We start from the raw sequence: 144,179 nt of genomic DNA on the forward strand, positions 1-144,179 counted from the left end.
CATAATAAAATAAGTGGGTTTTTGTCCCAGCCATGAATGGCTTGCTATTCTCTGAGTCTTACAGAGCCATTGAACTTGCCTGGGAACGCAATTACATCCCAAGGGAACAGCCGGGAATATTTTTTTTCTCCGTGGAGAAAAAAAGGAGAAATAGGAGAAGTTGCGCCTCTTCCAAAAGCTATCCTCGATTACTTTGGACACACTGTAGACTACTTACCGCATCCACGAAAAGGTAAAAAGTTAACTGCGTAAAAACGGCAAGTTATGCTGGCCTGGGACGATCAATAAACTCTCTGCTTTCGCAGTACTGGCAGCCCGATATTTCGTCATCTTCGGATTAAGTTCACTATAACCCCAGAAAAGTATATAGAAAAACACACATCAGGCTGTAAAGTATGGATGTAGAACACTTCAAAATGTTAAAAGTGTCCTTGTCCGCCGTCACCCTTTTTGCCGTCCTTCAGTCTGGAGATTTTCTACAAAGATTTCTGGACTCGAGTACCTCCCCTTTTCTGGCAGAGCTGACCAATGGTTGTCCGGACTGTGCGCATCGACGGGAAAATAATAGCCTGCTCAGCTCAGTTACCTTGCGCGCCTGCTTCCTTTGCCATCCATCCCATGACCTCCAACTGTCCGCAGATGTTCCAAAAACTCCAGAATAGAACGTCCATCCGTTATCTTTAATGGTAGACTACATTGACATTAATGGGGAGTTGACAATTTCACTTAAACTCACACACCCCTCTGCAATGTGTTCCTCTACAGTTCGCACCTGTCCTATGAACACGGTGATGACCAATGCCCTGAGCCCTCAGTGCTATACTACTGAAGAATGTAGAATAGTAGCTTAAGAATTATTTTAGTAATTTTGGATCAGATAGTAGAAATGAATAGGAGAACAGCAAATCAATGTGTTTCTATTTCATTCTGTTTCTGATGCCCTTGGACAAGTAGGTATCACTTTCTCACCCACAGAATGCATCTCCCTCCCCTATTTCCAAAGTGATGTTTAGGAAACAAACCAGTTGGTGAAAGGGTAGGAGAGCAGTCTTGACTGTCAGAGGAGAGGTTCTCTGTTTGTACTCATAGCAGTAATGTACAATGGGGGTATTGGCAGAGTGAGTGGCAGTGTTGACAGCCAAAGCACCTACCACACCTGTCCTGTCTCAATTAAATCTACCCTATTGAGTCTCCTTTACATCACCAGTACTGATTAGAGCAGACTGGATTTTTGGTTCATTTTCAAAGCAGGCAGGGGAAGGACAGAAGACTGGCAGAGGACACCACCTCAGACTATTGAGATCAAACAGAATGGTTTAGCCTGAATTTGTGAACCGACTACACCCCTACACCCCCTGAGATAAGGAGATCCGACAGAAACCAACCAAAGCAAATTGATGTAAAATAACCGTTAGACAATATCTTGATGTTCTGCACCATCTAGTGGAGTAAACCGAGTGGCACATGACCTTTGCCAGCAGGCCACAGTACATGTAAGGGACACACACTCCACGTGTCAACTTTGTGTGTAACTCTCTGCTAGTATTTATGCATGTCATGACCAACCATGGCTGTTAAGGACTCCAAATGAGGCACTGACAACCCCTCAGAAAGGACAGCCTGTTTGTTTTTAAAACACACTTTATTCCTTCATAGTTACATTTGGCAATTGATCAACACTTTCCAAATACTGGCTCTAGATATGAGCATTGATCTGAGGATTAGACAAAATGGAAATAATACTGATTGCTAAAAACACAGTTATGGTAAGAGTCTAGTGGATTCAATTCAGTGCGTTCTATGGATTGTTTACCTATGCTTGTTAGTAGGGTTTCTTTTAGACTCTCTCTCAACACATACGTGGACGTGAAGTGTTAGTAGGGGTCGTCTATGTTCTGTGTGAAGTGTTCTCCAGTGTACAGGCCATAGTGGAGTGTTTGTTGCTGGGCTGCAGCCCAGGCCATCTGCAAGCTGCTGAAGCGAACAGACCATTCACCCTGGGGGTCTACCACCACCACTCCCCCCAGACCTCCCACCCTGTCCTTCATATAGGCCAGGGCCTCGTCTGCTGCTGCCTCCGCGCTGCGCCCTGCAGGGGACACACCAGGGAGGGAGGATAAATGGATGGATTGATGCATGGATGAGGTTATAAATGGATGGAGTTACTGAAGATTGACATGCAATCAATCGTTGTTTTTTCCCCCATAAATCGTGTGTGTTACCTTGCTCCATGTGGAACAGGATGAGTCTAGCCAGAGTGACCTTCATGATGGCTTCACCCTCGCCCGTCGGGGACACTGCTCCAACCCTGTTATCAGCATAACCCCCACATCCTGAAACACATACACACTGCTTTTCACACACTAGAAGAGGGAAACATCTGCTACATGTATTGACTTTCATGTGGTTTTAAAGCCTGTTGGAATACTTGAAAAATCAGTCTTCCGTAATGAATTACCAATCTGACAACTGGATTAGTAGAAGTGGTGTGGAAACCTTTTCTAGCCTTGATAGCGTGGCATAGCTGTAACATACCTGGTTGTCTGAGGGTGCAGTTTCCACTTTGAGCCACTCGATGGCGAGGTAAACAATAGAATAGACTACATTTACAGAATGCTCTTTACAGGTACCAAAAAGAAAAGTTGTAAAAAAACAGAGTATAAAAAAAATGCCCTGCACCTTTAAAGGTATTTTCTTGACAAGCCAGTCAGACAGTAACCTTTTTTGGTGCTCTCCCCTTGGGTGTCAGGTGAGTTTCCAAAAAAGAGAGGGGAAAAAATGTAATATGGAAAAATATTGTATCTATATGGAAAATACATTGGATTTGAAAAAAGTAATCAACATAAACTGTATTGAGAAAATTGACATTTCAACCACAGAATTATGATACCAATTTTCAACATAGACAAACCTTGTATAAAATGTTGAATTTGACCTTTGAAACAATGTCAGATCTTCAACATTATACACACCATTAGAATGAAACAAAAAAACAACACTAGGCTGGGCAGCACGTCCTACTGAAGAGTTGATCTACAACTATTCATTTGGTATCCTATCTAGGGTTTTAACCAAGCCCGGCTTAGCTTTTATATTTGTAACTGACTACTAGCAATGTGCCTTCAGGGAGAATAATTATTGAGAGATGAACTGCAACAATACATCATCAATGATGGTTATTTAGGCCTACATAGCATCTGCAAAGTCATCAACAGCTATTGTTTCAATTCAACCCAGGGTTCAGCTATCAATAGACAACAAATTACCAAAGCTTGAAACCCTAGGCCTGATTTCTAATGTAATCTTCAAGTTAATAATTAGATGTTGGATTTACATCAACATCTCCTCCAAAAATCCAAGTTAAAGAATAGGACTAAATCAAATCAAACTTAATTTAAAAGGGAATTTAAAGTTTGATTAGATTATGTCCTATTCTTTAACTTTGGTTTTGGTTGAGTGTAACGGTTGTCGTCTGGAGATAGAGAGGACCAAAGCGCAGCGTGGTTAGAATAACACACTAAAATAACACATCCTAGATCTGAATGAATGAAATATTCTTATTAAATACTTTTTTCTTTACATAGTTGAATGTGCTGACAACAAAATCACACAAAAATGATCAATGGAAATCAAATTTATCAACCCATGTAGGTCTGGATTTGGAATCACTCTCAAAATTAAAGTGGAAAACCACACTACAGGCTGATCCAACTTTGATGTAATGTCCTTAAAACAAGTCAAAATGAGGCTCAGTAGTGTGTGTGGCCTCCACATGCCTGTATGACCTCCCTACAATGCCTGGGAATGCTCCTGATGAGGTGGCGGATGGTCTCCTGAGGGATCTCCTCCCAGACCTGGACTAAAGCATCCATGATAAAGCAAAACATGATGTCCCAGATGTGCTCAATTGGATTCAGGTCTGGGGAACGGGCGGGCCAGTCCATAGCATCAATGCCTTCCTCTTGCAGGAACTGCTGACACACTCCAGCCACATGAGGTCTAGCATTGTCTTGCATTAGGAGGAACCCAGGGCCAACCGCACCAGCATATGGTCTCACAAGGGGTCTGAGGATCTCATCTCGGTACCTAATGGCAGTCAGGCTACTTCTGGCGAGCACATGGAGGGCTGTGCGGCCCCCAACGAAATGCCCCCCCCCCCCACACCATGACTGACCCACCGCCAAACCGGTCATGATGGAGGATGTTGCAGGCAGCAGAACGTTCTCCACGGCGTCTCCAGACTCTGTCACGTTTGTCACATGTGCTCAGTGTGAACCTGCTTTCATCTGTGAAGAGCACAGGGCACCAGTGGCGAACTTGCCAATCTTGGTGTTCTCTGGCAAAAGCCAAACGTCCTGCACGGTGTTGGGCTGTAAGCACAACCCCCAACTGTGGACGTCAGGCCCTCATACCACCCTCATGGAGTCTGTTTATGACCGTTTGAGCAGACACATACACATTTGTGGCCTGCTGGAGGTCATTTTGCAGGGCTCTGGCAGTGCTCCTCCTTGCACAAAGGCGGAGGTAGCGGTCCTGCTGCTAGGTTGTTGCCCTCTTACGGCCTCCTCCACGTCTCCTGATGTACTGGCCTGTCTCCTGGTAGCGCCTCCATGCTCTGGACACTACGCTGACAGACACAGCAAACCTTCTTGCCACAGCTCGCATTGATGTTCCATCCTGGATGAGCTGCACTACCTGAGCCGCTTGTGTGGGTTGTAGACTCCGTCCCACGCTACCACTAGAGTGAAAGCACCGCCAGCATTCAAAAGGGACCAAAACATCAGCCAGGAAGCATAGGAACTGAGAAGTGGTCTGTGGTCACCACCTGCAGAACCACTCCTTTATTGGGGGTGTCTTGCTAATTGCCTATAATTTCCACCTGTTGTCTATTCCATTTGCACAACAGCATGTGAAATGTATTGTCAATCAGTGTTGCTTCCTATGTGGACACTTTGATTTCACAGAAGTGTGATTGACTTGGAGTTACATTGTGTTGTTTAAGTGTTCCCTTAATTTTTTTGAGCAAATTAGATGTTGGATTCACATCTACAACTGTACCAAAATACAATTTAAAGAATAGGATTAAGAATATTTGAAATGTTTTAATCAAAATGTTTTAATAAATTAGGTCCACTATTGCTCTAAAGGATTAATACCATTCGCCATTCATTTAGGACAAATGTGAATACAGCACTATTTGAACTTTTATTTTTAAAAAGTGTGTTCTCACTATCGCCCCCTTTGATAAACACAGGTATTAAACGGTTTTCCAAAATTATGTTGCGATGGAAATTCTCTTTGTGTGTATCAGATCGTAAGTTTAGCACAATGCTGCGTTGTAATGACCTGTCTTGGTTGGGTTCATGTGAGTGACAGATTGACTACACAAAGGAGTAAACCACAGTATCACTCATAAGCAATTTGTCAGTACACCTAGAACAATGATCTGGAACTTAAATGAGTATTACAATATCTCAGTTTCAAGGTAAGAAGCCTGGTGGGGTATCAGTCAGTCACATGTAGGAACCAACCATGCTTATATGACTTGTTTGTGAACCAGTATAATACGACTGAAAGAGAACCCCCTCCTTTGGAGTTTCATCAGGCTTGTAGTATTGAGTTAGTGAACCTCTCCGGTAAAGATAATAAAGATTGCTTCATTTACTGTGATTTGAGTCTTTAGTGGTGAATTTCCACCACATTGTCGTCCCGTCTCGAGGTTTACTTACCAAAATTGGTCCACAAGGGCCAAAGCTGGATTGTGAAAAAGTGCTTATACTCGGGTAACCTCCGTCAACTACTACATATCTTAGATGCCTCATCAGAAACAGCTCCTTGGCCTGCATTATCTCTTGATGCAGAAAAAGCTTTTAATAGACGAGAATGGTCATACAGTGCCTTCGGAAAGTATTCAGACCCTTTGACTTTTACACATTTTGTTATGTTTTAGACATTTTTGCAAATGTATTCAAAATAAAAACAGAAATACCTTTTTTACATAAGTATTCAGCCCCTTTGCAATGAGACTCGAAATTGAACTCGGGTGCATCCTGTTTCCCTTGATCATCCTTGAGATGTTTCTTCAACTTGACTGAAGTCCACCTGTGGTAAATGTAATTTATTGGACATGATTTGGAAAGGCACACACCTGTCTATATAAGGTCCCACAGTTGACAGTGCATGTCAGAGCAAGAACCAAGCCATGAGGTGGAAGGAATTATCCATAGAGCTCAGAGACAGGATTGTGACGAGGCAAAGATCTGTCTGTAGCATTGAAGATCCCTAAGAACAGAGTGGCCTCCATCATTCTTAAATGGAAGAAGTTTGGAACCACCAAAACTCTTCCTAAAGCTGGCCGCCTGGCCAAACTGAGCAATCAGGGGAGAAGGGCCTTGGTCAGGGAGGTGACCAAGAACCTGATAGTAACTCTGACAGAGCTCTAGAGTTCCTTTGTGGAGATGAGAGAACCTTTATGAAGGAAAAACATCTCTGGAGCACTCCATCAATCAGGCCTTCATAGTAGAATGGCCAGACGGAAGCCACTCCTCAGTAAAAGGCACATGACAACCCGCTTGGAGCTTTCCAAAAGGCACCTAATCACTCTCAGACCATGAGAAACAAGATTCTGATAAAACCAAAGATTGAACGTTTTGGCCTGAATGCCAAGCATCACATCTGGAAGAAACCTGGCACCATCCCTACGGTGGAGCATAGTGGCAGATTCATGCTGTGGGGATGTTTTTCAGTAGCAGGGACTGGGAGATCGAGGCAAAGATGAACGGAGCAAAGTAGAGAGAGATCCTTGATGAAAAACCGCTCCAGAGCACTCATGACCTCAGACTGGGGCGAATGTTCACCTTCAAACAGTACAACGACCCTAAGCACACAGCCAAGACAATGCAGGAATGGCTTTGGGACAAGTCTCTGAATGTCCTTGAGTGGCCCAGACAGAGCCTGGAATTGAACCCAGACAGAGCCTGGAATTGAACCCAATCGAACATCTCTGGAGATACCTGAAATTAGCTGTGCAGCAACGCTCCACATCCAACCTGACAGAGCTTGAGAGGATCTGTAGAGAAGAATGGAAGAAACCCCAAATACAGGTGTACCAAGCATGTAGCGTCATACCCAAGGCTCAATGCTGTAATATAGCTGCCAAAGGTGCTTCAACAAAGTACTGAGTAAAGGTTCTGAAAACTTATGTAAATTAGATATTTCAGTTTGTTTTATTTTTTACAAATTAGCAAACATTTCTAAAAACCTGTTTTTGCTTCGTCGTTATGGGGTACTGTGTGTAGATTGATGAGGGGGGGGGGGGGCATGTCATCCATTTTAGAATAAGGCTGTAACGTAACAAAATGTGGAAAACGTCAAGGGGTATGAAAACTTTCTGAAGGCACTGTATCTCTGGTCGGTCTTGGAACATATGGGAATTGGCGCCAATTTCATTAATATGATTCAAGTAATATATGCCGATCCCTAGCCATAGTTCTAACAGGCAATATCCACTCTTCTCCTTTCAAAATCACTAGAAATAACAGACAAGGCAATCCAATCTCACCTGTGCTTATCGTATTATCCATGCAACCCCTGGCTGAGGCAATATGCCAAATTATAGGAAATAACACCAATTTCCATCAAATCTACTGATCACTTCATCTCATTGTACACGGATGATATTTTACTATATCTAGACAATGCATCTCAATCGCTTCCAAACGCATTGATGACCATAGATTAATTTGACAGATTTTGATGAAGCTGAATTTATCTAACCAAATCAGCACTAGTGCCTCTCAAGACCCAATGTAAGACTCCATCTCTACCAGTGGTGGTCAGTCACCTTATTTGTATTACCGCATATTGGATGACTCTCATTCATATTCTATTCACCCACTTCAATGTTACAGCGATAGGTTTAGGCTACTAAATGATACTTGAATTTCCCCTATTCCCATCATGAGGTTGCTACAACCTAGCCTATGAATAAAAGTTTACAACGTAGGTGCACACAGGTCGAGAGACACATTTGAGGTGACAGACAGTGACACATAGACAGTGACATGCAATACCGCCTTGCACACTCTTGCCTGCATCGAGCTGATATAGGGTGTAATCATTAGTCCAACAGTTGCAAACAAGAGTTTACATTGGACAAATTCAGGTATGTTTATCCCAGTTTTGTTCTGTACGCTTCAGTTTAAGAAACATTTCTCAGAATTGACAAAATAAATACACCCCTGATCACGCATAAACACCGTTCACTTTCATAGCAGCCACGTTGTATTCCTTCTCACATCTATGCGCTCTCCTCTTCGAAACCTCTGCCCTTCGTTTACAGACTTCAATGCACAACACATCAGCTGTACGTGACCAGGTGAAAAAAAATCAAAGCCAAACCGCCACACACAGCCTACATCATTTTCACCATATTAGCTAAAGTAATGTCATAGCTAATAGAACTAATGCGTTAGTAAACCCGCTACAACCATGCAGTAATGTTACAGCATAACGTTCGTAAGTAGTTACACCGGTGGGCCCCGGTGGCAATAAATTAGTAATATCAACAGCATACATTGACTGGGAAGAGTTCCAGTGTTGTGTTATAAAGTCATAGCCAGCTAGCTAACATAGCATCCCCCTGTTTGAGCAGGGTGTTTCAGTAGGCTAAACTAGACAGCTGCATTTGCTAGCTAAGTAAATGAAACTGAAAAAGAAATTCTTCATTTTGGAAGAAATTAATTTGTTCAAAACTGTTCAACTGTTGTTCTCTCTCTTTGAGTAAACTACTCAACATTTTAAGTACTGCAGTGCTAGCTAGCTGTAGCTTACGCTTTCAGTACTAGATTCATTCTCTGATCCTTTGATTGGGTGGACAACATGTCAGTTCATACTGAAAAAGCTCTGATAGGCTGGAGGACATCCTCTGGAAGTTGTCATAATTACTGTATAAGTCTATGGAAGGGTGTGAGTACCATGAGCCTCCTAGGTTTTGTATTGAAGTCAATGTACCCAGAGCAGGACGGAAGCTAGCTGTCCTCCGGCTACACCAAGGTGCTACCCTATAGAGTGCTGTTGAGGCTACTGTACACCTTATTTGCAAAAGTGTGTTTAAATCAATTATTATTTGATTTACAGTCAACACTCACTACCGAGTTCCAAACTGCCTCTGGAAACAATGTCAGCACAAGAACTGTTCGTCGGGAGCTTCATGAAAATGGGTTTATTCATCTGGCAGCCTGACCAATGAATCTGGGTTTGGAGCCAAAGCCAGGAGAACGCTACCTGCCCCAATGCATAGTGGCAACTGTAAAGTTTGGTGGAGGAGGAATAATGGTCTGGGGCTATTTTTCATGGTTCGTGCTAGACCCCTTAGTTCCAGTGAAGGGAAATATTAATGCTACACCATATAATGACATTCTAGAAGAATCTGTGCTTCCAACTTTGTGGCAACAGTTTGGGAAAGGCCCTTTCCTGTTCCAGCATGACAATGCCGTAGTGCACAAAATGAGTTCCATACAGAAAAATGGTTTGTTGAGATCAGTGTGGAAGAACTTGACTGGCCTGCACAAGAGCCCTGAACTCAACCCCATCGAACACCTTTAGGAAGAATTGGAACGCCAACTGCGGAGGAGGAGGCTATTATAGTAGCAATGCCCGTGATTTTGGAATGAGATGTTCGACGAGCAGTTGTCCACATACTTTTGGTCATGTAGTGTATATAAACAGCTTTTGGAAAGCACCATATTCTGACCTATCTATTAAAGTATGTTCGACATATCTAATTGAATCTGAACGACCCTTTAACTGGAATACAATATGGACAAATATGACCTTGGCATCCCATAATCCAAGCCATCAATTTATCGATTTTAAGTTTGTTCACAGACTGTATTTAACACAGAGGAAACGTTTTACGATAAAATTGGCCCCAACTCCCAACTGTGTTCCCTAAATCAGATTCCCATTTCCAGGGGAGTCCCTTGCAGTTAAATGCTTCTGGGGCAAAGTTACAAAATGTATTTCAAAGTGCATTATTTTATACTGTGTATTCAATGCTTTGCATCTAGTGTGTTACTTAACGATGATAGCCCCTTGAATCTCTCAATCTGAGAAGATTACTGCTGACAGGCAGCATTGCTGCAAAATAAACAGGCTCGTGGATGGGAAATGGGGGGTGAGTTGGGGATATCTTTGTTTGTTTTTTTGTACTTGTAACCTCCCTGATATTTTTTTAAACTTTGAATGGAATCTCAACTACAATTCAGGTCATTTGGTGGCGCTATTATATGGAGTGCAGTGTTTAACCCCAGTTCTGTGTATGTGTGTAAATGTATGTGCATATGTTGTGTACGTACTGTATGTCTGTGCCTCTGCACTTTTATGAAGCAATCTATATGTTTCAGGTAGCTGTGTGTGTTGTTCAGACTGCTGGCTGTAATAATCTCCATAGTCAAATATTAACCCAGCAGGTCGTGAGTGAGTGGCTCCACACCACCACACATTCCTCCACGTCTCAGCGGTCAGGGTTCACCAAGCCACTCAGCTTTCTGGATCACTGTTAAAGCTGCAGGTCTCTTCCTCATTTCCCCACTCCTCTCTCCTACTTCCTCTCCACATCTCTTTACCTCATAAGACATAACATCAGATGTCTCACCGATACATGCTGTGTCCCCCACCCTGCCCTCCATCTTGTTCAGCATGCCACCGGTGGAGGTGGCACAGGCTATGTTCCCCTCTGCATCCACCGCCACCGCCCCTACCGTACCCATCTTCCCCCTATGACAGACACACTTCAATTAAAAATGTCATTAACATCTATCATACCATGCTATGTTCAATCATGTCACACTATCATACATCTCATCATGTTACAATCCATTTCAATATCTACCTAATGTATTCAACTCTATGGTATGAAATATCATGTCATGCTTTATCTTACATCTGGCACTCCACCGGGTTGGCATCAGCTGCCAGGTTCTTCTTCCAGCGCATACGGGCATACTCTGTGATCAGTGATTCCTCTGGCACCTCGGGTACACCCATCGACCGGGCAAACTGACTGGCACCCTCTCCAGTCAGACACAGATGGCTCGTCTGCAATGGGGAACGGGCTCATTCAATGGGGAACCATGTTCAATATGTAGAGAATATACTGTACCTCACTTACTTACGCGTGAGAGAGCGCTGTGGGAAAGTGCGCCGGGTTTCAATAAACAGATGACGCAACACCTGGCGGCGCAATGCATCTCCCCTATTTGACCTAGATAGTTTCTGTGTATGCATTGATATGTAGGCTACATGTGCTTTTAGATTAAAAAAAAAAACTTTTTTGATGTAGTTCTGTCCTTGTCCATTAATATTCTGTATTATGTCACTATCATGTTTCATGTGGACCCCAGGAATAGTAGCTGCTTCTTTTGCAACAGCTAATGGGGATCCTAATAAAATACCAAACACCCTGAACTGCTGTATGATCAACACTTTGTCTAAGCAAAGTGTGTGTGCCTGTGTGTACAGTACCTTGTCCATGACCAGTCTGGCCAGTTGGACAGGATTGGCCACTTTTCTGACCGCAGAGACAGCTCCGCTGGCCAGATTTCTCCCGTCCATCACGATGGCGTCCATCTCCACCTCACCCTTAGCGTTCAACACCGAGCCTAGGCCTGATGCATGCAAAGATACAAGAGGACACAGAGACATGTCTTCAGATTATGGCGCCGACGGAGATGGCAGCATCGCGACGAGCTCTTCAGCAACTCTGCAGTATTTTGTTTGTTTATGTACTATCGTTTACTTTATTAGCTCAGGAATTGTTGTGAAATTACATACAGCCGGGAAGAACTACTGGATATTAGAGTGGCGGTAACTCACCAGAACTACCATCATTACGACCAAGATTACAACTTCCCTGGAGCAGATTATTCTCCCGAGAGCAATCAAACTTATTCCAGAGGCCACCCCAAAACAACGCCGGCGAAGGAGAGGTACTCGAGGCGGTCTTCTAGTCCGACTCAGGATGCGTGCACACCATCCACCACACCCGAGTATTTTACTCGCTAATGTCCAATCTCTGGATAATAAAATATGCAAACTGGAAACCACATATCCTGAGGGTGCATTTATTGTAGCTGGGGATTTTAACAAAGCAAATATGAAGAAAAAGGTTCCCTAAATTCTATCAACATATTGATTGCTGTACTCGCGCTGCTAAAACCCTCGACCATTGCCATACTACCTTCCAGAATGCATATAAGGTCCTCCCCCACCCTCCATTCGGCAAATCAGACCATGATTCCATCTTGCTCCTCCCCTCCTATAGGCAGAAACTCAAACAGGAAGCACCCGTGGTGAGGCCTATTCAATGCTGGTCTGACAAATCGGAATCCACGCTTCAAGAATGTTTTGACCACGCAGACTGGGATATGTTCAGAATAGCTTCAGAAAATAACATCGGCAAATATACCGATATGGTGAATGAGTTTGTCAAGAAGTGCATAGGAGATGTTGTATCCACTGTGACTATTAAAACCTACCCCAACCAGAAACTGTGGATAAATCGCAGCATTCGCGCAAAACTGAAAGCACGAACCACCGCAAGAAGACTGGGAATATTGAAGAATACCCACAGTGTAGTTATTCTCTCCACAAAGCAATCAAGCAGGCTACACCTCGGTATAGGGACAAAGTTGAGTCCCGGTTCAACGGCTCAGACACGAGACGCATGTGGCAGGATCTACAGACAATCAAGGATTATAAAAGGAAAACCAGCCACGTTGCGGACACCGACGTCTTGCTTCCGGACAGGCTGAACACCTTCTTTGCTCGCTTTGAGGATAATACAGTGCCACCGACACGACCCGCTACCAAGAACTGTGGGTTCTCCTTAGGCGTGGCCGACATAAGACCTTTAAGCATGTTAACCCTCACAAGGCTGCCGGCCCAGATGGTATCCCTAGCCGTGTCCTCAGAGCATGCGCAGACCAGCTGGCTGGAGTGTTCACAGATATATTCAGTCTCTCCCTATCCCAGTCTGTTGGCCCCACATGCTTCAAGATGGCCACCATTGTCCCTGTATCTAAGAAAGAAAAGGAAATTGAACTAAATGACTATCGTCCCGTAGCACTCACCTCTGTCATCATGAAGTGCTTTGAGAGTCAAGGATCATATCACCTCCACCTTACCTGTCACCCTAGAACCTCTTCAATTTGCTTACAGCCCCCAATAGATCCACAGACGATGCAATCACCACAACACTGCACACTGCCCTGTCCTGTCTGGACAAGAGGCATACCTATGTAAGAATGCTGTTAATTGACTATAGCTAAGCATTCAACACCATAGTACCCTCCAAGCTCATCATCAAGCTCGAGGCTCTCGTTCTGAAGCCCGCACTGTGCAACTGGGTCCTGGACTTGCTGACGGGTCACCCCCAGGTGGTGAAGGTAGGAAACAACACCTCTTCGCTGATCCTCAAAACCGGGGCCTCACAAGGGTGCGTGCTCAGCCCACTCCTGTACTCCCGGTTCACCCATGACTGCATGGCCAAGCACACCTCCAACTCAATCCTCAAGTTTGCAGATGACACAACAGTATTAGGCTTGATTACCAACAACGATGAGACAGCCTACAAGGAGGAGGTGAGGGCTCTGGGAGTGTGGTGCCAGAAAAATAACCTCTCACTCAATGTCAACAAAACTAAGGAGATGGTCATGGACTTCAGGAAAGAGCAGAGGGCGCACCCCCCTATTCACATTGATGGGACCGCAGCGAAGATGGTGGAAAGCTTCAAGTTCCTCTGCATACACATCACTGACAAACTGAAATGGTCCACCCAAACAGACAGTGTGATGAAGAAGGCGCAACAACGCCTCTTCAACCTTAGGAGGCTGAAGAAATGTGGCTTAACACCTAAAACACTTAATCTTTTACAGATGCACAATTGAGAGCATCCTGTCGGCTGTATCACAAACGCAAAGCTCTCCAGAGGGTGGTACGGTCTGCCCAACGCATTACCGGGGGCAAACTTCCCGCCCTCCTAGACCCCAACAGCACCCGATGCTATAGGGTGGCCAAAAAGATCATCAAGGACATGAACCACCCGAGCCACTGCCTGTTTAACCCGTTATCATCCAGTTTCTATCTCAAGGCCATCAGATTGCTAAACAGCCATCACTAGCACATCAGGGACAGCTGCCTATAGACATAGATTAGGAATCACTGGACACTTTTAGAAATGGATCAATAGCCATTTTAATAATGTTCTGTATCTAGCATTACTCATCTCATATGTATAATATACACTCCACACTATTCTACAGTATCTTAGTCACTTTTAAATTGTGTTTACATATTGAATCACCCATTTCATGTACTGTATTCTATACTCCACCACTGAGTGTTAAACAGTCATCTCCAGCACGTCAGAGGATGCTGCCTATAGATATAGAATAGGAATCACTGGCCACTAAGGAAATGAAACACTAGCCACTTTAATAATGTCTCTGTATCTTGCATTACTCATCTCATATATAAACTGTACTCTTAGTCACTTTAATTGTTTGTAAATATTGCATCACCCAGCTCAGTTTTTCATCATTCCTGACATTTAATCGACGTAAAAATTCCCTGTTTTAGGTCAGTTAGGATCACCGCTTGATTTTAAGAATGTGAAATGTCAGAATAATAGTAGAGAGACATTTATTTCAGCTTTTATTTCTTTCATCACATTTCCAGTGGGTCAGAAGTTTACATACACTTAATTAGTATTTGGTAGCATTGCATTTTAATTGTTTAACTTGGGTTGAACGTTTCGGGTAGCCTTCCACAAGCTTCCCACAATAAGTTGGGTGAATTTTGTCCCATTCCTCCTGACAGAGCTGGTGTAACCGAGTCATGTTTGTAGGCCTCCTTGCTCGCACACGCTTTTTCAGTTCTGCCCACAAATTTTCTTTGGGATTGAGGTCAGGGCTTTGTGATGGCCACTCCAATACCTTGACTTTGATGTCCTTAAGCCATTTTGCCACAACTTTGGAAGTATGCTTGGGGTCATTGTCCATTTGGAAGACCTATTTGCAACCATGCTTTAACTTCCTGACTGATGTCTTCAGATGTTGCTTCAATATATACACATCATTTTCTTTCCTCGTGATGCCATCTAATTTTGTGAAGTGCACCAGTGATACAATTATTTAAATGTTGAAAGATAATGATGAAATAATTCCACTCCGAAACCTTTTAACTGTATGAAATTGATTAGAATCATAAACAACACACATCATCAGATTATAATTTAAAATGGGAATTAGGTTAAACAATGTATCTGAATAGTGGAATCTTGTATGTGGGGGCCGAAGAAAGATTACCGAGAACAGTTAACCTGTGTTTGAACCGACCTGGCTAGGCCTCTGAGGAACCTATGAGAGCATAGGGAGTATTTCTCAAGGTTTCCCTAATCTCAGGGGAATGGAACTGTCGGCTGGGCCGTGATCCACAGTGGTGAGAACTATAGAGATAAAACTCACCTACTGTTTGTGTGGAAGTATGTGCATAGGATACATGCTGTTTGTGTGGAAGTATGTGCATAGGATACATGCTGTTTGTGTGGAAGTATGTGCGTAGGATACATGCGGTTTGTGTGGAAGTATGTGCATAGGATACATGCGGTTTGTGTGGAAGTATGTGCATAGGATACATGCGGTTTGTGTGGAAGTATGTGCATAGGATACATGCTGTTTGTGTGGAAGTATGTGCATAGGATACATGCGGTTTGTGTGGAAGTATGTGCATAGGATACATGCGGTTTGTGTGGAAGTATGTGCGTAGGATACATGCGGTTTGTGTGGAAGTATGTGCATAGGATACATGCTGTTTGTGTGGAAGTATGTGCATAGGATACATGCTGTTTGTGTGGAAGTATGTGCATAGGATACATGCGGTTTGTGTGGAAGTATGTGCATAGGATACATGCTGTTTGTGTGGAAGTATGTGCATAGGATACATGCTGTTTGTGTGGAAGTATGTGCATAGGATACATGCTGTTTGTGTGGAAGTATGTGCGTAGGATACATGCTGTTTGTGTGGAAGTATGTGCGTAGGATACATGCTGTTTGTGTGGAAGTATGTGCGTAGGATACATACTGTTTGTGTGGAAGTATGTGCGTAGGATACATACTGTTTGTGTGGAAGTATGTGCGTAGGATACATACTGTTTGTGTGGAAGTATGTGCATAGGATACATGCTGTTTGTGTGGAAGTATGTGCGTAGGATACATGCTGTTTGTGTGGAAGTATGTGCGTAGGATACATGCTGTTTGTGTGGAAGTATGTGCGTAGGATACATGCTGTTTGTGTGGAAGTATGTGCATAGGATACATACTGTTTGTGTGGAAGTATGTGCGTAGGATACATACTGTTTGTGTGGAAGTATGTGCGTAGGATACATACTGTTTGTGTGGAAGTATGTGCGTAGGATACATACTGTTTCGTTTGGAAGTATGTGCATAGGATACATGCTGTTTGTGTGGAAGTATGTGCGTAGGATACATACTGTTTGTGTGGAAGTATGTGCGTAGGATACATGCTGTTTGTGTGGAAGTATGTGCGTAGGATACATGCTGTTTGTGTGGAAGTATGTGCGTAGGATACATGCTGTTTGTGTGGAAGTATGTGCATAGGATACATGCGGTTTGTGTGGAAGTATGTGCATAGGATACATACTGTTTGTGTGGAAGTATGTGCATAGGATACATGCTGTTTGTGTGGAAGTATGTGCGTAGGATACATGCTGTTTGTGTGGAAGTATGTGCGTAGGATACATACTGTTTGTGTGGAAGTATGTGCATAGGATACATACTGTTTGTGTGGAAGTATGTGCGTAGGATACATGCTGTTTGTGTGGAAGTATGTGCGTAGGATACATGCTGTTTGTGTGGAAGTATGTGCGTAGGATACATACTGTTTGTGTGGAAGTATGTGCGTAGGATACATACTGTTTGTGTGGAAGTATGTGCGTAGGATACATACTGTTTGTGTGGAAGTATGTGCGTAGGATACATGCTGTTTGTGTGGAAGTATGTGCGTAGGATACATACTGTTTGTGTGGAAGTATGTGCGTAGGATACATACTGTTTGTGTGGAAGTATGTGCGTAGGATACATACTGTTTGTGTGGAAGTATGTGCGCAGCTATAAAATGGATGTCTTTGTATAATGGACTTTAGTACAGTTTATTCAGAGAACGACATTTTTGCATAAACTGAGTCTTTGACTAATTATTATTAAACCCATGGTCTTACAGATCCCGGGGATTGGTCAGAGCTATTGATTGTCAGTTATTATCATTGGGATTGAAAATTCTCGCGACAACAAGTCCCTCCTGCAGCAAAGCACCCCCACAACATGATGCTACCACCCCCTGCTTCATGTTTGGGATGGTGTTCTTCGACTTGCAAGCCTCCCCCTTTTTCCTCCAAACATAATGATGGTCATTATGGCCAAAAGTTATATTTTTGTTTCATCAAACCAGAGGACATTTCTCCAAAAAGTACGATCTTTGTCCCCATGTGCAGTTGCAAACCGTAGTCTGGCTTTTTTTATGGCGGTTTTGGAGCAGTGGCTTCTTCCTTGTTGAGCGGCCATTCAGGTTATGTCGATATAGGACTCGTTTTGCTGTGAATATAAATGATTTTCTATCCGTTTCCTCCAGCATCTTCACAAGGTCCTTTGCTGTTGTTCTGCAATTGATTTGCAGTTTTTGCAACAAAGTACGTTCATCTCTAAGAGACAGAACGCGTCTCCTTCCTGAGCGGTATGACGGCTGTGTGGTCCCATGGTGTTTATACTTAGGTACTATTGTTTGTACAGATGAACGTGGTACCTACAGGCGTTTGGAAATTGCGCCGAAGGATGAACCAGACTTGTGGAGGTCTACAATTGTTTTTCTGAGATCTTGGATGATTTCTTTAGATTTTCCCATGATGTCAAGCAAAGAGGCACTAAGTTTGAAGGTTGGCCTTGAAAAACATCCACAGGTACACCTACAATTGACTCAAATGATGTCAACTATCCTATCAGAAGCTTCTAAAGCCATGACATCATTTTCTGGAATTTCCCAAGCTGTTTAAAGGCACAGTCAACTTAGTGTATGTAAACTTCTGACCCACTGGAATTATGATACAGTGAATTATAAATTAAATAATCTGTCTGTAAACAATTGTTGGAAAAATTACTTGTCATGCAACTATAGTTTGTTAATAACAATACATGTGTGGAGTGGTTGAAAAATGAGTTTAAAATGACTCCAACTTAAGTGTATGTAAACTTCCGGGTTCAATTGTATACTGTACTCTATACTATGCCACTATCCTCGTCCAATCCCGCTCTGATATATATGTTTATCTATTCTTTACTTAGATGTGTGTATTTTGAGTATATGTTAAAAGCACACGCATTTTGCTACACCCGCAATAACATCTGCTAAACACGTGTATGTTTATTTTAATTTGTACCTTTATTTAACTAGGCAAGTCAGTTAAGAACAAATTCTTATTTTCAATGACTGCCTAGGAACAGTGGGTTCAGAGGCAGAACGACAGATTTGTACCTTGTCAACTCGGGGATATGAACTTGCAACCTTTCAGTTACTAGTCCAACGCTCTAACCACTAGGCTACCCTGCCACCCCGGCATTTTATGTGACCAATAAAATGTGATATTCTTTATCAACCTTTCTTTATCCAGGTTAGTGTCATTGACAGTAAAATCTGGTAGCACTTCATTTATGGTACAGTTTCTACTGGTGTTTACAACAACAACAAACAAGTACAAGATAAATGAATAATTATTTGGTAATTCCATGTTAATATTGCGTAATTATTACCATGGAACCATGTACCAAGTAAATATAGGTGGAGCTATTTACCTTATCTGACCCTTATTGCTGATCTCAGAGGGGCCAGGTGGTTTTTCTCTGGCCATGTGACCTGGCTAGGAAAGACTCCAGGCCCTAGTCATGGGTGTGTGTTTACCTGCGTTGTAGTGGTGGTCATTCTCCAGCAGAGTGACGGCCTCCACCACAGCATCCATGGCACTGCCCTGCCCCTGGAGTTTGGAGTATCCCCCCCTGACTGCAGCCTGGACCCCAGCACAAGACAGCTGCACACGCTCTTTAGGGATGAACCCCGCTCCCCCATGGACCACCAACACAGGCAACATGTCTGCCAGAGAGGCCCGGGAGAGAGAGATGGTAAGACAGGTAAAGCGATTTAAAGACCTTATACTAAAGAGGTTTAAAGAGGTTTGTGTTACACATGGGCTCATGGGGATGGCCACATAGTTTAAATATCAATCTTGAAATTGAGGTGTCCTGATTTACCCAGTGTCTAATATTAAGGACATTCTGGGTAGATGAACTAGTCACCACCAAAAAACCTGCTTGAAACCATTGTTGGGTTAGAGCTGGGCAGGAACAAAAGCCAGCACTGTAGCTCATCAAGACCAAGCGGTGGCCACTGGTGTACATCATACTCCCCATTGTGCCAGTTGTTTTGTTTGGTCAGGAAAAACTCCTGGCCCGTGCACACTTAATAATAGTTTCCACAGGTCCATCCATTAGCATTGAAACAGCGCTTACGTTTCATATTATAGTGTAGCCTACTCTATATAATTTAAACCAGTTGTCACCACAATTTGTGCAAAGGAATAATTGAATGCATCCGAAACGAATTAAGTGGGACTTTAAGCTTAGACACGACCACAAATAAATAGCGCAATGTACACACATCAGAATGTATGTGAAAAATAACACTATTCGATGTTGACATAATATACATTTGTATACACACGGAGAGAATGTGCACTGATCATTTTTGCTGAGAAATGTTTCTAGTGTTTATATTTCTTTCTTACCAGATAATCGGTCGACGTTCAGTTCTCGTCACCAGCGCTGTTATTAACATATGTACTAGTCTCCCGTCATCAGCACTTCCTCTTCTTCGATGAGGTTTAACGGCGGTTGGCAACCAATAAATGTTGCAACCCCGCCACCTCCTGGACTGGAGTAGAACTCCCTTATACTTTGCTTGAAAATATAAATAAATAAACAAATACCCTACCATCTAACACTACACTCACAAACAAATACAAATAACACCACCTACTCCACTATTCAAATATATTTAGTCCTAGGGTAGGCCAACAACCTGAAAGGATGGGACACCACCTACTTAACACACCCTGCAACTCTTCTGATGTCAAGTCTCGCACACCCAAATACCTCTATGCAGCTGCCACCACAACCTCTATTTCCTGTGACTTACGTTCCATCCCTGGAGTACCGTTGATAACCATTGCTATAAATGCTAAAACTCCAATCTAACAGAAACATTTTTCACTTGTTGGCCTATCCCTCTGTACTGGCACAGATATACTGTATCCTTGACCCATCTTCCTCTACTTTCTTCACTGCCTCAGCATATGACAACTTCTGCACTACTCTAACCCTGGAAACCTCAACCTGCCTCTCTCGCACAGGATATTTCTGATTCCCAGCCCAATGAGCTCCTCTACAGTTAACACATAGCACTACTTTCCCCAATGCTACACATTCCTTTGTCTCATGCCCTTCTGCACACATAGGAACCCCCCTCCTACACACTGCTGCTACATGCCCATAAGTTGAACACCTGTAACAACGTAATGTGTTCGGCACAAAAGCTCGTACAGGATAACTTATATATCCTCCTAACATCACTTTGTCGGGTAAAGAATCAACATCAAAACAAAAAAAACTGATATTGACTCTTCTGTTTCACCACTCACCCCTCCCTGTCTGCGTCCCCCACCCTGTCTGCGTCACACCAAATGACGAGCATCACAAACACCAGGAATCTTCCCCTTCAGTTGGTCAACTTTTACATTTACTGCTACCCAAGTAATCACTCCTTTCAATGGCGCCCTTTTCTTGAGGGCAAAATAACTCACATTACTTAACCCTGTTTGTTTAACGCAGAAAGCCTTCTCCCTCTGACCAGCAGAAACAACAATTATCACAAGACCACTTCTGGTTACCCTCACCAATTCTACAGCACCCAACTCTGTTTTCACCCACCCTGTAACCACAAAGGGAACAGCCAAAAGTCATGGGTCCAATTTTTCCAAAACTTCACTCCTACTGTCACACTCATCTTGTCCTGACCCTTGGTGAAAGCCTCGGCCCGAGAACTTCACCACACCTACCACATCCAATACTTCGAACTCATACTGAGTTTTTTTCACCAGTTTAGCTGAGACAAGTAGAGAAGTCCTCTAGAAGCCAATTTGTAGGCTATCCCATGTACAGTCTCCTACTGCTAGGTGAACTGCAATTTAACGTATGGCTCTACAGCAGTGGCGTCAAGACAAAACCCTGTATTCACCATATCAACATAAAAGCTACATGTTATTCGGGGCTAATAATTAACCCCAACATTAATTCTTATTCTTATTCTTATTATTGTTGTTTATTAGGCCTTGGAACAACAATGTGTATCTTGTGTTGTTTTTAAAATGCTATAATATGTTGCAAGGAAGCATTGTGTAAACCTAAATAAGAAACAGCCAAATGTTGAATTTTCAATCATCCCAGGCTACAGCGAAACTAGCCTATGCAGCACCCCTAAATATTGCACATTTGTAGGGTGACAGATTCCTAAATCAATGGTGTTAGTGGCCTGAACGTCAATACTTGTTTGTCCAGTGAATAGCTTCTATTATTGACCGGTACGTGCTGCCATCTGCTGGTAGGCTGATATTGTGTACGAATTGGGTCTGTTTCTTTGAAAACATGATTTTCTTGAAAGCTGGATAGCCTATGACATAAAATCCCCATTCGCTCCTACAAACATTGACTTTCTTAGCATGGAATCGCCGGCTGTTATTAGATTGAGCTGCAAACCCCTGTAGCACTACACATACTGTAGCATAGCTGTGAAACACATGCGTCTGGCTATAGTGGAAGACGTATGATATGAAAGGAAAATCAGTAGTACAACCGAATGCATTCAACTGAAATGTGTCTCCCGCATTTAACCCAACCCCTCTGAGTCAGAGAGGTGCGGGGAGCTGCCTTAATCGTGCACCTCAAACAGGCAGCCAACAGACAGGCTACAACTCTGTTGGAGCTACATTCAATGAATGAGACTATAATATGTAGTATTATACAACTGCTTCGTTTCGTGGCTATGACCACATTACATCCACGATAAAAATGTCATAACATATGGCCTCTCAAGTATTATTGCTTAATTATACAATGGGTGGTTTAGAATTCCCGTTGTTAGAGTTTATCCTGCACATGATATAGGCTACTAGACAACATACACATGGCCACATTCATAAAAGTGGCATCCTTTACGTCGTTAACTAGCAACGTACTATATACTACAACAACTTTTTAGCCTAATAAAGTTACATGTTTTATGAAAAAAAAGGCGGGGAAACTTGGATTATCCGTCTCATTCCGAACCTCGTCGCCGGCTGCCCACTGCACTGTCCGTGGTCCTGAAATGGGCTCATACACATTTTCATTGTACGGAAGATAGTCCTATAGAACAACCACCAGAACGCTACATTTGTGTTGCGAGTATTTTGAGCTAGGGTCTTAACAAGATTCACCAGCACTACTGACACTCACACGCACGTGTTTGTGCCAGGTGCTCGTATAAGGAAAGAAGGAATGGAGGAAGGGCGCGCGTCACTAGCACGCTTCGATTGGTGAAGTGAAATATAATATTTAGCACGCGCCTCGTACGGCGAGCCCCCATTCTCAAATGAGAATGCGCGCTCCTTGCGTGAGAAGGTGCGCGCGCTTCAGGGGCTGCGGTCCCATTGACGGTTCTACATCTCCGTGACAGCAGCAGCATCAGCAGCAGCAGAGCGCGGCAGTGGTGTAAAACAAGGAGCCCACCTAGCCAGCGTTCCAGACTGGGCAGCGGTAGAGAAACATCGCTCTGCGTTGAACGAAGCTAGCTTCACCAGGGGGCCGAGTAGCCTATCATTCTCTGCCGGAGACATGGGATCCCCGTAACTGGAGGTGGAGGGGAGAGGAGGGCGGGTGGGGGGTGGGGGGGAGAAGAGAAAAGAGCGAGAGAGGGGAAGAGAGAGAAAAAGAGAAAAGGCGACTAGGAACCGAAGAAGCACTCCCACCGTGGGTGCCTGCCACCATGGGAGCCTTGCATCACTTGCCCGAGCCGTTGCTTCGTCCATGGGCCATGTCGTGATCCGTGGGCACAGCCAGCGGGATTTCTGTCAGTGATCCTAGCCGCCAAAGAGAGGGGGAGAAGATGTCCGCCTCCGTGGGCCCTCCGGGCGGCGCGCGTCCACCCGTCGTGCCGGCGTCCATGCCCGAACCGGACCTGAGCCATCTGACGGAGGAGGAGAGGAAGATCATAATGGCCGTGCTAGCTCGACAGAAGGAGGAGGAGGAGAAGGAAGAGGCCATGTTAAAGTAAGGGAGATACTGGGGCTATTTCCGCTCTGGAGATACCGGGGAGATGTTGTGCAGAGATGCTGCCATACTGCCGCTAGGCTACCAATAGGCTAACAAACCTATACACATATCTGTCTATCTAACCTACTCATGGCACTAAGGTGCAGCATAGACTGTCGATGTGTGTAGTGATTCGCTGTAGTGAGTGTGTGTGTGTAGGTTATGTGTTTATCAGCATGTAGACTATCCCTCGGTGTATCCCTGTTATATGGACTATGGTATCAGTGACTCTTGATTGTGATCATACAGAATGCCAGTGGACAGCTCCATGCATGTGAGACTGCCTACTTTAGTGTTCAATGGTCAGCTGCACTCCCCTAACATGAGATGGTACCTCCTATATTGCCCCAGCTCCTCTCACGGCAAAGATAGTGTAGCTTATTTCAGTCTCAACCATCTATAGCCTACATTTTAGCCTACAGAGTCAAGGATAACCTAACAAGATGTCCTAACATGAATTGAGAGTGTGTGTGTGAGAGAGAGAGAGGGGGGAAGGGGGGGGGGGGCTTTTGAGTAAGAGTGTGTTGGGTCAGGGCCGTCACAGGTGTACGAGACGAAGAGGAGGAGACAGGAAGGGAGGGAGGGAGAGAGAGAGAGAGAGAGAAAAGGGGTGTGTCGTCCCCGAGACACACAGCAGCTTCACACTCCACTGTCTTTTAGTACCCGGACACAAATAAACTAATATCAAACTCATTTCTTCTCAACCGCTCCCATTTCCCCCAATGCAAGTATGTGTTCTGTCATATCCGAACAATTCTAAACCGCTGGCTATATAGGTTGTAAATAACCTATAACCCAGGCTAGTATATTCCCAGCACAGCTTCTGTATGCTACAGACAGGCTAACAGCAGGCTGCGATTGCACAGCATCATTCGACCGAGATTCTGTCATTTCTGCTTGTAAAATCAGTGAAACAGCATCTCTGCCCTAGCAGTGTGTTTCCAGTGCTTGAATTGGGCAGGAGCTCACGGAACAGAGTACCAGCACCTCAACTGTTCTACTGCTTGAGCTCCTGTTCTTCTTTTAGAATATTAGGTCAAAAGTATTGTGGAGCTACTGCACCTAAATATAAACAGTACCGGCATCCAAAATGAGTACGGGCACCAATTTGAGTTGAAGTCAAGCACTGTGTGTTTCCATCCCATATCTCAACAGCTGTTTGCGTGTACGTTTGTTGCTTTGGTGACCGGGTGCAGTTGAGTATCAGCCCAATGTAGGCCAGCACCAGCACTCTCGCATCAGCCTACAGCAGCCCATCTTGACAGAAAGGCTACAGTAAACGCATGTAACCTAGTTTATGTGTTGTTTTATTACAGTGGATGATGGTCAAAAACAGCCTGTGCTATTTTAGCATTTTCACACATAGAGCGCGAGCCAGTGTGGAAGGAGCAGGTATGTTGTATTTGTCACGACAACAATTCTGAGGTTTATCATCGTGAGTTAAATTGAACCCCTTTCTGGGTAGCATATTTCTCCACGGATAGTCTGACAAACTGCAGCGAGGTGATATGACGTCAGACCACAGTCACTGCTATCGCATAGTCTTATATAGAATGAATAACTAGGCTCCCATGAGAACCCCTTCTTCTCTGCTATTCACGTCTGTGTTCTATTTGTGGCTCCTTTTGCAGAGTGCTAGCCCTGCATTGAATCTGCACACCCATTCATTGCATCTAAAGAAAGAACTGTCCAATGCACAAGTGGTCATGCATCATTTTCATCATTTTCATCATAGGCGCAAGACTATATTTCAGCTCTGCCTTATTGCTAGTCGGAGCACATAAGCTACTGTAGCATGTGTGTGTGTGTGTATGCATGCTTGCATGGTGTGCTGTGTGATCTAAATTGGGACCTATGCTACAGTAGGCTATGTGCCCACACTCTAGCGATAAGGCAACGCTGAAAACAGCCTCTTGTAAGTCTTACATCCACAGAACTCACCTACATGTATATCATATAGGATCGTTTACTCTAATCACAACATCAGCTCATGGTAGACCCAGGCTGGACTGGTATGTCATCTAATCTAATTCTATGCTGTAAATCCGTTTGATGAACCCGCTAATGTGAGAAGCGCTGATGAAACCTGAAGAGAGCAGTGTGGCCACAGTAGCCTAGTACGAACACACACACACACACACACACACACACACACACACACACACACACACACACACACACACACACACACACACACACACACACACACACATAATCTGGAATTCAATCCAACCCGCCATATCAATGTTTACACAGTGCTTTTGTATTCATACTACAGTAACTGCCTGTGCATGTGCAGTGTGGGTGTATGTTCTGTATGTGGAGGTATTTTCCTGGATAGGTCACATAGTCAGGAAAAAAACCTGCTGGTTGTAAGAACACAGTGTGCTCCTCTGCTACTGTAACCTAAGAAGGAGGTTTTGCTTCTACATCAACCTTTTCACCCAATCTGTGTAATTGAAGTTGGGAGGTTTGAACAGCTATACTAGACAGTCAGACACCCATCTTAATGACAGCTCAAACACAATGTATTTGAGCTGTCATTAGATGGGTGTCTGATTGTGAGTGGCTAACTAACATTGAGTGGCTGCTGCCAACACACTGACTCAACTCCAGCCACTTTAATAATGGGAATTGATGGGAATTGATGTAAAATATATCGCTAGCCACTTTAAACAATGCTACTTAATATAATGTTTACATACCCTACATTATTTATCTCAAATGTATACGTATATACTGTACTCTATATCATCTACTGCATCTTTATGTAATACATGTATCACTAGCCACTTTAAACTATGCCACTTTGTTTACATACTCATCTCATATGTATATACTGTACTCGATACCATCTACTGCATCTTGCCTATGCCGCTCTGTACCATCACTCATTCATATATCTTTATGTACATATTCTTTATTCCTTTACACTTGTGTGTATAAGGTAGTAGTTTTGGAATTGTTAGCTAGATTACTCGTTGGTTATTACTGCATTGTCGGAACTAGAAGCACAAGCATTTCGCTACACTCGCATTAACATCTGCTAACCATGTGTATGTGACAAATACATTTTGATTTGATTTGATGTGTTGTTACAGATCTGTCACTCCTTTCACTTTTATACAGAACACATCATGTTGTGGGGTTCTCTTCTGTGTTTTCTCTGTGATCAAGATGATCAGAGGACCCATTGATGTGTATGTAACATTTATGGGAATAATAATATATCCGATAGTCATTTCGAGATAAAAGTTAAAAACATACTTTTGTATAATAATTTTATCAGAGATTTGATTGTTTTCTAAGTCAAAGTTGTGTAGTTATAAAATATGGTGAATCACGTTTTTGTAATTGATTATCTACCTAGCAACTACTTTTCTCTATTCTGATTAATCAGATGTTGGTTAATTGTTGAAGAAGAACAGGAAGTAGTGGAGTAGATGGTCACGTTCCCCTGCTCAGACGTTGCATTCATCAACCAATTGTTGTGTGCCACGTCATCGACTGTCAGATTTCTATAACATATGATGTGGTTAGCTGATACTTATGATACCTATCCAGGCACTGTAGGATCTGGCATGTGTCAGCAACACCTGGGCAGAGGAATACGCCTGATGTATTTCATGTTTATTTATTTTACCAGGTAACACATTCTCATTTACAGCAACAGACTGGGGAATAGTTACAGGGGAGAGGAGGGGGGATGAAAGAGCCAATTGGAAGCTGGGGATGATTAGGTGGCCATGATGGTATGAGGGCCAGATTGGGAATTCAGCCAGGACACCGGGGTTAACACCCCTACTCTTACAATAAGTTCCATCGGGATCTTATAGTGACCACAGAGTGTCAGGACACCCGTTTAACGTCCCATCTGAAAGACGGCACACTACACAGGGCAATGTCCCCAATCACTCCCCTGGGATCTTCTGCTCAGAGGTTCCATGCATTAACTAATGATCGTGTGCCACGTCATCGACTGTGCAGTCGGCCACCAGATTGCTATAACATATCTGGTTAGCTGATATGTTAAATACTTATCCAGGCATTGTAAGATCTGGCAGGCGTCAGCAACTGTGTAAATGTCTAAATCGAGTCATACGTCCACCTTCTAAAAGAACCCTCAAACTGCACCATTGTATACATTTTTAACATAATTTTCTGACAAAATTCCAACAACATTGTCCCTCTTGTGTGTTTCAGGGAGGAGAAGCCCATCCAAGCAAGAACTGTGAACCTGGTAGGGCAGAAGAAGCCTCAGCAAAACGATGTCCGGTAAAAACCATTATACAACCATGTCTGTTATTTCTTTGAATGTTCAGTTGGTTATTCTAACATAGTCTTGGGGTGGTCAGAAGACCTGGGTTCGAATCCAGTCTGTCACATTGGTGGCTAAAGCTGGTTATGGGTCTTTGATGACAAGGTGGTTAAAAGGGAGTGAAATGTAACAGATGAGCTGGTGAACTTAACTATCTTCACGTAATGAGTAACCTTGCCTTAGACCAGAGGGATATACTACGATTGAAGCTTCAGTTAGCTTCATGTTCCAGCTCAATCTTCATCCATACTATGACGGGGAATATTACTCGTCCGCCTGCCGCTAACTCTAGCAGGTTTTTAACGGCGCATGCATGTCACCTGTGGCTAGTTGAATGCCAAACTCTTCATTGAGACCATGATGAAACATCACTCTATGGGAGAGTCAGAACTCTTAATTGAGACCATGCTGACACATCAATCTATGGGAGAGTCAGAACTCTTCATTGAGACCATGCTGACACATCAATCTATGGGAGAGTCAGAACTCTTCATTGAGTCCATGCTGACACATCAATCTATGGGAGAGTCAGAACTCTTCATTGAGTCCATGCTGACACATCAATCTATGGGAGAGTCAGAACTCTTCATTGAGACCATGCTGACACATCAATCTATGGGAGAGTCAGAACTCTTCATTGAGTCCATGCTGACACATCAATCTATGGGAGAGTCAGAACTCTTCATTGAGACCATGCTGACACATCAATCTATGGGAGAGTCAGAACTCTTCATTGAGACCATGCTGACACATCAATCTATGGGAGAGTCAGTGTCGCGTTTTCATTTGTGCCGAAATCTAAATGAAAGAAAAGTTATCCTGCAAATTCAGCAGGCTAGTGTGTTGGTGTGCCGTGTTTATTTGATTACTTATCGTTAATGGCGTCTTTGGTGTGCTTTTCAATGAACAAGCATCTCCCCCCATTCCTATTGATAAAATAGTTGTATTTGTCATACACAAGTTTTACTGTGCGTAAAGTTTGAAATGCATTCTGTCATTGCAAAATGTGTAATGTGCTAGGTATTTTAAAAATGACTATTATTTAATACACACAAAAAAATGAAGGGGATGATGACGCAATCTTTGTGAGAGGGAGGGAATCTGATTTCATCTGTCCTCAACTCGTGACTCAGACACTTTTATTCAGAATAAATGTAGTAAGCCCTGAGTTAGCCTGCCCGGTAGCAGGTTAGATCTGAATGATTCGTTGCCATAGAAAAATGTACCTGGCTAAAAGGTGAGCCACTTTCGTGGTACCGGTTATCCCGAGTTGAACTCAGAGTTGACCAAAGTGACCACGCTAACTCCTCAAACCACCTACGTAGTATAGGGCTTGGAGGACTCGTGATATAGCTCCCAAGCTAATGTCAACCACAACATTCCACAACCCAGTGAGAAGATGGACATCACCTGTTAATTAGCTCTTAATGTGCTATTGAGCCATCATTGAGTCTTTGACGTGGGTTTGTGTTATGGATACGTGGTTAAGCGTGATGCCCCTAACGGCTGGTCCAGGGTCAGATATTCTATATCCTCCTAATGGTCAGAAGGTTAGAATTTGGATTTGGGTAACCTGAGCCCAGATGTCTAGTAAGGGATGACTTCCTATCTCTTTGGCTCTGATGAGGAAAACAGCCAGTATTCACCCAGAGTGATAAGTATGTCATATTGAAGTACCGGTATGTCAACTATCAGTCCAGCATCTAAGGCCCCTTTGACTGAGGTGAGTTTGAGGATGCAGTTGAGAATGTGTGCGTCTGTGTGTATTGTATGTTTAGCTGTTCTTGGGAGCGGGAGCTGTGGTCAGTACTTTAGGCTTATGTCTGTAATGGAGATTGTGTCTGCAGCACAATGAACACGTTGTGTGTGTGTGTGTATATACTGTAGGTCTTTATTTCTATGCGGTCGTGCACTTTGACATTTTGTGCGTGTGAGTGGTTGTGCATGCGAGTGTGTGTGTGTGTGTGCTTCATGTGTGTGTTTTGCGCAAGCATGCATGCGTGTGTGAGAGGTTGGATCAGAGAGCGGTGGGATTAAGGGGCAAATCAGCTGGATCACATCTGCTTCCCCGAGGAATCCCGGAATGTGGCCCAATTATGACATCATACCATGGAATCCCGGTCACTATTCCGACACATACGGAATGTCAGCAGGCCGGTCTGAACTTTATTTCTGGATAAAGATATGCTTATCATATCTGGCCATTTCTCAAATGACATCATATCCCCCACATAATGCATTTTTGACCTTAGCTACTTTCCCTGGTCAAAAGCGGTGAACTGTAAGTAGTTGTGTATCATTTGACATGCAGGCTATTATCTGTTTTTCTCTGATTCTAGATGAGCATAGATGTGGATCTGTGATATGAATTCAGGAAGCTCAAGTAATGGAAAGCATATTTGTGTAAAGGGTAGTGAAGTGAACTCAGAATGCATTAATGGTAGACCTACTCATCCTGTTGATAGAGGGTCTTGTCATGTCTTCCCCCTTGCCCACAGAGCAAAATAGGCTATGTAAGACAACTTCTTAGAATTAGCATCACCTACCGCCATGTAACATTCTCACTAAAACTCATGTCAAACATTAACAAATTCTCTAACTTTACTCTGAGTGTACAAATCTGCTCTTTCCATGATATAGACTGACCAGGTGAATCCAGGTGAAAGCTATGATCCCTTATTGATGCCACTTGTTCAATCCGCTGCGATCAGTGTAGATGAAGGGGAGGAGACAGTTTAAAGAAGGATTTTTAAGCCTTGAGACAATCGAGACATGGATTGTGTATTTGTGCCATTCAGAGGGTGAATGGGTAAGACAAAATATGTAAGTGCCTTTGAAAGTGGTATGGCAGTAGGTGCCAGGCGCACCAGTTTGAGTGTTGGGTGCTCAACAGTTTCCCGTGTGTATCAAGAATGGAGTCAACATGGGCCAGCATCCCTGTGGAACGCTTTCAACACTTTGTAGAGTCCAAACCCCGACAAATTGAGGCTGTTCCTAGGGCTAAGGGTGGGTGGGGGGTAACTCAGTATTAGGAAGGTATTCCTAATATTTTGTACACTCAAATCAAATCAAATTGTATTAGTCACATGCGCCGAATACAGAGTCAATGTGGGGGGGCACCGGTTAGTTGAGGTAATATGTACATGTAGGTAGAGTTATTAAACTGACTTGGGTGGCTGGAGTCTTTGACAGTTTTTAGGGCCTTCCTCTGACACTACCTGGTATAGAGGTCCTGGATGGCAGGAAGCTTGGCCCCGGTGATGTACTGGGCCGTTCACACTACCCTCTGTAGTGCCTTGCGGTCGGAGGCTGAGCATTTGCCATACCAGGCAGTGATGTAACCAGTCAGGATGCTCTTGATGGTGCAGCTGTAGAACCTTTTGAGGATCTGAGGACCCATGCCAAATCTTTTCAGTGGGGAATTTGGTTTTGTCGTGCCCTCTTCACGACTGTCTTGGTGTGCTTGGACCAGTGTATATTTACCATACAGAGCTTACATTACTCTCCCCTCTACGACTGGATGTATCTATAAGGCCTAGCTTATGTCGCTGATATACCCCATTGAGCAGAGAGACCCCTGATAGGACTAGGATACTAGCCAATCACAGAGTGCAGGAAGTGACTTCCCGGCCAATCTCAAAACCTCAGGAGGGAACTGGAGTGTTACTGGGCCATTGCCATGGCGCCAGGGTCAGGAGACTGCTATCCAATCACATGTGTAGTTCCTGAATGTGTCTTCACAGGTGAAAGCATGGCTACTGTCCCGACAACTAGAGAAGCACAGTTAGCACACAGCTAACTCAACACAACCTAGCATGACTTATGTACTGTATCTTTCTGTAACTACAGGATATTGTTCCCTGTATGGTGTGAGGTTTGTGTGTGTGTGTGTGATTGTAGACGGTGTCCACCCTGTTAAAGGTAGAGCTCTATACGACTGTGCCAAGCCATATGGAGCTCTGTCTGGGGAGCACACTACCCACTTAGCTCTGCTGTTGGCTTTGGTGCTCTCTCCATCTGTCTTCCTCATCTTTTCTCCCCATCTATCTATTTCTAGCGGCCAATCTCTTTCTCTATATCGTCCTCTTTATCTCCCTCCCTCTGTCTTTTATCTGTATTCTCGACATCCTCAGGTATCTGGCTAATGACTGTGCGTGCACGTGGGTGCGCATGGGTGCACGCGTGTGTGTGTGTGTGTGTGTGTGTGTGTGTGTGTGCGTGCGTGCGTGCGTGACATTAGTGCTCTTTAAGCCTGTGACGGTGTGTAAGTAAGGAGGTGTGTTCTTGACAGAGCGGAATGTCTTCTCAAGTGGACTGACTCTCCCTCTTTTCTCTCTCCATCCCTCACTCTCTCTTTCTCTGCTGGTAAATGTTATTGTCTTGGAGCTGCAGGCTTGTTGAAGTCCCACTCAGTAATGAGGATAGGCCCTCCAGACCAGTCTAAGACACGTGAACGCTCCTACTGAAGGAGAGAGTAATGTCACTCCATGTATCCAAGAGAGTTTGTGTAGCAGTCAACAATCAATACAGTGCATGTGTCTTGACATTGGTATGTTGTGAATCAGGGTTGGTGAATCAGTACTGGCGAAGTGAACCTACAGTACATAACCACCAAGACGGGTACCCAGTATAGGGTTGAGGGAAGAGGGAGGCAGAGATGGAGGGGAAAGAGTGAGCGTGTGGTGGAGATAAATGTGTGAGAGAGCAGCTGAGCTGAATAGAGCAAGAAAAGGAAGAGAGAGACACATTAAAAAGAATCAACAAAAAAACTGAGCAAACTAGAATGCTATTTGGCCCTAAACAGAGAGTACATAGTGGTGGAATACCTGACCACTGTGACTGACCCAAACTTGAGGAAAGCTTTGACTATGTACAGACTCAGTGAGCATAGCCTTGCTATTGAGAAAGGCCGCCGTTGGCAGACTTGGCTCTCAAGAGAAGACAGGCTATGTGCAAACTGCCCACAAAAGGAGGTGGAAACTGAGCTGCACTTCCTGACCATATTAGAGAGACACATTTCCCTCAGATTACACAAATCCTCAAAGCATTAAAAAACAAACTCTATTTTGATAAACTCCTATATCTATTGGGTGAAATACCACAGTGTGCCATCAGAGCAGAAAGATTTGTGACCTTTTGCCACAAGAAAAGGTCAACCAGTGAAGAACAAACACCATTGTAAATAAACTCAGCAAAAAAAAAAAATGTCCCTTTTTCAGGACCCTGTCTTTCAAAGATAATTCATAAACTCCCATAACTTGCAGGTGCCTTGGTGGAGAGTGGGTTAACTTCTCACAGCAAGAACTGGCAAATCTGGTGCAGTCCCCGAGGAGGAGATGCACTGTAGTACTTAATGCAGCTGGTGGCCACACCAGATACTGACTGTTACTTTTGATTTTGACCCCTTTGTTCAGGAACACATTATTACATTTCTGTTAGTCACCTGTCTTCGGAACTTGTTCAGTTTATGTCTCAGTTGTTGAATCTTGTTTATGTTCATACAAATATTTACACATGTTAAGTTTGCTGAAAATAAATGCAATTTGTATAAACGCAATGCAAACATATGTTTCCCATGCCAATAAAGCCCTTAAATTGAATTGAATTGAATATGGTTGTAAAAACACAGTGTACTCCTTTGCTATGGTAACCGAAGAATTTGGTTTTGCTTCTACATTCACCTTTTCACCCAATCGGTGTAATTGAAGTTGGGAGGTTTGAAGGGGAAAATCTAACCATAGTTGAGGAGTGTGCACACCAGAGGAGAGGGGGCGAAGGAGAGAGAGGTGGAGGCGGGGATGAGGGAGAGAGCTGAAGAAAGAGATGGATGGATGGTTGGAGAGGGGAAGGTGACGCTATACACCACCCGGGCCACTCAGCATGGCGACAGATTTGCCGGAAGCAAAGGAGGGAGGGGGAAGTGCAGATCCTGCCAGGGAGAGAGAAAAACCTAAGAGAGTGAGAGACAGAAAGAGAGACTGTGGCTTACTGTGTGCCGCTGATTCCATATGGTGGTGAGGTGCCGTCCAGAGCGGGAAGAGACCAACCTGTCTAGCATAGGAACAGAGGAGAGTAAGTTAGTGGGCTTAAACCAACTACCTTCCATAGACCAAAGTGTTATCCTGTCCTTTTGATATAAAATAAGTTGTCATAAGCTTCAATCCCCTCCCACCTAAACCCACGACCACACACACGTCTCTCCTTTATTCTAGCGCCACAGGGGACCAGTCACAAGGCTGGCACCTTTAACTGCTTTCCAATTGTGCAAATAGCAGGAGGAAGAAACTTGTTTATATTTTTTTAAAGCTCGTCTATTATAGGACTGGGAATTTACAGAAATCAATCAGGTGGATGACTCCTCCTGTTGAGAGAGAGAGAGAGATTCATTTCTAAATGGCTGTGAAGTGATTCTCTCTCGCTCTTCTTTGACACTCGCTCATTGTCTTTTGATTAATGTCCGCTTGCCTTTTGAATATCGATCTGAGATGAGAGGGTGAGTCATGAAGGGAACCCTTAGTCACTGCAGCTATATCAGGTGGCGTGGGAGTGAGTTTATGAATGCTTATTGGTACAGATACAGAGTACCCATAGATGTCATGGCTCAGTCGGCTAGCAACACCAGGGTGGTGGGTTGGATTCCTACATGGGGTACATACAGTATATTGGACATGTGTGTGTGACCGGTGGTGTGCAAAATCAAGCCCCTGCTCCATAGCCACTCTAAATAATAATATAGATTAGGTTCATATGTGACCGTTGGCTACCGAACACACCTTCTATCCCTCGGGCTTGCCCACCAGGTCCATCTGGTTGGCTGATCAGCGTGGTTGTGCCAGTGTATTTAAGCAGAGCTCTTCCTTCCGTCTGGAGAAAAAGTTTTTTTGTCTTTTGAAAGATTGGCGTGCTTTTGGAGGACAAGAGCAGGGACAGTGAAATGCAGCCCGAATGTAAAGAGTCTTAAAGATGTCTTTTGTAAGAATGGTGTATGTAACAGCGCCAGTAAACATTATACTGAGTTCCTCTCTCCTCCTCCTTGGGCACACCAGCCTGAGTGAGTGCAAATTGGGGTTTATTCTCCACAAAATATTCAACTATTTAATAATTGAAGTTTCCAACATAGTCAGTTTCTTTCAATGGTCTCTGTTGAAAAAAAATGCACAATGATACATTTCCAGGTTAAGCGCACACAATTTCCATAGCAATCACATCTTAATTCTCCCAAGTGTTCTATGTTGAAGTTTACATAATCAAATCCATTTCACACATAAAACAATCAGCAGGCCCACTGCACTCACTCAGGCTGGCGTGCCCAAGGAGGAGGAGAGAGGAACTCAGGATAACGTTTAACGGCGCTGTTACACACACACACACACACACACACACACTATACTATAGTTACAAAATATTTGGGCTATCACTGGCCCCACTCTCGTCCTCCAAAGGCACGCCAACCTTCCGAATAACAAAACAATCTCCCAAATGGAAGGAAGCGCTCTGCTTAAATACACTGGCACAACCCTGCCCTTGATTAGCCAACCAGACGCACCTGGTGGGCAAGACAAAGGGCTAAAAGGCACATTAGTGGCCACCGGTCACATATTAACTCAAAGTCGCTTTGAATAAAATCATCTGATGAATGACTATATTATTATTTAGAGTGGTTATAAGGAGTGTCTAGGGATAAGGGCTAGGGCTCGGGTTTTGTATTCAGCACTAAATACGCTTACAGTTCCCCTCAGTGAGAAACTATAACCGGAAACTTCTCCCAGCTGGTAACATGAGATTCCATTGCCCAGAATCCATTGCAATGGTGCCAGGAAATGCTCATATATCCCCATTCTCCTATGGAGTGTGAAGGAATTTTGGGAGTGAGGTTCACTCCTCAGTCCTGAAACAGCACCTATCCTCTTGCACCTAGAGCACCCGTCAAACCCATTCCACGGAGGGCTGAGTGGCTGCGGGCGATCGCTCCTCCCTTGTACCTGGTTGATGAATGAAGGTCATTAATTAGTAAGGAACACCCCTCAACTAGTCTAGGTCTTAATTGAAAGGAAAAAAAACAAAAACCAGCAGACACTAGGCCCTCCATGGAATGAGTGTGACATCGTGTAGATCAGAATAAATCAGAATGTGTATAAACCTTTTACACATTGATGTGTATAAACATTAGCTTGGCATTGTCCTTTGATTGACTTGGTACTAGGACTTTTCACCATATTGCACACGTGTGATGGGCTGTTTTTGGACTCAAGACACTGCCGGTATTGAGGACTTTAACATGAGCCATTGAGCAGCACAGCTCTATCATACGGGTGTCAGACAGATTAGAGATGTGTGTGTGTGCTGGAGGATTTACAGCCAGCGCTGTATATGGGGACCAGGGCCATCCTGCCAGGGCTTGATGAATGGAGAACGGCGTGTGTGTCCGCAGGACGTTTGTCCTTGTTAGGTGACGCCACGCACCGTGGCTGAGACACGGCTGGCTTTTCACGTCATCTAGAGGACTCCTTTGACTCCTTCCCCCTCGATTGGAGAGGACTGGGGAAATGGTCGCTCTCCAATGCTCTGGATGAATAGCCACACCATTCACTGCCTGAGGTAGCAAGGTAGAGGCCCTAACATGATCAGACCCAATCGAAACCTCTAATCTCAGTATGCCTGTAAATCTGTGTGTATTTATGGGTCTGCATTCCGTATTGTACAGTAGGCTTTGTTGTTGCTACTGTTGTCCTTGACTCTCAGCAAGCTTGTTAGTGCTGCATGGCGTAATTACTCCAGCAATTACTATATGGGACACTTCATGCTAATGTTGTTTTCCCAGAGTGAATTGTTGGCCCTATTTGGACTTGGACAAATGTGGATTTCACAAAGGGTTTATTTATATTGGGCTCCCGAGTGGCACAGCGGTCTAAGGCACTGCATCTCAGTGCAAGAGACATCACTACAGTCCTTGGTTTGAATCCAGGCTGTATCACATCCGGCTGTGATTGGGAGTCCCATAGGGCGGCGCACAACTGGCCCAGCATTGTCCGGGTTTGGCCGGGGTAGGCCGTCATTGTAAATAAGAATTTGTTATTAACTGACTTGCCTAGTTAAATAAAGGTTTTTAAAAATGAGAGAAAGTTGAATGGTGTGATTTGAAGGGAAGTGTGTGTTTGTGCTGGTAGAAGTAAAGCTTGGGCTCACTTTGGTTTAACCTTGTTTCTCATTCATGAATCTCAGTGTTTTCTAGCTTTTCTTAATGAGCGCCTGTCTGACAGTCTCCCCTGAATCTTGAAAGCTGAGTGCTCTCTCAGATCTCCTCATAAATACATATTTCTCTCTATTTATCTCTCTTCCTCTCTCTCTGTTTACCCATGAAGATGTTTTTCATTTACCCCTCAAAAAACATTCCACAACAGTGTTGCGCAATCTAGTAGAGATTTAAGTTGAAAGTTTTCCCATCTGAGAGAGTTCGCCAGAGTAGTAGAGTCGGCTGCAGTCCAATAGTTGAAGATAGCTTCCTTCCCTCATCTTCTTCCCTTAATTGATTGGTGAAAGGAATGTTATGAATCCTTGCTCTCACCTATTGAACTGCGTTCGAGCGGTGGTTTCCTCAGAGGGGAGTAAGGAAGGATACATTTCTAAATGATTCAAACAGGACCTATGTATTTGAACGGGGCCTGTGACAGTTTGACTTAGTGAGAGTCATGGAGCTGAGGATATGAACCCTGAGGAGACCTAACAGCAGGTGACCCAGGTCTGACCTTTAGGGCCAATTGGTACCGGAGATGCGTCTGGGGGCGCTGACAGGAAGATGGGATGGGGAGTGTTTTTGTCTTTGTGTGTGTATGTGTGTATTTACAGGGATACGATACAGGGATGTCACTGTTGGTGGGACAGTCCCTGGAGGAGGTTGTGTTTGTTTGTAGGTATGACAAGTGAACAGTTTGTTTTGTAACACCAGTAGCGTACTGAAGAATGTGGATTTATAGCCTAAGGCTATAAATGCCATTTACTCCTGAGGTGCTGACCTGTTACACCCTCTACAACCACTGTGATTATTATTTGACCCTGCTGATCATCTATGAACGTTTGAACATCTTGAAGAACGATCTGGCCTTAAGGCCTTAAGGGCCATGTACTCTTATAGTTTCCATCCGGCACAGCCAGAAGAGGACTGGCCACCCCTCATAGTCTGGTTCCTCTCTAGATTTCTTCCTAGGTTCCTGCCTTTCTAGGGAATTTTTGCCACTGTGCTCCTACATCTGCATTGCTTTCTGTTTCGGGGTTTTTGACTGGGTTTCTGTACAGGTACTTTGTGACAACCCCTGATGTAAAAGGGGTTTTATAAATACATTTTGATTTGATTTGATTTAGCTAACTTTGTACCTTTCCTTCCTTCCTGTTCTCTCAGAGGTATCCAGCAGCAGATGTCGAGCTACAGGGAGACGGTGCGGCGGGTGGGGGAGGAGACGCGCCGGCAGACCACCACGGGCCAGCACCGGGACGACGCTCCCACCTGTGGCATCTGCCACAAGACCAAGTTTGCTGACGGCTGTGGCAGCCTCTGCTCTTACTGCCAGACCAAGTTCTGTGCCCGTTGCGGAGGGAGGGTGTCCTTACGCACCAACAGTGTAAGAGAAACTTGTAGACACACACACACAAATGCACGCAAAAACGCCCCTGTTTACTCCACTTTCACTGACGGTGTGTAGTCTAAGCAGAGGCAAAGGTGTTTGTGTGTGTGTGTGTGTGTGTGTGTGTGTGTGTGTGTGTGTTTGTGTGTGTGTGTGTGTGTGTGTGTGTGTGTGTGTGTGTGTGTGTGTGTGTGTGTGTGTGTGTGTGTGTGTGTGTGTGTGTGTATTCTGCAGCAGTGCATGACCCAGGTGGAGGCTGGTAAAGGTTAATTGGGTATTAGACAGGGACTGGGGGCAGGGGGGAGGTCTCTGTGTTTCACCCTGGGGGGTTGGGCCTGGGCTACAGACATGTTGGGGTAGGGGTGGCCCGATGCAGGAAGCCCACCCAGCCACCCACAGTGTGATATTTAATGATCAACCTCTCCCCCACACATACATATATGCATGCACTGAAAGACACACACACACACACACACACACACACACACACACACATTGGTTTTACTATACAAGTGGGGAACAAAACATTTATTATCATTAAAAATCCTATTTTCCCTAACCCCTAACCTTAACCTCAAATCCCTAACCCTAATTCTAATACTAACTGTAAACATAACCCTAACCTAACATTTTTTTTTTTTTTACTATCCTTGTGAGGACTTTTGGAACCCAAAAGGATAGTAAAGTTATACCACACTCACTCACACACACACACACACACACACACACACACACACACACACACACACACACACACACACACACACTTATTAAGTAGCCCTAACGAGCACAGTGTGGAGAGGCCAGTGGGTGTGAGAGAGGAACGATAGTTGTGGAGAGCTTTGAAACAGGGATTACCTACCTGTTGAGCCCCCCCCGCCCCACCACCTCAACTCATAATCAATCAGTCCTGCGCTGCTGTTAAGGACGTTTTGTGTACCACCTCATTTTGATTTGCATGAAAACCCTCTATCATCAGAAGGTGTGTTCTCTCAAGCAGGTTTGGATGTGTCCTCATTTCACCTTGCCAATCTCTCCCTCCCATCTCTTTTTCTTTTCCTCTCCCATGCCACCGGGATGCTTTGCAACAGGAGGACAAAGTGGTGAGTTGTTTCTCTTCCTGTGAAGTCATAGTAGTTCAGTGAACTTCATTTGCAACCAGAACATGTGCAGCATTTTACCAGCATCATGTTCTGTCGTAGGGGTCCAAGGTGTAAATTCAGGAATGTGACTCATCAAGACCTTGAAGGGATAGTGCCATATTTTGGCAGTCAAGCCCTTTTTCTACTTAGCCAGAGTCAAATGAATTAATGGACACCATAGTTATGTCTCTGTGTGCAGTTTGAAGTAAATTGCTAACTAGTGTTAGCGCAAGCTAGATGTACCTATAGACATTCAGTCATTGCTGGGGGAAAAAAGGGCTTACTTGCCAAAATCTGGCACTATTTCGTTAAGATATGTAGCCAACAAAAAGGTGGAACCTCCTCGAGTGTCGACCAACAGTACTCCACTAATGCTCACTAGACCACACAGTGTAACATTACATACCATTAGGTATTACTCCGGGCATGCCTTTTACACCATACAGCACTCTTACAGTTATGTCCAGTTTCAAACCTTACACGCCCTTGGCCCCGTTCCCTCAGTGGAGCTGCCAAACCATCACTTTGTTGGTATTTGGCTCAGTGGTGCTTTGGCCTTCCAACAGTTCTTGAGAGTAGTGTAGACACTAGTATCCACCAACCCCCCTACAGCACAGTACAACAGCACTAACTCTAATGAGGCTTTGGCCTTCCAACAGTTCTTGAGAGTAGTGTAGACACTAGTATCCACCAACCCCCCCTACAGCACAGTACAACAGCACTAACTCTAATGAGGCTTTGGCCTTCCAACAGTTCTTGAGAGTAGTGTAGACACTAGTATCCACCAACCCCCCCTACAGCACAGTACAACAGCACTAACTCTAATGAGGCTTTGGCCTTCCAACAGTTCTTGAGAGTAGTGTAGACACTAGTATCCACCAACCCCCCTACAGCACAGTACAACAGCACTAACTCTAATGAGGCTTTGGCAGTACAAGCTGTAACTGAGTAGCATGTGTAAGCGTGGTGTATGACCTGTGTAGCCCTATGCATTGACTACGTAGCCTATGCATATTGTTTGTGTTGCCCCAATGTCTAACCCCCAGATGGGGTTTGAAAAAAGAGAAAGCTCCTACGTTGAGACTATGTATCCCCTATGTATGGCCTATGTATGGCCTATGTATGCATGCAGTCACTGTTTATAGCTTGCATAGTCTATATATGTTGTGGCTAATGAGAAGCAGTGGCCATTATCTACAGCAGGTGTCCCCAATTACATTCAGCCGTGGGACGATTTTTCCTTGAGTGGAAGGTCAGTTGGCCGGAATTTAGTTCTACCTAATTCCTGGTGATTTTACAGTGTTTTATGTCCAACATTGAACATAAAAAAAATAAAAAAAATACAAATACATTTGTCAGATCTACAATGATGGCGGATCTCATGGTGAAATCTGTGTTTGTGCGTAAGCCAAGTGTTTCTTACAGAAAACGTCTGATTTATCTCCCCAGAGAGTATGCACTCTTTCCCCCTCCCCTCTCTTCCTCTTTCCCTGTCATTGTAACATCCTGGGCTGTTTTTAGAACGTAGTCACATCAGTGTTTGAGACCGTCTCAGGGTAGCGTTCAGTGTGTACACCAAGTGTCTCTCCCTGCAGCAGTTTGGCTGAGATACAGAAACACACATCCATGTGTCATCTCCTCGGAGCGCAACAGCACCTCATGATTGCTATTGATCTCAGTCTCTAGTCTCGCTTCGCTCCACCATTCATTCACTTCATTGAAATGTCTCATTGACTGGGACCTGAGGCGGAGCTATCTCTCGGGTTCCTCCTGTTGTGTCACACATATAGATACAAGCCATACGTACATTATCACATTTGATGAAGCCTATATTATATTGTATCAATTGAACCTGAAGGAACCAGTATATTTCGGCTCAATTGAAATTAACCCAAATTTCATCAATTAAATAAACAGATTGGCTGCAAAAGACTACTCACAGTTTTTCGGGGTACAAGTGGGTTAGGCTGGAATTTGGGTAAACTGATCCTAGATATGTCCAGGAACCCCTACATCCCTGTGGCCAGTACCAGGTGAGATTGAAGCAACACACTGCAGCACAGAGACATCTAGTGGAGACAGGCAGAAGTACAGTAGACTTCCTGTCCGGCAGGATACACATGGTATACACCATTCAATTATGATTACTTATAGACATAATTACTTACAGATTCCTTCGGCAATGCAACAAAAATAAGAAATAATACAACGTAACATATGAACATAAAGTAAATGGATCAGTAGACTAGAATAAACATGTCAGCATAAGTTTATCAATCAATCAAATGTATTTATAAAGCCATTCTTACATCAGCCGATGTCACAAAGTGCTGTACATAAACCCAGCCTAAAACCCCAAACAGCAAGCAATGCAGATGTAGAAGCACGGTGGCTAGGAAAAACTCCCAAGAAAGGCCAGAACCTAGGAAGAAACCTAGAGAGGAACCAGGCTATGAGGGGTGGCCAGTCCTCTTCTGGCTGTGCCGGGTGGAGATTATAACAGAACATGGCCAAGATGTTCAAACATTCATAGATGACCAGCAGGGTCAGATAATAATAATCACAGTGGTTGTAGAGGGTGCAACAGGTCAGCACCTCAGGAGTAGATGTCAGTTGGCTTTTCTTAGCAGATCACTCAGAGTTAGAGACAGCAGGTGCGGTAGAGAGAGAGTCCAAAACAGCAGGTCTGGGACGAGGTAGCACGTCTAGTGAACAGATCAGGGTTCCATAGCCGCAGGCACAAAAGTTTAAACTGGAGCAGCAGCATAACCAGGTGGACTGAGGACAGCAAGGAGTCATCTGGCCAGGTAGTCCTGAGGCATGGTCCTAGGGCGCAGGTACTCCTCCGAGAGAGAGAGATAAGACAGGAGAAATACTCCAGATATAACAGACTGACCCTAGCCCCCCGACACATAAACTATTGCAGCACAAATACTGGAGGCTGACACCGCTGTATTATAAGTATAATACAGGAAGGCCCAATTTATGATCCAATATTTACACATGTATTAGGGAAGGGGGATTGGGGGGCAAGTGTTTAAATTGTGAATTAATAATACTAGTAAATAAGAGTCTTGTAACAGCAGCTGTGTGTGTGTGTGTGTGTGTGTGTGTGTGTGCGTGCGTGCGTGCGTGTGTGTGAGTGAGTGCATCCTTGGGAGAGTGTGTGTGTGAATGTGTGAGGGCACATTAAAAAATAAACACACTCCCAGTGCGAGTGAGAGCAGTCCCAGCCGCACAGACACACATGCACACACTCACACACACGTACACACGCACATTCATAGATCATCCGGTTTAATTCACAGAAAAACCTGTATTGGGAGGGGGAGCAAGCCTAAACTTGTCCTGGGTATCGACCCACTGATGCCTTGTCAGAGGGAAACCTATGTCTGGCCCAACACACACACACACACACACACACACACACACACACACACACAGAGGTAGGCTTTTGCAACATCAGCAGAGACCCAAAGTAAATTATTTACACTATTGATCCGGTGTTTAACAGTCGATATGGCTCACGTGTGTGTGTGTGTTTCTGCGTGGATGGGTCTGGGTGTGATAGAATTTGAGTGTTTGTTTACCATATGTACTGTCACTTAGTGTGTGTGTGCATTTGTGTGTGTGATCTAGGGAGGGGGGGGGGGGGGGGGGGGTCTGGGTGTGCTTATGTACAGCCCCAATGGACACTCATCTCCTTTGTGGCACTCTTTCATCCTTCCCTAGGATTTATAGCCCGCTGAATTATGGGTAGTGCATTGCTTGTTGCTGCCTCCGTACGTCAAGCTGTCATTGTGAACGTGCCCTTGTCAGACCGCCCCCTTGCCCCTGGAGGGAAACCCCATCCATCTCACCTGTGAGGACACGCTGACAGCAGTGACTCACTACTCCTGGTCCTCGCCTGTTCCCTTCACACTAGTCAATGGAGTCAAGATCATAGCCCATCACATTATAGCACAGTACATTGTATAGATGGTTCAGGGGCCGGCTGGGTAGGCTAGAGCAGGGTTTCTCAATTCAGACTGTACACATGTTTGTTCTAACCCAGCACTAACACACCCGATTCAACTATTTGAGTGCTTGGCGAGGAGTTGATAAATCAGGGGCATCCCAGTTCCCCACAGCCCCAGCCAGAGGCTCTGATCACCTATTGATTGGATGGTCATTAGAAAAATGATGTAGCTGGTAATTAGTGTGATAATGAGCTAGTCACTGAGGGGTCTGACACCCCTGTAGGAGGAAACCAGTCGGTCACCAGTCAGCCTTTTGACCTCTCAACCCCTATGAATCCAGTTACCCAGTGACTTTAGTCTTCTACCCTGAACTCTCCTCTTTAGGAAACCAGACAGTATAATGGCTATAATCCTCTTCCACTACAATTAGAAAGACTTTTAGCACAATTTACTTGGAAAGAAAATAACCCACATGTTGACACCGCATGATCATTCAAATACTGTCACAAATGCCAAACAATAACCACAACACAGGCTCGTTTGGCTATTCCATTTCTTCTTGTATCTTGATGTCGTTGCTATGTATGTTACTAGGGAATGAGCATTCTCTTTCATAATGTACTCTACTGTGGTAAAGCATTTAGTTCCACTATAGAGCATGACCTTTTGTTGACCTTTCTCAGGGGTACCTGAAGACAGACATGCGGTAACTATGGTTACAGAGTGCGTTAGTCTTTCCAGGAACCAGCAGCAATACAATATAATCTCTGAGATTTCAGCACTGAATTTTTCATTGTTGTTCTACACTCACTCATGCACACACACAGACACGCACTCACTCACTATCTAGTCTCTGGGGGTTTCTTCTGCTCACATTACATGCTGCTTCCCTCCTGACTCTGTCTCTGTCTCTAGCTCTCTGTCTCTGTCTCTAGCTCTCTGTCTCTAGCTCTCTGTCTCTAGCTCTCTGTTTCTAGCTCTCTGTCTCTGTCTCTAGCTCTCTGTCTCTGTCTCTAGCTCTCTGTCTCTAGCTCTCTGTTTCTGTCTCTAGCTCTCTGTCTCTAGCTCTCTGTTTCTAGCTCTCTGTCTCTAGCTCTCTGTCTCTGTCTCTAGCTCTCTGTCTCTGTCTCTAGCTCTCTGTCTCTAGCTCTCTGTTTCTGTCTCTAGCTCTCTGTCTCTGTCTAGCTCTCTGTCTCTAGCTCTCTGTTTCTAGTTCTCTGTCTCTAGCTCTCTGTCTCTAGCTCTCTGTCTCTGTCTCTAGCTCTCTGTCTCTAGCTCTCTGTTTCTAGTTCTCTGTCTCTAGCTCTCTGTCTCTAGCTCTCTGTCTCTAGCTCTCTGTTTCTAGTTCTCTGTCTCTAGCTCTCTGTCTCTGTCTCTAGCTCTCTGTCTCTAGCTCTCTGTTTCTGTCTCTAGCTCTCTGTCTCTGTCTCTAGCTCTCTGTCTCTAGCTCTCTGTTTCTAGTTCTCTGTCTCTAGCTCTCTGTTTCTAGTTCTCTGTCTCTAGCTCTCTGTCTCTGTCTCTAGCTCTCTGTCTCTTGCTCTCTGTCTCTAGCTCTCTGTTTCTAGTTCTCTGTCTCTAGCTCTCTGTCTCTGTCTCTAGCTCTCTGTCTCTAGCTCTCTGTTTCTGTCTCTAGCTCTCTGTCTCTGTCTCTGTCTCTAGCTCTCTGTCTCTAGCTCTCTGTTTCTAGTTCTCTGTTTCTAGTTCTCTGTTTCTAGTTCTCTGTCTCTAGCTCTCTGTCTCTGTCTCTAGCTCTCTGTCTCTAGCTCTCTGTTTCTGTCTCTAGCTCTCTGTCTCTGTCTCTGTCTCTAGCTCTCTGTCTCTAGCTCTCTGTTTCTAGTTCTCTGTTTCTAGTTCTCTGTCTCTAGCTCTCTGTCTCTAGCTCTCTGTCTCTAGCTCTCTGTCTCTAGCACTCTGTCTCGGTCTCTGTCTCTCTTGTTCTCTCTCTCTTTCTCTGTCTCTAGCTCTCTGTCTCTAGCTCTCTGTCTCTGTCTCTGTCTCTAGCTCTCTGTCTCTAGCTCTCTGTTTCTAGTTCTCTGTCTCTAGCTCTCTGTCTCTGTCTCTAGCTCTCTGTCTCTAGCTCTCTGTTTCTGTCTCTAGCTCTCTGTCTCTGTCTCTGTCTCTAGCTCTCTGTCTCTAGCTCTCTGTTTCTAGTTCTCTGTCTCTAGCTCTCTGTCTCTAGCTCTCTGTCTCTAGCTCTCTGTCTCTAGCTCTCTGTCTCGGTCTCTGTCTCTCTTGTTCTCTCTCTCTTTCTCTGTCTCTAGCTCTCTGTCTCTAGCTCTCTGTCTCTGTCTCTAGCTCTCTGTCTCTAGCTCTCTGTTTCTAGTTCTCTGTTTCTAGTTCTCTGTCTCTAGCTCTCTGTCTCTAGCTCTCTGTCTCTAGCTCTCTGTCTCTAGCTCTCTGTTTCTAGTTCTCTGTCTCTAGCTCTCTGTCTCTAGCTCTCTGTCTCGGTCTCTGTCTCTCTTGTTCTCTCTCTCTTTCTCTGTCTCTTGTCTCTGGGGTTTCTTCTGGTCATGTGCTATGTTGCTGTTGGAAGTGGGAGTGTGTGTAAAGGCTTTGTGTTTGCTGCAATCTGCCTGACTATGACTCCATCCAGCCGACTGGCTGCCTCCTATCAGAGGGTGATCTAATACCAGGATTACTCCTGGATTATCTGTGGCTTCCATGGAAAAACAGCAGTTCTTAGGGTCCTGCACTGCCTCGCAAATGTTGTCCATTTGTATTGGTGTCATCTGGACCTTAATTAGTGATGCAAGGTCCAGATGTGAGGCAAAATGGTGCATGAGCGTTTTCAATGTTGGCCAAAGTTTCTTGTCAGCGGTGACCTCGGAACATACATTGTTGGCCTTTTTTTTCACTCTCTCTCTCACACACACACACACACACACACACACACACACACACACACACACACACACACACACACACACACACACACACAGGATTATAGAGTGCCTTTCTAATCATGTACTGCAAGGGTTCATCCACATCTGACTGTTGTGGATTGTGAGTCTGATTTAGTGCAGATCCCTGTGTGTGTGTAAATATGTGTGCGTGTGTGTGTCAGTAGTAGAAAAACATTTATGTGAGGTGTCAGATGTTAAATGTCACATGCTGGGTCAGACTGGGGTTTGAAGCGGTTGTTTATACTAAAATAAGATGGAAAAAGAAAAGGGAGTGATGCAAAAAGAGAGAGAGAGAGAGAAAGAGAGACAGAGAGAGACAGAGAGAGACAGAGAGAGACAGAGAGAGAGAGAGAGACAGAGAGAGACAGAGAGAGAGAGAGAGACAGAGAGAGAGAGAGACAGAGAGAGAGAGACAGAGAGAGAGAGACAGAGAGAGAAAATTAATGGTGTTCCAAAAAAGGTCCAGTTGCCAGGACCACAAATACAAATTCCATCTAGACACCTTTGCACTAGAGCACACAAACAACTATACATACCTCGTACGCCACAGGTAACTTCCACAAAGCTGTGAACGATCTGAGAGATAAGGCAAGAAGGGCCTTCTATGCCATCAAAAGGAACATCAAATTTGACATACCAATTAAGGATCTGGCTAAAAATACTTGAGAGAGAGAGGAAAAGGCACTTACACATTTAAGCATTCTAATAATGCACTATAGACGATACTAAGCACTATAAAAACATTGTGTCTTATGGAAAGTGTCACCCACATTAACGTAAACTTTCAACTGGGAATGATCGGTGCCACTATAGCTGACTAGTAAAGTTGTCTGTTGTGTGATAAACTAGGACAGCAGCAGTGGAGGTGTCAGGAGGCATATGCGACTGTGCGCTCATGGAGTGTGTGTTCTGTTGGAGGGTTGCCCTGTCAGGGATTGTGTGTGTGTTCTGGCGCTATGTTGCAGCACCAGGCAAGGCGGGAGATCTATGCTTGGTGCTGGCACAGATCTGCTGCTTGGGTCTGGCAGGGATCGGCTACTTAGGTCTGGCAGGAGGAATCGGTGGGCTGGTGTATATCTTCAGCAAAGCACTGTGTGTGTGTGTGTGTGTGTGTGTGTGTGTGTGTGTGTGTGTGTGTGTGTGTGTGTGTGTGTGTGTGTGTGTGTGTGTGTGTGTGTGTGTGTGCCTGCCTGCCTGCCTGCCTTGTGGATGGTGGGATAAATATAACTGCGTTGGTGTGTGGCTGTTTTCTCCTCGGCTTTTGTGGCTTTTTAATCAAAAGCAATCTGGAGGAGGAGAGAGGGGGAGAGAGTGAGAGAAAGGGGGACGAGAGGGGGAGAGAGAGGGAAAATATGGAACATGCCAAGGTGTTTTATCTTAGTTCTCTTTAAGGAGCCATCAGGGAGTCTTATGGAATCTGGTGAACAGAGTAGCGGGTCCCCCCTGATTCCTCTCTGTCTGTTTCTAAGCCATAGTTTGTGTTTGATGCTGAACTCTACAGTTGTTTTGTCACTATTCACATTGGCTCAGTGCTTATCTTAATTACTTGTGATAATAATAGCCACTCACGATACACAACACAATGCTGTTCTCATGTGATATTCAATACAATATGTACCAAGTAAGTTGCTAACCAACTATTGATAAAGCAACTTGGGCTTTAAGTAATTATATCCATGTAAATGATTTAGATTTTAACAAACAAATGCAGTACTCTATGTATCAATTTCCTGCAGGTGGTGTGGCCGGGTAATAACTGTGTTATAACCTCTCCCTCCAGGTGATGTGGGTGTGTAATAACTGTGTTATAACCTCTCCCTCCAGGTGATGTGGGTGTGTAATAACTGTGTTATAACCTCTCCCTCCAGGTGATGTGGGTGGGTAATAACTGTGTTATAACCTCTCCCTCCAGGTGATGTGGGTGGGTAATAACTGTGTTATAACCTCTCCCTCCAGGTGATGTGGGTGTGTAATAAATGTGTTATAACCTCTCCCTCCAGGTGATGTGGGTGGGTAATAACTGTGTTATAACCTCTCCCTCCAGGTGATGTGGGTGTGTAATAACTGTGTTATAACCTCTCCCTCCAGGTGATGTGGGTGTGTAATAACTGTGTTATAACCTCTCCCTCCAGGTGATGTGGGTGTGTAATAACTGTGTTATAACCTCTCCCTCCAGGTGATGTGGGTGGGTAATAACTGTGTTATAACCTCTCCCTCCAGGTGATGTGGGTGGGTAATAACTGTGTTATAACCTCTCCCTCCAGGTGATGTGGGTGTGTAATAACTGTGTTATAACCTCTCCCTCCAGGTGATGTGGGTGGGTAATAACTGTGTTATAACCTCTCCCTCCAGGTGATGTGGGTGTGTAATAACTGTGTTATAACCTCTCCCTCCAGGTGATGTGGGTGGGTAATAACTGTGTTATAACCTCTCCCTCCAGGTGATGTGGGTGTGTAATAACTGTGTTATAACCTCTCCCTCCAGGTGATGTGGGTGTGTAATAACTGCCGTAAACAGCAGGAGATCCTCACTAAGCCAGGGGAGTGGTTCTCCGGTCCAGGGAAGCCAGGTCTAGGCTCAGGCATCAGTGACCCGGCCATGTGTGGCCTGAACCCCGGTGACAAGAAGCTCCGTTCCCACTTCCAAGTCCCCCTGGGGCCCCTCGACCCCAATCACCCCGGTGACCCAGGACTGGCACCCGGAATGGACCCCCGCTCACGTAGCGAGCCGCCGTAAGCCCTGGCCATGAACACAGAAATGGTTGACCTGTAACCTCTACACTGCTCCTTAGTGACTGCTGCCTTATGTACATAGTCATATCACTGGTCACTTTAATAATGTTTACATACTTCATATGTACACTAAGAATAGAACATTTTTAAGAACAACAGTTTGTTCGATGACACAGACTGACCAGGTGAATCCAGGTGAAAGCTATGATCCCATATTGATGTCACTTGTTAAATGACATCAATCACTTCAATCAGTGTAAATAAAGGGGAGGAGACGGGTTAAAGAAGGATTTTTAAACCTCGAGACGATTTGAGACATGGATTGTGGATGTGTGCCATTCAGAGGGTGAATGGGCAAGACAAAATATTCAAGTGCCTTTGAACAGGATATAGTAGTAGGTGCCAGACACACCGTTTTTTGTCAAGAACTGCAACTATGCTGAGTTTTTCACGCTCAACAGTTTCCTGTGTGTATCAAGAATGGTCCACCACCCAAAGGACATCCAGCCAACTTGACACAACTGTGGGAAGCTTTGGAGTCAACATGGGCCAGCATCCCTGTGGAACGCTTTCAACACCTTGTAGAGGTCATGCCCCAAACTCAACATTAGGAAAGTGTTCTTAAACTCAGTTTACTCAGTGTACATATATACTGTATTCTAGTCAAGGCATCATCCTATTTAACTACTACTGTACACACCTTTTTTATATTCATATACTGTCCATACACACCATAATATACAATACTTGGAAAGTATTCAGACCCCTTCACTTTTTCCACATTTTGTTACATAACAGCCTTATTCTAACATTTATTCAATTGTCCCCCCCTCATCAATCTACACACAATAGCCCATAATGACAAAGCAAAAACAGGTTTTTAGAAATGTTTGCAAATGTATCACATTTATATAAGTATTCAGACCTTTTACTCAGTACTTTGTTGAAGCACCTTTGCCAGTGATTACAGCATCAAGCCTTCCTGGGTATGACGCTACAAGCATGGCACGCCTGTATTTGGGGAGTTTCTCCCATTCTTCTCTGCAGATCCTCTCAAGCTCTGTCAGGTTGGATGAGGACCGTCGCTGCACAGCTATTTCAGGTCTCTCCAGAGATGTTAACCTCTCTGGTAGCGTCCCACCTCAACAACAGCCAGAGACGTGGAAGGGTGCCAAATTCAAAACAACAGAAATACAATAATTAAAATTCCTCAAACATACAAGCATTATCCACCATTTTAAAGATAAACTTATTGTAAATCCAACCACAGTGTCCGATTTCAAAAAGGCTTTACTGCGAAACGGCTTCACCATGCGATTATGTTAGGTCAGCACCTAGTCACAGAAAGCAGAAAGAGATAAAAATGAATCACTAACCTTTGAAGATCTTCATCTGGTGGCACTCCCAGGTCTCCATGTTAGACAATAAATGTTTGTTTTGTTCGATAATGTCCCTCTTTATGACCAAATACCTCCTTTTTGTTTGCGTGTTTTGTCCAGTAATCGGAATGCACTAAGTCCAGACGAAAAGGCGCATGGCTGAGCAATGGAAATTTCCACTGGCCACTGATTGAAAGTGCTGTATCTCCCTCATTTTTCAGAGTAAAAGCCTGAAACAATGCCTAAAGACTGGCCACATGTAGAGGAAGCCACAGAGACCGTGAACTGGGTCCTAAGTCTTTGTATGGTGGATAGGCTTTCAATGGAAAAACAGCCTTTCAAAATAATAGTACTTCCTGGTTGGATTTTCTTCAGGTTTTCGCCTGCCATATCAGTTCTGTTATACTCACAGACATTATGTTAACAGTTTTGGAAACTTTAGAGTGTTTTCTATCCAAATCTACTATATTATATGCATTATTATATGCATATCCTATCTTCTGGGCCTGAGTAGCAGGCAGTTTTAATTTGGGCACACTTTTCATCCATAATTCCGAATGCTGCCCCCTACGTTAAATCGGGTTCAAGTCCGGGGTCTGGCTGGGCCACTCAATGACATTAACTTGTCCCTAAGACACTCCTGCGTTGTCTTTGCTGTGTACTAGAGGTTGACCGATTAATCGGGTTGGCCGATTAATTAGGGCTGATTTCAAGTTTTCATAACAATCGGTAATCAGCCTTTTTGGACATCGATTAAGGCCGATTACATTGCAATCCACGAGGAGACTACGTGGCAGGCTGATCACCTGTTACGCGAGTGCAGCATCAAAAGGACATTGTGGCTGCAAGGAGCCAAGGTAGTTTCTAGCTAGCATTAAACGTATCTTATAAAAAACAATCAATATTCACATAATCACTAGTTAACTACACATGGTTGATGATATTACTAGTTTAACTAGTTTGTCCTGCGTTGCATATAATCAATGCGGTGTCTGTTAATTTTTCTTCGAATCACAGCCTACTTCAACTTCGCCAAACGGGTGATGAATTAATAAAAGCACATTCGCGAAAAAAAGCACAATCGTTGCACAAATGTACTTAACCATGAACATCAATACTTTTCTTAAAATCAATAAACAAACACATCTTTTTTTAACCTGAATATGTAGTTAATAGAAATTCATGTTAGTAGGCAATATTAACTAGGGAAATTGTGTCATTTCTCTTGCGTTTAGTGCAAGCAGAGTCAGGATACAGGCAGCAGTTTGGGTCGCCTGGCTCGTTGCGAACTGTGTGAAGACCATTTCTTCCTAACAAAGACCGTAATTAATATGCCAGAATTTTACATAATTATGACATAACATTGAAGGTTGTGCCACGTAATAGCAATATTTAGAATTAGGGTTGCCACCCATTCTAGAAAATACGGAACAGTTCCGCATTTTGTTTTCGAAATGAGAGTTTCCTTATTTGACCATATTAATGACCAAAGGCTCGTATTTCTGTGTGTTTATTATATTTAAGTATATGATTTGATAGAGCAGTGATCGGCAGCAGCAGGCTCGTAAGCATTCATTCAAACAGCACTTTACTGCGTTTGCCAGCAGCTCAATCATTGAAGCACAGTGCTGTTTATGACTTCATTCCTATCAACTGCCGAGATTAGGCTAGAAATACTAAAGTGCCTATAAGAACATCCAATAGTCAAAGGTATATGAAATACAAATGGTATCGTGAAAATAGTCCTAAAATTCCTATAAAAACTACAACGTAAAAAGTCTTAACTGGGAATATTGAAGACTCATGTTAAAAGGAACCACCAGCTTTCATATGTTCTCATGTTCTGAGCAAGGAATTTAAACGTTAGCTTTTTTACATGGCACATATTGCACTTTTACTTTCTTCTCTAACATTGTGTTTTTGCATTATTTAAACCAAATTGAACATGTTTCATTATTTATTTGAGACTAAAATGATTTTATTTATGTATTATATTAAGTTCAAATAAAAGTGTTCATTCTTCATTCGGTATTGTTGTAATTGTCATTATTACAAATATATATATCTAAAAATTGTCAGATTAATCGGTATCGGCTTTTTGTGGTCCTGCAATAATCGGTATCGGCGTTGAAAAATCATGATCGGTCGACCCCTACTGTGTACTTAGGGTTGTTGTCCTATTGGAAGGTGAACCTTCGCCCCAGTCTGAGGTCCTGAGCGCTCATCAAGGATCTTTCTGTACTTGGCTCCGTTCATCTTTCCCTCTATCCTGACTAGTCTCCCAGTCCCTGCCTCTGAAAAACATCCCCTCAGCATGATGCTGCCACCACCATGCTTCACCTTTCATCTTTTTCATCTTTTGGAAGATCCTCCCATCCCTGGAGCTCTGTCAGAGTCACCTCCCTGACCAAGGCCCTTCTCCCCCGATTGCTCAGTTCGACCGGGCGGCCAGCTCTAGTCTTGGTGGTTCTAAACTTCTTCGATTTCAAAATGATGGAGGCCACTGTGTTCTTGGGGACCTTCAAAGCTGCAGAAATGTTTTGGTACCCAGCCCCAGATCTGTGCCTCGACATATTCCTGTATCGGAGCTCTATGGACAATTCCTTGACCTCGTGGCTTGGTTTTGTTCTGACATACACTGTCAACTGTGGGACCTTATAGACAGGTGTGTGCCTTTCCAAATAATTTCCAATTAATTGAATTTACCACAGGTGGACTCCAATCAAGTTGTAAAAACATCTCATGGATGATCAATGGAAACAGGATGCACCTGAGCTCAATTTCGAGTCTCATAGAAAAGGGTCTGGTATTTCTGTATTTTATTTGTAAAAAATTTGCAACATTTCTAAACACCTGTTTTCGCTTTGTCATTATGAGGTGTTGTGTGTATATTGATACAAATAATTTAATCAATTTTAGAATAAGGCTGCACCTTATTCTATTATTATTCCCACCTTCAAGGGGCCAGAATATTTTCAGAATACAGTGTATATATTTATATTCCAGACTCTGGCATTGCTCGTTCTGAAATTCATTTATTTTTATTTTGGGGATTTGTGTGTATTGTTAGGTATTACTACACTGTTGGAGATAGAAACATAAGCATTTCACTGCACCTGCGATAACATCTGCAATATGTGTATACTCGACCAATACAATTTTATTTTAACCTACTTAAACCTTACTCTAAACTGACATACACCTAATCCGTTCTCTCTCTCACTCTCGTTCTCTCTCCTTCACACACCAGGAGAAAGCCGGGCGATCAGAACATTAAAGGTCGAGGTGAGCGTCGGCCGGGTCACCCCAGACTCCATACCCAGGTGTCAGTGGACCGGGACCAGTGGGAGCGGGAGCGGAGGGAGGGCCGGCGGCTGAGTAAGGGCCGCTCTCTGGAACATGACCCTGTGGGAGTGGGGGTCCCCCGATGGACAGAGGAGGGCTACCACATAGACCCCAATGCCCCCCGACATTTAGCCCAGCCCCAGCCAGGGGAGCCACTGGGGGACAGGCACCCTCTACAGCCCCAGGGGCGAGGCAGGGGGGTTGGGATGGGGATTGGGTTTGAGAGTGTTGGGGGCATTGGGGGCCAGCCCGAGGCTATGCTGGGCCAGAGGACGGTGGTGGGGGGCACTAGGGGGCCACAGGGCCTCGGCCCTCCACAGCCCCAGCCCCCAGAACTCAGGGAGCCCCCTGGGACAGCCCCAGGCCCCGGTCAGGATCCCCTCCTGCGCCGGTCCAAACGGGACAAGGCTGCGAGCATGCTGCGCAATGATTCGCTCAGCTCGGACCAGTCAGAGTCTCTGCGGCCGCCCCCGCCACGGCCGTACAAGTCAAAACGTGGCGGTGCCGGGAAGAGACAGACATCTGTCAGCAGCTCAGAGGAAGAGGGAGGGACCACGCCGGAGTATAGCAGCTGTGAGGACGCCGAGATTGAGAGTGTCAGCGAGAGAGGTGGGAGAGGTAAGAGGAGAGGTGAGAGAAGCTCCAGTCCAAGTTTCCCATAGACACAGATCTAGGTTCAGCTTAACCTCGCCAAATCTTAACCATTACCATGAAGTGCCACAATGCAACACTAACTTCAGATCAGCTGCTAGGGCCAGCTTCCTCCCACTCTGGGAAAGAGCTTACCGATACTGTATGCATCCCACACTGCAGTGAAAGAGGTACGAGTGTGTAGTAAGACTGTGCACTCTCTTGTTTAGAAGACATGCTGGGCACAATTTAGGGCTCTCTCATGGTGTGAGAAAGTATATGTGTGTGCTCACCTTTTAACACACTCACACAGGTGATTGTAAATAGTAGTGACTAGTGAGCTGCTCAGTCTCAGTCTGCTTTCTTCATTGTAACATTCCAAACTCGAGGTCACATTCTACTTTATTACAGGTAAGTAATCATAGGCTGTTCTTATGAGATTATTAGATGAAAGATGGTGGTATTTGACAAATTGTCTCTTAATGTGGAAGAATGTTCTTGGAGTCTATATATTCATGTATTGTGTACATATAATGTAATCATTGTACCTGATCTCAGATCGTTTTCTCCTGAGCAAACATGTTCAGTAAAATTATTCAGCGGATATGGTTTGGCTGTTGAGTGTGTGCGTGTGTGACGGCATTGTGTGTGTGTGTGTGTGTGCACGCGCTTGTGTGCGTGCACTTTTGTGTATATGATATTCCGGCTGTGGCTTGGCCTGAGGGTTTCAGGATAGGTTTACCCTGCCCTGACCCCATGTGACCCTGGCTGACAGAGCTAGGACACAGACTGCAGCCCTGGAGCCATTGAAACAAACACTCGATGCCTCTGTAACATCGTCTCAGCTATGTGACTACTAATTTTAGTTTTGACCATGCCCCTGTACCTAGCCTTGTCCTAGCTATTTACCTTAGTATGTCCTACAGTACTAACTATAGGCCTAGACAGTCAGACTCGGTTATCCTGTATGTTTAGGATCCACTGAATGTGCAAAACATTAAGGAACGCCTGCTCTTTCCATGACAGACTGACCAGGTGAATCCAGGTAAAAGCTATGATCCTTTATTGTTGTCACTTGTTAAATCCAAGGGGAGGAGACGGGTTAAAGAAGGATTTTTAAGCCTTTAGACAATCGAGACATGGATAGTGTATGTGTGCCTTTCAGAGGGTGAATGGGCAAGACTAAATATTTAACTGTTCTTCCAAGTTTTCTCAATATCTTTTTGTGATTTCTGAGGCCAAAAATGCTTGATTTTTGCGGTAGATTTTCTGAAATTGTGCGATACATTTTGCGATGGTTTCATTTCATATAAAGCTATAAAGTCATATGTGCTCAGTTTTAGGACGATTTTAAGCAGAATACATCAAACAAAAACAATAAGAAACATCTAAAGTGCTCAATTGTGTTTATTTTCCTGAACAAACAGCTCTGTCATAATCCACTCACACCTCTCCTCTCCATCAGGCTTGGGGCTTGCTATCAACCCAAGATGCACCTCCCATTCAATTCAAGAGGCTTTATTGGCATTCGAAACGTGTGTTAACATTGCCAAAGCAAGTGAGGAAGATAATATACAAAAGTGAAATAAACAATAAAAATTAACAGTAAACATTACACATTCCCCTTTCTCTCTCTCTCTCTCTCTCTCTCTCTCTCTCTCTCTCTCTCTCTCTCTCTCTCTCTCAAAAATAAAATGATTCAAAGCTGATCAATCGCTTTCAATTTGAGGATCGATATTTCGAATAAGTTGTCATCAAAATACTTGAGATTTAGATTTTTTCTGAAAGGGTCATAAGGGAGATAAAGAACAGAAAACGAGTATTGTGGTTGATATGTACTATTCCGTTTTTTTTACATCCAGAAATATTGTGTTTTCGTGATCCGTATGAAGTTTTACAGAGGGTTTAAAACGGCAAAGCTGACAAATTGTACTCAGTGCTTTGATCAGCGCTCTCCAAAAACAGACTGGGGAGAGCAGAGTGCCGACCACCCTACTAAAGCCAAGGTTAGACTGGGGAGAGCAGAGTGCCCACCACCCTACTAAAGCCAAGGTTAGACTGGGGAGAGCAGAGTGCCCACCACCCTACTAAAGCCAAGGTTAGACTGGGGAGAGCAGAGTGCCGACCACCCTACTAAAGCCAAGGTTAGACTGGGGAGAGCAGAGTGCCCACCACCCTACTAAAGCCAAGGTTAGACTGGAGAGAGCAGAGTGCCCACCACCCTACTAAAGCCAAGGTTAGACTGGGGAGAGCAGAGTGCCCACCACCCTACTAAAGCCAAGGTTTAGACTGGGGAGAGCAGAGTGCCCACCACCCTACTAAAGCCAAGGTTAGACTGGAGAGAGCAGAGTGCCCACCACCCTACTAAAGCCAAGGTTAGACTGGGGAGAGCAGAGTGCCCACCACCCTACTAAAGCCAAGGTTAGACTGGGGAGAGCAGAGTGCCCACCACCCTACTAAAGCCAAGGTTAGACTGGGGAGAGCAGCGTGCCCACCACCCTACTAAAGCCAAGGTTAGACTGGGGAGAGCAGAGTGCCCACCACCTTACTAAAGCCAAGGTTAGACTGGGGAGAGCAGAGTGCCGACCACCCTACTAAAGCCAATGTTAGACTGGGGAGAGCAGAGTGCCGACCACCTTACTAAAGCCAAGGTTAGACTGGGGACAGCAGAGAGCCCACCACCCTACTAAAGCCAAGGTTAGACTGGGGAGAGCAGAGTGCCGACCACCCTACTAAAGCCAAGGTTAGACTGGGGAGAGCAGAGTGCCCACCACCCTACTAAAACCAAGGTTAGACTGGGGAGAGCAGAGTGCCCACCACCCTACTAAAGCCAAGGTTAGACTGGGGAGAGCAGAGTGCCCACCACCCTACTAAAGCCAAGGTTAGACTGGGGAGAGCAGAGTGCCGACCACCTTACTAAAGCCAAGGTTAGACTGGGGAGAGCAGAGAGCCCACCTCCCTACTAAAGCCAAGGTTAGACTGGCGAGAGCAGAGTGCCGACCACCTTACTAAAGCCAAGGTTAGACTGGGGAGAGCAGAGTGCCGACCACCCTACTAAAGCCAAGGTTAGACTGGGGAGAGCAGAGTGCCCACCACCCTACTAAAGCCAAGGTTAGACTGGGGAGAGCAGAGTGCCCACCACCCTACTAAAGCCAAGGTTAGACTGGGGAGAGCAGAGTGCCCACCACCTTACTAAAGCCAAGGTTAGACTGGGGAGAGCAGAGTGCCCACCACCCTACTAAAGCCAAGGTTAGACTGGGGAGAGCAGAGTGCCGACCACCCTACTAAAGCCAAGGTTAGACTGGAGAGAGCAGAGTGCCGACCACCCTACTAAAGCCAAGGTTAGACTGGGGAGAGCAGAGTGCCCACCACCCTACTAAAGCCAATGTTAGACTGGGAGAGCAGAGTGCCCACCACCCTACTAAAGCCAAGGTTAGACTGGGGAGAGCAGAGTGCCCACCACCCTACTAAAGCCAAGGTTAGACTGGGGAGAGCAGCGTGCCCACCACCCTACTAAAGCCAAGGTTAGACTGGGGAGAGCAGAGTGCCCACCACCTTACTAAAGCCAAGGTTAGACTGGGGAGAGCAGAGTGCCCACCACCCTACTAAAGCCAAGGTTAGACTGGGGAGAGCAGAGTGCCGACCACCCTACTAAAGCCAAGGTTAGACTGGGGAGAGCAGAGTGCCCACCACCCCACTAAAGCCAATGTTAGACTGGGGAGAGCAGAGTGCCCACCACCCTACTAAAGCCAAGGTTAGACTGGGGAGAGCAGAGTGCCCACCACCCTACTAAAGCCAAGGTTAGACTGGGGAGAGCAGAGTGCCCACCACCCTACTAAAGCCAAGGTTAGACTGGGGAGAGCAGAGTGCCCACCACCTTACTAAAGCCAAGGTTAGACTGGGGAGAGCAGAGTGCCCACCACCCTACTAAAGCCAAGGTTAGACTGGGGAGAGCAGAGTGCTGACCACCCTACTAAAGCCAAGGTTAGACTGGAGAGAGCAGAGTGCCGACCACCCTACTAAAGCCAAGGTTAGACTGGGGAGAGCAGAGTGCCCACCACCCTACTAAAGCCAAGGTTAGACTGGGGAGAGCAGAGTGCCCACCACCCTACTAAAGCCAAGGTTAGACTGGGGAGGGCAGAGTGCCCACCACCTTACTAAAGCCAAGGTTAGACTGGGGAGAGCAGAGTGCCCACCACCCTACTAAAGCCAAGGTTAGACTGGGGAGAGCAGAGTGCCCACCACCCTACTAAAGCCAAGGTTAGACTGGGGAGAGCAGAGTGCCCACCACCCTACTAAAGCCAAGGTTAGACTGGGGAGAGCAGAGTGCCCACCACCCTACTAAAGCCAAGGTTAGACTGGGGAGAGCAGAGTGCCGACCACCCTACTAAAGCCAAGGTTAGACTGGGGAGAGCAGAGTGCCCACCACCCTACTAAAGCCAAGGTTAGACTGGAGAGAGCAGAGTGCCCACCACCCTACTAAAGCCAAGGTTAGACTGGGGAGAGCAGAGTGCCCACCACCCTACTAAAGCCAAGGTTTAGACTGGGGAGAGCAGAGTGCCCACCACCCTACTAAAGCCAAGGTTAGACTGGAGAGAGCAGAGTGCCCACCACCCTACTAAAGCCAAGGTTAGACTGGGGAGAGCAGAGTGCCCACCACCCTACTAAAGCCAAGGTTAGACTGGGGAGAGCAGAGTGCCCACCACCCTACTAAAGCCAAGGTTAGACTGGGGAGAGCAGCGTGCCCACCACCCTACTAAAGCCAAGGTTAGACTGGGGAGAGCAGAGTGCCCACCACCTTACTAAAGCCAAGGTTAGACTGGGGAGAGCAGAGTGCCGACCACCCTACTAAAGCCAATGTTAGACTGGGGAGAGCAGAGTGCCGACCACCTTACTAAAGCCAAGGTTAGACTGGGGACAGCAGAGAGCCCACCACCCTACTAAAGCCAAGGTTAGACTGGGGAGAGCAGAGTGCCGACCACCCTACTAAAGCCAAGGTTAGACTGGGGAGAGCAGAGTGCCCACCACCCTACTAAAACCAAGGTTAGACTGGGGAGAGCAGAGTGCCCACCACCCTACTAAAGCCAAGGTTAGACTGGGGAGAGCAGAGTGCCCACCACCCTACTAAAGCCAAGGTTAGACTGGGGAGAGCAGAGTGCCGACCACCTTACTAAAGCCAAGGTTAGACTGGGGAGAGCAGAGAGCCCACCTCCCTACTAAAGCCAAGTTTAGACTGGCGAGAGCAGAGTGCCGACCACCTTACTAAAGCCAAGGTTAGACTGGGGAGAGCAGAGTGCCGACCACCCTACTAAAGCCAAGGTTAGACTGGGGAGAGCAGAGTGCCCACCACCCTACTAAAGCCAAGGTTAGACTGGGGAGAGCAGAGTGCCCACCACCCTACTAAAGCCAAGGTTAGACTGGGGAGAGCAGAGTGCCCACCACCTTACTAAAGCCAAGGTTAGACTGGGGAGAGCAGAGTGCCCACCACCCTACTAAAGCCAAGGTTAGACTGGGGAGAGCAGAGTGCCGACCACCCTACTAAAGCCAAGGTTAGACTGGAGAGAGCAGAGTGCCGACCACCCTACTAAAGCCAAGGTTAGACTGGGGAGAGCAGAGTGCCCACCACCCTACTAAAGCCAATGTTAGACTGGGAGAGCAGAGTGCCCACCACCCTACTAAAGCCAAGGTTAGACTGGGGAGAGCAGAGTGCCCACCACCCTACTAAAGCCAAGGTTAGACTGGGGAGAGCAGCGTGCCCACCACCCTACTAAAGCCAAGGTTAGACTGGGGAGAGCAGAGTGCCCACCACCTTACTAAAGCCAAGGTTAGACTGGGGAGAGCAGAGTGCCCACCACCCTACTAAAGCCAAGGTTAGACTGGGGAGAGCAGAGTGCCGACCACCCTACTAAAGCCAAGGTTAGACTGGGGAGAGCAGAGTGCCCACCACCCCACTAAAGCCAATGTTAGACTGGGGAGAGCAGAGTGCCCACCACCCTACTAAAGCCAAGGTTAGACTGGGGAGAGCAGAGTGCCCACCACCCTACTAAAGCCAAGGTTAGACTGGGGAGAGCAGAGTGCCCACCACCCTACTAAAGCCAAGGTTAGACTGGGGAGAGCAGAGTGCCCACCACCTTACTAAAGCCAAGGTTAGACTGGGGAGAGCAGAGTGCCCACCACCCTACTAAAGCCAAGGTTAGACTGGGGAGAGCAGAGTGCTGACCACCCTACTAAAGCCAAGGTTAGACTGGAGAGAGCAGAGTGCCGACCACCCTACTAAAGCCAAGGTTAGACTGGGGAGAGCAGAGTGCCCACCACCCTACTAAAGCCAAGGTTAGACTGGGGAGAGCAGAGTGCCCACCACCCTACTAAAGCCAAGGTTAGACTGGGGAGGGCAGAGTGCCCACCACCTTACTAAAGCCAAGGTTAGACTGGGGAGAGCAGAGTGCCCACCACCCTACTAAAGCCAAGGTTAGACTGGGGAGAGCAGAGTGCCCACCACCCTACTAAAGCCAAGGTTAGACTGGGGAGAGCAGAGTGCCCACCACCCTACTAAAGCCAAGGTTAGACTGGGGAGAGCAGAGTGCCCACCACCCTACTAAAGCCAAGGTTAGACTGGGGAGAGCAGAGTGCCCACCACCCTACTAAAGCCAAGGTTAGACTGGGGAGAGCAGAGTGCCGACCACCCTACTAAAGCCAAGGTTAGACTGGAGAGAGCAGAGTGCCGACCACCCTACTAAAGCCAAGGTTAGACTGGGGAGAGCAGAGTGCCCACCACCCTACTAAAGCCAAGGTTAGACTGGGGAGAGCAGAGTGCCCACCACCCTACTAAAGCCAAGGTTAGACTGGGGAGAGCAGAGTGCCCACCACCCTACTAAAGCCAAGGTTAGACTGGGGAGAGCAGAGTGCCCACCACCTTACTAAAGCCAAGGTTAGACTGGAGAGAGCAGAGTGCCGACCACCCTACTAAAGCCAAGGTTAGACTGGGGAGAGCAGAGTGCCCACCACCCTACTAAAGCCAAGGTTAGACTGGAGAGAGCAGAGTGCCGACCACCCTACTAAAGCCAAGGTTAGACTGGGGAGAGCAGAGTGCCCACCACCCTACTAAAGCCAAGGTTAGACTGGGGAGAGCAGAGTGCCGACCACCCTACTAAAGCCAAGGTTAGACTGGAGAGAGCAGAGTGCCGACCACCCTACTAAAGCCAAGGTTAGACTGGGGAGAGCAGAGTGCCCACCACCCCACTAAAGCCAATGTTAGACTGGGGAGAGCAGAGTGCCCACCACCCTACTAAAGCCAAGGTTAGACTGGGGAGAGCAGAGTGCCCACCACCCTACTAAAGCCAAGGTTAGACTGGGGAGAGCAGAGTGCCCACCACCCTACTAAAGCCAAGGTTAGACTGGGGAGAGCAGAGTGCCCACCACCTTACTAAAGCCAAGGTTAGACTGGGGAGAGCAGAGTGCCCACCACCCTACTAAAGCCAAGGTTAGACTGGGGAGAGCAGAGTGCCCACCACCCTACTAAAGCCAAGGTTAGACTGGGGAGAGCAGAGTGCCGACCACCCTACTAAAGCCAAGGTTAGACTGGAGAGAGCAGAGTGCCGACCACCCTACTAAAGCCAAGGTTAGACTGGGGAGAGCAGAGTGCCCACCACCCCACTAAAGCCAATGTTAGACTGGGGAGAGCAGAGTGCCCACCACCCTACTAAAGCCAAGGTTAGACTGGGGAGAGCAGAGTGCCCACCACCCTACTAAAGCCAAGGTTAGACTGGGGAGAGCAGAGTGCTGACCACCCTACTAAAGCCAAGGTTAGACTGGAGAGAGCAGAGTGCCGACCACCCTACTAAAGCCAAGGTTAGACTGGGGAGAGCAGAGTGCCCACCACCCTACTAAAGCCAAGGTTAGACTGGGGAGAGCAGAGTGCCCACCACCCTACTAAAGCCAAGGTTAGACTGGGGAGAGCAGAGTGCCCACCACCTTACTAAAGCCAAGGTTAGACTGGGGAGAGCAGAGTGCCCACCACCCTACTAAAGCCAAGGTTAGACTGGGGAGAGCAGAGTGCCCACCACCCTACTAAAGCCAAGGTTAGACTGGGGAGAGCAGAGTGCCCACCACCCTACTAAAGCCAAGGTTAGACTGGGGAGAGCAGAGTGCCCACCACCCTACTAAAGCCAAGGTTAGACTGGGGAGAGCAGAGTGCCCACCACCTTACTAAAGCCAAGGTTAGACTGGGGAGAGCAGAGTGCCGACCACCCTACTAAAGCCAAGGTTAGACTGGAGAGAGCAGAGTGCCGACCACCCTACTAAAGCCAAGGTTAGACTGGGGAGAGCAGAGTGCCCACCACCTTACTAAAGCCAAGGTTAGACTGGGGAGAGCAGAGTGCCCACCACCCTACTAAAGCCAAGGTTAGACTGGGGAGAGCAGAGTGCCGACCACCCTACTAAAGCCAAGGTTAGACTGGAGAGAGCAGAGTGCCGACCACCCTACTAAAGCCAAGGTTAGACTGGGGAGAGCAGAGTGCCCACCACCCTACTAAAGCCAAGGTTAGACTGGGGAGAGCAGAGTGCCCACCACCCTACTAAAGCCAAGGTTAGACTGGGGAGAGCAGAGTGCCCACCACCCTACTAAAGCCAAGGTTAGACTGGGGATAGCAGAGTGCCGACCACCCTACTAAAGCCAAGGTTAGACTGGGGAGAGCAGAGTGCCGACCACCCTACTAAAGCCAAGGTTAGACTGGGGAGAGCAGAGTGCCCACCACCCTACTAAAGCCAAGGTTAGACTGGGGAGAGCAGAGTGCCCACCACCCTACTAAAGCCAAGGTTAGACTGGGGAGAGCAGAGTGCCGACCACCCTACTAAAGCCAAGGTTAGACTGGGGAGAGCAGAGTGCCCACCACCTTACTAAAGCCAAGGTTAGACTGGGGAGAGCAGAGTGCCCACCACCTTACTAAAGCCAAGGTTAGACTGGGGAGAGCAGAGTGCCCACCACCCTACTAAAGCCAAGGTTAGGCTGGGGAGAGCAGAGTGCCCACCACCCTACTAAAGCCAAGGTTAGACTGGGGAGAGCAGAGTGCCCACCACCCTACTAAAGCCAAGGTTAGACTGGAGAGAGCAGAGTGCCGACCACCCTACTAAAGCCAAGGTCAGACTGGGGAGAGCAGAGTGCCCACCACCCTACTAAAGCCAAGGTCAGACTGGGGAGAGCAGAGTGCCGACCACCCTACTAAAGCCAAGGTTAGACTGGGGAGAGCAGAGTGCCCACCACCTTACTAAAGCCAAGGTTAGACTGGGGAGAGCAGAGTGCCCACCACCTTACTAAAGCCAAGGTTAGACTGGGGAGAGCAGAGTGCCCACCACCCTACTAAAGCCAAGGTTAGGCTGGGGAGAGCAGAGTGCCCACCACCCTACTAAAGCCAAGGTTAGACTGGGGAGAGCAGAGTGCCCACCACCCTACTAAAGCCAAGGTTAGACTGGAGAGAGCAGAGTGCCGACCACCCTACTAAAGCCAAGGTCAGACTGGGGAGAGCAGAGTGCCCACCACCCTACTAAAGCCAAGGTCAGACTGGGGAGAGCAGAGTGCCCACCACCCTACTAAAGCCAAGGTTAGACTGGGGAGAGCAGAGTGCCCACCACCCTACTAAAGCCAAGGTTAGACTGGGGAGAGCAGAGTGCCCACCACCCTACTAAAGCCAAGGTTAGACTGGGGAGAGCAGAGTGCCCACCACCCTACTAAAGCCAAGGTTAGACTGGGGAGAGCAGAGTGCCTACCACCCTCTTCCCTGCTACCGCTTCAGTCATGGTGGTCTGCCGCTGTTGTGGGAACTGTTCTGACATTCTCATGTGCTTTGCTGATTCCAAATGACTGTTGATTGTCGACTTTCTATAGTTTCCAAAAACATTTGGAAAGTGTATTGCACGGTTGTTAGCTGTTTTTGTTGGCAAATGAGATTGATTTCTGTTCATTGTAGTGCCTGTCTGCCATCAACAATCACCCATCATCTTCGCACATGGATACGCTGACAGGCCAGGGGGGGATGTTGTTGACGTGTGGTTGGATTGGGCCATTTTCCACGGTAACAGTGCAGTAATTGGTCAAAATTATGAACCCGCTTTTAATTGGAACCTTTTATGCGCTAAAAGTGCAGGGATTTGTCAAAATTGAGAGCTCTCACATAATATGCGCGGATTGGTTGATTTTGCACTGAATTATGCTATCGCAGAATCCTGGAGGGACTGATTTAAGTGCCTTTGAACGGGGTATGGTAGTAGGAGGTACCAGGCACACCGGTTTGGGTCAAGAACTGCAACACAACTGGATTTTGATGCTCAACAGTTTCCGTCTGTATCAAGAATGGTCCAACAGCGAAATGACATCCAGCCAACTTGACGAAACAATGAGAAGCATTGGAGGCAACATGGGCCAGAATCCCTGTGGAACGACACCTTGTAGAGTCCATGCCCCGACTAATTGAGACCGCTCTGAGGGCAAAGGGGGAGGTGGTCCTCAATATTAGGAAGGTGTTCTTAATTTTTGTTAACTCTGTAGATACATCACATTTTCTAGAAGGAGAAGGTAGATCGTTTTGGTCATGTAGTGTATGTGGACACCTGCTCGTTGAACATCTCAGTCCAAAATCATGGGCATTAATATGGAGTTGGTCCCCCTTTTGCAGCTATAACAGCCTCTACTCTTCTGGGCTTTCCACTAGATGTTGGAACATTGCACAGGGACTTGCCTCCATTCAGCCACAATTGCATTAGTGAGGTCAGGCACAGATGTTGGGCGATTAGGCCTGGCTTACAGTCGGTGTTCCAATTAATCTCAAAGGTGTTCAATGGAGTTGAGGTCAGGGCTCTGTGCAGGCCAGTCAAGTTCTTCCACACCGTTCTCGATAAACCATTTATGTATGGACCTCGCTTGTATTGTCAGGGGCATTGTCATCCTGAAACAGGAAAGGGCCTACTCCAAACTGTTGCCACAAAGTTGGAAGCACAGAATCGTCTGGAATGTCATTGTATGCTGTAGAGTTAAGATTTCCCTTCACTGGAGCTAAAGGGCCTAGCACAAACCATGAAAACAGCCCCAGACCATTATTCCTCCTCCACCAAACTTCACAGTTGGTACTATGCATTGGGGCAGGTAGCGTTCTCCTTGCATCCACCAAACCCAGTCCGTCGTACTGCCAGATGGTGAAGCGTGATTCACCACTCTAGAGAATGTGTTTCTACGGATCCAGATTCCAATGGCGGCAAGCTTTACACTACTCTAGCCGACTCTTTGCATTGCGCATGGTGAACTTAGGCTTGTGTGAGGCTGCTTGGCCATGGAAACCTCAACGACCAGTTCTTGTGCAGACATTGCTTCCAGAGGCAGTTTGGAACTTGGTAGTGAATGTTGCAACCGAGGACAGATACATTTTACACGCTACGCTCTTCAGCACTCGGTGGTCCTGTTAGCAGTTGAGCCGTCGTTGCTCCTAGACGTTTCCACTTCACAATAACAAGTTATAGTTGACCGGGGAAGCTCTAGCAGTGCAGAAATTGGACAAAGTCACTTGTTAAAAGTCACTGAGCTCTTCAGTAAGGCCATTTTATTGCCAATGTTTGTCTATGGAGTTTGCATGGTTTGGTGCTTGATTTTATACACCTGTCAGCAACAGGTGTGGCTGAAATAGACGAATCCACTAATTTGAAGTGGTGTCCACATACTTTTGAATATATAGTATACTACTGTATACACGGCACTGTGAAGAATAGGCTTCAGTCCGCTTTAATTTCATGCCATTTGTTCCACATGCCAACCTAGATTGAAACCAGATAAAGCTCTCTAATGACTAATAGATCATTTGTGAGAGGAAGAGGAGATTTGTCAAAACTAGTTATAAACATACCAGTGCAGTAGCGAGCCATGTTTCCTTTTTTAGCTCGGGGTAAGATGCTTGAGTTGGCACAGGAGGAGTGTTCAGGCATTTACATCATTCTGTGACTGCATGTGCACACACTTTTAGTTTGTAGGTGCGTCACGGCGTACGTAAGTACAACAGTAGTGAGGTCGTATATTTCCTTCCTTTAACTAGACTTTCTAGTGAAAGTTTGCTCAACAACCATGAAGAGCTCAACAAACATACATCACGTGTAGACTCTCTTTCTTTATCAATCTCTGAGAGGAGTAGGTCGTCAAGTCCTGGGTGATTCTGGTGAAGTGAAGCTAGATGTTCAATAAACTCTGTCCTGCTTCTGTAAACAGAGTTGATATAAAGGAGGTCCAGATCAGGTCTGTTGTGTATAGTGGTAGTTGAGCTGGTATGTGCACTGTATACACTGTGTGTGTGTGTGTGTGTGTGTGTGTGTGTGTGTGTGTGTGTGTGTGTGTGTGTGTGTGTGTGTGTGTGTGTGTATACGTCTCCTTCTGTCTTCTTCTCCTGTTTGAGTTGATCTCTTCTCTCATTTAGGGGACTGGGAGTGCTACCCGCTGGACCCCACTGTGTGGCATGTAAGTGACCGAATCTATTGTTCTATCTGTTGAAGTGAGTGTGTGTTTGTGTCTGTCTATTTTCTTTTTTTACAATGTGTGTCTTTATATGTAGTGTGTGTGGAGACAGATAGAGGCAAAGAGAGAGACAGAGGGAAAGACGGGGTAATGTGTTTGCTCCCAGGCTGCTGATTGAATCAGTGTGTTGTTCACAGCATCCGGTGACATGGCAGCCATCCAAAGAGGGTGACCATCTAATTGGCCGAATCACCCTGAGCAAGAGGAGTGCTATGCCCAAAGAGGCCGGAGCACCGCTGGGGCTGAAGGTCAGAGCTCACACCAGACACAACCACACTGTGGCTAGACTGTTTTTTTTTGTGTTTGTGTGTGTGTGTGTGTGCGTGTGTGTGTGTGTACATGACTATGTGTGTGTGTTTGTGTGTGTTTTCTCAGGTGGTTGGGGGAAGGGTCACAGAGGCGGGCAGACTGGGAGCCTTCATCACTGTAGTCAAGAAGGGCAGTCTGGCCGACATCGTGGGACACCTTCGAGCAGGTATGCACAGAGGGTATGTGTGTGGTGTGTGTGTCAGTGGAGGCTTGTGGGAGGAGCTATAGAAGGATGGACTCATTGTAATGGCTAGAATGGTACAAATTCAAACATGTGGTTTCCATATGCCTGATGTGTTCAATACTGTTCCATTTATTTTATTCCATTCCAGCCATTACAATGAGCCCGTCCTCCTAAAGCTCACCCCACCAGCCTCCTCTGATGTGTGTAAGTGTGAGTACACGCGTGTGAATGTGTGTAGGTTTTGAAGAATGACAGGTCATTGTGTATTTTCAGGGGATGAGGTTCTGCAGTGGAACGGCAAGATGTTGCCAGGAGCAACCCAGAAAGAAGTTTATAATATCATTCTCAATTCCCAAGCAGAACCTCAAGTGAAACTAGTGGTGTCCCGGCCCATTGGGTAAGTCAGAAATAAGAGACTTACCTTTGATGAAAAGACGGTGTACCCTGATAGATACTCTCTGATCAAGTCTCTGTATATTTAGTACTGGTGAGATAATGCTTAGGTTAGTCCATTGCCAATTTAGTTCCCCCCCTTTCTTTCCAAGTTGTACGTTCATACACTTCCCCTCATGGATTTACAAGGAACGTACGTGTGTAAGAATTGGGGTGGAAACTCGCTTCAGACAATTGAAAACATCAATCCGGTGTTTTATATTTTTTTAAGGTCGAGTGAACGAGTGCACTTTGAGGAGAAGGGGATGAAACAGAATTGGTCTCAATTGATTTGAGTTTCATTGTTCACACACATCCACATACAGAACCAGTTCAAAGTTTTGACACTACCTACTTATTCAAGGGTTTTTCTTTATTTTTAATATTTTCTATATTGTCGAATAATTGCGAAGACATCAAAACTATGAATCATGTTGTAACTAAAAAAAAGTGTTAAACAAACTAAAATGTATTTTAAAGTAGCCACCCTTTGCCTTGATGACAGCTTTGCACTGTCTTGGCATTCTCTCTTGAGTTGGTGTCCTAACTTTGGACTGGTACTGTACATTTGGTTTTTATTTTGAACAGTTGTCTCTTTCTGACTTGTCTTGCTCCTTCCTAAAAAAAATATTTATTTCCAAACACTTGCGAAGGGTGTATAAAGTCTATCAGTAAGTAAAGCTACAGTATTAGAGTCCCCTTCCAAACCAAATCACCCAAGCCCCCCACCCCACACCAACCACCCCCACACCCTGTGACCATAGAGCTGAAGAATGTCCAAATTAGTAGATGCAATAATGGATTGTAAAAATGTTTACTGGGTTGTAACATTTGTGTTTATTTATCCTAGTCCTTTTACATTTACCCTACTCTTCCCTTCTGTTTTTACCTACCAATATGTCGCAGTCAAGGCAACGCTTAACAATGGTGTCTGTGGACTTGTGTTATACTGTCAGATTGTAGTGTGACTTTGACTGATATGTCTCTTTGGTTGTTTACAGTGATATCCCAAGAATCCCAGACACGTCCCACCCTCCATTAGAATCTAGTAGGTATCTCCTCTGGTCTCTCTCTCTCTCCCTCTTTCTCTCCCCCTTTCTCTCTGTCTATCTCTCTGTCTCTCTCTCTCTCTCTCTCTCTCTTTATCTCTCTGTCTTTCTGCATCTCAGTTTCTTTTCAAACCTAGTTGTTAGGGGTTTAACTGGGCGAGATGCGTCTTGTCTTATTTCTGCCCTCACAGCAGGTTCCAGTTCATTTGAGTCCCAGAAGATGGAGCGGCCATCTATATCGGTCATGTCCCCCACCAGTCCCAGTACACTTAGAGACCACCCACAACTAATGCCTGGACAGCTTGCAGTGAGTATACACCAACAGGTGTGTGTGTGTGTGTGTGTGTGTGTGTGTGTGTGTGTGTGTGTGTGTGTGTGTGTGTGTGTGTGTGTGTGTGTACGCACCAAACATTTGGGATTATTATGTATTTGTATGTGACAGTAATCTGGTTTATGGTGATCATTTCCATTGTGCGTGTGTGTGTGTTTCTGTGTGTGTGTGTGTGTGTGTGTGTGTGTGTGTGTGTGTGTGTGTGTGTGTGTGTGTGTGTGTGTGTGTGTGTGTGTGTGTGTGTGTGTGTGTGTACGCACCAAACATTTGGGATTATTATGTATTTGTATGTGATAGTAATCTGGTTTATGGTGATCATTTCCATTGTGCGTGTGTGTGTGTTTCTGTATGTGTTTGTGTGTGTGTTTTCAGGTACTGCCCGGACAACTTTTAGTGAGTCCATACCAAAGGATTGTCATGTATTATGTCATGTATCATCAGTGCAGATATTTGGGGTTGTGTTATATTTAAGCAATAAGGCCCGAGGGGGTGTGGTATACGGCCAATATACCTCAGCTAAAGGCTGTATCCAGGCACTCCGCATTGCGTCGTTGTAAGAGGAATTGAATTCCTATATGTTCATTTACCAATTCAATTATAACAAAGCAAAACACTTTGTCTGTTTCTAAGAATTTGTAAGATTCTTATTTGCATAAAATAGACAAGGATCAGTATCAAAATTAATCAATTAGCATTTAACATAGGTTAAAAGCGCAGAGAGCATCATGAAGAACAAGGAACACACCAGGCAGGTCCGAGATACTGTTGTGAAGAGGTTTAAAGCCGGATTTGGATACAAAAAGATTTCCCAAGCTTTAAACATCCCAAGGAGCACTGTGCAAGCGATAATATTGAAATGGAAGGAGTATCAGACCACTGCAAATCTACCAAGAGCTGGCCATCCCTCTAAACTTTCAGCTCATACAAGGAGAAGACTGATCAGAGATGCAGCCAAGAGGCCCATGATCACTCTGGATGAACTGCAGAGATCTACAGCTGAGGTGGGAGACTCTGTCCATAGGACAACAATCAGTCGTATATTGCACAAATCTGGCCTTTATGGAAGAGTGGCAAGAAGAAAGCCATTTCTTAAAGATATCCATAAAAAGTGTTGTTTAAAGTTTGCCACTAGCCACCTGGGAGACACACCAAACATGTGGAAGAAGGTGCTCTGGTCAGATGAAACCAAATTGGAACTTTTTGGCAACAATGCAAAACGTTATGTTTGGCGTAAAAGCAACACAGCTCATCACCCTGAACACACCATCCCCACTGTCAAACATGGTGGTGGCAGCATCATGGTTTGGGCCTGCTTTTCTTCAGCAGGGACAGGGAAGATGGTTAAAATTGATGGGAAGATGGATGGAGCCAAATACAGGACCATTCTGGAAGAAAACCTGATGGAGTCTGCAAAAGACCTGAGACTGGGACGGAGATTTGTCTTCCAACAAGACAATGATCCAAAACATAAAGCAAAATCTACAATGGAATGGTTCAAAAATAAACATATCCAGGTGTTAGAATGGCCAAGTCAAAGTCCAGACCTGAATCCAATCGAGAATCTGTGGAAAGAACTGAAAACTGTTGTTCACAAATGCTCTCCATCCAACCTCACTGAGCTCGAGCTGTTTTGCAAGGAGGAATGGGAAAAAAATTCAGTCTCTCGATGTGCAAAACTGATAGCGACATACCCCAAGCGACTTACAGCTGTAATCGCAGCAAAAGGTGGCGCTACAAAGTATTAATTTAAGGGGGCTGAATAATTTTGCACGGCCAATTTTTCAGTTTTGGATTTGTTAAAAAAGTTTGAAATATCCAATAAATGTCGTTCCACTTCATGATTGTGTCCCACTTGTTGTTGATTCTTCACAAAAAAATACAGTTTTATATCTTTATGTTTGAAGCCTGAAATGTGGCAAAAGGTCGCAAAGTTCAAGGGGGCCGAATACTTTCGCAAGGCACTGTATATTGGCCATATACCACAATCTCCCGAGGTGCCTTATTGCTATTATAAACTGGTTACCAATATAATTAGAGCAGTAAAAATGTATGTTTTGTCATATTCGTGGTATACGGTCTGATACACCACGGCTGTCAGCCAATAAGCATTCAGGGCTCGAACCACCCAGTTTATAATTGTATATAGTCTGTAGCCTACATCATGCCTTTTAAGATAGGACTTTAAGATTGGCTCCTTCTGATCATGTATGTGTGTGTATCCATGTGTCTGTTCAGGTCAAGCTGTGGTATGATAAGGTGGGACACCAGCTGATTGTGAACGTGGTACAGGCTGCAGAGCTGCCTCCCCGCCCGGATGGGCGTCCCAGAAACCCCTACGTCAAAATGTACTTCCTGCCAGACCGAAGGTACGTTAACAAGGTCTATCACTGACAGACTTTCACATAAGAGTCTGTAGACAGTAAGAAACCAACAACAAATGTTAACGTGTGTGTGTGTGTGTGTGTGTGTGTGTGTGTGCGCATTCTTGAGGGATCCTGCAAGTAAGCATTTCGCTGCACCGTTTATACCTGCTGTAAACTGTGTACGTGACAAATAATTGCTCATTTGATTTGATTTGGTGTGTGTGTGCACAGCGATAAGAGCAAGCGGAGGACTAAGACAGTGAAGAAGAGTGGAGAGCCAAAGTGGAACCAGACGTTTGTGTACTCCCACATCCACCGCAGAGACTTTCGCCAACACATGCTAGAGCTGACCATGTGGGACCAGCCTCGCTTACCTGACGAGAATAGCATGTTCATGGGAGAGGTACACACACACACACACACACACACACACACACACACACACACACACACACACACACACACACACACATACATAAGTATTCAGAACCTTTACTCAGTACTTTGTTGAAGCACCTTTGGCAGCGATTACTTCTTGGGTATGACACTACAAGCTTGGCACACCTGTATTTGGGGAGTTTCTCCCATTATTTTCTGCAGATCCTTTCATGCTCTGTCACGTTGGATGGTGCCTATTGGCAAACTCCAAGCGGGCTGTCATGTGCCTTTTACTGAAAGGCACATTGTACTGGCTTCCGTCTGGCCACTCTATCATGAAGGCCTGATTGGTGGAGTACTGCAGAGATGGTTGTCCTTCTAGAAGGTTCTCCCATCTCCACAGATAAACTATGGAGCTCTGTCAGAGTGATCATCGGGTTCTTGGTCACCTCCCTGACAAAGCTCTTCTCCCCTGATTGCTTAGTTTGGCCAGGCAGCCAGCTCTAGGAAGAGTCTTGGTGGTTCCAAACTTCTTCCATTTAAAAATGATGTAACGCAACACAATGTGGAAGAATTCAAGGGGTCTGAATACTTTCTGAATGCACTGTGCATTTGAAACGTGTAAACCATTATGTAAACATTAGTAAAGTGTCTAGTGTTCCATTATTAAAGTGACCAGTGATTCTCTGTCTATGTACATAGGGCAGCAGCCTAAGGTGCAGGGTTGACTAACCAAGTGGTAACCGGCTAGTGATGGCTAATTAACGGTCTGATGGCCTTGAGATAGAAGCTGTTTTTCAGCCTCTCGGTCCCCGCTTTGATGCACCTGTACTGACCTCGCCTTCTGGATGATAGCGGGGTGAACAGGCAGTGGCTCGGGTCGTTGATGTCCTTGATGATCTTTATGGCCTTCCTGTAACATCGGGTGCTGTAGGTGTCCAGGAGGGCAGGCAGTGTGCCCTCAGTGATTTTTTGGGCAGACCGTACCACCCTCTGGAGAGCGGTTGTGGTTGCGTGTGGTGCAGTTGCCGAACCGACAGGATGCTTTCAATTGTGCATCTAGGAGTGCATGAATTGCTGTCATTGGCCTTGTGTGTAACTGATTGATCTTGTTTATATTGGTTTACGTATGTCTAGATCCTAATAGAGCTGGAGACAGCCCCGTTGGATGACAAGCCTCACTGGTACAAGCTGCAGACCCACGACGTGTCGTCTATCCCCCTGCCCTGGCCATCCCCTTACATGCCCCGCAGAAACACAGACACACCCAGCAAGAAGCTGCAGCGTAAGTCACAGACGGGTGCATGTCCGATGTGTGTTCACAATACATCTGTTTGTAATCTATGTGGTCTACTTACCCTAGTGTGTGTTAGTGTGTGTGTGTGTGTGTGTGTGTGTGTGTGTGTGTGTGTGTGTGTGTGTGTGTGTGTGTGTGTGTGTGTGTGTGTGTGTGTGTGTGTGTGTGTGTGTGTGTGTTTGAGATATTACTGTATATAAATGTAGTTTGTGTGTGCAACAGGAGGTTGGTGGCACCTTAATTGAGGAGGATGGGCTCGTGGTAATGGCTGGAGCGGAATAAGTGGAATGGTATCAAATATGCCATTTCATTTGCTCTGTTCCGCCCATTATTATGAGCCGTTCTCCCCTCGGCAGCCTTCTGTGGTGTGTGTGTGTGTTTGTGTCGGCATGCATGTCTATATCAATGTGGTCTGCTTACCCCATTCCTTCTGTCTGTGCCTGTGTTTTCCATGTGTGCCAACCATTGTGCAGGTTCTCAGCGTGTTAAAGAGCCTGAGTACGATGACACTGGACCTATGTCTAAAGGTGGGTGGGGCCATGGGCATGCTGTCTTACTGAGAGACACATTCCATCAACATTCTACAACTTAACATTTGGTTCTGTTGTCGTCAGGACACTGGGCCTCAGAAAACGACCCTGCTGTATTTGTGTGTGTGTGTGTGTGTTTGTGTGTGTGTATGTGTGAGTGTGTGCGTGTGCGTGTGTGTGTGTGTGTGTGCGTGCGTGCGCACTCATGTTAAATCAGGGACAGTGGGTAACTTTGAGTTCAAACCGGCATGAGTAGTTTGTTTTAGCATTGTCATAGATCTGAGGGCTGCAATTGGCAGGTTGGCATTTATTGTCATAAATCTTGCCCTGGAGGCAGTTCTGCAGAGTGGTCACTAGCTGGCAAAGCCACAAAGTCATAAAATCTGATTTTAAACTTAACCCTAAACTTAATCACACTGCTAACCCTAACATTAAATGAAGACAAAAAAAAGAAAAAGTTTTACGACATAGACCATTTCAAAAATCTCTCAGTTCTGCCTCGAGGGCAAGATTCATGACAATAAATGTCAACTTGCCTGCAATTGTGCCAGTTTGGGACAATATATCGTATGTATGTTTGCTGTTATGAACACAGCTTTTCTCCCCCTGTGGGTGTGTGTGTAGCTGCCGAGAGGGGTTCGCGGGAGAGGGGGAGGCAGCAGAAGGATCCCCACGCCACCACTCTGGAGGTGCCGGAGCAGAAGAGGACACCCCAGCATCGCTCTCGATCTGTCTCTCCACACAGAGAGGAACAGGGCAGGGGGCGATCACGACCCGCCAATGTCCCCACCCAGAGGTGAGAGGAGAGGAGAGGGGGGAGAAGGGGTGTTTATGAAGAAAAGGGTGAGGAGAGGAAAAGGAGGAGACCTTGAAGGACCACTTTTTGTTTTGCCGTTTCCGTGACCAAGAACAAGTAGCGCTGAGAATATTGCTTTTACTATTATCATAGCCAACTTGTACAGTTACCACAGCTAAAAGCCTTGTTCTCCCCCTTATATCTTACCATCTCTCTCCCTGTCCCATATCTCCATATCTCGCCCCTCTGTATCAGGAGTTTGGATGATGAGATCCACCATAGTAGGAGGTCTCGTTCTCCCACCCGCTACTACGACTCTACCCGAGGACACTACCAGGAGCAGGACTATGTAGATGACAGGTGTGTGTGTGTGTGTGTGTACAATCAGTTGGCCATGGATTCCCTCTCCCTGCCATCTCTTTCAGTTCAGACAGTACCTTCGGTTTAATTTCTTCCTTTGTGTTCTTCTTTCTGTGATTCGGCACAATGAATTGTGGGGACTATGTTTGGATATGGCTGGCCACTTGTTTGTTTGGTCTCTGTTGTTTGTTGATTAAGACTCGATTAAGTTATTGCCATGAGACAAGAGTTGCTGTCATCGGAGTAGGTAGAAGTTTCCCCTAACCACTGATACAGGGTCAGATTTGTTCATCCCCTGTAATGGTTAGGGTTGGGAAATTGGGTAGAGTCATCTGATAGATCTATGGTTAGGGGTAACTTCTAACTCTCCCATTGTTCTCCGCTGGCTCAGCTTTGTATCTCTGTTCTTTCTCTGTCCTCTGGTTTGGCTTCGTTGTTTACTTCCTCATGTGTCATCCATCCCCATGGTAACTACAGTGAGGTCATCCTGATCCACCAGTCAATGCGGGGCAAAAGTGCAGAATGCCTACACAGTGAAAGGTAAACAGGTGTCATCACATGTTTTATTTGATATTGAAATATTATTATTAGTAGTGTTATTATTAGATATGATCATCATCCTCATTCGCACTATCCTCATCAGCCTTTATCCTCATCAGCCTTTATCCTCATCAGCCTTTATCCTCATCAGCCTTTATCCTTAGCCTTTTTATACATGAATATTGGAGCTGCATAAAGATGGATGTATATTTCTTGATGACTTCACTCAATCTCCTAAATGTGTCATCATGTGTGTGAGAGAGTGATGGATCTTTCAGTGTGTCCATCCTGTCCCGTGTGACAGTGACACAACACATACCCACCCAGACATCAACACTGGGACTGTCCACCACTGACCGCACATAGCCTCTGGCCAATGCCTGAGGGGCTGCTAGTTATTCAGAGTTAGCATCATGTAGCTATTCTGGTCCATTCATAGCCGAATTAATGTTCCTCCAACATTAGAGGCCACTTTAGTTCAGCGCGTTACTGGAAGGCAGGTAGTCTAGCGGTTAAGAGCGTTGGGCCAGTAACCCAAAGGTTGCTGGTTTGGAACCGACTAGGCGAAACATTTGTCGATGTGCCCTTAAAGCAAGGCACTTAACCCTAATCGCTGCTGTAAGTCGCTCTTAATAAGAGTGTCTGTAAAAATGTAAAAGATCCAGTATATTGGACAAAGGTGCAATACTGTCCCAGTGAGCCCACCCACATAGGTAAGTGGTAAAGTATGGCTGGTAGAGGCTGGAAAAGCCTGACATACATGCACTCCGCTGGCATGCTGCTCTCCTGTCTTTCTTTAGTAGTATTTTAGGAACCATGTTTACATTCTGTTAATCCATCTTCCTCCTTCCCCGTTTTCTATCTACGTCTCCTGCATGCACACATACGTCACACGACTCACCCCGGGGGCTCTCCTAGACAAAGTACCACACTACCCCCTAAGATGCCTCTCTTAGTCAATGGCATCCACAAGGACATGTACAGGTACGTGGAAGAAGAAGAGAGCGAGGTTGTGTTAGAAAATGGCTCCCCTCCCAACTTTGTACCACCGTCAGTGTTGATGCTTCTGTAGTTTTATGTTCAGGAGGTAACATCCCTTGAGTTGACCTCGTATGACTACATCATATGCACCCGACTGTATCCTGGGCTTACTGATGTTTATCTTCCGGATTTTTGGGGATGAATTCCATCAATTGACTTGGGGCAAGTATTGAAAGTAGTCCAGTTTGCACTCCAAAAACAGTTCTCTTGCCCATGTGAGTATTGTCCATAGTTGTCGGCTACCACATCCTTTCCCACTCTTGGCCTCTGTTTGTTTGATGTTAAGTTGTTTTTTGTTGTCTGTTTATTGCATGCTTTTTATATGTTACTCTTTTCGTTGTCTTGAGTAAAGTTCCACACTGCCTGCATGTCTAAAGACTGGCTCGATGGTGCGTTCCAGCGTTGTCACGGCAATACGCAGCTCTTTCACACAACGCGTTCTCAGGTTTACAGACGAGATCACCGTTAGGTAAGACACACACACCTTCAGCCCTCAGTGACCTCCTCATACCATGTTCACAAACTCTTCTGACAACCGGAGAACAGGTCTCCATGACAACCTGGCTATCTCACGACCTGACAATGTCTTCAGTGTTGGGGAAGCTACTCTGAAAATATATTTTACCAAGCTACCAGTTACTTCTCACTTTAAAAGTGAAGCTACACTAAAGCTACCCTTATGAAAAATATAGTTTACTTAACTTAACTACTTTTTCATAGTAACTTAACTACGAAAAAGTATCATATTTAAATCTGAAATGTTGTTTCAAGTGAGAATTTGGCAGGTCTGATGCTAACAAACAAAAAGGTATTCTTGTCTACCACCCATATTTTATTTTTGCTAAAAAAGTAGTGTGTACTTCCAGTAGATAGCTACACCACTACATGGTAATAAAGTATTTAACTACTGAAAACACTACCAAGATTGGAATTTAGTTCAAATACAACTGTCAATTCAGTTAAATTACTACTTCAAATACATATAGTTCACTACTCCCCAACACTGAATGACTTGTATTGACTCCAATCAATCATCGAATTACTTCAAACAACGTTCAGACTAGCATGTCCTTTATGATTTAAGTACCTAACATCTCTTTCCTTTCCATGTTCCTCTTCTTTGTTCTGTGTCCGCTCCTCTCCACCCCTACATTGGATGGCATGTTATTGAGCTAGTGATCTAGATACCTCCCTGGACAGGGTTAAGACTAGGAGTGCTAGCACCAACTGTCTGAACCCAGAAAGGAACCATAGTGTTCCTTCACCAGATCCCCAAAGGTACCAGCCCACTGACCTGTACACTGCCTGCATCCAGCCTCAGACAATCTACCACCTGTGTGTGTGTGTGTGTGTGTGTGTGTGTGTGTGTGTGTGTGTGCGTGCGCACTCATGTTAAATCAGGGACAGTGGGGGGGGCAGTGTGTGTGGGGGCAGTGTGTGTGGGGACAGTGTGTGTGGGGACAGTGTGGTGGATGTAGTTTTAAGTACACCCTTAAGGTTTGTGTAAAAGGATATAGTACTAGTGCAAGTATCTGTAGTAATCCATTCTCTTTGTGGATCTGCTGGAGTGACTGTTTGTACATAAGCTACTTAATGAGATGTCTTAAAGAGAGGGTCCTTTTTTGTGGGAGTAGTCTGAAATTATCTGGTCATTTGTGGTAACAGCCTTAAACTGAGACTCAGAGATATAATAGACCCATGAACTCGATACAGCCCCTATGAGAGTGCAGTTGATCCATGATGCATGTGTTTCTCTGTGTGTCCACCGGGGGTGCTGCTGGGTCTCAGCTGCTCCCAGTCTCTGCCCCGCAGACGCCCCGCCAGCCCCAGGATTCTAATCCAACACGCCTCCCCAGAAGACGACAGGTATCCCTTCCCCACTGCTCCCACCCCAACCCCCTGTTAGCAGCTGACCCCAACCCCAACCCTAGTACACCTGTACTAAACCCAAATGCAAACACTGATAATTAGCTAACTTCTAAACATAAACGTATCACAATCAATCATTTTTCTCTATGGGACTATGTACAGTGTCTTTTGGCATAGTATGGACTAGTTTCTTGTGTTTGTTCTTTATAATCCCTGTGGTTTGTAGTTTTTATTCTAGAATCTAACAGTCTGTAGGTTGTGTTCCACAATCCAGATTGTATTCTATCATTCTAGAAGCCTCTATCTTCTCCTTATCTTCTCCTTTAGAATCGCTGAGCTTTGATAAGGATTTCAGACGTTTTTATGTGTCTACTACATTGCCAACTGAGCTTTTATCATTATCAATAATGTGTGTCTTTCATATTCATAACAAATTCAACATAATTCAGGATTAAAGTTGAGTTTATATCTATGTAAGTGGTGCGTGTGTGTGCGTGTGTGCTTTTGTGTGTGTCTGTGTGTCTGTGTTTCTCATCATGTCATCTCATCACGTTCGTGTTTGTGGTGTGTATGAAGCAAATGGATGATGGAACCTCTAGTACCTAGACAGGAGACAGTTAACCACCTCAGTGCAAAGAAGAGGTACACACACACATACACACACATTACTTGTTCAATGAATACATGTGTGACGCTTCTTCATGATCATTGTTCCGTACTCCATATTCCATTGATGTGTATTGACAACTTAATCAAATCAATCGCCTAACTGGCTTGTCTTCTGTAGAGCATAAGGCTAGACGTTTCATGACGAATAGAAAATCAGACTTCTCTGACTTACCCCAGCTGTTTACCCCTGTCCCATACTCTCTCCGTTTATTTATTCATCCCTTCATCCGTTTCTTTCTGTTTTCCACTCATCTCCCATCTCCCAGGCAAACTCGGAGCCTGGACTCATCCACCTGTCACACTCTGGGCAAGAAGCTCCCTGACAACGACAGGTAAGGGGGCCAACCATAACATATACCCTGATTTTTGTTTATCAACATCATCACTTCCGGCCCAATCCTCAAACTTTCATAAAATCTCCCATTCACATCAGCACAGAATTGAAATTAAAGTTTGAGTCGAGCATGTGAATCTCATTGCGAGATTCATCCTGCCATCATAGTCTGTCCCCTCCCACAAATTCCCAGTCTAGGATGAAGTTCACTTTAGACACTGATCTAAGATCAGTTTTCCCCCACAATAATTGAATTGAGGTTAGGATTTGTTTGGGGTAAACTGATCCTAAATCTGCACCTATATGGTGACTTTTACCTCTAGTGGGGATCCCCCTCTTTTCTGTCCACCAGTTCATCCACATTACCACAATTTTAAACGCTGATTTCAGAATAATCTATCAGATTAAGTCACGTACACATGTACTGTATTGGGCTGCAGTGCAGTACAGCGGTTAGCATGGGGATGCTAACATAATCATGAAAGCATGGGTCAGGGTTCTCTGAGATGGAGGCAAGATGAGCTTGCGTTTGTAATTGGCAGTTCAGTATCAAGGTGGGGTTTTTCCTCATATGGAATCAGGTAGTTTGACCTGCACCTTTAACAATGTTTTCTTCTGAGATGTCTCTCACACTGTGTCTGCTGATTTCAATATGTTTGACAAAGCTCCTTCTTTTCTTTTCATCATTTTTCCTTTTTTTCCTCTTTTCCTCTATTCTGTTATTTTCTTTAATTTTTGCATGCTGCGACTTTGTGCACACGGTGTGTATGGTGTGTGTGTTGGGGCCCCCAGAATAAAGCCCACCTCCATCCTGAGGGGGTCCCGAGGACGGCCCCCTCCCCTGCGGCCTCTCGGTAAGGGGACCCACCGAGAGTTGGCCCTGGGCTCACCCCAACCATACAGGTGCTGACCTCTGACCCCTCACCTCAGTCCCCTTGGAGGAGCGGCCTGAGAGAGAAAGAGCTGTTGCCTTCCTCCATAATTCCACTGCCTATAATGCACTATTTATTTGATTTTGTACCCCAGCCATGGGCCTGTGTGTGTGTGTGTGTGTGTGTGTGTGTGTGTGTGTGTGTGTGTGTGTGTGTGTGTGTGTGTGTGTGTGTGTGTGTGTGTGTGTGTGTGTGTGCGTGTGTGTTTGTGCGTTTGTGCATATGTGTTTGTGTGTAAGTGTACACTGAGTGTACAAAACATTAAGAACATGACATAGACTGACAAGATGAATCCAGGTGAAAGCTGTGATCCCTTATTGATGTCACTTATTACATCGACTTCAATCAATGTAGATGAAGGGGAGGAGAGGTTAAAGAAGGATTTTTAAACCTTGAGACAATTGCGATATGGATTGTGTGTGCCACTCAGAGGGTGACGGATGGGGTGAAGACAAAAGCGGGTGAAGACAAAAGGGGAAGGGTGGGTTGCCACTCAATATTAGTAAGGTGTCCTTAATGTTTTGTACACTCAATAATGCTAATTGTCTGTTTTTCTTGGTCTAAATGTATCAAGTTGTTTTTGCTACAAGACCTCACACCAGCCACACTGAGACGCATATTGCGCGTAGTACACTTCCCCTCACTTTCCTACCAAGCTTTACTCTGTCTCGTGCTCTTCTTAGATCCTATGTGTCAAAACTCTGTCTAACAGTGAACCTAGTAGTGGGTGCATTCTCTCATCCTCTCTCTCGTTCCATCTCTCTCTCTATCTCTCTCTCAGGAGCCACCTCCAAGGTGCGTCTCTGTCCTCCTCAGTGATGTCCTCGTCAGCAGCTCGCAGGGTCAGACAACTCCCACAGGTCCCAGACAAGAGCAGCAGCCCCGTAGAGCAAGGTGTGTGTGGCTTTCTTGACTTGATTTTGTCTGTAAACCTGAGTGAGTGAGTGAGTGAGTGAGTGAGTGAGTGAGTGAGTGAGTGAGTGAGTGAGTGAGTGAGTGAGTGAGTGAGTGAGTGAGTGAGTGAGTGATGATTAAATGTGGGTGTGCGGTGATTAATTGTGGGTGTATATATTTTTGCTGATTCCTCCCTGTATGTATGTGTGTGTGTGTGTGTGTGTGTGTGTGTGTGTGTGTGTGTGTGTGTGTGTGTGTGTGTGTGTGTGTGTGTGTGTGTGTGTGTTTCTAGCCCTAGCAGCAGAGGAGCGTGTTCGTCAGCTCCAGATGAAGGTGCAGCAGAGGGACTCCTATAGGAGTTCTGCTGCTCCGTCCACCTCTAGCAGGGACGGTGAGAGGGTGCTCAAGAGCAAACGCGAGGTCAGTCACCTGTCACTTGAGGTCAGCCCCTAACCCTAACCCTCTTTGTATTTCTCCATCTCTCTCTGTCCCTCTCTCTCTCTCGCTCCCCATATCCCTGTCCGTTTGTTCCTCTCAATTCAATTCAAGGGGATTTATTGGCATGGCAAATATATGTTAACATTGCCAAAGCAAGTGGAGTAGATAATATACAAAAGTGAAATAAACAATAAAAATGAACAGTAAACATTACACTCACAGAAGTTCCAATAGAATAGACATTACAAATGTCATGTTATGTATATATACGGTGTTGTAATGATGTGCAAATGGTTAAAGTACAAAGGGAAAATAAATAAGCATAAATGTTGGGTTGTATTTACAATGGTGTTTGTTCTTCACTGGTTGACCCTTTCTTGTGGCAACAGGTCACAAATCTTGCTGCTGTGATGGCACACTGTGGTATTTCACCCAATAGATATGTGAGTTTATCATAATTGGGTTTGTTTTCAAATTCTTTGTGGATCTGTGTAATCTGAGGGAAATATGTGTCTCTAATATGGTCATACATTGGGCAGGAGGTGAGGAAGTGCAGCTCAGTTTCCACCTCATTTTGTGGGCAGTGAGCACATAGCCTATCTTCTCTTGAGAGCCAGGTCTGCCTTCGGCGGCCTTTCTGAATAGCAAGGCTATGATCATTGAGTCTGTACATAGTCAAAGCTTTCCTTAAGTTTGCGTCAGTCACAGTGGTCAGGTATTCTGCCACTGTGTATTCTCTGTTTAGGTCCAAATAGCATTCTAGTTTGCTCTATTTTTTTGTTAATTCTTTCCAATGTGTCATGTAATTATCTTTTTTTTCTCATGATTTGGTTGGGTCTAATTGTGTTGCTGTCCTGGGGCTATGTGGGGTGTGTTTGTGAACAGAGCCTCAGGACCAGCTTGCTTAGGGGACTCTTCTCCAGGTTCATCTCTCTGTAGGTGATGGCTTTGTTATGGAAGGTTTGGGAATTGCTTCCTTTTAGGTGGTTGTAGAATTTAACAGCTCTTTTCTGGATTTTGATAATTAGCGGGTATCGGCCTAATTCTGCTCTGCATGCATTATTTAGTGTTCTACGTTTTACACTGAGGATATTTTTTTAGAATTCTGCATGCAGTCTCAATTTGGTGTTTGTCCCATTTTGTGAATTCTTGGTTGGTGAGCAGACCCCAGACCTCACAACCATAAAGGGCAATAGGTTCTATCACTGATTTAAGTATTTTTAGCCAGATCCCAATTGGTATGTCGAAGTCTATGTTCCTTTTGATGGCATAGAATGCCCTTCTTGCCATGTCTCTCAGATCGTTCACAGCTTTATGGAAGTTACCTGTGGTGCTGATGTTTAGGCCAAGGTATGTATAGTTTTTTGTGTGCTCTGGGGTAACGGTGTCTAGATGGAATTTGTATTTGTGGTCCTGGCGACTGGACCTTTTTTGGAACACCATTATTTTGGTCTTACTGAGATTTACTGTCAGGGCCCAGGTCTGACAGAATCTGTGCAGAATATCTTGGTGCTACTGTAGGCCCTCCTTGGTTGGTGACAGAAACACCAGATCATCAGCAAACAGTAGACATTTGACTTCAGATTCTAGTAGGGTGAGGCCGGGTGCTGCAGATTTTTCTAGTGCCCTCGACAATTTTTTGATATATATGTTGGAGAGGGTGGTGCTTAAGCTGCATCCCTGTCTCACCCCATGGCCCTGTGGGAAGAAATTTTAACCGCACACTTCTTGTTTGTGTACATGGATTTTATAATGTCGTATGTTTTTGCCCAAACACCACTTTCCATCAATTTGTATAGCAGACCCTCATGCCAAAATGAGTCAAAGTATTTTTTTAAATCAACAAACCATGAAATTCTTTGCCCTTTGTTTTGATTTGTTAGGGTGTGCAGGGTGAATACGTGGTCTGTCGTATGATAATTTGGTAAAAATGCAATTTGATATTTGCTCAGTATATTGTTTTCACTGAGGAAATGTACGAGTCTGCTGTTAATGATAATGTAGAGGATTTTCCCAAGGTTGCTGTTGACGCGTATCCCACGGTAGTTATTGGGGTCAAATTTTTCTCCACTTTTGTGGATTGGAGTGATCAGTCCTTGGTTCCAAATATTGGGGAAGATGCCAGAGCTGAGGATGATGTTAAAGAGTTTTAGTATAGCCAATTGGAATTTGTTGTCTGTATATTTTATCATTTCATTGAGGATACCATCAACACCACAGGCCTTTTTGGGTTCGAGGGTTTTTATTTTGTCCTGTAGTTCATTCAAGGTAATTTGAGAATCCAGTGGGTTCTGGTAGTCTTTAATAGTTGATTCTAAGATTTGTATTTGATCATGTATATGTTTTTGCTGTTTGTTCTTTGTTATAGAGCCAAAAAGATTGGAGAAGTGGTTTACCCATACATCTCCATTTTGGATAGATCATTCTTTATGTTGTTTGTTTAGTGTTTTCCAATTTTTCCAGATGTGGTTACAGTCTAAGGATTCTTCAACTACATTGAGCTGATTTCTGACATTCTGTTCCTTCTTTTTCCATAGTGTATTTCTGTATTGTTTTAGTGATTCACCATAGTGAAAGCTTAGACTCAGGTTTTCCGGTCTCTATGTTTTTGGTTGGACAGGTTTCTCAATTTCTTTCTTAGATTTTTGCATTCTTCCTCTAACCATTTGTCATTGTAATTAATTTTCTTCAGTTTTCTATTTGAGGTTTTTAGATTTGATAGGGAAGCTGAGAGGTCAAATATACTGTTAAGATATTCTACTGCCAAGTTTACACCTTCACTATTACTCTGGAATGTTTTATCCAGGAAGTTGTCTAAAAGGGCTTGAATTTGTTGTTGCCTAATTGTTTTTTGGTAGGTTTCCGGACTACATTCCTTCCATCTATAGCATTTCTTAATGTTACTCAGTTCCTTTGGCTTTGATGCCTCGTGATTGAGTATTGCTCTGTTCAAGCAGACTGTGATTTTGCTGTGGTCTGATAGGGTTGTCAGTGGACTGCCTGTGAACGCTCTGAGAGACTCTGGGTTGAGGTCAGTGATAATGTAGTCTACAGTAATACTGCCAAGAGATGAGCTATAGGTGTACCTACCATAGGAGTCCCCTCAAAGCCAACCATTGACTATGTACATACCCAGCATGCGACAGAGCTTCAGTAGTTGTGACCCGTTTTTGTTGGTTATGTTATCATAGTTGTGCCTAGGGAGGCATATGGGGGTGGGGGGGGGGGGGTGCTGTCACCTCCAGGTAGGTGTTTGTCCCACTGTGTGCTGAGGGTGTCAGGTTCTTGTCCGGTTCTAGCATTTAGGTCACATCAGACTAGTACATGTCCCTGGGCCTGGAAATTATTGATTTCCCCCGAAGGGGATTCTATTGGGGGGGTATAGATAGCACACAGGACATTTTTCTCTGTTAAGATGATTTCCTTTTGAATTTCTAGCCAAATGTAAAATGTTCCTGTTTTGATTAATTTAATGAAGTGAGTTAGGTCTGCTCTATACCAAATTAGCTTTCCCTCTTGAGTCCCTTCCCTCTTTCACACCTGGTAGTTTGGTGGATGGTACTACCAGCTCTCTGTAACCTAGAGGGCAACCAGTGGGTCCATCTCCTCTATACCAGGTTTCTTGTCGGATGACAATGTCTGTATTTCCGATTTATTTGATGAAGTCCAGGTTCCTGCTCTTAAGGCCAAAGGCAGATGACCTCAGGCCTTGGATATTCCAGGATGTGATAGTGAAGGCTTTGTGTTCCACATGTTGATCATGTGGTTTGGCCTCAGGCCAGTAAGTGTGAGCAGAGCCTGCTGAGCATCTGGTACATGCCATTGGCTTGGGTTAGTGTAAGAGTGGGGGTTGGGCCTGTTTGCCTGCTCACGGCCTGGGCGTATGCGTGACTTCCATGTTAAGGCCCGCTTTGCGGGGGTGGTGTACATGGGGTGGGCAGGAGGGACATAGGTCTGATCTGAGGGGACCTAAATGGGATGTGGGCATGGTTGATTTATGTGGGGTGTTGATTGGTTGGGGTGGGGGTGGGTTGTCCCACAGGTCTGGGAGAGTGTCTCGCTGGTCTGAGCGGGGTGTCTATTGATCTGTTGCTCCTGTGTGAAGTGTTGGCAGCTGGCTGAGTTTGACAGTGATGTCCTTTAGAGTCCGGCGAAGGTGGGCACTGCTGCCTTGTATAGGTGGACCTGGTCATAGAGGCTGTTCAAGTCCAGGTTGGAGTGGTGGGCCAGGAAACATTTGGTTTTGAGGCACAGTCACGGGAAATACTTGTGTTTACCCGCTGTATGGTAGCAGTAGAAGAAGAAGCTTCTAGCACTCCCTTCAGTGCTGTGGCCACACTTTCCTGCTGTGTTCTCAGGTCGTTTGTGCCTGTGTGTATTATTATGTGGCTGGGTGACCCTAGTTGGTCCTCAGACAGAAGGTCTAGGGTGCGCTGGGTGTATTATCATGTGGCTGGGTGACCCTAGTTGGTCCTCAGACAGAAGGTCTAGGGTGCGCTGGGTGTATTATCATGTGGCTGGGTGACCCTAGTTGGTCCTCAGACAGAAGGTCTAGGGTGCGCTGGGTGTATTATCATGTGGCTGGGTGACCTAGTTGGTCCTCAGACAGAAGGTCTAGGGTGCGCTGGGTGTATTATCATGTGGCTGGGTGACCCTAGTTGGTCCTCAGACAGAAGGTCTAGGGTGCGCTGGGTGTATTATCATGTGGCTGGGTGAACCTAGTTGGTCCTCAGACAGAAGGTCTAGGGTGCGCTGGGTGTATTATCATGTGGCTGGGTGAACCTAGTTGGTCCTCAGACAGAAGGTCTAGGGCGCGCTGGGTGTATTATCATGTGGCTGGGTGAACCTAGTTGGTCCTCAGACAGAAGGTCTAGGGCGCGCTGGGTGTATTATCATGTGGCTGGGTGAACCTAGTTGGGCCTCAGACAGAAGGTCTAGGGTGCGCTGGGTGTTTGGACACCAGAGTTTAGACACACTGTGTTTGGGGGAAAAGTGTTTCTTCTTGTATGTATTTCCCATTTGAGTCCATAAGGAGAACAATCTGTGTCTTGTGTTTGTCCTCAGTGTGTGTGGGGGGGTTGTCAGAAGGGCTATCAGGGTGGTTGACGGGGGGGGGGGGGGTGCTCAGAGGGGGTGAGATACCCTGGGCTTGGGGTTCTTCATTTGTCTGTTCTGCTGTGATGTCGATGCTATGGTCAGGGTCTGGTGTGGACTGTTCTGCTCTGGTGTCGAGACTTTTGTTGGGAGCTGAGGTGGGCTGTTCTGCTGGCTTCTCTGCTTGGTTTGCCACCTCTCTAGTGGGTTGTTCTCTGTCAAATGCCATCCCCCTCACCCTCTCTTCCAGCAGTCTGATCCTCACCTCTAGTGCTCTGTTCTTCTTCTGCTCCTGCTCTTTCTCCTGTTGAAGTTGTCTCACCACAGTCCAGAGTGCAGATATGTCTCTCTTCACCTCCAGCTCTCCGGGTCTGGTTAAGGGGGTGTTGTTGTGCTGGACTGTTGTCTGGGTCTGTGCTGACTGAAGTGTAATCACCTGCTGTTCCAGCTCCACCTGCCTTACCTCCAGCTGGGTAAATGTATCCTTAATTTAATTGAGGGGGTAGTACTCTGTGCTGGGAGGTTGACTTTCCACTTGGGGTTGCTCGTCTGTGGGGTTATATAAATAAGAGGTCTGGTCTGACCCGTTCGGGGTGGGGGTATCTTTCTCAAGGGATTGCTTCTCCTGCTGGGCTAATTCTTTGATTAGTTGAAAGTCCAGCTGAAACTGTTTGAGGTTGCCCTGTACCAATACTGTTCCAGACTTATAGGGATATACGTATATTAGCTGAGTCCTCGTTGTCTAGTATCCTGAGTTTCCACCCCTCGTTAACACCCCCCCTGTTAACAGAGGGGTAGTGTGCTAAAGTGGCACTGTGCCATGCCAGGGGATGGTTTGTGTGGAAGATGAGGTTGCTGATGTTCCCATTTTTATAATAGTCAGCAAAAAGTCTCTTGATTGTCCATAAAGAGCTTCATTTGGTGATCTTTTCTTGCCTTATCATTCTTTACATACACGGGGTACTGTATTTTAATTACCTCTGAACAGCGGGAGGAAGCTTCTAAGGCCTCTCCATTTGGTTGGAGTAGACTGTGTGACTCTCCTGCCATTGTTGGGCTAAAGGGCTTTGACATTCTGACTTGACACTTCAGTGCTAATTGAAGTTGTATCAAGCTTGGCAGTCTTAAATTATCATTCAGTCCTTATAAAGTAATGTAATGTATTTTCTTCTTGGCTTATGGAAATATAGCTTCATACTAAACATTATTCACTCAGTTCCAGGTTGGATGGTGTTTTCAGGTTTTTGTTAGTTTCCAGAGCATTTGCTGTATAGCGTTGGAATAATAATCTTTGGTAGTTGTAAGCCTTCCAGGTGATTCCGTAATTCTGTCCAAAATCGGGTTGTAGGTTTTGAGTTTTGATTTGGAGTGAAGGTTATGTTGTAGAGGGTAGCATCCTGTATATGTTATGTTGTAGAGGGTAGCATCCTGTATATGTTATGTTGTAGAGGGTAGCATCCTGTATATGTTCCTGACAAAAAAATCCAAGTTTATCTAACTCTAAATCTACATTTTGTTAAAAACATGCTGAAAACTGCAGGAGCTCATCTGACCTCTCTCCATCTCTCTGTCCCTCTCTCTCACTCCCCATATTTATGACCATCTCTCCATATTCATCTTGCCTCTCTCTCACCCCTCACTCCTCTATCCCCCCTCTCAATTAAAAATAATTAAATTCAGTCAACTTTATTGGCATGAAATACATGTGAATATTTCTTCTCATCCTGTCCCTCTCTAATCCTCTCTCTCTAGCTGTATAAGGACCAGAGGAGAACCAGCTGTGAGAACGTATCCCGCAAGTCTTCAGAAAGTGATGTCAGCGACGTGTCAGCCATCTCTCGCACCAGCAGTGCCTCCCGCATCAGTAGTACCAGCTACATATCCATCCAGTCAGAGAGACCCCGGGGACGCTTCAAGTAAAAAGAACCACACACACACACACACACACACACACACACACACACACACACACACACCTGTGTGTTGCAGTAAAGACTACAAAGTGTGTGTGTGTGTGTGTGTGTGTGTGTGTGTGTGTGTGTGTGTGTGTGTGTGTGTGTGTGTGTGTGTGTGTGTGTGTGTGTGTGTGTGTGTGTGTGTGTGTGTGTGTAGCAAGGCAATGCGTGCGTCAGGCCGCAGCATGTTGAAGAGCACCAGTGTGAGTGGTGAGATCTATGGCATTGAGCACACAGACGGCAGCCAATCAGATACAGCATTGGGCGGGGGCAAGAAGCGGCGCTCCAGCCTCAGCCAACGGGTGGTGGCCATTGTAGGCCTGCCCTCCAGACGCAGCTGCAGCACCTCACAGCTCACCTCCCAGAAAGGTAACACAGACAGACCATACAAACAAGACTCCACCATACACAAGCCCTGTATTCAGCACCCATATTAAAACCAGTTGGTAATATGAATGTATTGTTGTTGTATTTGTTGTGTGTAATAAAAAGCAGTGGTGGTGGATACTAAGAAGAAGGGCAAAAAAAAGAACAAAATTCAGATCCAGCGGAGTACAGAGGTGGGCATGGCTGTAGAGTACCCCCGCTCTGCCATGAACCGCCAGGCCAGCAGAGACTCCACTGACGGGAGCATGAACAGCTACAGCTCTGAGGGGAAGTCAGTATCTCTAGCCTCACTCTCTCTTTGTTTGTAGTGGTAGTGTCATTCTCACTTCAATGCTTGTCCAGTCTAACGTTATTCTGATCTTCAGTAGTCTAACCTCAGTGTGTTTATGTGTGTTCCAGTCTAATCTTCTCGGGGATGAGGCTGGGGGTTGACAGTCAGTTCAGTGACTTCCTGGATGGCCTTGGCCCCGCCCAACTGGTGGGCCGGCAAACATTAGCCACACCTGCCATGGGTGAGTGGCACAAAGGAATATGATGGACAGTAGTGATGCGTGGGGAAAATCGCTAAGGAAGCCAAGCCAGGGACAAAAAGCCATATTACAAACTTACCCTACAGTGTGTTGTTGTGACGTTGTATTAGTTAATGTGACGACTGTTGCTCATCGAATGATTAAAAGTTTCTAATTGCGTGATTAACTGAACCAAGCAATTATTAACTCATTAACCTGGGGCACCATGGGAAAATAAGTTTCTATTTCCCAAATTAACTCAAAGAATATCAGAATATCGATTTTACAACAGCCGCTAATTAACTTCTTGCGTCGAGCAATCCCGTAACCGGGAGCGTAATCATAGCCTCAAGCTCATTACCATAACGCAACGTTAACTATTCATGAAAATCGCAAATGAAATGAAAGAAATATATTCACTCACAAGCTTAGCCTTTTGTTAACAACACTGTCATCTCAGATTTTCAAAATATGCTTTTCAACCATAGCTACACAAGCATTTGTGCAAGAGTATTGATAGCTAGCATAGCATTAAGCCTAGCATTCAGCAGGCAACATTTTCACAAAAACAAGAAAAGCATTCAAATAAAATCATTTACCTTTGAAGAACTTTGGATGTTTTCAATGAGGAGACTCTCAGTTAGATAGCAAATATTCAGTTTTTCCAAAAAGATTATTTGTGTAGGAGAAATCGCTCCGTTTTGTTCATCACGTTTGGCTAAGAAAAAAAAACGAAAATTCAGTCATTACAATGCCAAACTTTTTTCCAAATTAACTCCATAATATCGACAGAAACATGGCAAACGTTGTTTAGAATCAATCCTCAAGGTGTTTTTCACATATCTATTTGATGATTAATCATTCGTGGCAGTTGGGTTTCTCCTCGGAAGCAAATGGAAACATACACGCAGCTGGAGATTACGCAATAATTGCGACGGAGGACACCAAGCGAGCACCTGGTAGATGTAGTGTAAAATGATCAATCTTCCAATGATATGCCTACAAATACGTCACAATGCTGCAGACACCTTGGGGAAACGACAGAAAGTGTAAGCTCATTCCTGGCGCATTCACAGCCATATAAGGAGACATTGGAACACAGTGCCTTCAAAATCTGGGGCATTTCCTGTTTGAAATTTCATCTTGGTTTCACCTGTAGCATCAGTTCTGTGGCACTCACAGATAATATCTTTGCAGTTTTGGAAACGTCAGAGTGTTTTCTTTCCAAAGCTGTCAATTATATGCATAGTCGAGCATCTTTTCTTGACAAAATATCTTGTTTAAAACGGGAACGTTTTTTTATCCAAAAATTAAAAGAGTGCCCCCTATATCGAAGAAGTTAATCAGTTACCTCTACAATCTCGTTCTGAACGTCGCATAATCTGGGAATCTGCACGGACCCGGGTCTCACCAATGAGTTCGTACCACACCAATCTTAGTTGAGTATTTATTTGCTAGAAAGCTAAAATGATGAGAAAATATACACATACACAAAAACACATTCTAGGCTATTGATTAGAACTTAGTATAACGGGCCAACACACCATGGCACGTGTTACCCAAAATGGAGATTTAAAAGAGAGAGAGAAAAAGAGAAATATACAGTTGGGTGAGTTTGTCAGCTATGCTTATTCTAACTCTAGCCTTGCCCCAAACTGCCGCTCTTATGGGTCAGAATATAATGATGTAATTACGTGGGGAAGGTCTCTGTGGATTCTCCGCGTAGACCGCTCAGGCTGCTCAATGACGCACTTCTCTGGTCGTCCTCACAATGTCCTTTTGGCTTAGGAGCCTATTCCCTCGTCCTTGTTCTGGAAGGGCTCTTCTGAGGACAGACAGCTCTGTGGCTCAGAGCTCACAGCGTAGGAATGAAACAGTGTAGATACCACGATTCAATGGGAGGTGGAGGCTAGGTGGTTTGACTTGAATTCACCCGCTTAGACACAGCTACTCATCCGTAGCTTGGGTAGAAAAAGATTTCTTTGTCTTCAAACTTGTGTTGCGTTTTGGGTTCGTTGACTTTTTAGACCTCGGCTGCAGCTTGGGTCACTTAGTCTAATCTGTCAATTCTTTACTCACAGGTTTTATACCCTCGTGTCAGAAGTGGGCGTAACCGCCTTTAGGGCAATTCTCTGGGCGTACCAAGTTATGGGCAAGGTCTAGATTTGACTCAAATCCAATTTTAGACAACTATCTTCACATTTCATCTTTACCAAAACATTCTCTTTGATTTGGACATTTTCCATACAACATACAATGTATAAACATCAAACATATACTAGGTAAACTGTTGACGTTACAATGTTTTCATAATAACGGCATCTATTAACCTTTAAAAACAAAACAAAAATTACATACATTTTCATATTCCATCTATCGTCATGAACACCATTGTGGCTGACGGAAACCATTGTTCCAAAGTCCCTTTATTTCATGTTTAATGTTCTGAGGCTGGTTCTCCATAGTAACAGGACAAAGGAATTTGTCTGTGGCCTAAGATTTACCAGGGGCGTGAGGGGTCATAAAACCCCCACATCTTCAGACCCCTAGATCTCTCCTCCTCTGTTGGGGTTGAGAGATAATCTGTAGGGTTGTGGTGAACTGTAACCTGACCTGGTCAGGACAGTCATGACAGTGTGTTGTGATAATTGCGTTGTTTGCTCTATAACCTGTTAGTTCATATGCCTTGATATAGAGGCCTAAAGGTCGAGACAATAAGAAGACACAGTGGCAGAATAAATTCAACCACACATTTGTTTCAGCACAAAACCGGAGAGCAACCTCTGTCTGGTGAAGTCCACAAAGCACATTACATGTAACAAACAGACCTACAGCATGGTCAAGCAAGTTAATGTTTCTGACATTTTCGGACTGCTAAACATCTATTGATTTAGAACCACAGAGAGTTACCGCCGAAAAGAAAACAGGAGCTGCCTCAACTATTCCAGCACCATTTCAACTTCAACATCATCAAATCACCTATATTTAGTTTAATACAGTGACAACTAAAAGATACCAAACACAATTTAGTTCAATAAACATGAGCTAAATATGAGGTGGCTGTCCATGGTACTGATTAGTGTGTGTGTCTGTGTGTCTGTGCTGGGGTGTGTAAGTAGAAAAAACATGTTGACTCATACTACTTGTAGAGAAACGCCATCCTCCTCTCTTTCATCACTCTGTCATACAGTACACAATTTTAGTTGTTGTCCTGGGCTACCTGGCTAAAATGCTTGCTCGCTAACTTAACTTTCATGGGCAATGATGTGCCAGGCCAGCTAGTTAACGTTAGCCTTCTACATCTAGCTACATATTAAACTTCCATCCTCTCAGGCCAGGGGCACAACAAGGTATGAACTAATGGTTGGATTAGTATCGCTGTTATAATCATTGGCCAATATGGAGGGAGAATTCAATAAAACCACAAGTCTAAATCCATATCTCTATCCATCACTAGTTAGGAAAGGAACGATTTTCGCTTGCTAGCCACTGGAGGACAGTGACACAACGAGATGCAAAAATAAAAGAAATTGTGTAAATGACGTACTGCTTATAATTTGATGTGATTGGTGTGAAGCCAAATCCAAACTGGCTTCCCTTTACACTTTATTTTGGTGTGCAAGGACCGTTCACAATTGAGCTCACTCAGTTTATCTCAACGCTGATTGGCTATTATTTCATATATTTTTTATCAAGGGGGGCCAAATTCTCTCTGGCTTCCCTTACATTCAATGCTACGATCGGCAACAATGTCTTTGACCAGACGACATCAGATAGATGGGCTACAGAGACAGAGGGGCGCTGTTTCACTCATTCGGATGCTTTGTCCGGTGAGATAAAGTACATTAAGGCTCATGAAACATAAGGAGATGAAAGATACATTATTTTATGTGTTTTTTATTTATTTTTTGGGGTACAATTTTTGGGGAAGCCTAGATTCCCTTGAGTACACACCACTAATGATATACCGTGTATGGTTTACAGGAGATGTTCAGATCGGAATGATGGACAAAAAAGGCCAGCTAGAGGTGGAGGTGATTAGAGCACGTGGCCTTACCCCCAAACCAGGGTCCAAATCACTCCCAGGTACCACACACAAGCACACACAAACACAAACACACACACACACACAAAATCCCAGATAAGTGTGTCTGTTCTCCATTCCCTCACCTTTCTCCCCCACACCACTCTGTCTCTGCAGCACCCTATGTCAAGGCCTACCTGCTGGATAACGGAGCCTGTAAAGCCAAAAAGAAAACCAAGATTGCACGTAAAACCCTGGAGCCCCTCTACCAGCAGGCCCTGCTGTTTGAGGAAAGCCCACAGGGGAAAGTCCTCCAGGTAATAACACCGGGGACTTGTACTGCTTGTGTGTGTGTGTCTGTGTGCGTGTGTGTGTGATGCGTACGTGTGTGCTTGAAGGTGTGGGTCCTTGGCCTTATCTCTGTCCCTCTCCACAGGTAATAGTCTGGGGCGACTACGGGCGACTGGATCACAAATGCTTCATGGGAGTTGCACAGATCCTATTGGAGGAGCTGGACCTCTCCAGCACAGTGATTGGCTGGTACAAATTGTTTCCTCCTTCCTCATTGGTGGACCCTACCTTAGCCTCGCTTACGCGGCGGGCATCCCAGACATCCCTGGACAGCTCAGGACCAGCTGGTATGCGCTCTTAGTGACCACAACGCAACCACAATCCCAAATGGACAACAACCAATGGACCACAACTGACCAGAGTGCATGACCACATCCCTAGGGTCAAGATAAACCTTAAGCAAATCAAAGCCAGACAGATAGAGATATACAGAGAAAGAGAGGGAGAGTGAGAACTAGCCAATCAAAGTTTAGCTGAAGTCAGACAATCATTTCCCATGCCTCCCTCCTTCTGTCTTCTCTCCTTTCTCTGGGCTGCTAGGCCTTGCTCCTGAGTCTCACCTCTTCTATTTCTCATCCCTCCTTTTAATGTATCCATCCTCCTCCTCTCTGACATCTCCTGTTTTGTCCCCTCTTTCTCCATTCCTCCTCTCCCTCCGTTGAGTGTGTTATGGCTTGTGCTCCTGAGATTGAAGGGACTCATGCAGCCCACTCTGTTAGGGGGCACAAGGGATGTCTGCCCAGGCTTGGTGTAGCCAATCAGTGAATGGGTTATTGTGAGGCCATAAAGAGTGTGCAGGAGACAAAGGGAAAAGGTTGAAGATACCCTGCCGACAGCTGCCCATCCCAATGCGTTTCAGCATTGAGGTCGTCATGGCATTGCTATATCTGTGAGGATTGGCGTGATTGCACAACCTGTTAGGGGAGGGAGACTGCACAGGTGAAGACAATACTTGTTCTAAGATCAAAGCAAGCACAAAAGCTTGATTCTTTTTCAGACAACAAATGGTTGCGAAAGAGAAAAAAAGGGCCAAATTATGGTTAGATCTATTTTATTCTATATTCTATTTGCCTAGAGTTGAGAATGTGGTGCAGACTCCCTGTGTGCATATTTGGTTTCGAGTGACGGTGGTCTGCAGACCAGCAGAGGTCTCGTCACCCCCGGCGAGTGTGGCGGGCGCAGCATGACTCGGGACCCCGGCCCAAGCTGCATGCACATTTTTTTGTAAAACAAAAGCCAGACGAATTACTTAAAAAGAGACTAGACTAAATGTGTGTTAGTTCCACATACTTTAGGCCAGCTTGTATGTTGCATGTACTTGTACAGTTTGCTCGTACTGAATATGAATACAAACAGAAAAGCCATCCGCCATCCAAGGGCGGACACCGGGGGAATAAGCTCCGCCCAGGCCACACCTCCCACTCTGCGTATAAATATCCATATTAGGAAGTCTCCAAAAGACTTTTTCTTTTCTTGTGTTCCTTTTGAACCCTTTGGAGAACAGTGCTGTATCGTAGTACTGAGCAAACTGACTATCTGAGGAGCTAGGTGTTTTAACTATAGTCTTTGGCAGTGGGGCTAGGTAGAGAATGTGTGTATAAAAACAGAGATTAATGTAAATGAAGTATAATTATGACATAAATGATAAAAGATATAGATATATATGATTATCAAATGAGTGTATCTGACTATACAACTATCACCTATAAACACACACACACGTTGTAAACACGAGTCAGGGGGACGATATTTACACACACAAAACGATCCAAACATTCCTAGTCCTATGGAAACCCATCTGAGCCCCTTGCCCTGTGCTTTGAGAGCCGCTGAGCGGTGCCCAACCACAAGGGGGAGCCAGCAGACCTTTCAGTTTCTCCTCATAGCAGCCAAAACCAACATGACTATTTGCAACACATGCCACCTTGTTTCTTTAAACGCAAAACTTTAATCCCCGTATTTGATCATGGTTTGGACTGAATTGAAAAACCCATAAAGGTTTTGTTAGCTGACGTTTCAGTTGAACCTCTTGCGGTGCGGCCCACTGCCCTTTCCTTTGTCGGTATTACTCCACGATACTGATTGTTTACAGTCCATGAGTTTCCACTCAAAACACCATATCTAGGAAAGAAGTATTCACTTCAACATTTCTTGTTTGTATAACAGATGTGGCTCTACTGATGTGTACGTTTTATATTCAAGAGTTCATTTTTATTATTTACAAATAAAAGACTGTGGAAGAAAATGGTGGGCAAATCGACTCCGGTTTTTGACTCACCCGTGGCGATAAACAGGGTATATGATGATGAAAACGATGAACTTAACTACCGCAAAATGGCTGCTGAGCTGTACAAAGAAGTCAGCATATTTAGGCTCCAACGTATTAAGCGATTTAACAACTTTTTAATGAATTTCCCTTACCTTAATCCTAACCTTAACCCTCAACGAAGGTAGATGCTGCACATCAAGGGTGGGCTGATGTGGATTGGCCCCCTTTAAAATGCCAAGCACTTTGAAGCATATGAAGTGCTACTAAAGCCATTGTTCGGTATCATTATTTATCAACTGTTATCTTTCATAACAAGATAATGTATGCATGTCATAACTGCATTAGTATCTGGATAACATTGATAATGTATGTGACCCTGGGACTAAACACCCTGCAACTGGATCCTGGACTTCCTGACGGGCCGCCCCCAGGTGGTAAGGGTAGGTAACAACACGTCCGCCATGCTGATCCTCAACACTGTGTCCCCTCAGGGGTGCGTGCTCAGTCCCCTCCTGTACTCCCTGTTCACTCATGACTGCATAGCCAGGCACGACTCCAACACCATGAGACAGCCTATAGGGAGGAGGTCAGAGACGACCGTGTGGTGCAACGACAACAACCTCTCCCTCAATGTGATCAAGACAAAGGAGATGATTGTGGACTACAGGAAAAGGAGGACGGAGCATGCCCCCATTTTCATCAATGGGGCTGTAGTGGAGCAGGTTGAGAGCTTCAAGTTCCTTGGCGTCCACATCACCAACAAACTAACATGGTCCAAGCACACCAAGACAGTCGTGAAGAGGGCATGAAAAAACCTATTCCCCTTCAGGAGACTGAAAAGATTTGGCATGGGTCCACAGATCCTCAAAATGTTTTACAGCTGCAACATCGAGAGCATCCTGACGGGTTGTATCACTGCCTGGTATGGCAACTGCTCGGCCTCCAACCGCAAGGCACTACAGAGGGTAGTGTGAACGGCCCAGTACATCCCAGGACCATGCTTCCTGCCATCCAGGACCTCTATACCAGGCGGTGTCCCCTAAAAATGATCAAAGACTCCAGCCACCCTAGTCATAGACTGTTCTCTCTGCTACTGCATGGCAAGCGGTACCGGAGCGCCAAGTCTAGGTCCAAGCGGCTTCTAAACAGCTTCTACCCCCAAGCCATAAGACTACTGAACATCTTATCAAATGGCTACCCAGACTATTTGCATTGCCCCCCCCCAATGCCCTCTTTTACGCTGCTGCTACTCTGTTATTATCTATGCATAAGTCACTTTAATAACTCTACTCACATGTATATATTACCTCAATTACCTCGACACCGGTGCCCCCCACACATTGACACATTGACTCTGTACCGGTACCCCCTCTATATCGCCCCGCTATTGTTATTTACTGCTGCTCTTTCATTATTTGTTTGTCTCTTACTTTTGGGGGGATTTTCTTAAAACTGCATTGTTGGTTAAGGGCATGTAAGTAAGCATTTCACTGTAAGGTCTACACCTGTTGTGTTTGGCGCAAGTGACAAATACAATTTGATTTGATTTGATATCAACAGAGAGGTATATTTTCTGGGTGATTTAAGTATTGACTGGCTGTAAATCAAGCTGCCCACTCATGAAAAAGATTCAAACTGTAACCAGTGCCTGCAGCCTGGTACAGGTTATCAGTCAACCTACCAGGGTAGTTACAAACAGCCCGGGAATGAAATCATCAACATGTATTGTGTACATCTTTACTAATGCTGCAGAAATGTGCTTGAAAGCAGTATCCAGATCCATCTGATGTTGTAATCACAATTTAGTAGCCATATCTAGGAAAAACAAAGTTCCAAAGGCCGGGCCTAATATAGTGTATAAGAGGTCATATAAGATGTTTTGTAGTGATTTCTATGTTGTTGATGTAAAGAATATTTGTTGTTCATTTGGGTGTAATGAGGAGCAAACAGACTGTACACTTGACACATTTATGAAATTGCTTATGCCAGTTACTAATAAGCATGCACCCGTTAAGAAAATGACTGTAAAAACTGTTAAATTCCCATGGATTGATGAGGAATTTATTCAATTTTATGGTTGAGAGGGATGAGGCAAAAATAGCAAATAACTCTGGCTTCACAACCTATTGGCAAACGTACTGCAAATTGAGAAATCATGTGACTAAACTGAATAAAAAGAAGAAGAAAATACACTATAAAACAAAGATAAATTACATAAAGAATGATAGTAAAAATCTTTGGAGCACCTTCAATGACATTTTGGGAAATAAGGCTAACTCATCTCCATCATTCATCAGATGGCTCATTCGTCACAAAACCGACTGATATTACCAACTACTTTAATGATTTTTTATCTGCAAGATTAGCAAATTTAGCGATGACATGCCAGCAACAAATGCTGACACTACAATTCCAAGTATATCTGATCAGGTTATGAAAGACAAGAATTGTAATTTTAAATTCCGTAAAGTGAGTTTGGAAGAGGTGAAAAAAGTGTTGTTGTCTATCAACAATGACAAGTCACTGGGGTCTGACAACTTGGATGGAAAATTACTGAGGATAATAGCGGACAATTTTGCCACGACTATTTGCCATATCTTCAATTTAAACCTACTAGAAAGTGTGTGCCCTCAGGCCTGGAGGGAAGTAAAAGTCATTCCGTTACCTAAGAATAGTAAAGCCCCCTTTACTGGCTCAATTAGCCGACCAATCAGCCTGTTACCAACCCTTAGGCAAGTTTTGGAAAACATTGTGTTTGACCAGATACAAAGCTATTTAACAGTAAACAAATTCATGATAAAAATATTTTGGGGGCTGTTTTGTTAGACTTCAGTGCGGCTTTTGATATTATTGATCATAGTCTGCTGGTGGAAAAATATATGTGTTATGGCTTTACACCCCCAGCTATATTGTGGATAAAGAGTTACCTGTCTAACAGAACACAGAGGGTGTTCTTTAATGAAAGCCTCTCCAACATAATCCAGGTAGAATCAGGAAATTCCCAGGGCAGCTGTTTAGGCCCCTTACTTTTTACAATCTTTACTATCGACATGCCTCTGGCTTTGAGTAAAGCCAGTGTGTCTATGTATGTGGATTGGATGACTCAACACTATACACGTCATCTACCACAGCAAGTGAAATCATTGCAACACTTAAGAGCTGCAGTTAATTTCCGAGTGGGTGGCAAGGAATAAATTAGTTATAAATATTTAAAAGACTAAAAGCATTGTATTTGGAACAAATAATTTACTAAACCCTAAACCTCAACTAAATATTATAATAAATAATGTGGAAATTGAGCAAGTTGAAGTGACTAAACTGCTTTGTGTAACCCTGGATTGTAAACTGTCATGGTCAAAACATATTGATACAACAGTAGCTAAGATGGGGAGAAGTCTGTCCATAATAAAGCACTGCTCTGTGAAGTAACACAAACATAGGCACAGACACATGCATACACACATTATAACATACGCCGTCATTGTAAATAAGAATTTGTTCTTAACTGACTTGCCTAGTTATATAAAGGTTAAAATTTAAGTAAAACATTTAATTAAAAAAATACCCCACAAAACATGCCACCAAAGTTCTCTTCACAGTCCCGAAGTCCAGAACAGACTATGGGAAGTGCACAGTACTACATGACTACATGGAACTCTATTCCACATCAGGTATTTGTTGCAAGCAGTAGAATCAGATAAAAATACACACCTGGAACAACGGGGACTGTGAAGCAACACAAACAGAGGCACAAACACATGCATACACACATGATAACATACGCACTATACACCAGCCTACATATGGATTTTGTGTTGTAGATATGTGGCAGTGGAGTAGGGGCCAGAGGGCACACATTTAGTGTGTTGTGAAATCTGTTATGAATATATTGTAACGTTTTTAAAATGCCTTAATTTTGCCAGACCCCAGTGAGAGTAGTGGCTGCCTGCCATAATAAATACAACTACAAATTTGGAAAGATTATTTCAGCTCACTTACTGAAGGAGTCATCTCCAATCTAAGAATACACCTTCAAATGTATCGATTTTCACTGGCATTTACAACAATACTCACACTTAGTGGTAGAAATGGACATAACACAGTTTTAGGCACTAACCTTACATAGCAGGTGTAAAAGAAACGCCATGACTGGACACCTCCCTAAACGCCTCCTTCTATGCCAGGGGTCTCCAACCTGTTCCTGGAGAGCTACATACCGTCCTGTAGGTTTTCGCTCCAACCCCAGTTGTAACTAACATGGTTCAGCTTATCAACCAGCTAATTATCAGAATCAGGTCTGATAGTTAGGGTTGGAGTGAAACCAAAAGGATGATAACTCTCCAGGAACAGGGTTGGATAGCTCTGGCCCTACACCATGGCTACTAGATGACAAAACAAGCCTAGGTTTTGTAACTGAATGCTTTTCAACTGGCCTCCTGGGCCTAGGATTCTATTCAACCGGGCCTAGGACTCTATTCAACCGGGCCTAGGATACTATTCAACCGGGCCTAGGATACTATCCAACTGGGCCTAGGATACTATTCAACTAGGCCTAGGATACTATTCAACTGGGCCTAGGATACTATTCAACTGGGCCTAGGATACTATTCAACCATAATGTTGTTCGTCTTGATTTACTTATTTTATCCATTCCCCCATAGCCGCGGGAAATAGGTGTGCTGCAGCACCCCCTTAAAAATCGGAGTAAAAATCGGAATAAAAATAAATAAATAAAGTTTTCCACAAATGTAGTGCACTGGGCCTGTATTAGCAGACTGATATAGCCTATGTGCGCTGCAAAAGGATTTGTCCAACACCCCCAAACTACTTCCCGCAGCCAGGCAAACGTAATATTCTGGTCTGACCTGGAGAAGAGTTGGAGTGGGAAGGGTTAAATAAGACTATTGGAAGATGGGAAAATACTGGACAATTGAGCTAATGGGTCCCATTACATTTTCCTATCACAAATAGGCCCATTTTGTTATAGTATGATGTCACACACTTTTACTAATAAGTCATAGATAAGTCATTTTCTATTTCATTTATTGAAATATCTGTACAGGATATTTAAGGACTGTGGCTTTAAACCAGAGCGAGAGGCATTCCTTGGCCCTCCATGTTCCAACACCTCTTCCAGTAGCATCTTGGTTTCCCATCCAGGTATCACCAGCAGAGGACCATGCATTGTTCTTTGCTTAGGCTTTGAGGAGTGGGATTAGTTTGAAACACTTGGTGTCTCCAACTGTCTTAGTGTCAGTACTACCGGTAAATTGTATTTCTTACAGACAGCAACTAACTACCATACATGTCCACTGGGTACAGGAAGAAATGTAGGCTACATAGAGTACACTTGGATACAGCATAGATTGAACAAACATGGCTTTAGTGCCATCATCGGGTGAAAAATAAGTTTGTTCGAACAGAAATGCACTGAGTTGGGCTCCCTTGTAATGCCTCTGTATTGGCAGCAGCATTAGTCTAGATGCATTTGTCAATTTACTCAGTAGCCTACCGTTCACAGACAAGAAAATCCAAATGGAGGTGTGGTCATAATATTATGATGACACATAATCCGTCTTCATGTTTCTACCAACCAGCTGTGTTTCTTTACCGTTTCGTCTTCATTTTTTTCACATCGCTGGTTATGTCGTTTTTATTGAGAATGTAAAGAATGTTAATGGCTTGGTTGTAGATCTTCTCTTCTCCCTTCAGTTCTTATTCACAGTGAAATAGCCTTTCTTGTCCTGTTTCAGAAGAGGCAGAACACTTGATCCCATTTCTGATAGCCAGCCTGCTTGTAGAGTCATACCCAAGAAGACCCGGAGGCTGTAATCACTGCCAAAGGTGCTTCAACAAAGTACTGAGTAAGAAGTCTGAACACCGATGTAAATGTCATATTTCTTTTGTTTATTTTTTTTGTGCAAAAATGTCTGAAAATAGGGTTTTGCTTTGCCATTATGGGGTATTATTTGTAGATTGATGAGGGTAAAAAACTATTGAATCCATTTTAGAATAAGGCTGTAATGTGCCAAAATGTGGAAAGAGTCAAGGGGCCATGCACTTTCTGAATGCACTGTATAAAATGTAGTATGCTAAAACACGCAAACAGCATTTAGAGTTAAAGTATGGCATTGGATAGGAGACTGTTGACAGAGGAATTGCATTTTATTAAATACACAAATACACAGGTTGACTGTAAAACATTGCAGCATTGTATTTATTTTTCTCCCAATTTTGATTTATTATGCTGATATTCATAACCATGCATATTGTACTATTCAAAATGGTAGGCTACTGGCATACCTGAACTTCATTCCCAAGAATCACAACTTTCTGGAAGGAGGGGAAACGTTGGGCATGCATGGCCCAGTAGCCATAGGGTAAGGTAATTAATGTGCAACTTGTTTGAAGTTTCTGCTTGGGTGAAGTCTCTTCGCGTTTCCACCACAAGTTTAGGGTTGTTGCAGCCTACGCTTATAATTCCCACTAGTAGACATTAACCCTGAATTGTTGTTTTATATGTTTGTCTTACTTTGGTGTGTTGTTAGCAGTGGCGACCTGTCATTCAGGGCAGGTGGGAGCCCCACATCTTCAGCTTTGTTGCCTGTTTTGCATGGTATTTTGGCATTAATTCGTGTCACATGCTCTCATTCCTGCTTTCTTGAGTAAGGCATCTCCAAAATGCAGGTATGTATACTGTAGCTAAGAAAGTAATACTAAGTGTATGTTGTGTGCCTCACCCTAATAGTTTGGTCCGTTTCCCCCTCAGAACTTAGCCTACTGTTCTGACTTGGTGCTGCACATGTAGCCTATACCCTGTTTTAGAGAAAAGTTATCATTGAATATTGTAAGAGCTTTCTTTGTCTGCTTATCTTCACCCTTTATTTATCCTATGGTTCTGACTTGGTGTACAGGGAGAAAACTGTAAGAACGGCCCATGTTCTGAATTATGTCACTGTACATTTCAAAAGTGCTGAATAAATAGTTGTTTTGACTACGTCCGTCTTAGCGCACTCATTAATGTCTTAATCGTTCTCAAATAACATCAAGGCGGTGGCCCGTTCCTGTAGGTTCATGCTCTACAACATCCGCAGAGTACGACCCTGCCTCACACAGGAAGCGGCGCAGGTCCTAATCCAGGCACTTGTCATCTCCCGTCTGGATTACTGCAACTCGCTGTTGGCTGGGCTCCCTGCCTGTGCCATTAAACCCCTACAACTCATCCAGAACGCCGCAGCCCGTCTGGTGTTCAACCTTCCCAAGTTCTCTCACGTCACCCCGCTCCTCCGCTCTCTCCACTGGCTTCCAGTTGAAGCTTGCATCCGCTACAAGACCATGGTGCTTGCCTACGGAGCTGTGAGGGGAACGGCACCTCAGTACCTCCAGGCTCTGATCAGGCCCTACACCCAAACAAGGGCACTGCGTTCATCCACCTCTGGCCTGCTCGCCTCCCTACCACTGAGGAAGTACAGTTCCCGCTCAGCCCAGTCAAAACTGTTCGCTGCTCTGGCCCCCCAATGGTGGAACAAACTCCCTCACGACGCCAGGACAGCGGAGTCAATCACCACCTTCCGGAGACACCTGAAACCCCACCTCTTTAAGGAATACCTAGGATAGGATAAAGTAATCCTTCTCACCCCCCTTAAAAGATTTAGATGCACTATTGTAAAGTGGCTGTTCCACTGGATGTCATAAGGTGAATGCACCAATTTGTAAATCGCTCTGGATAAGAGCGTCTGCTAAATGACTTAAATGTATGTAAATGTTAATCGAAATTATGGATTGCCTCATTTTTCCCTTACGCCATAGTTTTACATCTCAATTGTTATAGGCCTATTGCTTATATAGGTCTATCTCATTAGTATCTTATTCATAGTTTTAGGCAATGTTTGAATTATTTCATTATTTTGCACACTTTGTATATTATAATTAGCTCATGTGCTTTTCTTGAAGAGGAGGAGATACTATATAATGTTGTTGGGTCTCTGACCATGTTTGTCAGTGGCAGTCTCTTCCCATTCAGATATTTGTTTTCAACAATAAGTTCCGTAATAGATCCATGTAATTCCAGTTGATATTGCGAGGGTTGTTTTGTTTGCGCAATGCACTGTCTGTGTGTCGGTGTATTGTATATAAAAGTGGATCCTCATGATTGTATTTTCCTTCCTTTTTTGTCAACATAGGCCTAATAAAATACTTCAAATGGTAGGCTAACCGAGTCTCTCTCTTCCTCTCTCTCTGTGGTGACTTAAAGAAGAGTAAAGTTAAGGCCTCAACATCTTGCTGAATTTATCTGAACTAACATCTATCTGAATTCTCTGTCTGTGTCCATTTTGAAAGTGCTGAATGAATAGGCCTACCTCGTTGCAGCGCATTTGCTTGGACTTACTTATACTTAGAGCTAAGAGTTAATGATATAAGAATAAACATTATGAGTTCACTGAACATAAATGTAATAATAATTGTGTATGGTTCAAAAGTCAAAACTCATTTTGCCGTTTGTTATTATCGAAGGAGAATGCGGTTCTTATCGACTTCTTATTTAATCCACAAGGAGTCAGTAGTAACCACATTTGTTGTTAAGCAAGTCAGCCATATCAGCTATGGTTTTTAAAAAGGCAGTAAAGGAGGCTGAATTAACTGTTTTTCTGCCAGACAAGGCTCTGCTGATAGCCAGCTGTAGCGGTGGTAAGGATTCCCTCCATGGTGCTGAAGGAAAGCTCTGCTGTTAGGACAGCTTTATGTAGGCCCTAACAGTTTGTGGCCACCGTTTGTCACCGTTATAGTACAATTCATGTATTGTTTAGTGTTGTGTTGTGTAGTGGCTTTGCTGGCGTGCATCAACAAAAATTAATTTGAGTTTGCCTCACCAAGATTTACATGCTAAAACTGACACTGCTTGTTAGCACATTGCAGATGCTGCAAGACACAGCAAGCCGACCAACCTCTGTAGACTCCTAGCGTCCTGATACAGCTCCATCAAACTCAAGGAAACGGTGGTGCGTGTGGAATCCCAAACCTGGTAATGATTGTAAGCACTACCGCCATGTTTCGTTGGAAAAAGCCTATGGGGAAATGAATGTTGTTTTTGTATGGTTTTGGGGTAAATGCCGATAACAAGGTCTGTGGATAACACAGGCTTAGGAGATCTTATACGTTTTGTTCTATAAGAAAATCTTCACCAGTTAATGTCATCTTTGGTGAATTTTTAAGAATTGATGTCATCTTAATAAAGCACATAAAGGCTTCATAATTCATAAAGGTCATGGCAACTGACTCATAGTATATCGTAGAACCAAATAAGATATCCTAAGCCTGTGTTAACCTCAGCCTTTATTTTCTGCATTTATCCCAAAACCCTATTCTTTCCCATAGTGATGGCTGAACGAACCAGAGGTAACTCACTTCCGGGTTTTAGGACTACAAGGTGTCCAGCTCTATTAGTATGGTATGTTACATAAGACAGAAGGTTTCATTCAAGGATACTTCAAGATTTTGGCAATGAAGCCCTTGATCTACTTCCCCAGAGTCAGATGAACTTATGGACTATGGATCCCATTTTTATGTCTCTGTGTGCAGTTTGAAGGAAGTTGCTAACTACCGTTAGTGCAATTACTAACTAGCGTTAGCGCAATGAATGGAAGTCTATGGTAACTGCTTATCACAAAGTATCCCTTTCAGGCAAAAACAAAAGTATGGTGGTTGGTTGGGGTGGATGGGTGAGCATATAACGCAAACGTCTAGAAATCCAAAGGTTGCGTGTTCAAATCACATTTTAGCTAATTGGCTACTTTGCAACTATTTAGCATGTTAGCTAACCTTTCCCCTAACCCTAACCTTAATATCCCTTTAACCCAGCATTTCCAAAACTCAGTCCTCGGGATCCCGAAGGGCTCATTATTTGATTATTTGAATCAGTTTTGTAGTGCTAGGGCAAAAACCAAAACGTGCACCCATGGGGTCCCGAGGACCGAGTTTGGGAAACTCTGCTAACTCGCAACCCTAACCTTAACCCTAACTTTAACCCCTAGCCTAGCAAACGTTAGCCACCTAGCTAAAGTTAGTGTTAGCCACCTAGCTAACGTTAGCCACAACAACTTGGAATTCGTAACATATCGTACAAATTGCATTTCATAACATATCATATGAAATGGATTATGGACATCCACAAATTAATACATACCATGTGGTAGGCCTGAGCCGTTGATAGGACCAGGCCGATACTGGTCAAGTTCCCGAGGTTCAAAGACAAGGTAGCTGTTTTGGAAAGAGACAAGAACTTGAGAGGAACGTATATCTTCCTCAATGAGGACTATCCCGAAGCTGTGCGCCAGAAGAGGAAAGAACTGATTCCAGCCATGAAAGCTGCCAGAGCGCGTGGGGACATTGCGTACATCCGGTACGACAGACTCATTGTCCACCCTCCCTCCCAGAAACCTGGAAGGGATGAGAGAGCCAAGCCAAGTTCGTAGCCTCAACCCCGCAGCACACACACACACCAATTGATTAATGGACTGCTGAATTTATATATTTTATTTTATTTCAATATTATGTCTATGATAAGCTGTCCCAGGACAGGGCTGAAAATAGCCCATATTAATAACTTGCTAATATCAGATAACATTCATATATTAGCCATTTATGAGACTCACTTAGATAATTAACTTGATGATACATCAGTAGCAATACAAGGATATAACATCTATAGAAGAGACAGAAATACTTATGGGGGAGGAGTTGTTCAGAGTTCTTCAGAGCCATATCCATATAATGCTTAGAGGAGATCTAATGTCAAGTGTTATTGAAGTGTTGTGGTTGCAGGTTCACTTGGCACATCTAAAGCCTTTTCTTTTGGGGTGTTGCTATGGGCGACCAAGTGCGGACAGTAAGTGTCTAAATAATATGTGTGAAATGCTTGATAACGTATGTGATGTAAACAGAGAGGTTGTCACGTTCTGACCTTTATTTCCTTTGTTTTGTCGTTATTTAGTATGGTCAGGGCGTGAGTTGGGGTGGGCAGTCTATGTTTGTTTTTCTATAATTTTGGTATTTCTATGTTTCGGCCTAGTATGCTTCTCAATCAGAGGCAGGTGTCATTAGTTGTCTCTGATTGAGAATCATACTTAGGTAGCCTGGGTTTCACTGTTTGTTTGTGGGTGATTGTCTATGTTAGTTGCTTGTGTCAGCACAGTTCTCATTATAGCTTCACGGCCGTTATTCGTTTATTCTTTTGTATAGTTCGTATTCAGTGTTCAGTGCTTTCTTTAATTAAAAACTTCATCATGAACACATACCACGCTGCATTTTGGTCCGTTCCTTACGACGATCGTGACAGAGGTCTACTTACTTGGGGTTTTCATCAAGCTGTCCACTCAAGAGGAAGCTTCTTACTGTAACCAGTGCCTGTAATCTGGTTTAGGTTATTAATCAACCTACCAGGGTTACAAACACTACAGGAACAAGATCATCCACATGTACCGATCACATTGTTACTAATGCTGTCGAACTTCGTTCTAAAGCTGTATCCGTACCCATTGGATGCAGTGATCACAATATAGTGGCTATATCCAGGAAAGCCAAAGTTCCAACAGCTGGGCCTAAAATAGTATATACAGTGGGGCAAAAAAGTATTTAGTCTGCCACCAATTGTGAAAGTTCTCCCACTTAAAAAGATGAGAGGCCTGTAATTTTCATCATAGGTACACTTCAACTATGACAGAATGAATGAGAAAAAAAATCCAGAAAATCACATTGTAGGATTTTTAATTTATTTATTTGCAAATGATGGAGGAAAATAAGTATTTGGTCAATAACAAAAGTTTCTCAATACTTTGTTATATACCCTTTGTTGGCAATGACAGAAGTCAAACGTTTTCTGTAAGTCTTCACAAGGTTTTCACACACTGTTGCTGGTATTTTGGCCCATTCCTCCATGCAGATCTCCTCTAGAGCAGTGATATTTTGGGGCTGTTGCTGAGCAACACAGACTTTCAACTCACTCCAAAGATTTTCTATGGGGTTGAGATCTGGAGACTGGCTAGGCCACTCCAGGACCTTGAAATGTTTCATACGAAGCCACTCCTTCGTTGCCTGGGCGGTGTGTTTGGGATCATTGTCATGCTGAAAGACCCAGCCATGTTTCATCTTCAATGCCCTTGCTGATGGAAGGTTTTCACTCAAAATCTCACGATACATGGCCCCATTCATTCTTTCCTTTACACGGATCTGTCGTCATGGTCCCTTTGCAGAAAAACAGCCCCAAAGCATGATGTTTCCACCCCCATGCTTCACAGTAGGTATGGTGTTCTTTGGATGCAACTCAGCATTCTTTGTCCTCCAAACACAACGAGTTGAGTTTTTACCAAAGAGTTCTATTTTGGTTTCATCTGACTATATGACATTCTCCCAATCTTCTTCTGGATCATCCAGGATCAAATGCTCTCTAGCAAACTTCATACGGGCTTGGACATGTACTGGCTTAAGCAGGGAGACACGTCTGGCACTGCAGGATTTGAGTCCCTGGCGGCGTAGTGTGTTACTGATGGTAGGCTTTGTTACTTTGGTCCCAGCTCTCTGCAGGTCATTCACTAGGTGTGGTTCTGAGATTTTTGCTCACAGTTCTTGTGATCATTTTAACCCCACGGGGTGAGATCTTGCGTGGAGCCCCAGATCGAGGGAGATTATCAGTGGTCTTGTATGTCTTCCATTTCCTAATAATTGCTCCCACAGTTGATTTCTTCAAACCAAGCTGCTTACCTATTGCAGATTCAGTCTTCCCAGCCTGGTGCAGGTCTACAATTTTGTTTCTGGTGTCCTTTGACAGCTCTTTGGTCTTGGCCATAGTGGAGTTTGGGGTGTGACTGTTTGAGGTTGTGGACAGATGTATTTTATACTGATAACAAGTTCAAACAGGTGCCATTAATACAGGTAACGAGTGGAGGACAGAGACAAATACTTATTTTCCACCATAATTTGCAAATAAATTCATAAAAAATCCTACAATGTGATTTTCTGGATTTTTTTTTCATTTTGTCTGTCATAGTTGAAGTGTACCTATGATGAAAATTACAGGCCTCTCTCATCTTTTTAAGTGGGAGAACTTGCACAATTGGTGGCTGACTAAATACTTTTTTTGCCCCACTGTAAGAGATCATACAAAAGATTTTGCTGTGACTCTTATGTGGATGATATTCAAAATATTTGTTGCTATGATATAACTAATGAGGAGCCTCCAGACACTGCACTTGATGAATTTATGAAATTGCTTCTTACAACTATTGATAAACATACACCTGTTAAGAAACTGACTGTTAGAACTGTTAAGGCTCCATGGATTGATGAGGAATTGAAAAACTGTATGGTTGAAAGAGATGGGGCAAAAGGAGTGGCTAATAAGTCTGGCTGTACATCTGACTGGCTTACTTACTGCAAATTGAGAAATTATGTGACTAAACTCGTCAAAAATAAGAAGAAACTTTATTATGATCAATTAAATTAATGAAATTATGGGCAGAAAGACTCCATCTCCAACTCCATCTTTCATCAAATCAGATGGCTTATTCATCACAAAACCATTTGATGTTGCCAATTATTTTAATGATTATTTCATTGGCAAAGTGGGCAAATGTAGGCAGGAAATGCCCACAACAAACAGTGAGCAATTATTTTCATGCATAAAAAAAACAAATAATGAAAGAAAAGCAGTGCACGTTTGAATTTTGTTAAGTTACAGTGGGAGAGTTGGAAAAATTGTTAACCATCAATAATGACAAACCTCCTGGAATTGACAACTTATATGGAAAGCTACTGAGGATGGTGGCCGACTCTATAGCCACTCTTATCTGTCATATTTTTAATCTGAGCCTAGAGGAAAGTCTTTGTCCTCAAGCCTGGAGGGAAGCCAAAGTAATTCCGCTACCCAAGAGTGGTAAAGCGGCCTTTACTGGTTCTAACAGCAGACCTATAAGCTTGCTGCCAGCTCTTAGCAAACTGTTGAAAAAAATTGTGTTTGACCAAATACAATGCCATTTCTCTGTAAACAAATGAACAACAGACTTTCAGCATGCTTATAGAGAAGGGCACTCAACATGTATTGCACTGACACAAATGACTGATGATTGGTTGAAAGAAATTGATAATAAGAAGATTGTGGGAGCTGTACTGTTAGATTTCAGTGCAGCCTTTGATATTATTGACCATAACGTGTTGTTGAAAAAACTTAAGTGCTATGGCTTTTCAACCTCCGCCATATTGTGGATTCAGAGCTATCTATCTAATAGAACTCAAAGGGTTTTCTTTAATGGAAGCGTCTCTAATGTCAAACATGTAAAGTGTGGTGTACCGCAGTGAAGCCCTCTACTCTTTTCTATATTTACCAATGACCTGCCACTGGCATTAAACAAAGCATGTGTGTCCATGTATGCTGATGATTCAACCATATACATGTACGCATCATCAACCACAGCTAAAGAAGTCACTGAAACCTTTCACAAAGAGTTGCGGTCTGTCTTGGAATGGGTGGCCAGTAATAAACTGGTCCTGAACATCTCTAAAACTAAGAGCATTGTATTTGGTACAAATCATTCCGTAATTGCTAGACCTCAGCTGAATCTGGTAATGAATGGTGTGGCTGTTGAACAACAAATGACTTGGCCTTGCCTTAGATTGTAAACTGTCATGGTCAAAACATATAGAGTCAATGGTTGTAAAGATGGGAAGAGGTCTGGCCGTAATAGAGATGCTCTGCTTTTTTGACACCACACTCCAAAAAGCAAGTTCTGCATGCTCTAGTTTTGTCTTATCATGATTATTGTCCAGTTGTGTGGTCCAGTGCTGCAAGGAAAGACCTAGTTAAGCTGCTGCTGTCCCAGAACAGAGTGGCACATTTTGCTCTTCATTGTAATCAGAGGGCTGATATAAATACTATACATGCCAGTCTCTCTTGGCTAAGAGTTGAGGAGAGACTGACTGCAACACTTCTTCTTTTTATAAGAAACCTTAATGTGTTGAAAATCCCAAATTGTTTACATAGTCAACTTACACATCGCTCTGACACACACACTTATCCCACCAGACATGCCACCAGGGGTCTTTTCACAGTCCCCAAATCCAGAACAAATTCAAATTCAAGAAAACTTACAGTATTGGCTTTTGCAACAGCTAATGGGGATCCTAATAAAATACCAAATACCAAATACTAATTGGAGTATTCTGTCCCGAATTTACATTTACTATGGTACTTCTACCCAAGAGTCCAGGTTGCTGGTAAGGTCTCTCCCATATCAAACTATCCATTGCCTTGGCCTACAGTGTAGAAGTGAGCATTCCCCTTATACAGCTGTGCAATTTTGGTGACTTTCTTCTTGCATAAATAGGGCCTCACAGTGGAGGTGTCATAAAACCCAGCGGTCAAACAGGGAAACGGTTCCAATCATTTTTCCACCATTCATTTTCCCATAGGGGATTTTGGAAACACTTAAAATAAGGGCTGTGTTTGGTGTAGGCTTACGTTTTGATGACCATGTAAATCTCTCTTGGACAAGGTGACTTTTATCAATATATTTCGCTCTATTTACTCTCAGATTTGAAAATGCTAATTAACATCAAAGTAGACGTCATGCAAAACTACAAATCCCTGCAAGCTCCTGCACGTCATCTCCAGCGGACACCTTTGCTAACAGGTATTGTGTCAATTTAAAACTTGCACAAGACAGTTCACAGAATTGTCCATTTAAAGACATTTAGCCAATTTATTCATTACTACATTTAGCCAACATTCGATAGTTAACCCAGAGTCTCTTACCTTTTGCCTCAATTCATCAGTCTCGTCCAGATCATCATGGCATTTGTAGTTCTTTATGATAGCCACATTAGCAGCTAACTAGCCGTTCATTTTTTGGTTGATAAATACAAATATTGATACAAGTCACCTTGTCCTAGAGAGATTTACACGGTTATCTAAACATCATGCCAGAGTAAACACCAAACACAGCCCTTATTTTAAGTGTTTGTAAAATCCCCTATGGGAAAAATGAAAGGTGGAAAAACGATTGGAACTGTGGTACTCTATAGGAGTAGGAGAGACCTTGATTGATTGTCACACTATTTACTCTGGTGTGTATTTCTCAGTACCAGTATGTCTTAGAAGACTATTTTCAATATTAGAAAAAAGACTAAGGTCTTGGGTTGAAATGGGGACCCTTTTTATCCTCATATCTTATTCCAACCTGGAGTTATAAGCCATCAAACACACTCTGTCCAGTTGTGACAACCAGGCCTACCTCGGGGTTGGTATTCCTAAAACAATTCAGCACTTTATGCCATGAGATTAACATGTGACATTAGGAGTACATTTCTGTGTGTGTGTGGGTGTGTGACACAAAACATATCTGTGTGAGAGAAGCAATAAAGGGAGCTTATTTTTTTTAGCACAAGTACAAAACATCTTGGGATGTATTATAATGTAATTGATAGTGACAACCAACCCTACCTTCCATGTGACAACCCCAGTCTTCTCTAATTGTGACTGTTTACCGACTTACTTTTTTAAGATCGACTAGGCTTGAGCTTTCAACGTTATAGACCGTAAATAATGATCAATGCATTATGAGGAATGTCAAAAAGTGTAGCGGACTTGTCAAATTGATGCCATAGGATGTGTGAAATTGAGTAGGCCTATAATAATTTAAAACACGAATCATAATGCGTTATTATTCACAGTAAATAGCTTAAAGGGCCCATGTTCTCTTATTTTCTAACAATTCATTTTTTATTGTTTCGTTTTTTTTTAAAGATCGATGCAAATATGTTGTGTTGCCAAGAGAGCAGAATAGTTTGGGAAAAATGTGATGTTTGGTGCTCCAGATGTTATGGTTAAGTAAGTGCATGTTGAACCTGTCCATGCAATTAACTTTTGTTCGTGTAATGCAACAATTATGAGACCTGGTCCTAACTACCCACTCCCCTGAGTAGAAACTCACCCTGCAATAACTTAATTGTCATATCACTTTTTGATTGACTTTACGTTTCTCTTTATTGGCTGTTGAAGTTTTTCTTCAAACAAATTTTCTCTACCTTTTTCTTTAGCGTTGGTTAATATTTTCGTTAAACTGTGCTACATTACGGATGTTGCTGTGTGTGCGCTCTGACCTTTTACGTGCTTCGTTCATTTTTATTATCGATAACTTGCACATACATAGATGCATCCGCACACTTACCCAAACCGATATCATGGGCAGAGGGCGTGCGGCTGTGCCTATGGGGACTGAAGATGGATATTAAATAGGCTATCATGTCAGAACGAATGTTATTTTCCGTCGGTGCTAATCATTTGAACGGCGCGGAGTTAAACGCACAGGCAGTCCATTAGATCATTAAAATAGGCTGGTGTAACACCCGCCGAGTCATTACTACACAATTCCCCCGTCAGAGACTTCCAACCGCCCTAAGCACAGTTTAATCAAATTAGATAGCGGGCTATGTCTTGGGGTTTCTTCTATTGATATTCATTAAAAATACATGATTTATCACTAAGCTCTCCGAGGTATGGCCCATTCATCCGTCTGAAGGTAATAAACGCCACGTATAGGCTATAAGTAGGCTATAGGCTATAAGAAGATAAACAGTTGGAATTAATTTACTAGGGAGAGACAAGCCACAGTTCTTATACCGACGTCGTCTAGCAACAGATTGTCAATATAAAACAGTGATTAATAGCATAATAATAATAATAATAACCTAATAATAATAAAATATAAATCGAAATACAAATATAAATAGATAAATTAATCACGATCATGTAACACAGCAGACTTATACATTGCACCTCAACGATCAGCCCTATTGTGTGTCGCGCTACGCATAGCACTAGGCTACATAGGTCTAATATATTTAGCTACAACACACGCACAACACACATATAGACCGTCCTTATCCGGAAGGTTTTGTTTCCGAGAATGTGAGTTTTATCAGTTGATCAAATAATTATCAAAGATGGTTTTCATATCTTTCAAAAAGCGTGGCTTAGCTTTTTATCGGTCTGACCGTATAGCTCTCGCTATCAGTTAAGTAAATAAAAACAGCGGATTATGAGTATTTCCCCCCAAATCAATGCATTAATTTACTTTCGATTCACTGCTCGTTTTTCTCTTCAGGAATACACATGGGATTGACCTCAACCTGACGCACTGCATAAATTCAATTGTAGTTCATTCGGCAAAACATTGTAGGCTATAGGCCTACTTCAATATTATATTAGGCCTAATATAACTAGGCCTCATGTTTAGAATAGTAGTCGAAACAGGTGATCCAACACGTAGGCCAATGGATATTTTCATTAACCGTTTCTCTGATTCTTGGCAAGCCAATAATTGAAGTTCCCTTGTTCTTTTTGTTCTGTTACAAGCCAATATTTGAAGTTGCCTTGTTCTTTTTGGTCTGTTACAAGCCAATATTTGAAGTTGCCTTGTTCTTTTTGTTCTGTTACAAGCCAATATTTGAAGCTGCCTTGTTCTTTTTTTTCTGTTACATTAGCCTGCCTAACCGTTTAGAAATATTCTTACTCCCATGATTACACATTCGATTTAAATCGATTTCTTTTTTTCTCTGTAGATATTGTAGGCTTTTGAGGAGGATTTGAGCTTCGGCAATGGAATTTCGATAGATCTCAAATTTCTTCCAAAAAATAACTAAGCCTACTGGGATATACCAATGTTCTAAGTCGTCATAGTGCAAGTCTCATACGGCGAGTAAACGATGAGAATGCCTGGTATAGTGCACGATGCTGTAATATGTTGGTCATTAATTACAAATGAGAGATAGGACTCGACTGAGACCATGCAGCTGTGATTTGCTGATTGTTGACACTAGAGGGCGTCTGAGTCCATGATAGAGGAAGTGATACCAGTGCCATGTTCATAGCCACCTCCAAGCGCGTCACAACGGAAAAATAGAAAACTCATGTCTGTCTGTATCAAAACAGGTTTGAAGCAGGAAATACATTAACATGTGGGCTATCGCTTACTTTTATGTTTGTCAATTTCTCTGTTTTATGAGTAGGCGTAGGGGTAGGCCTTGGCTTAATATTTATTATTTAGATTAACCTAAACGTTTGTTGATTATGATAAACGTGTGATTATATTAGGTCTACGATAATCCCTTGAACATACAGCACTCCATGAAAAATGTCATTCGTGAAAAATATAACAAACGATAGGTTATTTATTTGACTATACAGGACACCTTATGCACTCAACATTTAAACACACTGAGATTGCAATGCCGAGATTCCCATATTTGAACAATTGTGTCGAGAGGTGGACAAGTCAGCGTACTAAGGGTGAGCTCTTGGATAAACGTCCATCAATGTATTTCAGATCTAACTAACATTAATGCACTGACATAGAAGGCAGGCAGGCCTCCGCTCAACAGATAAATGGTTGGCGTCCCATGTGGACCATCTCGGCCTCCCCATTCATCATCATAACAAGCGTTTAGTGTAAAATTAACAACGACTTAACTACTACAGCAATAAACATGGTCATGCATTACCCCGAGATTGATGCAGATTGCTGGGTGGTATCTGCAGCCCGTCCGAGGGAGACGGGCGTTTGCGGTAGAGGAAACCTGTCCGTTTCCATTAACGCCCGAGTCATGTAATTAATTTGATGAGCTTCGCGCCTGTGTGTGTGATCGTACTCACGGATGTTTCTTACGAATTTGACTCGAATTATTGTCCTAGCGTAGGCCTATATGGGCTCAGACACACACAGGGAGAGCGAAGGGAAGCTCAGGGTGATCATTTGGCCTATAGCTGCATAATCCTTCAGATTTGATCTAATACCTGCCGAAGCATGGGCAGCATGCGCGCCCATCACTCAGTGTTATAATGCCACATTGTGAAATCTAGCCATTAATATGAAGTGTAAGGCTGGGGATAATGCCTGGACCAGTAAAGCTTGAAATTTCCCCGAAAAGGCAAGGCTCTATTTACCAAGGATTTTGAGCTAATTCCCTGGGTTTCTCTCTGATTTGTAAAAAGAAACTTCCATTATCTTTACTGGGAGAGGGCAATGCTGAGAGAGCCAGAAAAGGGGGAGATCCTAGTAGAGCTAGGCTTGACAGAGGTGCATTTAGGCCGAAATAGTCACCCGGGGTAACCCAGACAGAATATCTTCTCCTCTCCATCTGACGGCGCGTGGCCTACGTCCCCAAACGCGCTCAATGGAGCCCTGTGTGCGTAAAGACCCACCATAAACACGCACTTTTCACGCTTTATTTGTACTCATTAGCCTAAATGTGCTTTTTAGATGTGCCCTGCGATGTCATAACATCAACGTTTAGAGACAGATCGTTCATACCACAGAAACGATGGAATGGTCCAGCAGAAGTGTGGGAAATGGGTATAGTGCACACAGAGAATTGGTGGTTCGTATTGAGCGCTGAATTATTGCGCGAGCCCCAGGTCATTTCCATATATTGAAATGTGCCGGAGCGCCGAGTCACTCAATTTCCTCCGGGCTCCCGCGCGTGGAGCATGCACGTGACCACAGATTTCACCCTCTCTCCCTCTCCTTTGAGGATAGTAAAAAAAACATCTGTTTTGTTATAACATATTAATCGTTTGCATTGGCTTATAAGACAAAACGGGACTGTTCTGTATTTATCTTCCTGATCGGTCGACAAAAACTGGTCAGTAGTCCATCCATTATTTAGCCCATTCTTTTTGATGAATTGACTTGAAACACAAGTCTACGAATAGGTAGGCCTATTGTAAATAAACAATGTCTGCATGCTCACAAATCTAAACAGCAATTAAAACATCTCTCTCGCACACACACGTGCACGTGATGCATGTCATTCCATGCATCCATGCAGTGTGGTGCTAGATGAATACCTCCAATGCATTAACACCGCCTGACTGATTTATGACGAATTCGGGCGCGGGCTACCATTTGCACATTGAGATTCTCGCGTCCTGGGTTCCCTCGCTCACGAGTCGTAGCGCTCTATTGGATTTGATCAATGTCTGCCTTGAGTGAGCAGGGGAGAGAGGGGGAGAAAGAGTAAGGGGGAGAAAAAAAGGAAAAACATTATTTGTGCCAACAGATGGAGTAGGGTGTATGGAGAAGTCGAGGTTAGCGCACTGTGCCTGAGAATCGGCTGCGGGGTGTTAAATCGAGGGCCCGCCAAAAGCTTTCACGCTGCCGTACCTACAGTAGCCTCCCTAGACTGGCCAACCAACGCTTTGTCCATGAAAGACTAGTAGGCATGTAAAGCGGCAGTTTAGGGGGAATCGATATTAATTCAAATTGTCAACTAACAAATACATCTGCGTGGACATCTTTTGAACTTGTTTACACGTTTATGATGCCATTGTTCTATGCTATTGTGGGAAACGTCGCTACAAATGAGAATTCCAATCATTGCGACGCTATATGGTGGGCGGTCCACACTATGCAAATAATCAGTGTCAATGTAATTGCTCAGTGTGGCTAATGTTTCAGTGAAGCCTATCAAGTTCAAGAGGCCGCTGTGGCTGCCTGTCACTATAAAGTAACAGGCTACTGAATGATCACCGATTATATTATATTCCCTATTTTAAATCCATATTTATTCATTGAAAACAGTAGTAGTCTATACACAATTGTAGTTAAAGTGAATTTCCTTGTAACATCATTTTTTTTTACCATTGCACCTGTGCGTAAAGCCTGATCATAAATCACATTGACATTTAAGGTGAGCCAATCAAGTGAATTAAAAGTGTGTCCCAACAATATTAATACGTAGGACTATATATCCCATGCATATTGAAGTAAACTATAAGGCTTACATTTTGGGGCGACACATGCAACACATTCACTTGATTTAGGTCAATTTAACCCGTCTTATAAACCTAGGGTCGTTACAGTACATTATGATTAGCCCACCTTTTGAATCAGGCAATCATGTCACGATACCGTTGGAGACTGAGATAATTGAAACTGCCTGACAGGCTAAATAAATATCAGCCATACATTTGTTGAAATAAAAAAACTATCTCCATTTTTAAACTCCTTGTCCAAGAATGGGTTAGTTTAAATGGCAAACTGGCATTTAGTATCCAACTTTTTAAAACTGTAATTTATAACGCAGTCTCCATTGCTATTACTTGTGTGATATTTAATTTCAATTTCAATAGCAGTCGTTTCAAAACAATCTCACGAGTGTCCATGCTCCCTATTGTGCGTAATTGGACAAAATTGACTCCAAAAAGACGATGATACTGTTTTTAAAGTTATATATACATTCTTTAAGTTGTGGACCTGAAACACTGAGATTGTTCTAAGTCAGCCAATAAAACAGTCAGCCAATTCCGCGCGCTCGGCACTATAGGGAACATCTGGAATGATCACTGGTCAAATAGTATACAAATCGGAAAATTGTAGAATTGGCATATTCACAAATAATGACTTTATTGGGTATTGAATGGTTGTAAGCCCGTATTGCTTGCGTAAAAAACTTTAAATAAAATAAAATAAATGCGTAATGCGTCCGCCATTCTGATGCTGATTAATGTTTTAATCAGTCAGAAACAAATAATTAGGCTATTTCGATCAAGTCGCCTTGGGTCTGTATAACTGTATAAGAAACAACTTTAGTGTGCTGTTATATTGTTATTACCATATATTCCACATACTTCCATACATATCACATTGCATTAGGCTTTGTATCAATCAGATTGTTCATCGCTTTCATACAGCGGAATTAGGCTACGTCTGTAAACTCTTATCAGCGCCTGAACTTTGACGCCCCGTAATAACAGTCTGTATAAGCATAGCCTTCAGTACTCCCATACCACAGCACACCAAGCTTCGTCCGCGCGCAACGAAAAACTAGTCTCAACCTGTAAAATATTTCACTCACTGGTCATACATTTTTTTTTCTCGTAGACGTTGAACGTAGCACCTCCACCACTCCAGGTCGTCTCTCTCTCTCTCTCTCTTTTTCTCTCTCTCTCTCCGTTCTATAATGCTCTGTCCCTTTCCCCGGACGTGTCCCCGGTCCGTGTGTGCAGCTCACGCTTGCCCTGCGCTGCGGCGCTACGCTCCTTCACTATGCTTCAGACGCTGTCTAGTCACACTTCAGCTATAGTTCGCTATAGGCTGCTTCATTCCTCTCCTCCACCCTCCCCACACTCTTGTCATCGCATTTGTTATGTCTTCTTAGGTGTCGTTATTTAGTCTGCACGGGCGGTGTTTAACCCGTCTTATATTACCAAACCCCATTATGTGAGTATTTACACCCCCTCCCCCATCCGCAGGTTCAACCTGAAACACATCTGAAACGTATTAGCCTACACGGGTGCTTATGGGAAGACTCCCACGGTCTGTTCTTCAATGAGTTTGGATTTCACAGAAAGTGTCTGGTCTCGAAGTTTGACCCTAGTGCCCACTAACCCGCCTCGCCCACTGAACCCAAAACTCAACTCTGAAGATTCAAAGAACGGTATAGCACGGATTGGACACCTCTCTTATGTTTCATGTCCCGGGGTGGTTCTCTATACCTGCGCGCGCGCGTAAGGTTTAATCCCCTTGCCCTCTCGCCAGAACCTGTCTGTCCAGTTCATGCAACCCTATATTCACGCGCTCCGTTTCGTTCGTGTCAATGGCGCTTCGCCCTTTCTCCTTGTGTACCTATTCTGCACTTTGCACTCTGCATTTACACACACACACACACACACACACACACCAGGAGTGTTACAAGAATGTATTCTCTTTCTACCACATAGCTCCAGCCCCGACTCGAGTCCCCTGATCAATGTCCACCAATGCAACAGCCTCTGTTAAATGTCTCTCTCTCTAAATGTGTTTCTCTCTTTCTTTCTCATTCTCTATTTCTCTCTTTCCCTCCCCGCATGCAGCATACGTCTGGCCCCCTTCGAGCTCCTGTCCACTGGCTTTCCTTGCTCTGTTTCACTTCGTCCCCCCCTCGCCACACACACACACACACACACACACACAGTGCACATTGCTTTCATTAGACATCTCTTTCTCTCTCCCTCACTCTCTCCCTCCCCCAAGTACCTCTTGTCCGGCCCCCTGATCTTTCTGTCCATTGGCTTCCCCGGGTCTATCTTTCATGTCCAGCCCCTAATGAGTGTCCATTGGTTTTGTTATTTCCCTTCCCTCCTCCCACTTTGCCGCTTCGCCCTGCCCATGTTTTGTATGTCTGTGTCCATCCATCTCCTGACGTTCAAGTTCGCAGGAACGTCACGTCCGCACTTGAACTTGCAGCTCAGGGGGGCTTTTGCCATTTTTTCATCTCTCTCCCTCGCTCTCTTTTAAAAAAAGCCATGACGGCGATCCCACAATCCATCTTCCCTGCGCCATCGTTGTATTATTTCTAATTTATTTTGGATGTCAAAGGCATTGATGAAGATATTTTCTCTGGAGTCTCCCTTCTAACCCGGCTCTCCCGATGTGAACCGAGCTGAACGCTGCCACCAGCCACCATGTCTCGCCGCAAGCAAGGCAAACCCCAGCACTTAAGCAAACGGGATTTTTCGCGTAAGTACATCTAAATTGTAATTTCTACTTTTACCACACTCCTTTCTACCCAGTCCAATACTGTGTCCATTCAGAAAAGCGGAAACTGGGTTACATGGAGCGTGATTCAAACGGGCACTTTGGACACTGGACTGCACGGACCCGCGGTCAAGTGGACTTCACCGTGAAATCGAGGGGAGAATCTCCCCGGGTGAAATACATATGGGCGCATAGCATATTCTACCCAGGCTGAAAGAGAAAAGTTTGATCCAGCTTTCACCCCTACGAAAAATCGGATAAGTTTGCAGCGAGAATGGCATTACATTCACAGGCACTGGCTTTAATGCCCCCGTTGCCTCCGCCACTAAAGTGCATAGGCTACATTAAGGTACGCGGAGCGTATGGGTATATGCATGCTTTCCGCGGAGCTATGTAGAATATCGCCCGGAATATCCTGTACCGGTGCCTGTCTTGGATCGAGGCAGGTTTCTCCCCTCTCGTGCTATTTTTGGAAGGTTTTCAAAAACCTGGAAGTGGATGTTGTTTGGGAAAAATCTCGTGTCCAACTGTTTACAAGCACGGAGTGCGCGTGTAGCTCCTCGAAATATATATATATATATATATAAAACGGCGTATTTGTACCCTGCTTGTCCATATATCCTTATCGAACGGATTATAGTGTTTACATTGATTCTGCAAGGTGTTCTCATATAGTGGCGGGAAGCATATGCTTCATGCTGTCTCGAGTAGCCTAGTAAAAGAGGGTGCTTTCGTAAAGAGCAACAGGACCAACGCGTTTTCTTTTCCATAGCCTATTTTCCTCCCCACTTTTTACCAACCCACATTTGGAGATTTGGTATTTATTTTAGTTTATCATGCAGTTCATTACCCTGAGGTAAGACAAAACAAGAATAACAATGAAATGTTATTTATACTGTAATTACAATGTAAAGACATTTTTGAATAATGATACATTTTTACGTTTAACTAGTCTATATGGAAAACTCCGCTTAGCACACATTTATTTTGATATGGTTGAGTTAGTTTGCATACATAACCAGCATGTTTACAATGTTACAAGCTGCAGGCAGTTAGCTAAATATGCGTTTGTAACAAGAGGATCACTAAGGTAGCATGTCCAATACCCGTTGTTGCCACACCGTGTATTTGTCCTGCAATCGTCCCTTCTCTGTAGCGCTCGAATGGTGTTATATGCGATAACATGCCCTAGATCCACGTTGTTGTAACATTGTATCGTATCGTGTGGCATTATTAGGTTTCCGCATGAAGTCGAGTGGCTTTAGCCATATCTCTGGGTTTCAGTGTAGCCAGGGCATACTGCCCAGCTGCATCGGCAGGCTTTTGTTCGTGTCGGAATCCCGTCGCTAGGAGGCAGACAACGATCAGAAACTGGACGTGAACTTGAACCTGATCAATTTCACCGCCACCTCAATCTACATATTTGAGGATATGTTTAGAATGCAGGGAAATGCATAAGGGGATTTTATACGGCACGTTTCCCCTCCTCTTTTCTCTCCAGTTTCGAATACAGTTATTTTCTACAGAGGTATGGAAGTTGAACACATTTCAATACAAATGTCAACATTCTGTAGTCCTAGAATTTGTTAAACTACCTAAACGCAAAAATCTCCATCAAAAAATCTTCAGACCCTTTTTATTTTATTTGAAATGGTCGAAAATATCATATTTTACGATAAAAAAAAAAGATTTACTTAATGTGAAAAATCATCACAAAACTTGTCCATATGAATAAAATATAGGCCTATGATGGCTTTAAATTAAGGTTTGAATGTTTTTTTAGCACATATTTCGTATTAGGACAAAAAAAGGACTATTAGTTGTTCATATTTCCTGCCGATAAGGAAGGTATCAATAGTGTTAATGGTAGGCTAATCAAACCCCTTGAAATGTAATGGAATTTACAGAAGTGGGAGAAGAGATATGTTACTAATGTTTGCCACCTTTCATTCCTATGGGCTGTGCATCAAACAACACACACCGTTTTTTCCACATTGTGCAGGAATTACATTGTTTTAATATCATGCAGAATGAAATCACTTTCAAATGCATGAATTCATGTGTAGTACTGCCTTACATAGCGTGGTTTTCTTATAGCCAGTTAGAAAATCATTTTTCCACGACAGTTTTCTTCTTCTTTTTATTGATTTGCCACGCCGAATTGAATTAGTGACAAATCATGTTTATCCCACACATTATAGGAATAGGCCTAAAATGTAATGTATCTCAGTGTGCCTACTCTGATGCAGCCTATATTTGAGTTTTTATCTGATATTGATTGCATCCCATTGGTTTAGGAGCCGGACATGTATTCGTGGAAGTGATATTATTCAGTTCATGTTTTGAATATGTACATATGTCCAGGTTTCTCGTCTCCTTCAATTCCATTTCAAGCAGTTCAATGTAGACGGCACAATATGGTGCTAAATACTTTGCATAGGCCTCTGCAGAAAAAGATGCAATCAAATAATATCATTCTAATATGTGTTTATCCCTTTGTAATTAAAACCAACAATGCGTTATGCAACTCTATAAAATCTACTCTCAGTTCAAGTTTAAGGTGAGGGCTTAGTCTGCTTTCATTAGATTTTATCCAGTGAATTTAATGCCTAGGGCTGTTGTATAACCTCGGCTGTTCTGGTGGTAGACCTGACGTTAAATTAAGGGTAGTAACCGCGCAATGTTATCTCTATGTCCCTGTTCGCTCGCAGATGTCGTGTAGGATTGCTCGTTCAAATGATATTTCCTTGCGCGCGGTGGGAGCCAACCCACATTCCTCTCTCTCTCTCTCTCTCTCTCTCTCTGTCTCATACACACACTCTCTCCCTCTATCTATTATCTATCTGGCTCTAGGTTGGGCGGAAATAAATGTAACCTCAGTTCACAGGATCCTATCTATTTTATCAAACATCCCTACCAATCATCAGCCACTACAAATTGAAATCTATTTTTTGATTCTCAGTGGTTTTAAGTTCATTAAAATGTGAAATTGGCAGCTTAGTAAAGAAGGTCAAGATGCTTAACCATTAGGAAGCTAAAAAGAAAGCTACTCTCACCTCAGAGCGACAGATTTCAAACACGACGGGCCGCTCAGTAGTAGGCTACTTAGTGGTAATAGTAGACTCCTGTCTAACCTCCCTTTGTGGTGAAATAGCTCCCATTTACACAGCTCGTCTGTCCGTGTATAACAAGACTGACACTCCCCGTGTGACAAAAGGCAACTTTCAAACGAGTCAAGCGTTAATCCCGGCTTCCACGGCGAGGAATTTACTTGAACGGTTCCTTAAGGCTGATTTCCGGCTGTAAAAGTGGTTATATAGGAACTGTAAGTCACACGTGCAAAGAGTCCAGGAGAGTTTTTTTATTTCGAAACACTCAGGCTGCTCGTCTTTTCTGCACACACATATGTTGGAAACATTTGTAATATCCCCCATAATGAATTGAGAGAAACAAGCTTGATCCTATATGAACTATTATTCTATCACACATTGTAATGTGATTATTCTGCACCTATAAATACTGTTTTGAATATGAAAAACACATTTTTGAAAACGATATTTGAAAAAGCATTAAACATTTTTCCTTTTGATTATGAAGTATCCAACTGTCTCTTTCCTGCTACACTTTTGATTACTACCAGTCTATAAAAAAATTATTAAATTATGCCAATTTGTTATCTATCAAACTAAGGCTTTATTTGTCACACCCTACAACCCAAAATAATATTTCACATCCATTATAAAGCCTGCCTTTGATTAGATGCCTTTCTTAGTCATTGTCGTGCTAATTTCAATGGATGTAAAAGTAGAAGTGGGCATAGTATGAAATTGACAGGGTGTTAAGTGGAGCTGTCTGTCAAATGCCAGTCACACCAAAAGTTAGTCACACACTTTTCTCTGCAACACCGCCCAGGCATTACTGCCTCTGCTACTGCTACTACTACTACTGCTACTACTACTACTGGGGGTGTAGTCTGATGCCTACTACTAGTTTTGGCAGAATGGTGAGAGAGAACTAGTCAAAGCATGTGGTCGTTGTTTTGCACGGTTGTTGATACTGCTAAATTGAACATTATGCCTCTAATTTCCCTTCTCCCTCCCTCCCTCCCTCCCTCCTTCGTTGCTGCTTACAGCCGAGCCCCTGTCTGCCATCGTCTCGGAGGAGCTCTCGTCGGAACGCTGCTCACAACGCTCGGACCGTTCAGAGAATGGCACGGGCACACTACGGGTTGCTGTGGAGACGGAGCATGACCTGTTGACCTGTGGTCAGTGCCAGGCCACCTTCCCCCTGGGGGACATCTTGCTCTTCATTGAGCACAAGAGGAAGAGATGTCATGGACCACCCTGTCTGGCCAGGGGCCTGGACAAGCCCCCCTCCCCCTCACCAGGCCTGGCCCTCACTCCCTCACCCTTCCTGGCCTCACTCCGCACGCGCCCCGTGGAGGTGGGCGTCCAAGCCACGCCGGGGGCCGATGATGACCGCTTCTCGTTGCCCAGAGGGATCTGCCCCAAGCAGGAACACATCCCAGGTAACCACCGTTCCCCACAACATGTTGTCGTTACATAAACAATAGGAGCTGTGTTTCAAATTCATATACAGTATCTCTATTGGCGTAGGTGAACTTGAGTGAACGTGCAGAAACATGTGTGCGTCATAAGGCTAGCCGTGCATGGGCGCATGTTTAAGTTTTGAAGTGTGTCACAAACCACTATTATATGCAGTGACGTGTTTGAATATGTATAGCCCTTGTGGGCTTGTGTGTTTATGTTGGGGAGGCGGGGGGTGTCGTGTAGTGTGTGTAAGCATAGACGGGGTACTGCAGAGGCCATATATTGGGCAGAAATGTTCCCTCTCCCTATAGGATTTGCAGTCCTAAGAGAGCGAGTGTGAATGCCACTGCCATGATTGGCTCAGATTGGGTCCTCATTTAAGTGATCCATCTGATTGGCTAGGACTGATAGGCTAGGGGCGGGGTCTATTCCGGCTAACCACAACTGTGAAACATCACAGGGAAGCCCAGAAGAATAGGATAAAATAAAAACGCATCTTATGACTTGATTTATGGATTGTTATCTCATCCCTGTCTCATATCGCCTTGTTCTTGCTGGCTGGAGTTGTTAATTAGAGACACATATGCATCATAGTGCTGCTGCTCTCTAGCGGTGTGTGTGAATATGTGTGTGTGTCTTTACGGATACATATGTGTGTGTGTGTGTGTGTCAGCCTGCAGAGGGGAAACGGTTAACTTGGCACAGCAGTTGACCTCAGATCCATTGAGTTTGACAGAGAGAGGATGGGGGGAAGGTTGGTTTTCCACAGTAATCAAATATAGCCCAATGGCAAAGTGACACTGGTAACCTTGACTTAGTGGCCATTTTGCAATGGCCTAAATTGGGGCACAGGGTGGGTGCACTGGCTGGCAATGCTGCGGACTCAACCCACCCACCATGCAGGGAAACAAAGGTTTGGCACATGGGTCAATGTGTGTGTGTGTTTGTGACACTGCGTGTTGGAGGGAGTGGTTTAGAGATTTTTATATAATTACACGGTTGTGCAGTGTGTATATGCCTGTAAGAGGGCATACACAAATTCTGTGATGTATGTGTTTTTGTCTGTGTGTGTGTGTGTGTGTCCACGGTTTCTCTGGGATATGTGTTCATGCCTTTTCAGGATGTGTGTTCCAGTTTCCCCATATAGGCTACAGCTTTATAGTGTGTGTCATTTCATGTGTGTGTGTGTGTCTGTATGCTTCTGTTTGTGTGTTCTGTTGTGAGGCTCTCATCTGGAGTGTGTGTGTGTGCCGCTTGCACGGTGTGTGTCTGGGGGCTCTGTGAGAAATGCTGCTGTAGTTCTCTCATGTGGCTCTAGCAGATGTCTCCTGATCTCACTGTGGTCTCTCCCCACCACATCTTACACCAGTAAACAAAGGCTTGCATATTCTCCATTTCTCCATTTCTCTATTTCCTTTCTTACTCTCTTGTTTCCTTCTAATTTCTCTAACTCTCTCTCACTCTGTCTGCTATTTCTTTCCCACCTCTCTCTCTCCTCCTCTTTCTCCCTTAGTCTTTCTTTCTTTCTTTTTCACTCTGTGCAGTATAACAGCGGAGGAGTGTACACTCGGTTATGATGGCTCGCCGAGGAAGAGTCGTTTATTTAAAGCATCTTAACGCCACTAATTATTTGTTATAGTGTAGTTTTTCTGTCTATTTCAATTAGGGTTCTCTTTCAGTGGTTGACTGGCAGCACTAAATAAGGCCTGGGAAAAGATGAACTAGTAGGATGGATGCGAGGAACAAAACAAGACTGTTAATCACTCTGCTTGTAAACAACGGCAGAAAGGCTTGGGAATATAGAGAGTTAAAGGGCGGATTTCAAGGTGGCCATAATTACAGTTCCTCTAGATATTATTTTACAGTTTTCATCTGGCCTGTCTCATATATGTGTGTTTGAGTGTGCAAGTGCGTGTGTTGTATAGAAATGCAGGGTAGTGACTGTCTCTGTTTTAGTCCATCTCTTCTCATCAGGCTAGATATCCAGGTTTTAGGAAATGAGTCTGGCCTGGATCATCCTCATCAACAATAATTTAGATCTGACCTTTGATGCTTTAATATTGGTTTCGTGATTGGCTTCTGGATTTTGGTATGGAATAGACTCCAGGCAGGCCCATTTCAGTGGTACGTTGGGCGTAGAAATGTAGTGTAAGGTGAAACCCACCGTGTGTGTGTGTGTGTTTTGTATGAGTGTGTGTGTGCAGTGTGTGTGTGCAGTGATTGTGTGTGTGTGCAGGGTGTGTGTGAGTGCAGTGTGTGTGTGTGTGTGTGTGTGTGTGCGCGCGGGCGTGCGTGCGTGCGCTCATGCATGTGTCGGTCTTACCTGGTTCCCCAGCTCATTGTCTTCTTTAGTTCATTCTTAACGGATCGGCAATGCTAATCAGGGTCGTGTCTCGACTCTTGTGTGTGTGTGTGTGTGTGTGTGTGTCTGCTTAGCCATTTTGTTTTTAAGATAAGATGTTGCTGCAATTTCAGCATAAATGATCCCAGCCATTTAAACACACACACACACACACACACACACACACACACACACACACACACACACACACACACACACACACACACACACACACACACACACACACACACGGTCTCAGCCAGCAGCTAAACTGGGTTATTATTTACATCTTAATGTAATGGGTGAGACACGTCTGGTGGGGTCAATGGTATTATAAATGAATGTTATGTTTTTGGAATCATTTGGTGTGAATTATTTCTGTTTTATATTTTTTTAAATTATTACTATTATTATATTAATCCATTTTTATTGTAATTTCTAACAATCATTTTTGTAATTCTTTGTTTTACACAAAGCAATGTCAGTAACAGATTTGTACAGCTATAGAGTTGTTTTTGTATTGTTTCTGCACCATGAATATTTATTACTGTGTATTATTGCATTGGTAAGTGTGGTAGTGGGGAGTTTGTCATTGGTATGTACCTTAGGAAAATATGGAGCATTGCTCTCGTGGTGTAATACCCATATTTACATATCAAACAGCTCTGTTTGAAAAGACAGAAGGCAGTACCTGTCGGGGAGTGTGTGTGTGTGTGTGTGTGTGTGTGTTCCATGTGGATTGTTGTCCTTGATTTTACTACAACCACATTAGGTTGGGATCTCTTACGCTCTTTAGTCTATTGATGCTACCACTGTGTGTTCTGTGAGTACTAACACAGCACTAAACTGATTGTGCCATGTGTAAAGTCATGGTAAAAAAGCATGAATGATTGTGCAACACTGAAATATATTCTTCTTCTACTAACCCCATCACAATGTGGTATACAAAGCACTTGAGCCTTGTTGTTACGAAGATATCTCTGTCCCCATGACTTTCTCTGGCTCTGTATATTCCAATGTACACTATATGGTCTGGAGTCTCTGCATATTTTGTGCTGTTGATGCTACGGCTAAGCTAAAGCCGGGCTATGACATGATTGCTGTTGCGGTGTGGTAGATTAGGCGATTAGCCTGCACTGCTAGCACTGCTAGTGTTTGTTAAATGCACCCATCTTTTTATCTTTTGCTTTAATTTCAGAGCTCTCTCTCTCCCACTCTTCTTCTCTCTCAAACACTTTCTCTATATCATTTTTAATCATATTTGATGCTTTCTCTCCCTTGTTCTCTCTTTTGCTTATCATTCTTCTATGCCTCTCTACCTATCTCTCTCTCTACCTATCTCTCTCTCTCTACCTATCTATCTATCTATCTATCTACTTCACTCTATCTTTGCAATAGTGTTAAAAGTCAATGCAAATCGAGGGCACCCGATAGGTATGGAATCAATTACATTGTGTGCTTGTGTGAGTGCTTGTGTGAGTGCATGTGTCATATGTGTGTGTGTGTGTGTGTGTGTGTGCGTACGTGCGTGCGTATGTGCGTGTGCGCATACGAGCCAGCTGCAGTCTCTAATGCCAAAACACCATGCTGAACTAGTGAGTGAGTGTGTGTGTCTGTGTGAGAACAAAGCATCAGAATCTCCCTACCATTACCCCGTTGTCTCTCGCTGTCTAAATCCCCCACCACTTCATACGCCACTGTCTGTCACGACACCAGGGATCATCAAAGAGTCATTTGGTTTTGCTGGGAGGGTGTGTGGAAATATACTCTTATGCTGGTCTAGCAGGCGCGTTTCTCTGCTTGTCTTTCCTAGGCCCCTCTGTAAGGATTGGGTTGAAGGAGGTGTGTGGAAGGTCATTTATCCCACCTCGAATAGAGCAGTTGTAACATTGAGAGAGTGGATGATCAGCCAAGGAAAACGTCTTCTATACACTTTGGCTGGAGATAAACACTGAACTTACCATGGCATAAGCAAAACACTGAGAATCTTTCTGTCTTTTAACTTCCATTACATTAGAAGGTTAAAGGACCCTGGACTGAATGGCTTGTTCTGCATGGCATGGCGATGGTGTGTGTGTTATTCTTGATATTTTATGACACATTTCAGACAGGTTTTCACGTTCGTTGATTTTGACTGATATTAAAAATGACAGATCTACAGTAGATGTCATCTGAATTTTTAAAATAATTGTTTTACTTGTTACTATTATTAGATTTGTTTTTGATTGATTGATGATTTGTCCTTTGCCCTATGTGGCACAGACAAACCATTGCCCCACCTTTGGTTTGAATTTAGTTTATTTACATAAGGTAGTGGGATATGGATTGAAGCCTATTTGATATCATTAACCAAATCGATACAGTGACATACCTTATTATCTGATTTTGTATTGGAGTTGTCAGGCACTATGCACTATGGCGGAATATTGTTAATAGCTTATGTTTTTTGTTTTTTCTTTGTCAGTGATGGATTTATGTTTACTTTTCTGAATTGTAGAAAACAGAAAGCTACTGTTTTTTGATGACTCGTTTTGATACCATATGTGGTGTGTGTGTATCCACTACATCAGCCCATGACAGTGTGGTCCTAGCCTAGCTCTCTAATGATGTCAGAAGTTGTGCAAAGCTTGTCTATAAAACTGTTTATACACTACAAAGCTTATTTATATATCCCAGTGAATTACACACTGCTGTTTTATATACAAAGTCGAAGAGGCCGGCTCAATTCAGCATATTTGCATATGTGTGAGTTTATGTATACACTCTCTGTGTGTGAGCTGGACATGTGTATATGTGTTTGTGTTCTCTTAGTTGTGTATGCTTGTGTGTATTATTCTACCAGTGTGTGTGTGTGTGTGTGTGTGTGCGTGTGTGTGCGTGTGTGTGTGCGTGCGCGTGCGTGCGTGCCCGCTCATGCGCGCGTGAGCCCCATTGGGGCGCGGTTGAACATGAAAGGGTGTGTGAGTTGGCAATGTAGCTGTAGGACATCCCCTGGCAGACTGTGCCAGGGCAGAGTTGGCACTGAGTGTGTGTGGGCAGTGTGTGTGTGTGTGTGTGGGGAGAGGCTGGCTCCTGACTGGGGTTTCATGTTCGTCATTTGGCTTTACTACCACAGAAGAGCATCATTGTGGTGCAGGGGAACACACACACACTTAAGTTTTTTACAGTTGTCATTTGTATGTATGTCGGGTTGCATGTGTGACAATCTGTCTGTGTTTCTGTATTTTTGTGTGTGTTCGGTAAGCATATTCTTGTCAGGTGTCAGTAGTGTGTTGGCTGTTCTGCTTCTATCTTTAAGGAAGGACAAGGTATAGTCCCACCAGGATAATAATGCCCTCTCACCCATCACCCCTGGCAAGACTACGTGTCACAACTACTGGCCTATCTCTGACAATCGATTAATGGCACTATTTTTAGTGACCAGAGAAGAACTGCCCAAACACACACAAGACGATCTCCAGTGGATTTTCCACCCAGTTGCATCACAAAGTCTGATCCTCTTTCTCATTTAACTTGTACTGGTGGATTTTTGTTAGGATTAATATTGGGTTTTATTCACTTTTTGGTTTAAACTGGTATGAATTTATACACTAGTGTGTGCTTGCCCTTTATCATAGTCTCTTTAGCCAGGTGTGTGTGTGTGTGTGTGTGTGTGTGTGTGTGTGTGTGTTTAGCAATACTAATTATTCCGTTGTTTGTCTGTCATGCCACTGCATAAAGATGAATACACTTTACTGTCCATGTTAACACACTCTAAGAAAATTGCACTTACATGAAAAGATGCGTGTCTACAAGCACACACACACACACACACACACACACACACACACACACACACACACACACACACACACATAAACACACAGACAAAAGCCCCTACCCCCTGACTGAATCTTACTGATAATCTGCTCAGGCTCATTTGAATTTTAAGCACTTCTTTAATCTTCAAAGCCCAAATTGCTTTATGAATATGCATGGTGTGGGTAGACTTTAGTTCATTACCTAGTTGTAAATTCTAATGACCATTAGGTCCTCTCAGTAATTGCCAATTGTTTTGCATTTTTGATTGGCCTAATACCATGTGCATTCTGAACACATCAGCACGGCCTGTCAGACCTTATGTGCATGTATATATATGTGTGTGTGTGTGTGTGTGTGTGTGTGTGTGTATGTACATTTGCAGGATAGGTTGGGGTAGTGTGTTAGAGAGTAAGGAACTGCAGGGTGTAAATAACTTGTATGGTTGTAGTGTTTTTCTGTCGGGGGGGTTTGGCCTAAATTGCTGATGTAAATGAAAGCGGCGTTTTGTGTGTGAAGATTGAGAGTTCACTGGGAGATTGGACATATTTAATTTACATGATGACTCGCCACTCCCTCATTACTGCATGGGGTTTTCACACACACACACACACACACACTCGCGCCCACGCACACACACACTCGCGCCCACGCACGCACACGCACGCACGCAATCACAAACACACACACACACACGCACGCACGCAAACACACACACAAACACACACACACGCGCAAACACACACACGCAGACACGCACACACACACATGCACACACACACATGCAAACACACGCACACACACACACACACGCAAACACACATACGCAAACACACATACGCAAACACACATATGCACACACACACGCAAACACACACACACACACACACAAACACACACGCACGCAAACACACATACTGAACCTCTACCAAACTGTGTGTGTTTCAGGAACTTGTGGTGTAATGGTGTTGGCATGCCTGTCACTCCTCTTCCCCTCCCTCATTTTCAGTCCCTCTCTCTCTCTCCTCTTTACCCCTCTCGCCCTCTCTCGTTCTCTCTCCCCTCTCCTTGAGGAAACAGATGTTAACCCCCCTCCTCTCCACCTCTCCTCCTCAGAGCTCTGATTTGAATGCGGTGCCATTTTGAAGAGAGCGATTTGTCTTGCTAAGTGAGTTTCTCTGTTAACATGGGGAAATGGGTAGAAGGGAAAATGAATTGCATCATTCAGCACCAGAGGGGGCTGGTGGGAGGAGCTATAGTAGGACAGGCTCATTATAATGGCTGGAATGGAATGAATGGAACGGTATCAAACACATCAGACATATGGAAACCTCCGTTCTATTTACTCCATTCCAGGTATTACAATGAGCCTGTCCTCCTATAGCTCCTCCCACCAGCCTCTACTGTTCAGCACTGGGATGTGGTTAGTCCCACATGCAAATATGGTCTGAAAAACAGACTCTTGATTTGCCCCAGACACACACACACACACACACACACACACACACACATACAGACATACAGAGGCATGCCAACATAGCTTGCTTTCCCTCCCCAGTGGGTGGCTGAAACAGTGGAGACAGAGGGGAGAGGGGGAAGGAGAGAGAGAGAGAGAGAGAGAGAGAGGCAGATTAGGACAAGAAAGAAAGAGAGAAGTCAATCAAATAAATACATTTGTGGACAATAATGAGCCTAGACATTTAAGCAAAAGAGTGAAAAAAAAGATGAAAACAACCAACAACAAACAAAACAAGAACAAGGGGTCATCTTTTTCCCTTTTGGTTCCTTGCTGTTTTTTCCTCTTCCTTCGTTCCAGTTTGTGTACACATTGTGATGAAACAGAATTCTTAAGCGGGGAGAAATGAGGAACGATGTGAACGACAGTCTAATGGACACATTGAAGGGAGAGAGGGAGGGGTGGAAGTGGTGTGTCTGCCTGGGTATGGTGGGGGTTCTTGTCTCCAGTGGGATTTAGAAGGCCTGTTTCCTGAAGTCTCTCTTAGCCCTAAACACACACACACACACACACACACACACACACACACACAGCACACACACAAATAAAAAGACGGTGGATCTCACAGATCCCCATCAGTTAATCTTACTGCCTAAAAAGTTCATGTACTTAATAATTTATTTGTGTTTTGGATACAGTTTCCCAGATGAATATTAACAACTTTGAAGTGAGCTAGCAAGCCAGGGGTAGGGCTTAGTGTGTGTGTGGGTGTGTGTGTGTGTGTGCTCGGTAGTGGATCTGCCCTCTTTCACTTCCCTGTCTCTGGTCTTTGGCCAAGGGCATGCATAATTGATCCCACACGCGCTATCATTTTCTTGATGTAATTGCCTCAGTAAGATATGATGAAATCTAATGGATAATTTATTATTTCAAAATGGGTAAAGAAACAGTGAAATGTCGGAAGGGTTTTAGGGGTGTATGGGTGGTGTGTGTGTGTGTGTGTGTGTGTGTGTGTGTGTGTGTAAGGGAATGTGATAATGAGGTGGTAGTAGAGGAGAGGAACAGCAGTGTGTGGTCGAGCGGGAAGAGAAGAGAGGGGTGAGAAGGATAGAGGAGAGAGAGAGAAAAGGGGGAGAGAAAAGAAGGGAAAAAAGGAGAGAGAGTGGCCACACTGCTCCACTTTAAATGTGCTGCTTTTCCCCAGTTCCAGATGTAGTGTCCGTCACCACTGTATGTCAAATTTGGAGCCTCGTCTGGGAAAATAAACAGACACTCGCCAGTATATTAGTATATTCTCCCAGCGTGTTTCAACGTCTTAAGCATCACGTATTTAATACCTGGCTGAATGTTGAAGCATGAAAATAATCTGTAATGCCTTGAATGCTTGCCTGACAAAAAGGACGTGAAAAGACAAGCCACTTTTCTCTCGCATTGCCTGTAAGAACTGAAATACATGTTAAACCTCCACCTCTTTTCTCTCTCCACCCCCTTTCTTCCCCTCGTTCATTCTTCCTGGCCGTTCTTTGCCGAGGCGAATATGTCTCAACACGCTGTGTGCTAGCACGAACAACTGTCTCTCTCGTATGGTGAAGTTGACTGGTTAGAAGAGAGGGAGGGGACACCTGTGCCACAGTTCAAGTCATCCTGGTCCAACACACATCTATATTTGATATGCCAAGAGTAGAAGAGAGAGCGAAGGGGCCAATAGAGGGAGAGAGTGGTTGTGTGGGCCCCATGGAAGCCCCCATGCAGCCACAATTCTGCCCCTATAGTGAAGCAAGGAAAGGGGGCTCTAGAGGCCACTGGGTAGGCATAGCAGACAGACAGACTAATAGAAGGGCTTTGGGCAAGGAGTGCCCCCCCCCCCGAATGCACACACTGAGAGAGGGGGAGGGACTATGGCTGATGTCTGATGCTGGTTGTCCATTAACAGATGAACTTGGCAGAGAGCCAACTGTTTGATGAGACGGGTGTCATAGACTGTGTGCTGGGGCTAGGGCTGCTTGCTCTCCCCTCTAGTCCTTTCTCTCACTCTCCTTTCTTTCACTCTCTCTTGTTCTCACTTGCTTTTCCTTTCACACTCGATTTCTTCCTTTCTCTTTATTCCTTCTACCTCTTCTTTTTCTCCCTCCCTCCTTTTCCCTGACTGTACCTGACTACACATCAAATGCTTCCAGGTTCCCTTTTAGCCAAAGGGAATGCCACTGCCCCCCCCCCACCACTCTTCTATGCCCAGAACCAGTTCAGACCGGTTAGCTGGCCTTGCAGCCAGGGCCTCTGTCATCTCGCCTTAACGGAGTAAGGGGAAAGAAAAACAACAGAAACGCCAAAAAGGAAAATGAAAGCTAATTTCTGATAATGCAGCTGACCTGAGGGTGCTTAGCTGGCGAATTAAAAGAAATAGAGAGAGGGAGGGAGGGAGGCAGAGAAAATGAAAGAGATCAGGGCTTATCAAGGTAGAGGAAAAAAGCAACGGAGAAATGGCAGTGAAATAAGTTTGCCGTTTTTTTGGGCCATTTTTCCAGGGTTGTGTTGAAAATGGAGGTAGTTGGAGAGGAGCTGGGAGGATGTATGTGTGTTAGATCCACATGGCCGTGTATGCGGAAGGCAGACATTAGCAGGAGTTCTTTATCTTTGTACAGTGTGTGATAGTGGGGTGGTACAGCTAGACACTATAGAGTCCAGTGGCAGTTGGTGCCGTTTCTTTTATGAGCATGGCCTTATTTCTATTACAGCATATGTGAAAGTGAAAGAGATATAACAAAATATAGCTAGCTCTCTCTCTCTTGCTTCTCCTTCATTTTTGAAGACATGAATTTGTTCAAAACTGTTTTCTCTCTCTTTGAGTCATCTACTCATCACATTTTATGTACTGCAGTGCTAGCTAGTTGTAGCTTACACTTTCAGTACTAGATTAATTTTCTGATCCTTTGATTGGGTGGACAACATGTCAGTTCATGCTGCAAGAGCTCTGATAGGTTGGAGGACGTCCTCCGGACGTTGTCATAATTACTGTGCCTATGGAAGTCTATGGAAGGGGGAGAGAACCATGAGCCTCCTAGGTTTTGTATTGAAGTCATTGTGTCCAGAGGAGGACAGAAGCTCTGTCCTCCGGCTACCCCATGGTGCTACTCTACAGAGTGCTGTTGAGGATACTGTACACCTTATTTGCAAAACAGTGTGTTCTAATCAATTATTTGGTGACGTGAATATATTTTGTATATTTTTTATCTAAAAATGATAACTTTTTTAATGTTTCGCAATTTTTATTTTTATGTAATTCACTGGCGAGGATGGTCCTCCCCATTCTCCTCTGAGGAGCCTCCACTGATAAAGTCATAAAGCTTCCAAATATGGTGGATAAATAAAAGATGTCTTACTCAGGCCAATTACCATAGAAAACATTTTTCTGCTTAAGGGGTAGCTCTCCCATAGGCACCAATGCAATAGCAGCTGGATATGGTCTACTTATTTCATTGACTCTATATGAACCAGATAAAAGGAGCCAGGCAGATGTCTTGCTTCCTCTTCTGTCTCTGCCCCCCCCCCTCCTGGGTTCAAAAGTCACTGGTAGAAAAGAGGGCGGAGATCCTTGCTGGGACGATGGCATCAAACCAAAGCACCTCTCACATTCTAATGCCAGCTTGATGGATGTAGGCAGTATGCAGCAGGCCATGTGCAGTAAGGTGATCCTGGGGCCCTTCTGTCCTCTCCTATCCTGGTTATGTCCTGTCATCATACTCCCTCTCGGACACCTATAGAACTTGGTCATGAGTTCAACCTTTATCCTTCAGGTCAGTCCTTACACATGTCCAGTTCTTTCAATAAGGGTTTCATGAGAGCAGGGTGTTATAAGGCATCCCACATGCCCATGTGTATGGTTGGGATACGTTTCATGCTGTGTTGGTATATTTAGGTGTGGTGGGGTGGTGTCTGTTGGACGTGTTGGTTATGCTGGTATGTGTGCAATACAGTACATTAGAGGTCAGGAAGTTTGTGTGGGTGTGTGTGTCAGTGGGTGAACCAGTGTGTGTGTGTGTGTGTGTGTGGGTGCCATATGACAGGGCATACGCTATTTGGACATGGTATGAAGGACACACAGCTTTTATATGAAATGTGATCTGGACACTAAGACCAGCCTGGCCAGGCCTGAGAAATGGAGCCCGCAGGTCTAGAGAGAGAGATAGAAGTATGCATAGAAATATAGACACACACACACACAAGCACACACACACATACACACACACACACCATTTTCTCTTGCCCTGGGCTGTCCTGTCTGCAGGGAAGTGGGAAGCTTACTGTCCCTACCCCTGGCCATTGCTCACTTTACCCCTATCCCATAGGCTATTTGTGACCACATTAGCTGCAATAAAAATGCATTTGAACCTTCCAGCTATGATTGTTGAATAACTTTTTTTTTCTCACTTTCCTAATCTACGTAAACATTTAAATCAGCACAACATGCTTCCTCCTGCGCCAGTGAAATCTCTTCCTCCGGTTTGATTATTTTCTCCCTCTAAACTAGGATTAAAATGTGGATGCCTCCGTTCATCTTTACAGAGCGTGTTGTCATCCCTTAATACAGTTTTACCCTTCCCTCTGGATACCACCCTCCCACTCCCACAGCAGACAGATAGACAGAGATGCAGGGAGTGAGAGGTGAAGGAGAGACAGGGAGAGAAGGGGAGTCAGGGAGTGAGAGGTGAAGGAGCGACAGGGAGAGAAGGGGAGTCAGGGAGTGAGAGGTGAAGGAGCGACAGGGAGAGAAGGGGAGTCAGGGAGTGAGAGGTGAAGGAGCGACAGGGAGAGAAGGGGAGTCAGGGAGTGAGAGGTGAAGGAGCGACAGGGAGCGAAGGGGAGTCAGGGAGTGAGAGGTGAAGGAGCGACAGGGAGAGAAGTGGAGTCAGGGAGTGAGAGGTGAAGGAGCGACAGAGAGAGAAGGGGAGAGAAGGGGAGTCAGGGAGTGAGAGGTGAAGGAGTGACAGGGAGAGAAGGGGAGTCAGGGAGTGAGAGGTGAAGGAGCGACAGGGAGCGAAGGGGAGTCAGGGAGTGAGAGGTGAAGGAGCGACAGGGAGAGAAGGGGAGTCAGGGAGTGAGAGGTGAAGGAGCGACAGGGAGCGAAGGGGAGTCAGGGAGTGAGAGGTGAAGGAGCGACAGGGAGAGAAGTGGAGTCAGGGAGTGAGAGGTGAAGGAGCGACAGAGAGAGAGAAGGGGAGAGGGGAGTCAGGGAGTGAGAGGTGAAGGAGTGACAGGGAGAGAAGGGGAGTCAGGGAGTGAGAGGTGAAGGAGCGACAGGGAGCGAAGGGGAGTCAGGGAGTGAGAGGTGAAGGAGCGACAGGGAGAGAAGGGGAGTCAGGGAGTGAGAGGTGAAGGAGCGACAGGGAGCGAAGGGGAGTCAGGGAGTGAGAGGTGAAGGAGCGACAGGGAGAGAAGGGAGTCAGGGAGTGAGAGGTGAAGGAGCGACAGGGAGAGAAGGGGAGTCAGGGAGTGAGAGGTGAAGGAGCGACAGGGAGAGAAGGGGAGTCAGGGAGTGAGAGGTGAAGGAGCGACAGGGAGAGAAGGGGAGCCAGGGAGTGAGAGGTGAAGGAGCGACAGGGAGAGAAGGGGAGAGAAGGGGAGTCAGGGAGTGAGAGGTGAAGGAGCGACAGGGAGAGAAGGGGAGTCAGGGAGTGAGAGGTGAAGGAGCGACAGGGAGAGAAGGGGAGTCAGTGAGTGAGAAAAGAGGAATGGGAAAGAGAAGTAAAGGAGGGACAGAGAGAGAGAGGGAGGGAGGTTACGGGTCAGAGAGAAGGAAGAAGACAGGGAGGATGAAGAGGGAGAAAGAGAATCAGGTAGAGGGTACAATGTATTGGGCTCCATATTGTTTCCCCGCTGTGTTGTGTGTGTTCATGGTTTTGTAGCATTATTGTACAGAGGGCAGATCCCTGTAGGCACCCAATGTTCAGCTAATGGGGTCAGGTGTGTGTAAACCTTGGTGTGTCTATGATATATGGATTATCTTTACTGTGGCATATTTAGTTTGGGTGCTGTCGCTGGTCAGTGGTGTGAATGATGAATGGAGATGTCCACCAGATTCACCCGAGCACCTGTGGTCCCTCGCTCTCCTGCGGTGGGCCTTAGATACGGGTCTAGCCCCGGCCGGGTGGCGTGTGCATGAGGGGGATTGGTTCGGAGTAAAGAAACAAATACTTTCATTTCTGTCTTTCTTTGATGAAAAGGTGTGATTGTTCTGCTAGTGTTGGATTTCATTCCAAAATGCACATTTAGATGAAGGGGTCTGCATACTACATTTACATTTGAGTCATTTAGCAGATGCTCTTATCCAGAGTGGCTTACAGGCGCAATTAGGGTTAAGGGCACACCAGCAGATTGTTCACCTAGTCAGCTCAGGAATTCGAACCAGCAACCTTTCAGTTACTGGCCCAACGCTCTAACCCGCTAGGCTACCTGCCTACTCTCGCTCTGCTCGGTGGGTCTGTGGAATGGAATGGTCCAAGTATTTACAGCAGGCCTGGTCGGGAAGCCTCTCTCAGCCCTCTGTTGACTTTGGGCTGGTCCGTGTCCTGCTGAAGTGCTTTTTATTAACACCCCTGAACAAGAGCCTTTTAGTGGTTGCGTGTGTGTGTGTGCATCTGTCTTTGTGTGTGTGTGTGTGTGTGTGTGTGTGTGTGTGTGTGTGTGTGTGTGTGTGTGTGTGCGTGCGTGTGTGTGTGTGTGTGCACGTGTGCGTGTGCGTGTGTGTGTGCTCATACGATTCATGTTTGCACATGCAAGCTTAAGCCAATGCCTATTGTTTTCTTAAGGGCTTCTTCAAAGATATCCACATCCGACTCAACCTCCTCAATAGAGCTGTCAACCACTTACAGCTTCATTCTAACATAAAAATGCCACTGTACATCCTCTGATGAAGCATTTCTTGGAGTCTTAAAGGGATAGTTTGGGATTTTGCCAATAAAGCCCATTAGGAGGTTTTCAACTAGACTGAAGTCTATGGGAACAGCTAGCAGAAGCTACCTCCAACTTCCTCCATAATGGACTCAGAGACATAACAATGGTATCCACAACTTCATCTGACTGGGGACAGTCCAGTACTATCCCTTTAATAGCGTAGTGTACAGTTTGTGTTCATAGTTGTGGTCTTGTTGACTTGAAGTCCTTTGTCTGCATCAGAGCTGGATCCTATAGCTATTGTACTTTGTCTGTGTTTGTTTATTACCTCTTTATGTGCCTCAGGCCCACTCTTCAATCTCTCTCTCTCTCTCTCTCTCTCTCTCTCTCTCGTTCTATCTATGTCTCCGTCCGTTGTGTGTTTTACAGTTCAGCTCTCCAGGCGCCATGGGGCGTGTGTAGGTGTGTGTGTGGTCTTTTGGAGTGTTCCGTTTTTGTAACTAAGTGTGTGACTCGGTCAACTCTGACTTCTGGGAGGCTGCAGCAGAAAGATGCCAATGCCCGGGATGAGTTATACTCTGGAGAGTGTGTGTGTGTGTGTGTGTGTGTGTGTGTGTGTGTGTGTGTGTGTGTGTGTGTGTGTGTGTGTGTGTGTGTGTGTGTGTGTGTGTGTGTGTGTGAGTGTATGTCAAACAGATCTGTGTCTGGGTGCACTTGCACTGGCTCTATGTGTGTATACATTCATAGTTTCACTGTAGTCTTCTTTCTTTTTCTCTTTTTCTCTTTTTCTCTTTTTCTCTCTCTCTCTCTCTCTCTCTCTTCTTTCTCTCTCTCTTGCTCTGTCTTTCTCTCTCTCTCTCTCTCTCTCTCTCTCTCTCTCTCTCTCTGTCTCTCTCTCTCTCTCTCTCTCTCTCTCACTGTGTTGTTGTTGTCTTCGCCTCTTTGTAGCAGTAAATACCCTTGTTACCCGACACAGATACACTTTTCTACTTGACCGGGCAGAGAGAGAGCAGGGCTGACGGGGTATTCTCCGGTGACCCCCTGCCCTCCGGTTTGAAGGACAGAGTTAACACCCTGTGCCCATGTTTCTGTGCCTCTCCTATCTTTATTTATTTATCTCCTGGAACTCAGAGATGAAACGCTGGTTTAATCTTTGACATAATATCCAAACCAGCCTTTTCCAGCTGATGGAATCCTCTTGGGTGTGTGTTACTGTGAGTGTGTGTGTGAGAGCGTGTGTGTAAAGATTTGAGTTTTATTTGGTTGGTTTTGCTCTAAGTTTCCTCCTTTATAGTAATACTGTAGACACACAAAGCAGGGAGTAACTACTCATATAGTCATTCATTGTAATTTCCTCTCTCCTAACCTCAGTGATGTTAATAGTGACTATGCCCTTTTAATAGGATTTACCATGTAATGCTACTAATAGTTTAGACAGAATTATCTTTTTATGTACGTCAAAAGGCTAATAAAACCTAGCAATGTTTATTGCTTGTGCCCACACACACACACACACACACACACACACACACACACACACACACACACACACACACAGACCACTCTGTACCGAGTTCTGCCAAGTCGGAACGGCAGGCTGCCAGTAAAAGGCCTGTGATTGGGCTGTGATCATATGTCAACACAGGGTTAGCCAACCATAGCGTCCAGAGTGCCCCCCTCCCCACAGCCCTCATTTAGATCATAAGGGTTAATTAGCTGAACACGGCCCCCTGCCACCACCACCACCACCGACCACCAGCACACCACAGAGGAGCTCCCCGCTCAGACCAAGACCAGCACCAGAAAGTACTAGCGCTGAGGCTAAACCTGTGGCCCATGTTAGCACAATCACTAGCACAGACGCCACAGCTGCTGCTCATATGAGCTGTCTGTCACTTATGCTAAGCTAAGGTTAACTCCACCACTACTACTAATACCACTTACTTCCTCTAATGTACATCTGTTGCTGTGGCCCTGGGGAATAGCTGGGACAAGGCAGTGTAGAGAGATAATAGGACTGTATTGTGCTGGGGCTAGGTCAGTGTATTGTGCTGGGGCTAGGTCACTGTATTGTGTGGTGCTAGGTCAGTGTATTGTGCCGGGGCTAGGTCAGTGTATTGTGCTGGGGCTAGGTCACTGTATTGTGTGGTGCTAGGTCAGTGTATTGTGCTGGGGCTAGGTCAGTGTATTGTGCTGGGGCCAGCTCACTGTATTGTGTGGTGCTAGGTCAGTGTATTGTGCTGGGGATAGGTCAGTGTATTGTGCTGGGGCTGGGTCCGTGTATTGTGCTGGGGCTAGGTCAGTGTATTGTGTGGTGCTAGGTCAGTGTATTGTGCTGGGGCCAGGTCACTGTATTGTGTGGTGCTAGGTCAGTGTATTGTGCTGGGGCTAGGTCAGTGTATTGTGCTGGGGCCAGGTCACTGTATTGTGTGGTGCTAGGTCAGTGTATTTTGCTGGGGCTAGGTCAGTGTATTGTGCTGGGGCCAGGTCACTGTATTGTGTGGTGCTAGGTCAGTGTATTGTGCTGGGGCTAGGTCAGTGTATTGTGCTGGGGCTAGGTCACTGTATTGTGTGGTGCTAGGTCAGTGTATTGTGCCGGGGCTAGGTCAGTGTATTGTGCTGGGGCTAGGTCACTGTATTGTGTGGTGCTAGGTCAGTGTATTGTGCTGGGGCTAGGTCAGTGTATTGTGCTGGGGCCAGGTCACTGTATTGTGTGGTGCTAGGTCAGTGTATTGTGCTGGGGATAGGTCAGTGTATTGTGCTGGGGCTGGGTCAGTGTATTGTGCTGGGGCTAGGTCAGTGTATTGTGTGGTGCTAGGTCAGTGTATTGTGCTGGGGCCAGGTCACTGTATTGTGTGGTGCTAGGTCAGTGTATTGTGCTGGGGCTAGGTCAGTGTATTGTGCTGGGGCCAGGTCACTGTATTGTGTGGTGCTAGGTCAGTGTATTTTGCTGGGGCTAGGTCAGTGTATTGTGCTGGGGCCAGGTCACTGTATTGTGTGGTGCTAGGTCAGTGTATTGTGCTGGGGCTAGGTCAGTGTATTGTGCTGGGGCCAGGTCACTGTATTGTGTGGTGCTAGGTCAGTGTATTGTGCTGGGGCTAGGTCAGTGTATTGTGCTGGGGCTGGGTCAGTGTATTGTGCTGGGGCTAGGTAAGTGTATTGTGCTGGGGCCAGGTCACTGTATTGTGTGGTGCTAGGTCAGTGTATTGTGCTGGGGCTAGGTCAGTGTATTGTACTGGGGCCAGGTCACTGTATTGTGTGGTGCTAGGTCAGTGTATTGTGCTGGGGCTAGGTCAGTGTATTGTGCTGGGGCCAGGTCACTGTATTGTGTGGTGCTAGGTCAGTGTATTGTACTGGGGCTAGGTCAGTGTATTGTGTGGGGCTAGGTCAGTGTATTGTGCTGGGGCTAGGTCAGTGTATTTTGCTGGGGCTAGGTCAGTGTATTTTGCTGGGGCTAGGTCAGTGTATTGTGTGGGGCTAGGTCAGTGTATTTTGCTGGGGCCAGGTCACTGTATTGTGTGGTGCTAGGTCAGTGTATTGTGCTGGGGCTAGGTCAGTGTATTGTGCTGGGGCCAGGTCAGTGTATTGTGTGGTGCTAGGTCAGTGTATTGTGCTGGGGCTAGGTCAGTGTATTGTGCTGGGGCTGGGTCAGTGTATTGTGTGGGGCTAGGTCAGTGTATTTTGCTGGGGCTAGGTCAGTGTATTGTGTATGGGCTAGGTCAGTGTATTGTGTGGGGCTAGGTCAGTGTATTTTGCTGGGGCTAGGTCAGTGTATTGTGCTGGGGCTAGGTCAGTGTATTTTGCTGGGGCTAGGTCAGTGTATTGTGCTGGGGCTAGATCAGTGTATTTTGCTGGGGCTAGGTCAGTGTATTGTTCTGGGACTCGGTCAGTGTATTTTGCTGGGGCTAGGTCAGTGTATTGTGTGGGGCTAGGTCAGTGTATTTTGCTGGGGCCAGGTCACTGTATTGTGTGGTGCTAGGTCAGTGTATTGTGCTGGGGCTAGGTCAGTGTATTGTGCTGGGGCCAGGTCAGTGTATTGTGTGGTGCTAGGTCAGTGTATTGTGCTGGGGCTAGGTCAGTGTATTGTGCTGGGGCTGGGTCAGTGTATTGTGTGGGGCTAGGTCAGTGTATTTTGCTGGGGCTAGG

General features: G+C 44.6%; 3 protein-coding genes and 1 long non-coding RNA gene across 9 annotated transcripts in view; 2 read left to right on the top strand and 2 right to left on the bottom strand.

Moving 5' to 3' along the window:
- LOC115135122 (uncharacterized) overlaps positions 1 to 762 on the bottom strand; it is an 11,121-nt gene extending 10,359 nt beyond the window's left edge. The window contains exon 1 of the long non-coding RNA XR_003864448.2: positions 1 to 762. This exon is cut by the window's left edge and continues 531 nt beyond it. This is a non-coding gene — a long non-coding RNA (uncharacterized LOC115135122).
- An 861-nt stretch (positions 763 to 1,623) lies between these two features.
- asrgl1 (asparaginase and isoaspartyl peptidase 1) lies at positions 1,624 to 20,004 on the bottom strand. The gene is made up of 7 exons (XM_029669429.2): positions 19,910 to 20,004; positions 19,030 to 19,218; positions 11,527 to 11,669; positions 10,946 to 11,100; positions 10,658 to 10,779; positions 2,223 to 2,333; positions 1,624 to 2,089 (listed from the first exon to the last, which is right to left on the bottom strand). The coding sequence occupies exons 2-7, from the start codon at positions 19,214 to 19,216 to the stop codon at positions 1,875 to 1,877; spliced, it is 933 nt and encodes a 310-aa protein (XP_029525289.1). The 5' UTR covers positions 19,217 to 19,218; positions 19,910 to 20,004; the 3' UTR covers positions 1,624 to 1,874.
- Positions 20,005 to 23,119: 3,115 nt separating this feature from the next.
- Positions 23,120 to 96,410, top strand: LOC115135125 (regulating synaptic membrane exocytosis protein 1-like). Of its 6 annotated transcripts, XM_065023207.1 has the most exons (33): positions 23,120 to 23,486; positions 27,732 to 27,803; positions 38,243 to 38,462; positions 39,557 to 39,568; positions 48,954 to 49,201; positions 53,831 to 54,543; positions 67,002 to 67,042; positions 67,237 to 67,347; positions 67,475 to 67,574; positions 67,866 to 67,989; positions 69,026 to 69,072; positions 69,265 to 69,380; positions 69,777 to 69,797; positions 71,640 to 71,770; positions 71,999 to 72,170; positions 73,283 to 73,430; positions 73,916 to 73,969; positions 74,597 to 74,768; positions 75,024 to 75,128; positions 75,606 to 75,668; positions 77,886 to 77,987; positions 78,498 to 78,575; positions 79,155 to 79,220; positions 79,514 to 79,579; positions 81,295 to 81,407; positions 81,700 to 81,848; positions 88,692 to 88,855; positions 89,052 to 89,263; positions 89,387 to 89,552; positions 89,681 to 89,793; positions 93,775 to 93,876; positions 93,992 to 94,131; positions 94,251 to 96,410. In XM_065023207.1, the coding sequence occupies exons 1-33, from the start codon at positions 23,323 to 23,325 to the stop codon at positions 94,464 to 94,466; spliced, it is 4,521 nt and encodes a 1,506-aa protein (XP_064879279.1). In that variant the 5' UTR covers positions 23,120 to 23,322; the 3' UTR covers positions 94,467 to 96,410. The 6 variants fall into 6 exon arrangements, with proteins under 6 accessions (XP_064879279.1, XP_064879274.1, XP_064879275.1 ...); XM_065023202.1 differs by lacking the exons at positions 23,120 to 23,486; positions 27,732 to 27,803; positions 38,243 to 38,462; positions 39,557 to 39,568 and having other exon boundaries at positions 48,989 to 49,201; positions 89,390 to 89,552; XM_065023203.1 differs by lacking the exons at positions 23,120 to 23,486; positions 27,732 to 27,803; positions 38,243 to 38,462; positions 39,557 to 39,568 and having other exon boundaries at positions 48,989 to 49,201; positions 81,700 to 81,827.
- A 24,253-nt stretch (positions 96,411 to 120,663) lies between these two features.
- Positions 120,664 to 144,179, top strand: part of bcl11aa (BCL11 transcription factor A a) — a 53,039-nt gene continuing 29,523 nt past the window's right edge. Inside the window, exons 1-2 of the mRNA XM_029669438.2 lie at positions 120,664 to 120,979; positions 125,130 to 125,525. Coding sequence (XP_029525298.2) covers positions 120,925 to 120,979; positions 125,130 to 125,525 — 451 coding nt within the window. The 5' untranslated portion in view covers positions 120,664 to 120,924. The remainder of the gene's footprint in view (positions 120,980 to 125,129; positions 125,526 to 144,179) is intronic.

This window comes from Oncorhynchus nerka, linkage group LG10 (assembly GCF_034236695.1).
Source record: "Oncorhynchus nerka isolate Pitt River linkage group LG10, Oner_Uvic_2.0, whole genome shotgun sequence".
Lineage (NCBI taxonomy): Eukaryota > Metazoa > Chordata > Actinopteri > Salmoniformes > Salmonidae > Oncorhynchus > Oncorhynchus nerka.

Excerpts from the sequence above, each read along its gene's own strand:
- asrgl1 (XM_029669429.2), bottom strand. The coding sequence starts at position 19,216 with ATGTTGCCTGTGTTGGTGGTCCATGGGGGAGCGGGGTTCATCCCTAAA. Across the intron at positions 10,780-10,945 it reads AACCCGGTGGAGTGCCAGAT|GGGGAAGATGGGTACGGTAG; the intron begins GTAAGATAAAGC and ends TGTCTGTCATAG. Across the intron at positions 2,334-10,657 it reads GGGGGACACAGCATGTATCG|GATGTGGGGGTTATGCTGAT; the intron begins GTGAGACATCTG and ends TATGTGTTTCAG.
- LOC115135125 (XM_065023207.1), top strand. The coding sequence starts at position 23,323 with ATGTCCGCCTCCGTGGGCCCTCCGGGCGGCGCGCGTCCACCCGTCGTG. Across the intron at positions 73,970-74,596 it reads CACTGGACCTATGTCTAAAG|CTGCCGAGAGGGGTTCGCGG; the intron begins GTGGGTGGGGCC and ends GTGTGTGTGTAG. Across the intron at positions 81,849-88,691 it reads TCAGTCACCTGTCACTTGAG|CTGTATAAGGACCAGAGGAG; the intron begins GTCAGCCCCTAA and ends CTCTCTCTCTAG.